The following is a 102,758-nucleotide window of genomic DNA, read 5'->3' as shown; positions in this document are numbered from 1 at the left end:
TCACTAAAATGCTTATAATGAGAAGAATCACCAAAGTATCCAGAAATCCCATATGCTGGCCCTCAGCCTTGACGAAAACTGCCATGTGATGTGGTCAAAACAGGTAATGCAATAAGGGAATCACTCTTTTCTCTGCTCTTTGATAAAAAGCTGAAGTGTGGCTACTTCACAAATTCACTTCTGTCCATATATAAACCTAATTTGTGTCCCTAAGCTTACTGCTGGAAAAGCAGGCTGCTGCCAGAGGGAGCCCATCCTCACTGAAGAAAAACAAACAACACAGCACTGCTGGGGTGTGGAGGTCTACTGCTTCTTGGGACCTTTTCTCTTCAACAGTTTCTCTTGAGGTTCCCCAGGCTAGGGCATTCTACTTTTTCTTCCTCTACGTGTGACCTTTCCTCCTGCAGTGTCTTATCCTGAAGGACATCAACCCCTACCAATGTTTCTGATTCCCCTTGCAGTAGTGGAAGGTGGAACCGTGTTATTCCGTAGTAGAGCACTACTCTAGTACAGAAGGGGAAAAAAAAAAACAGTTTAATTAATTCACTGCATCCTGCCAGCTCTGACAGAGTCATAGGAGAGAAAGGGGGCTGTAAAGAGTGGAAAAGGAACTACCAGCACCAAAGACTGGCAAACTGTGGTCATGCTTCGAGCTGGAATACATTCCTTATGTGAAAAATCAAACTGTTCCTTGGTTTAACCCAACTGAAGAGAATATCTCCCAGCAATTTCTCTTTCAGTCAGAGAACTGCATGTTCGCTTTTATGTTTAAAAACCTTCTAAACTGCACTTGCCCTTCTTGACCAGTTTAAAATGCACTACCCCGTTGTGCTGCCCCAGGAGCAAGTATGAAAACCATTTTGAACCTTGCTTGACCTAGGGTAATAGGGTATGAATATGTGAATAGGTAAAGGGGACTTGCTGTGCTGTCATAGATGTGTGGAGTATTAAAATGCTAAGCCAGTTTCTTGTCCAGCTTCTCTGAAGAGCCAAACCCAGATGTATTTCACATTGTGTTCCCATCATTGCATTGCTTCTCTCCCTGTGCAGGTCCTCATGGCTGAGCAGCAGCGGTGCAGCAAATTCAGAGTGAACTTTGCTTTATGTGTTTTCTTTCCAGCCTGTGCTGCCCATGAGGGTTATAACACCTCTTTTTGGCTCTACTTTTTGCCATCTGTGGCCAGCATTATGGAAGTACAGTAAGAGAGTAAGGCTTCATGGGTTCAAGGATGTGCATTGTTTGTCCTCCATCAGGCTGAGTTTTGGGTTCTCCTGCAAGACCTTTCTTGGCTCTCTACAGCTGCAAAGCTGCAGCTGTGCAAGAGGAAGAGGATCCAGGCACAGGACTCTACACACTTTCACACTTCATTTGTGTCATCTAGTCCAAGGAGGAACACACATCCCCTCTCCAGGGAGATAAACAGTTATGGGTTTACTCAGAGGATGTTCAACTGCAGACATGGGAACCTGGGTTTCCATGTACCCTGTAGGCCCTTGACATCACCTGCTTCCTTCGGCCTTGACCATTTGTCTCTGCTAGAATTTGGCTCCCTGATTCCAGCACCTCCTGCTGAGGAACCCTCAACAGGGCTATTAACTTCCTAACACTGCAGAAGAGTTTCTCCTTTGTCTTTTGTTCCTTTGCCTTGGTATGAGTGGATTCTTGCCTACACAATTGTTTTGACAGTCATGATATTCCCTGCATTATCCTCTGCCACAGCCACTTCAGCAGCCCATGTAATTTTACACAAACACCTAACAGACTCAAGACATTAAAGTTGACAATAGCACAATAATAATAATAACATAAAAATCTCCTAGTAATAATGAACTGGAGCTGCCATCATCTTGTTTTAGCAGAGCACAATCTCTTCCCCGCCCCACCCCCATCCCCCCCCGCCACTTCCCGAACACTTTACAAAGCTATTACATAAAATGCAATGTTAAATGAACAACAAATTACTTTCCCTTTAGCTAGCTTTTAATGCTAATGGCGCTATTTATTCCTGACCTTTTGAAATATTAGATTTTTTTCCTTCCCCCCCCTCCTTCTTTAAATGACAACATAAAAGGAACTCTTGTTTGAAAACGCGAGCGACTTTAAACCGCACGTTATTGCCCGTAAGTACAGCGTGCACATGCATCATTCATTCCAGTGTCCCATTTTAGGGGCTAATTGGTATATATTTCAGTTGACACACATTGTTCTCCTGCAAACGTGTCAAATTCCTTAACGATGCGGGTGACAAAAGCGGAGCGCTGGAGATATATAAATTACGCTCTTTACCGTGTAATCATTCGCATCTATCAGGAACGCTATTTTGTGACAAATCCTGGTCAAAAAAAAAACCCAACACCCCAACATACACACCAGATTGGGTGGGGTTTTTTTTGTTGTTGTTGTTTGGGTTTTTTAACATTAATATCACACCATTCAACAGGGAATCTTTGATTGAATCTTTACAGGCAGCGATGTTTTGAGCCGCGCCCGCGCCGTTCTGCTGCCTCTGAAAAGCTCACTTTATTTATTAAAAGAAGAGCCGGCGCGCCGCGGATCTTGAAAACGTTGAGCCTTTTGTTAGCGGCGCACGAAAACAAATGGCCTGTAATTGTGGCTATGCAATGAGTCATTTGGCTTTGTGCTGTACTTTAGGTTTTATAATTCCTGCCAGAAATTACTATTATTTCGTCGGTGGCCAGCGCTGCCATCAGAATGTTAAACGCGGGAGCGACTCGGGCCACGTATTTTCATTCCCCGTTAGATTGCCATTGTGCAACGCATTTCATTCCTACATTGCAAACCATTTGAGAACAGTCAAAGGCACCAAAAACACACACACACACACACCCCAAAACAACAAACCAAAAACAAACTGAAGATTTCATGTGACTCTAATTATTACTGAGATATAGCAGAGCTCATTGTTGTCTTTAGACAATGCTGTCTGTAGTCATTACTTTGCTCCGTAAATCAATAGGATAATGAGGTTCTATCTTCTAAGAAATATTTGAGCGTATCTTAATTTGGCACTGATGAATTCTCCATCCTGAACCCCTTGAGGTTTTTCTTTTTAATCTAGTTTGTCACCTTTCATCACCTAGCCACAGCTGACAGTGTTCTGTATGCATATTTATTCCTATACCTCCCTGAGATGTGTCCTCGGAGGCCATAAACAAGGGTGTTGTGATCTTATGCCTGAAGGTTATTTTGCTCTTAATTCGAGTGTAAATCACAAGCTGTTTGACCACACTCTCACCCTTGAGAAAATATATACCCTGTGTGGTTGTATTTAACTGGGGAAAAAAAAGCAAGGCTAAACTTGTTAACATATAAAAGCATATAAACATAAAAAAGCAAGGCTAAACTTGTTAACATATAAAAACTAGAAACAACATTTCTTTGGCAAAAGAGAGATTTGTTAAAGAAAATACCATCTTTTTTGACAAATACATTAAATAATAAGATCACAGATGTACCCCCTTTTTTTTTTCCCTTTCCCTCTGCAAACCCTATGAAATCTGAAGACAGTAAAAGGGTAAAACATCTCAGCATTCTTCCTCTGCTAGAACAGAAGGCTTCAGTAGAGGGCAGAGGAAGAAAGGAGAAGGTCGATGTTTCCCTCCCACAGCCTTAAATGAAGAAATACTAGTAGTGGCCTACATGCCACTTACTTCTAAATTGTGCCCAGGAACCAAGACTCAAAGCACTCTCTGAATTAGCCTGAATGTTGTACTTAATTAGACTATAATAATTGAGCAGCTACTATGCTTCCTAGCATATCAGAGACATATGTTATATGAGATCCAAAGAAAAATGTTGCATTCAAGCTCCTCTTTGTACTCTGGCCCATGTAACTATTGCTACATATCCTATCAAACATCTTCCCTTTCATTGCATAAAGGGGATAAGTGCTCAACATCAAACCAGTTAGGGAGGTGAGGGGCAGCAAGTTCTTCCCCATGAGGGTGGTGAGACACTGGAACAGGTTGCCCAGGGAGGTGGTGGAAGCCTCATCCCTGGAGGCTATTAAGGCCAGACTGGATGTGGCTCTGAGCAACCTGATCTAGTGTGAGGTGTCTCTGGCCATGGCAGGAGGCTTGGAGCTAGATGATCCTTGAGGTCCCTTCCAACCCTAACAATTCTATGATTCTAAAGCCATGGATCTAAACCTTCAAAGCAATGGACATTTTAACATGGTAATTCACATTGTTATCATTTTGCATAGAGAATAGAATAGAATAGAATAGAATAGAATAGAATAGAATAGAATAGAATAGAATAGAATTAACCAGGTTGGAAGAGACCTTTGAGATCATCGGGTCCAACCTATCAACCAACACCATCTAATCAACTCAACCATGGCACCAAGCACTCCATCTTCCTAAACACCTCCAGTGGTGGTGACACCACCACCTCCCTGGGCAGCACATTCCAATGGCCAATCTCTCTTTCTGTGAAGAACTTCTTCCTAACATCCAGCCTAAACTTCCCCTGGCACAGCTTGAGACTGTGTCCTCTTGTTCAGGTGCATATAGTTTTCCATAAACACAAATCTCATTCAAAATAACAGCTGTGAACAATAATGGTGGCTTGGGTGCTTCTTTAGCTTGGGGTGTGCAGTTTCAGAGTTTGGATTTCCCTAGAAGTGCTGCCTATCCTCTTTGGAAAGTGAGGTCTGCCATGAGAGCATTACCATTTCTTGCTCAGAAGTGGTTCCTCACAGAGGAGGACTATAGTCATTGTCTGAACTGTATAGGAAGTAAAACACACTGTAAGCATGTGTGTGTCTTGCCTGAGATGATGGAAAAGCAGAAGCCATCCCCTCCTTCTCTGAGCACAGAGCACCGTGTTTGCTCACAGCCAGAGTCAGTGCTATAGAAACTTCCAAAGGAGCTGCTTGAAAATAAACCCAAACTCTTGGCTTATCCTGAAACCCTTTTCCTTTAACATCCTTACTTCCTTACTCAAATAGTAACCAGATCTCATTAGAGGAGGCAATAAAAATCAACAGGAGGTAAGCATGAAAGATGTTCTCTACTACCTTCAGCTCCCATCAAGGCTGCAGCCAGTCACTCAGGAGGGTCTGTGGCCTGACTTTGCATTTCTCTCCAGCCTTTCTCATCTCCCCTTCATTTGCAATTTGGAAACTGGTGCCAAGTGATCATTTTACACCCCTGCAAAGTCACCATCAGTTCATCGTGGAGTCAGAGGAAGATGCGTTTGCTTCTTCTGAACCCGCACTGCAATCAGCAATCTCCAAACCCACATCTCCCACAGAATGCAAGGGTGAAGGGTTTGGGAAAAGAATAGAATAGAAAAGAATAGAATAGAAATAGAAAAAGAATAGACTAGACTAGACTAGACTAGAATAGAATAGACCAGACCAGGTTGGAAGAGACCTTCGAGATCATCGTGTCCAATCTGCCATCCACGATTATCTAATCAACTAAACCATGACACCAAGTGCCTCATCCAGTCTCTTCCTAAACACCTCCAGTGATGGTGACTCCACCACCTCTCCAAGCAGCCCATTCGAATGGTCAATCACTCTCTCTATGAAGAATTTCTTCCTAACATCCAGCCTAAACCTCCCCTTGCACAAAGAGCTCCCCTCCTCAAGCCTTCAATGAAGAGAAGAGAAGAGAAGAGAAGAGAAGAGAAGAGAAGAGAAGAGAAGAGAAGAGAAGAGAAGAGAAGAGAAGAGAAGAGAAGAGAAGAGAAGAGAAGAGAAGAGAAGAGAAGAGAAGAGAAGAGAAGAGAAGAGAAGAGAAGAGAAGAGAAGAGAAGAGAAGAGAAGAGAAGAGAAGAGAAGAGAAGAGACGAGACAAGAAAAGGGGGGGGGGGTTGGAAAGAAGAAAAAGGGGGTTTGGGGGGGAAAGTTAAAAAACAAAAGAGTCAAAATGTCTTCAACAGTTCATGAAAATCAGCCTCTGGCTTCCTCCCACCAACCCTGAATTACAAAACCACTCCCGGTGGCTGGGACAGAAAGGACACTGAAGGGCAGCACCCAGCAGCAATTCCTTGCTGTGTCTGGAGGGATGGTGACAGGGCAGCAGAAAGGGGCACATTTGTGTTGCAGAGGATGCTCTCAGGGGATGAAAAACTTCTTTTTCAACCGAGGAAAATATTAAAAGTGAAAAGTGACTGCACGAAACAATTCTCCTTTTGACCCACAGAGAAAGGGGTGCCTGATGAAAATATATGATCGGGGACAGTGTGAAGATAACTGTCTGATCAGATAATGGAATTGTTTTCAGTGATAAGAATGAATCCATTACTAATGCAAATAACGATAATAATTATAATTTGCAATACAGTAAAAATCACCTAGTCTACCTCCTCCTCTGACAGGAGACTGTATAATAAATTATAGGCTGAGGGGGGAAAAAAAATTTCAAAGGGATAAAGGTTAAAAGAGTAAAAAAAAAAAATAAAAATCTGAAACTTAAATGCTTAGCAGGGAAGTCAAGGCCTGAAAGCAGAAATTGGTGCTATTAAATAAAGCAATTGTAAAGAAGGAGATATTATGGAATTGATTAGCAAAACCAGAAACTAAGCGCTTCCTTGTATCACTACCTCTTGTCATGGACTTCAATAATTGTGAAAGAACAAAAAAATTAAAGAGTTGGCAGGTAGGAAGGAAATTAATTATTTAAATGTAGGTGAATATGCTAATAGCACTCTGGGAAGATGAATATAACTTAACACACACACACACACAAAAGCCTCCAGAAAGGTTTGGTGAATTCAAGGAGTTTTGTCATTTGGTTTTGCTTTGCTTTGGTATCCAAAACAGATCCAGTTGTTCTGTCACTCCCAACCAGGACTGCATTTGCAGACCGTGCATATCGACAGGGCAGACCTTTTGAGGTTCTCTGAGCACAGCAAGATCATAGAATCATAGAATTGTCAGGGTTGGAAGGGACCTCAAGGATCATCCAGCTCCAAGCCACCTGCCATGGGCAGGGACACCCCACACTAGATCAGGCTGCTCAGAGCCACATCCAGCCTGGCCCTAAAAGCCTCCAGGGATGGAGCCTCTACCATCTCCCTGGGCAGCCTGTTACAGATTAAGTAGACAACGTCACATGTTGCCTCTGCTATTCATACCAATTCCATAACTTCTTTTGTTCATGTGGAGACAACGTGAAGAATGCTTCATATATCACCTTTGTGGAGGAGCAGAATAGGGCAGATGAGACAAATCTTGTCTCAGAGACTTTGCACTACAGTGAGCGGATTTATTGTGTACAGCAATTCAGCTTTCTCCATTGGTATAAACAGAGAAGAAATAATGCTACGCAAGGCTTACCATACATTGCTGGCATCATAGCAGTCACAGATTTAGGTGCTGGAACACAGACCACATGATTCTTCCACAGCCATTAATTCTGGGTAGAATAGCAGTTCAGTGACCAAATCTAAAGCACTGTCCTCCAACACCGTTAGCTTAGATCCTTGTTTTCCAAAGCACAGTAAGTCCTGGAACAGTGACATAAGAAGAGCCAGCATTTAAATGATAGGAGGTATGTGAGGGAGACTTAAAGACCAGAGGTGCTGACAACTAGTCAGAAGTACAGGTGATTACCAGACTAAATTAGTTTCTCATCTTAGAGTGCAGACCCATTTTCTGCAGCTGGAGTATTTTACTACATTTTAAACTCATAATTATAAGCTCAGTGGCTCCATCAAGAGAATCATGGCCAGCAGGTCAAGGAAGGTGATTCTCCCCCTCTACGCTGCTCCAGTGAGACCACACCTGGAGTACTGTGTCCAGTACTGGAGCCCCTATTACAAGAAGGATCTGGAGGTGCTGGAACGTGTCCAGAGAAGGGCCACAAGGATGAGCAGAGGGCTGGAGCTCCTCTCCTATGGAGACAGTCTGAGAGAGTTGGGGCTGTGCAGTCTGGAGAAGGCTCTGAGGAGACCTTAACTGTGGCCTTCCAGTATCCAGGGGGCTACAAGAAAGCTGGGGAGGAACTTTTTAGGATGTCAGGTAGTGACAAGACTAGGGGGAATGGAGCAAAACTAGAAGTGAATAGAATCAGATTGGATGTTAGGAAGAAATTCTTCCCCATGAGGGTGGTGAGACACTGGCACAGGTTTCCCAGGGAGGTGGTGGAAGCCTCATCCCTGGACTTTTTTAAGGCCAGGCTGGATGTGGCTGTGAGCAACCTGATGTAGTGTGAGGTGTTCCTGCCCATGGCAGGGGGGTTGGAACTAGATGATCCTTGAGGGGCTCTTCCAGCCCTGACAGTTCTATGATTCTAAGTTAGAGATTTCTCACCCTTTCTGAAGCCTTCCATTGCAGCATTTTTCATGTGTCTGAAAAGCTCAGCACACTTCGGGTCAGTAAAGCACAAGTGGCTTATCAGAACTTTCCTGGTACAGGAGTTGGAGGGAAGTGCTTTCTTTAAGGATGCAAATTCTGAGAACAAATAGAGCACAAAACTTGCAGCATGTTTCATAACCATCACTTGTGGTTACCTCATAAGTGCGCTCTATCAAAACCACACCCAGCTAAAGTAGTACTGTCACAGAGGGAGTGACACATCTCACTCATAAGAGAGAAGCAACAATACCAGAAATTTAATGAAGTCTGGTAATAAATGTGACAGTGGTTTAACAAGGTTTCATTGCAAGGTATTCTTGATTATTTGCTGCAGAGAGGACAGGGTCAGACACACGTATTAGTTGCCTATATCTACTCATTGGGCTGGACACTCTACACACTGGAGGTCTCAACTCTGTGGCTTCTTTTTGGAGGCACCCAGCCTAAATGGTCACACAGACCTAGCCCCAGACTTGGTGAATGGTTTGCATTTAAAGCACTGTACATACACAACCAATCCTTGATACCACTTAGCTAGGATTTCAAAGTTTAGCAAGCTGTTAATCAGATGCCAAGAATCTGTTGCAGCAAGGACTTTCTCAGCCTTGAAAAGTAACCCTGAGAGGCATCCCTACTCAAGGATACATTGTGGTATGCACCTGCTGCCATGCCGGAGAGCTCAAAGGGCCCTGGGCTGTTCAGTATTTATGGAGCAAGATAAGTGACTTAGAGTCATATTTACATACTGAGCACAGATGTTGGTTTCTTCCAGATTGGGCTTGTGTGAGGCACTGACCAGCACCACGGTTAGGTGAGTGCATTGCTCAAACTAGGCCCTGGCTGGCTGCTGGCTGTCTCCCCCACATCCACCACTTTGAGCTGGGTGCAGCCATCACAACCAGATGCAGCCATTGGGCAGGGTTATGAGAAATACAGGTCAGGCTGGGGGACCATGCTGTCACAAATATTAACTACTATTAATTATTAACTGCTAACTAAAACTATTAATCATTACACATGCACCCTTTGGATTGCACAGCAGGTGGCCTTTAATCAGTGTTTACAAAAGCTGAGAACACAACATGCCTCAGCTACTCACCTCACACTTCATTGTTTGTTGTTGCTTCACCAGGGCTTTCTGTTTTGTAGTGGGACGTGCACAACACAAATCCTCCACGTGTGTGCCCAGAGAATGACTTCAGCACTGGCTGCCAAAAGTCCTTCCAGCAGCAGGATGGTTATCTATTGCCTAATCTTCAAAGCTGCCAACAGAGGCATCAAAAAAGATCACAGGTCTGTAAAATGTCCTTGAAAGAGCTGGGGTTTAATTAGAGAATTAGATTTAGGGCAAGCATGAAACTAGTGTTCAAATGTGTCAATAGAATAGAATAGAACAGAACAGAACCGAACCACAGCTTGAGACTGTGTCCTCTTGCTCTGGTGCTGGTTGCCTGGGAGGAGACCAACCCCCACCTGGCTGCAACCTCCCTTCAGGTAGTTGTAGACAGCAATAAGGTCTCCCCTGAGCCTCCTCTTCTCCTGGCTAAGCAACCCCAGCTCCCTCAGCCTCTCCTCATAGGGCTGTGCTCCAAAGCCCTCCCCAGCTTTGTTGCCCTTCTCTGGACATGCTCCAGCAATTCAACATCTTTCTTAACCTGAGGAGCCCAGAACTGCACACAGTACTCAAGGTGTAGCCTAATCACTGCTGAGTACAGGGGCAGAATGACTTCCCTGCTCCTGCTGGCCACACTATTCCTGATGCAGGCCAGAATGCCATTAGCCTTCAAAAGCTGCCAGAGCAGGAAGGCATGAAGTGCTCCTGTATTCTCTAAGGGTAGGACAGCCACAGAAAGTCAGAGTTGATATTATGTAAGCGTTAGAAAGGTGAGGACCGGGAAACACAATAAATTGCCCAGGCAGGAAGCACCATTACAGCATCAGAAGGTTTAAAACCAGGTAAAACAAAATTTGGGAGACGCTTTGGAAGAACTAATACTGTTTTGCAGCAAGAAGTGAGATATGGTTTCTTGTCTGTAGTCCTTTCTTGTTAGGTGCATCTTCTGTGATGCTCTGACAGCTGCAGTGTCAGTCAGCAATAGAACTGGATCGATCCGCACCAAGATAGAGGAGAAAAAAGGGGACAGAAAAATTTTCTAAAGCCAGAAAGAATACTATATAAGCTGACTCTGAAGAAGAAAAATGCTAAATGCTTCTCCAGGATGTGATCAGTGTATTTGGGCAACATCCCCTCGCTTCTGTAGCATCGTTGACAAGTGTGAGGCGGCACTTCCTGACCTTCAAGCTCACTTGTCTCATTTTGGACTGCCACTTTCACATTACTTGATTCTTCAAATGCCTTACACAATGAGCAGACTTGCTGATAATGCTGATAATGATTGTTCTAAGCTGACAAATTTCATGGTATGGGTATTTTCCATGGGCAAGGCAGCTAGCTGTATGCTGCCAACATCCTCGCAGATGCTACTGTCATTTGGGACCCCTGCTCACACAAGGGACACAGGGAGAAAATTATCTGAAGGAGGATGCTGCAATGTTGTTCGTGAGACAACACACTTCAACACAGGAATCCCTATAGATGTCATGCAAGGGCCATCATCTTCTCTGCTGGACTCTGACCACAGTTAACTTCTTTCAAGTTCACTCATTTTGAGGAGTTGTTAGTCACTTAAAGTGTGTGTTGAGGTCAGGGAGGAACGGGGCTGAGAAAATAAACCCATTGTGATTGGCTCTAGATGCAAAGTAAAAGTTCTGTGAACAATACATTATGGCGCTGGGCTTTAACTGCAGCCTTGGTATGTGTTAGTGATGGCCCACATGTGGTATGCAGTGCATGTGTGTGTGGGAAGCATCAGGCCAGTTTTGAGATTGCTCTTTGTACTGCAAAGGAAGAGGATATGTTCAGCCTGCTGTCTGTGCTTATCAGCTGATGGCAGACGGAAGTTTCTAACTGGAGATGCAGAGCTTATTCCTCAGAGGGAAGGAAATACTCCTTGTTGTGCTTAAAGGGAAAGTCACCTTCCTAACTCCTTAGATTACTGTGATTTAGCAAACTGGCCACTCCTTTCAACTTAGAAACCTTCTCTGATCTTCAGTTACTTCTGGAGCGCACCAATGCCTCTGTCCTCTGACATCCAAACCCTAGTTATACCTGCAGCACCTGTGCTACGAGGACAGGATGAGGGAGCTGGGATTGTTCAGCCTGGAAAACAGAAGGCTCCAGGGAGACCTAATAGCAGCCTTCCAGTATCTGAAGGGGGTTAGAGGAAGGATGGAGAGACTGTTTGCAAAAGCCTGCAGTGATAGAATGAAGAAATGGCTTCAAACTAGAGAAGAGCAGATTTAGATTGGATGTTAGGAACAAGTTCCGCACCATGAGGATAGTGGAACACTGAAACGGGTTGCCCAGGGAGGTGGTTGGGGCCCCATCCCTAGAGATATTCAAGGGAAGGCTCAACAAGGCCCTGAGCAGCCTGATCTAGTTAAGGATGTCCCTGCTGACGGCAGAGGGGGTTGGACTAGATGACCTTCAGAGGTCCCTTCCAACCCAGACCATTCTATGATTCTATGATCTCTTCAGCCAATTCCTTTGGTTTCCTTACACTCAGCCCAGCACTTGTTGGATCTTCTGCAGCACACAATATTCCCAGAATAATCCTCTACTGTATTTGCCATTTCTCCATGTTTATGTGTGCTCACCTGTGGACACTGAGAGAAGAATCGCAGCAGCTGCAATCTACCCAGTTGTTAAAACCACTGTTTGCCATCACATGGTAGCAAACACCATATCCTAGCTTTGTGACTTCTGCTCAGGGTACAAAGCCAGTGCACCTGGGATATAGCATCTAGTACACTTTTCCCCTGTTATTATGCTCCCCAAAAAATGAGAAAACAGATACTACTTCAAAAGTATAGCCAGCACCTACACAACTCTATGTTAAACAAAGAAGATACAGAATTGCTAGGGCTGTAGAAAAATGTTGGCAGTTAACTAAGTATACTGCACTGTGACCCTTTATATGAGTGAGCTATATGGCTCAGCTGCTTTTGATATACCCCTCAGTGATCCTGAGATCATCTTAGGTGGTTTCTTCATCTATGAGCACATCCACTAAAGTCACAGGTGTGAAAGCAGAATTGTCACAACCTCATACATTACAAAACCAACACAAACATTTTCACCTGCCCAGAGTCTTCCCAGCACTCCTGACATTTGCTGTGATGCATTTTCAGGATGGTATAAGATAGATTTTGCTGCAAGAGATGGGTCTTTGCATCTGGGGGACTCCACAGACTGTAGTGCAAACTTTATCCTTTGTTAGAATAGACCAGACCAGACCAGGTTGGAATAGACCTTTGAGATCATCGAGTCCAACCTATCACCCAACACTATCTAATTAACTAAACCATGGCACCCACTTTCACATCACTAATTTGAAGAAAAATTCTGCCCACCCAATACTCATCATTCTGCAGTGGTCCCACCAGAAAAATTATTCTCTGTGTTCACAGAATCATGGAACTGCCTGACTGGAAAAGACCTTAAGATGATCAAGTCCAGCCATCTCCCTGTGCACAACCGTTCGACCATGTCCCTTAGCTCCTCATCCGAATGTCTCTTAAACACCTCCAGGGATGGTTAGAGCACAGCAAGAGATGAATGAGAGGTAATAAAACAGATTATTTCCCTCCCCCTTCCCCCCCCCCCCCAAAAAAAAAAGGAAGTTCATTTTCCAGCATCAGTACCTAATGAAAATTGGCAAACACCAGTTCTGAATCCCAGTCACACAAAGCATGTGCAGTTCTTACCAATTAATCCAAGCTGCATCTCCTGAAATTCAGGTAGCTCTTGCAACTGAAGAGGATTCTGAACCCCAGGAAATTGGAGAGAATCTCTTTGGGGAAGACAGACACTGCTGCCATGGAGGTTGTCTTAGAAGTTGCTATATTCCATAGATATTCCCATGAAAACACCATCTGCAAGTGTCAGTAAGGATTTATCTGATCATGGTAGAATCAACATACTATTCAAACCCCTTTCTAGCAAGATGGGGCTGTAATTTAAAATATAAACATATTCATAGGGAAAAAAAAAAGGGGGGGGGAAAGCCCTCAGCATTTAGAAAAGTCCAGTGAAAGGGCCAAATTCTGAATGCACACACACATGAGACTCCCCTGGAAGCCAGTGCAATGTGCTAGAACACTTGAAAGCAAAATTTAGTTCTTAATGTGTCTCTGAAGACTGTAATTATATTTCCCATTGTACTAGTAACATTAATTGAATGTTTAGCTGAAATCAAGTTCATTACAAGTTAAATACAGTACCTAGCCTATTAGGATGGTGTTTATAATTATAGTCATAAAGCACTTGTAAAACATCTTCATTGGAGCAAATAAGTGGAAGTTGGGATGTAGTGGCTGCTATGCATTTCAGTTCATTCTCTGCATCATGTGTCTGAGCAGCACTGCAGATTAAAGTCTGACAAATCACTGAATCATCTCCACAGCCAGTGCCAACTGTCAAATTTCAGAAGGACATGGCCTGCAATGGTTAGCAGAAACATTTAGTATTGTACAAACTATTAGACACTTTTTTCCCAATGCAGCTGGACCTAGATCTAGAAACACACAATAAAGATGCAAACATGCCTGATTATTGGTCAGCTTATTGGCCTGATAATACAATTTTAACAGTAAATCAGCCTTTGACAAGGCTTAAGAGACTGCAGTCCTCTTTGATGTATCACACTTTATGTTTGATTTCATGACTCCTTCTGAGCATTACAGAATACAGAATTTACCAGGTTGGAAAAGACCTCTGAGATCATTGAGTCCAACCTATCACCCAACACCATCTAATCAACTAAACCATGGCACCAAGTGCCCCATCCAGTCTCTTCCTGAACACCTCCAGTGATGGTGACTCCACTACCTCCCTGGGCAGCACATTCCAATGGCCAATCTCTCCTTCTGGGAAGAATTTCTTCCTAACATTCAGTCTAAATCTCCCCTGGTGCATCTTGGAACTGTGTTCTCTTGTTCTGGTGCTGATTCCCTGGGAGAAGAGACCAACCCCCACATGGCTACAACCTCCCTTCAGGTAGCTGTAGACAGCAATAAGGTCTCTCCTGAGCCTCCTCTTCTCCACCCAAAAAGAAGAAAGAAAGGGGGGAAAAAAGAGTTTTATGGTATTTTATTTGACATGATTGAAGACACACAAACACTCAAGACACAATCCAGACAAGTTGTGAACAGCTCCAAACATCAGTGAAATCTGAGTTCATCTTGCACAGAGGTGAACAAGACCACAATGGTTGGGTTTCATAATATAGTTTAAGACTATTTCAAGCAGGTGAGTATTGTGACATTATGCCCAACAACTTTTTAGCCTATTCATCCGCTTAAAGCCACTTCATATCATAAATATGCAGCTTGTCTTGGCGATTAAATCTCTGCAGTACATAATTAGCCTTCTCATAATAATGCATTAAAACTCCTGTATATAAATATTGGCATATTCATACCAATGGAAACTGTCCCAACCATCACTGCACGTCCATCATATCCTAGCAGGGTAAACCATTCCATTACAATTAGCTGCTGACTTTCGTTCTAGAGTTGACTTGGACCCAAACTTGCACGATACTGCTCAGAGCAGAACTTCTCCCTAAGGAGAGCAGGCCTTGTCTTCTCAACATTAAGTTGCACAATGTCATCTGAAACCCCTATCCAAAAAAAGAAAATACTCTGCAGGGCATCTCCAGCAAAAACATCAGCACTGCTATTCTAAAAATGACTCATTTCATATTCATTTCATATCAATTTTACAGCCTAACATCCCTTATCAAAGTGGGCATCCACATGCCACTTAACAATGTAAAGTGGTTGTAACTGGCTTATAGACTACAGACCACAGCATAGCATTCTACTTATAACTCTAATTCCTTAGACAAGCTAATTTTCCATTCTTGGATTTAAAAGAGGGCAACAAGGACAGCTGGGAGTTCGATCAGTAGTTCAGTGCTCTTGCAAAGTTAAGCTTGGTAGTGTTCCCATCAGACTGAACAAGGAAGTGCATAAAACAGGCAAACCACATTTCACAGTTACAGTAATCTCAGCAACAAACCCTTGCTTGGACCCAGATGGGATCTTACAAAAGGTGAATAAGAAAGGGCAGAGAATAGCTACTGTGCCTAGGGAACTATGCTTCAGAAGAGCTGCAGAAACTACCGTTGGCATTCCCTGCAGACAGCATGAAAACAGCACAAAAGTCATGGCCTGCCTGACCTTGCAGTTCACCTTCTCTTGGAAGGGGAGAGGGAGAGGGTCTAGCCACTTATTAGACCAAATTGCGCTAACAGAAGAGCACCAGAAACAAATCTGTGCAGAACCGGACTGATTCAGTTGAACATAGGATGCAAAGACACCAAGGTCTGCTTCCAGAATTTTGTCTTTTGGTAGGTGGCAGTGGTAGACAGGGGCACAAGTCTTACCTGCAAGTTAAGTGTCACCTGGCTTTGGAAGGTAGTTTTGTGGTTCAGTGTTGCTGGTTTTGTCATTTTGGTTGGTTGATTTTTTTTAAACTAGAGAAGATTCTTACTAAACCCCCCCAAACCTAATGAAGAAGCTGTACATATATCCAGCTTCTTCTTCTTTTAACTTGGCTTCTTTAACTACTTCTTTTTAACTTGGCTTTACAGGAGGATTCATCCATTATTATGAAGAACTGCTGGAGATGGAAAGGTCACCATCTGAAACAAAGAAATGAAAATCCCAGCGACATGACACACTAAATGCATCTGTGCAATATGCTTAACTGGTATGACTTGCATTGCAGGAGGAATGTTGGATTGTCTGACACACCAACATTTCTTTCCTATTATTATAAGAGCAGCCTTTTATATTTCATATCCTTACCATCTTCAAAAGCCTGTAATTACAGAAGCTGATTGAGAAACTGTGTTATTTAAAATTAACAGCTGAATGAAACCAACAGAGGCAAAGAGCATTTTTATACAAGAAAATAGCACTGTAGAAAGAAAGAGTCTGTACAATATTTAAATATTGTATATACATAAAATTATATTGTTCATAACTCATCTTAAAGTTTCTCTTGTTTGTAAACCATGGAAAGCAACACACATACACACACACAAAAAATCCCAGTTTTTAGCTTTTAAAGCATTGAGCAGGCAGCAGGAAAGTGAATGTTAGCAAGCACACTTTGTAATTATAGAAAGTACCCAGCCAGATATTAGGACTAGCATTCTCCAAAGTCTTTCCCCCCCCCCCCCCCTCTTTTCTCTTTCAAAGCTGAATGCAGAACAGATTTCACATTCAACTAGGGAATTGTGCAGGAGACACAGCAAACTCAATGGCAAAATGCAGTTGGCATGTGGTAGTCCTGCAGCTCTTTACTGTGGCAAAACTCCAGGTGAAACACAGAAAGCTTCAATACAGGAACTGGAACATGAATAGGTGAAATAATTGATAGGGCTTTCGTTTCCCAGAAGTGTCAATAATGGATTTAACTCATGCTCAACTTATTAGGAAGCAAGATTTAGTTTAACAATTAACATTTCAGCTGTGGGATGAATTCCAGCAGGTAATCAGGCAGCTCTGTATAAATTCTCTGGGAGGGTGATTTTGTGTGCGAGTGCCAGTCTGCCAGTTTGGAGAGGGATTTGGATTTGAATCTGAAGTTGCCAGTTTGTGGCAGACAGGGATTGTAGGTTTCAGAAGTGACCCAGCCTGAGCATTTTGCAAAATAAAAGTTGTGCCAGTTGCAAAAGGAATGGTCCAAGTGAAAGTGCTTCATATTTTCAGAAAGTTATTATTTGGGAAACAAAGTGCCACCATGACCATCACTGTATTTCACCTGCATTACAGCTGTGTGCTCAAAGCCATGGGAGAAATGCTTTAATCGATGCTATTTATAGTTTCCTCCTCTTGGCTTTTGCCTTCCACTTTACTGGACATTTGACTCAACCCAGAAATATATTTTACTCAATTAGAATGTGTGCTACTGAAAATACTGTCTTGATCTGGACATTTTCCCTCTTTTTAAGTTGTCCAAATCTTCTTGGACAGCCATCATCTAACTCTACTTCCAAATCTCTACACAGGGATTAGCAAGAAAAGAAGTGCTTTGGAGAAGTGCTTGACAAAGCACTGAATCAGAGGGTCAGAGGGATCTTGACAGGCTGGAGATATGTGCAAACAGGAACCTAGATGATCCTTGAGGTCCCTTCCAACCCTGACAATTCTATGGTTCTCATAAACTTCAAGGAAGGGAAGTGCAGAGTCCTAAACCTGTGGAGGAATAACTCCATGCACCAGTATATGCTATGGGCCAGCTGGCTGGCAAGCAGCTTGGCAGAAAAGGATCTCAGGGTCTTGGTAGACAAAAAAAAACAAGTTGAGCATGAGTCAGTAATTTACCCTTGCAAAAAAATGCCAGCAGTCTCCTGGGCTGCACTAGAAAGAGCATTGCCAGCAGGTCAAGGGCAGTGATCATTCCCCTTTATTCAACCTTGGTGAGACCCATATCAGGAGTGTTAGATCCAGGTCTATGCTTCCCAGTGTGAGAGTCATCGGCATACTGGTGTGAGACCAGCCAAGGGTCATGAGGAAGATTAAGGGACTGGAGAACATGTTGTGAGGAGAAGCTGAAAGAGCTGAGATTGTTTACACTTGAGAAGGCTCAGGGCATGCTAGGAATGTGAATAAATGCCTTACAGAAGACAGTAAAGAACATGGAACCAGACTTCTTAGAGGTATCTAGTAAAAGAAGAGGAGGCAATGGGCACAAACAGAAACTCAAGAAACTCCTTTTAAACACAGGATTGGGGGGAAAAAAAACTTTTTGCAGTGAGGGTTGTCAAACACTAGAACAGCTTTCCCAGATTTTAAGCATCTCCATTGCTGGAGATACTCAAAACTGAACAAAGCATCCTGCTCTAGCTGACACTGCTTAGAGTGGTGAGGTTGGGACCAGATAGCAAATGCATGTCCCTTCCAACCTCAACTGTTCTTTGATTCTATGATTTCAGATGCAGAGTAATAAAAACAAGTCAGAAGACCCAAAAGGGAAACAGTTTTGCACTTAATCATTTTCCAAAGCATAATGTGGGCAATGCTACCTATTTAATCCAACAGCTTGTTCTGAGAGCTGTGATAATAAAGGTTTTGTTTTCCAAACTGGAGCTATCAATATGTATCTTTAAAATAATTCTAAGGATTTCTGAGGATTCTCTCTTCAGCAGGATCTCAGAACTTAACAAAACTCAGTTCCCATTACTTGAAATCATTGATTTTCAGCACTTAACAATTTTGACAAGCACAAGGCCAAAACCAAAATATTATAGACTATTAGTTTGTTCCCATTGCCAGAGGATGGTGCTGTTTAAACAGATATGCCCCCAACAACCACCAAGTGGGTGAGGTTTTCTTGGGAAGAAGAAGAAGAAGGAGGAGGAGGAGGAGGTGGCAAAGAGATTACAATGTTCTATCTTTTTAGCTAATCTTCAGGACCCAACAATAATCAGCGTTTACTTCATAAAGGTAGCTCTCTAAGCATGCTTGAGTAACTCGGGAACTTTTACTACCTCTGGAACTTTTGCTCCCCAAACTTTTTAAGGGTCTTTCAAAATCCAGCCTTTGGTGATCCAAGGGCACAAACATGACCTACCCCACCTTTAGTAGCTGTTCTCATATAGCCTGCTGAAATTCAAGTTAATTACGTGGTATATGAAAGTCAAAAAAGGGAACAGTGGAAGATCAGTCTCACAAACAGGCTGTGGTGGGGCTAAACGGGCTGTTAGTAGTTTAAGAAATCAATACCAACTTTGACACTTTTAGAGGTGGCAACATCAATGGCCATGGCTTTGATTTCAGTGTCCCCAAACTGCATAAGCGTTTTGATCTCCCGCCGGTTCGGCACCGAGGCATCAGTTCCCGTCAGATCCAAGCGGAGGGTGCCACACTTTTTCACTCCAGGCTCGGTGATGAAGCTAACATTATCCTGTTCTGAGCTATAGATGTGGATCACTATTACTAACTGGGAAGGTTTGGCAGGTGTGTAACTGCGTGTCACAGTTTCTCCCAGGGCTACGGACTGGTCGGCGGAGATGAACTTGTCAAAGACGTCGGTGCACCAGCGCGTGCCGTCCTTGACCAGCAGCTTCTCGGCTGGATGCTTCCCTTCCACGAAGCGGTTCAGCACACCCACGCCGTAGGTGAGTGGGGAGCGCCGCACTTTGATGACAGCAGGGTCCAGGCCGAAGAGAACAGCTCCTTTGAGGATTGTGAGCCCCACATCCTGAGGAATGATGACTCTACACCTCGAACCAAAAGCGCTCTGCACGGCTTGCTGGAGTAAGGGGGATTCAGCAAAGCCACCCACGAGGAACAGGAACTTGACATTGGTCACTTCTGGCTTATCAAAGACATCACCTAAACAGAAACAGAGCCCACTCAATAGGGAAGAATCCACTGTGACAAGGTGATACAGGGGAAACTCCTAATGACCCGGTGCACTTAATGTCCCATGCACATGCCCATGATCTGAAACTGCCACATCTATACCCACGCTGCCACTTCTCAGCATGCACTCATCCCACTTCTGTAGTCTCTTCCATACTCTGTTTCACTGGGAATGGAAACTTACCTCAAAGTACACACTGTTTCTGAAGTGGCATTGAAACCAGAATGTTTATTTAGCTTCCACCAATAAAGTGACACAGATTTCTTGCAAAGAAATCCTCCCAGTCACATTTTGGGTAGCAGAGAACAGACATCATCTTGCCACTTGAAGCGGCAGCAACATATTCCCAAGTGTGATTCACATACCCTTTAATGCATTCCAGAGAAGTCACCCCATTTTAAATTCACTTATTATTTCTGACCCTAACATCTTAAACCCAGCAAGTCCCACCTGCAAAATAATAGCTCCTTACATTCTTACAGATGTTCCTCCTTAACTTAAACCCACACATCCCCTACTTTCAAGGAAACCACGCAGCTCAGTTGTAGGCTCACCCTTAGCTCAAATAACTGAGGCAGCATGACTGAGCTGTCTGTCACAACTATTGGAATTCTAAGTCTGTCCCTCCCTGCTCACATACAAGCTGTTCTGTGCTAGTCTTACTGAACTGTAATATACCTAATAATTCACACACAGCGAGCAAAGTTAGATGCTACATTCCAAACATGATTCAATTAGTGCTTTGTAATGTGTGGAACAGCACTACTTTGCTCAGTACATATATTATAATCTACTTGATGCAAATCCAATCTTCCACTGGGAAGACTTTAAATAATAAATTTCCCAATAACTATGTCACTTTCCATTAGTGGAAAAATAAATTCAGTGCTGCTTTCAAGCTGTGCCCAAAAGTACTTTTACTGTAAGAAATCACTCAAATTTGGGGGTTTTAGAGATGTCAGTGATTCAGATGTCTATGAGGGCTGGAGCAGCTCTCCTGTGAGGATAGACTGAGGGAGTTGGGGCTATTCAGTCTGGAGAAGAGAAGGCTCTGAGGAGACCGAATTGTGGCCTTCCAGTATCTGAAGAGGGCTACAAGAAAGCTGGGGAGGGATGTTTTAGGGTGTCAGGTAGTAATAGGACTAGGGGGAAAGGAGCCAAATTAGAAGTGAGTAGATTCACATTGGATGTTAGGAAGAAGTTCTTCCCCATGAGGGTGGTGAGACACTGGAGCAGGTTGCCCAGGGAGGTGGTAGAAGGCCCATCTCTGGAGGTTTTTAAGGCCAGGCTGGATGTGGCTCTGAGCAACCTGATCTAGTGTGAAGGGTCCATGCCCATGGCAGGGGGATTAGAACTAGATGATCCTTGAGGTCCTTTCCAACCCTAATAATTCTATGATTCTAAATGTGACCTTCCTCTGAGGAGAAATGAACTAGAGGTCTTAATAGCAGGAATAATCAGACACTAGTTACATCCCTGGCGTTATTTAGTTCTTGCCTGAAACAGGAGAAAGCAAAGCAGGATCTGGGCTAGTCAGTGCATTTCAGCCTTCTGAATGCTTGTAGCTCTAAAAGTACTGAAAAAATGAAGCTTAAGCAGTGACAGGACTGATGAACACTCAAAACCTAGCACTAGAATGAGGTAGGAACATGTGTCAAGGTGACACCTCTTGCTTCTATTATTTTCCTAACTACTTTGGAGAGAACTGTAAATTTCAGAACTGAATTCCTTGCCCACATTTTGTAAGTATGAATGGGGAGCTGCTTGACTTCAATTCCAATTACTGGTTTGAAACAGCCAAGCAAAGCTTCAGGTTCAGCTCTGCTGGAAAACAGAGTTGCCTGCAGATACATACTGAGGTGCTGAACGATCTGGTCAATTGTAGGCTTGAAAAGAGCATTCATTGCATCTGGGCTCATCCTCAGCATTCCCTGGGAGGACCACTTCACAAAGTCCACACTGGAAAGGAAGAGTTAGAAAAGACATTAAAGCATTACAGCTGAGCTCTGAGGAACAGCCAAACCCTCACAAGATACACTAAGTAACCAAACCAATGAGTCTACAGAATCTGCATGTGTTTTCCTTGGGCAAAAATGCTTCACCTCACCCTAGCCCCGCACCAACTGCAGCAATGTAACATTTCAAGGCAGAATTGTTATTTTTGCTTGTCTAATTGTTGTTTTCTTTGCCTGATTGCCTTCTGTAGCATTAGCAATGCTCAGCTGCTTCCTGAAACAGCTGGCAGTCAATCCAGTGCTCGCTCATCTGAAACAGCACTGATTCATCCCCAGAAGGGCAACATTTAGATTATAGCAGCAGCAAGCCAAAGCCACTGGAAACACACAAGGAAAACAAGCAAGTAAGGGAAGCCTCAGGAGGCAGAAGAGAGCACAGCATTTTTAATGAGGCATAACATTTGTTAAGTGAATACAGGCATTAAGTTATTCCACCACTGATACACATGCATATATCTCAGCAATCTCCTTTGCACTCATGCAAATTATATGTCACTTTCATACCTTTTCTATCCCATTATGCAAATAATTTCATTTTGTCTGAAGGGAACATTTTGCATTCACCATTAAGACTATTAATAAGAGGATGGTCTAGTGGGGGGGAGAATTTCCAGACATTTTTAATGATTTTGGAACCTCAGTCTCATTTAAGAAGTGACCCTAGACTCCAAGTCATTTAGGCTTGAAATACATTTACCAATAAGTTTAGGAAGAGAGGCGGGAATTTCAGCCTGTATGCCACATTCACTGGGTTAAAAAAATGCAGAAAAAAGCCCAAGTACAGGTACTAAATATCATTTCTTCTGCTCTCAGGTCCCAAGCATCCTGCCCCAGATTCACAAACTCTCTTCTTCCCTCTCCTTTATGCCATTAATCTCCAGGCTCCTGTAGCTTATCATTTCACAAGATGCAAAATGCCCACTTTTACTTTCTCCTCAATTCCTTTTCTCTAGCAGCCCTTAACCTTGTCATTTAGGGTGCTTCTTGATACTGAAAATCCCCTCTAGTGGGGATTATGTCAACCAGTAAAATACTAGAAGAAAAGAAAGCCTGCTATCACTTTCAAAGAAGAATTCTTTCCCCTTGCAGAGCTATGTGTGTCTGTGTGTTTTACATTCTCACCAGTGATCTGGTATTGCTAGCAACTTTCCTGGAGCCATCAATATATTTATACATGCCACTCAAGAGCCTGGATTTGTTTCAGGGCCCAGGCCTCTAAAAAATAAGATTCTAGGTATCTAACTAAATCTGTATTTGATCTGACATGTAAGGAACTCAAAATATATGGTCAGATTCAGGAAAGCAATGCAGTGATGCAGGCAAGTCATAGAAAGCAATACCAGAAGAGTGCAAGCCTGGTATAGAAAAGGTTTTGCAAGAGATTGATCAGAACTCTTCATTCTGGAAACTACACTTCAAGCAAACTCATTTTCCCACCTTTATATTATACTTTACCATTATTACCTTTCAGTCTACGTGTAATTAGGATATTTTAATGTGGTAGTTTAGGCTGGGTGCCTTCTGCTGCTACCACACAAGATAGATACACCTTTGGTGCCTAGGGTGTCAAGCCCAGTGGGTGGACACAGGAAGTTGTGTATTTCATTCCCATAACGTCCTGCTCCCTATAAATCCATCTTGCAAGGTCTCACACTTCCTCTTTCTTCCCTCGCTGCTCCGTGGGAGATGCTCCCTATCTGGTAATGGAAGGGGAGTTATCTCTAGGCCTAATTCCAGGAGGAGAAGGGGGAAGGGCAATCTCAGATCTGGCCAGCTGAAATTAGCCTAACGGGGAGCAGGGCAGAAAGAGCCCTGGGGGTTTTGGGTGTACCCTCGGGTAGGGAGAAGGGGAGTGCTGGGAGGTTTTCTGGGTATGCTATAAGGGACTTTGTATGCTTTGGGATCTCTTTTGTCACTGTTCTTGTGGTTCTCTGTAAAACACTCACTGCTTTTCCATTTTAAACACTCCTGCAACCTGTTTGTCTGAGTCTGGTGCCTCCTGGTGGGAGGCAAGGGAGGACCTGCCTTCAAACTGGGACATTCAATTATTTGCCTTTGCTACCAGGAGTTAATTCTGCACCCATCTGGGTTCAGTTGTCTACTCACTTGCTTTTCCTCAAGGCATGTTCTACACTGTGACCTCGAAACTTCTTGTAATAGTCAATGAAGGAGAAAGGCAGAGTGATGTTTAGTGGATTGGTCCTGTCCGGAGCTGCTGCTCGTTTCCGGGACTCAAATGCTATCATCAGGTCTACCCAGGCAGCAGGACGCTTGATTTTGAATTGCTCAATAAAATCTTCTCCAAATATTTTACACAGGAGCTTTTCAAATTCATAGTCCACACCTAGAGAACCATATGGCCCACCTGTGTGACAAACAAAACACAGCTTTAGTAATCTGAAGTGATTGCTGGATTTCAAGTTGACCAAACACACATCAGACTGACACTGCTAGAACTGTCACAGGAGATGGTCTACAGAATGAGGTATCTTTCCTCAATGTAACAGTTGGTCTAACACAGAACATAACCTTACCTTGACCTCACTTTTATAGCACTACAGCAGTACCACAATAAAACTGAAATGCTTTTAGTAGAAGCATAAGAAACTGCCTCCTTGTCCACACCTGAGAATACAGAACAAACCAGGTTGGAAAAGACCTTTGAGATCATCAAGTCCAACCTATCATCCAACACCACCTAATCAACTAAACCATGGCACTAAGTGCCTCATCCAGTCTCTTCCTAAACACCTCCAGTGATGGTGACTCCACCACCTCCCTGGGCAGCACATCCCAATGGCCAATCTCTCTTTCTGGGAAGAACTTCCTCGTAACATCCAGCCAAAACCTCCCCTGGTGCAGCTTGAGACTGTGTCCTCTTATTCTGGTGCTGGTTGGCTGACAGAAGAGGCCAACCCCCACTTGGCAACAACCTCCTTTTAGGCAGTTGTAGACAGCAATAAGGTTTCCCCTGAGCCTCCTCTTCTCCAGGCTAAGCAACTCCAGCTCTCTCAGCCTCTCCTCACAGGGCTGTGCTCCAAATCCCTCCCCAGCTTTGCTGCCCTTCTCTGGACACGTTCCAGCAACTCAAAATCTTTCTTAAACTGTGGGGCCCAGAACTGGACACAGGCATGGGCTGGACTTGTCTTTAGGAGTAGACAGAACTTGATGTATGCTGTCGAAATTATCTCACTAAGTTGTTTCCTGAGGTATTCCTGCAGCCAACAAGACTGAGAAGACTTCACTGATGAAGCACACAGATGAAGATTAACTATGTATAGAGGCACAGCAACAAATAATAAGCTGACTCATGTGCTTAACAGCTTAGGCACACGACAAAGTGAAAGACGATCTGGAGTTCAGGTAGGGAATGCTGTTCCAGGAACTGCATTTTACACCTTTGCTGGAGACCAACGATTCTGAATTTTTTCCCAGGGTATGGTTGTTACACTGCCTGTGAAATTACTGGAATAACAGTGGCCAACAGCCACTTTCTAAGGATTTTGCTGTGAGATTCAGCTATTCCTGTCTCCACAGTACATCTCTGCGTACCTGGACAGAGCAGCAATATACAGGTGATGAGACAAGAGGGCATGGCCTGAAGCTGTGCCAGGGGAGGTTTAGGTTGGATGTTAGGAAGCACTTCCTCACAGAAAGGAGAATTAAGACACTGGAATGGACTGCCCAGGGAGGTGGTGGAGTTGCTGTCCCTGGAGGTGTTCAAGGAAAGGTTGGATGTGGCACTTAGTGCCATGGTCTGGTTGATGTGGAGGTGTTAGGTCATAGGCTGTGCTTGATGGTCTCAGAGGTCTATTCCAGCCTCAATAATTCTGTGATTCTATACATTTCCTTCACTGACAATTCAAAATAGTACATAAGTCATGCAAAGCAGTGGAAGGGACATTACCTGTCGCCTTGTACAGCTCTTTCAGATGTCCTTCAGGGAGCCTGATCTGATGGACAGTCATATCCACTGTGCCTCCTCCACTGTCAACAACGATGTAACGGTCACCTGGTTTGGCAAAGGAATATGCAAGCAGGATTTACATCAGTGTCCTCACAACAGCATATTGCAATGAAAGCTTCTCAGGGCTGTTATCAACAAGAGAGATAATGACACACAGGGAGTCATGAATGCCTACACTGAAGACCTGATCTTTATCAGTCATTATAATGGAATGAGTGACAACAAATATGAAATTCAGATATCTAAAGCTATTGATTTAGCACAGAGGAAAAGCAGATAGGAGAACTGCTCATGCTGCTGCTGTACATTCTAATGGGCTACTAAATTAATACCATGGCTTATTTACAAAGCCTATTCAGAGGAAAATATTCTGGTTGCACTTTGAAACCTGGCTTCCTTTCCACCATCTCCTTACTAAACCATATTTCGCTGGAGCACAAAGAATTGCAGCCCACCCTTAACAACTAAGAGCAGCACAGCAACTCGTGGACTTGTATTTTTTAGCTTTCCTATTTATAATCACTGAGAGAACAATGCAGTACACAGCACTTTTGCCCAGTGAAAGCAAACTTAATTCAAGAAAGGACACTACCTTCTTCCAGTTCAGACCAGATCTCTCCAATGACATTTTCCACCAGAAAGGTCCGACTCTGTCGGTTACGACGGATGTGTTCCTTAGCTAGTCATTGCCAGAGAAAAAGATAAATACAAAACCCACTGAGTATAAGAGAAGGTGAAGAAGCTGGTATCATAAGCTGCAGGAAACAAGTGCAAGCAGGCTGACAGATCTGTATTTATCACTTCTTAACAAAAAAAATACTGCGTTAAGATCGGGAACATTACCGCAGCGTTCCTAGAAAGAATGAAAGCTGGGTTTCATCCACACTGATCTTCCTTGAGACTAACTGGATTAAAACCAATAGCCTAATATGAAAGGTATAAACAGGTCTGATTAATTTGTTAATGTATTCTGGATTTCAAAGCCCCACCAAGAACTAGTTGGGCTGGCAGCCAGCTGTGCTGGGCATAGGCTGTGCCACCAGGCGGCAGCCCCAGCCTGCTGCCAGCTCTACCTCGGGCTGGGAGATAAGCTCCACCTTGCCTAAAACCGCTGCTCATTTTGGGTGCTCAGACAAAGACATCTCCTCAGCCTTTGAGGATGCCAGTCTGCCTCAAAACAAGCAGCCAGAAGTACTGCTTCCCAGGTTAAAAACTTCTTAGGGCCACAGTGATCAGTAAGGCTGACCTACATAATATAACAATTAAAAATTAAGCATAATCTAGCCACACTACTGTAACAGCCAGGTAACTTATGGGATTTATGGCTACTTAGGCATTTACAAGATGAAGAATAGGCTATGAAGAGAAAGCAGAGTAGTGAAAGCCTTTGCTGTTATGCTTCTAAATCAACCTTTGCAACGGAATGATCAACACATTCCCTGTGTAACCTTCACTCACCTTCAAAGGCACTCCTACAAACACCACAGAAGAGAGGCATCCTGTCATGCATGAAAAAATAACTCTTTCTGAAAATACCAGCATGCAAATCATTGAATGCTTCTTGTTTCTTTTTTCTATAGTGTCTATCACCAGAAAAAGACATGAGGCTCCCTGTGTACTGTCATCCGAGCCATAAAGACCCTATAGGATGCAGACAAGCTGCATAAGCCTCACTGCACTGACAGCAGCACACAGAGAGAGCTTGCATGATCATAAAATCATAGAATCAGTAAGGTTGGAAAAGACCTCAGAGATCATCAAGTCCAACCAATTTCCTATTACCTAGCACCTCCTGACAACTAAACCATGGCTCCAAGTGCCACGTCCAATCCTTTTTTGAACACCTCCAGGGACAGTGATTCCACCACCTCCCTGGGCAGCACATTCCAATGGCCAATTACTCTTTCTGTGAAGAACTTTCTCCTCATCTCGAGCCTAAACTTCCCTGAAGCGTTCAATGAAAGAACAAGCTCTAGGTCCAAGCAAGAAGCCCAACAAAGAGCCTACAGAAATCAGTGGGAGTTCTTTCATTCACTCCTGTGGGCTAGAAGTGAACACAAGAGCCAGTCTTTAGCTACAACTGAAGTAAGGTTATCCTGGCTACTATGAACAGTAAAATTTTTGTTTTGACTTCCCAGCAATAATATGGTCCTTGGAGTGCTTCTCTCTGTTTATATTTAAAGAGGTTTTCTCCTTAAGCTGTTCTCAGCTTGTCTTGGGTCCCTGCCATGCCTTTATGAAATTTTAATTCTAACCCCAAATTAATTCACTGCAAACTTTGTTTTCATTAATTTTGACATGAAACCTTTCTCATCCCCAATAGCTTTCACCATACAAAGTTAAGGAGGAGAATGGTACCTCCCATCCAAGAAAAAGCCCATTAGCAGAAATCTGTGATCTGCCAGATTCTGCCCCAGCTTCAAAACCTTAACCAGAGAAATTCTTTTCTTTTATCATTTTCCCAAAGGAAAAACCCTGAGTAGCCTGAAAGTGAGTTCATGTAAAATCACATGGAACTGGAATGGTTCAGAGCATGAACAAGGGGGACAGAAGGCGAGGGGCCCCTGAAGGGACTATGTCCTCCAAAGGGATTGTGTCTGTGGGGGCTTTATAACACTGAACACATCTGACAAGTGCTGGCTAAGAGAGGCATGGATTTGAGAGAACGATGTAGTGACCCTGCCTAACTGAAAAACATCCCCTCTGGTAAGTACAGAAATAGCTTTACTAGCTTGATCTTCCATTTGCCTGTACTGTTTTGACCTAGTAAATGTTTGCAAAATACAAATTCTTCTGAAACATTGCTTCTGGGATACATTGGCACACTCCACCAAGATCACCACAAACATTAACAGCTCACACTGATGGGAAATCTGTGCATTATGCAGCAATCACATCTTACTGCTGATTTGCTTTCCTCTTTCTTTTTTGTCTTCTATTTTCCTCTAATCTCAGGTAGAACACCCAGCTCAAAAACTTTTAGTGGCAAAGGATCTTTCAGCAAGTGATTTACGCTGCGGTCTCATCCCTGTCCCTCATTGCAAGCCAGCCTTCCAACACTGACATTAGCAACATATCCCAGGTCAATAAATCACAAGCGCTGTATTTAGCAGATAAGCTCATTGCTACATTCCAACATAACATGATCCCCTGAGAGTGGAAAATAATTAATGGTATTTCACAAAGACTACATCAAAAAACATCTGCCAAAATTCTGGAATGCCTCAGACGAAAAGTCTCGCTGCAGATTGCTGTTTAACACTGTTTCAATAACTCAGCCACTCAAACACAAAGTTGTTTCCAAATTGAATTGAATAAATGAGCCAACTCCAAGTACTGATTTTAACTAAGGCAGAAAAACACGGTTGTGAAAATACTAAAAGGCTCCCACTACATCCCAACAAAAGCAAGGCAAAGAAGCTACCTGAGTGCTACAAATCAAGTGCTTGCAAACATGTCTGCTGGATCAATGCCTAAACAAGGCTAATTGCAGCAAACAGCAGAACAGGTTAGAAAAACAAACTGATGTCAGGCTGAAACATTTGCAAGAGAGCAAGGGCAGTAAGAAACTGTAAGAACACAGCTGCCACAGGCAAAGCAAATGTAGGCATAAGAGTTTAAGGAAGTGAGTTAATAGAAGTACCCTGTGTAAATCCAGTTCCAATAGTGTCACTCGGGCTATAACCATTGACAGGTGCCCGACTGCTCAGGTCTATCATCTGGTGCAGACGGAGCTTTCGGCAGTAGATAGAGGCAGCCTCGGGTTCCAGGGCGATGATCAACTGCTCAGGGTTTTCAGGTGATGCCATTCCTGCCTGCAAGAGAGAGTCAATCAGAGAAGTGGGATGGGAAATGCTGCAGCCTAGCAGACCCTTTTCAGCAAGGGAACAAGCCCTTCCCCAGCTCATGGGGTCAGTCAGGCCTGCCCTCTGAGTTCAACACGCAAAGGAGCTGCTGCTGTTTCCTAACGGTCCTGACGCGGGAACCGTCCTGCCCACGATGGATAGCACAACTTCACAGGCTGCAACAGGGACTCTGCATGCACTTACCATGCTAAGGGTCTAACCGAGCAGCTGTGTACATGACAGGTGGGGAAAGGAAGACAAATCATTTTGGAACCTGGAATGAATGGCCTAAAACCTGACCTCCTAATTAACCTGTCAACCAGCCTGCTGAGAGGGGGTCTAGTCTCCTTTGGTCTCTCCTCCTCACAACATTTTATCTTTCTTTATATCCCAGATACACACAGAGCCCTTGACAAAATCAAACCCCCACACTGTGTAGCTTCCTAGGAATATATGATGCACTTTGCCCATCATGCATCTTCCATCTCCCAATGGGTAGTGATAGGACTAGCGGGAATGAAGCAAAACTAGCAGTGGGTAGGTTCAGATTGGATGTTAGGAAGAAGTTCTTCCCCATGAGGGTGATGAGACACTGGAACAGACTGCCCAGGGAGGTGGTGGAGGCTCCACCCCTGGAGGTTTTTATGGCCAGGCTGGATGTGGCTCTGAGCAACCTGATCTAGTGTGAGGTGTCCTTGCCCATGGCAGGGGGCTTGGAACAGGATGATCTTTGAGGTCCCTTCCAACCCTGACAATTCTGTGATTCTGTAACTTTAAGCCAGCATTATCTATTTCAGAATCCATTGCTTTTAAGTACAGTCCCTTTTACAACATCTTCAAAATGCTCACTATATTCAAGGACTGAAAATGCAATAGGGCAGGTTCCCTAAAATAGAGAGAGCAAGCCTAAAAATGATCTTGCATTACAAAATCAACATTTGCCATTCTTTCTCTTTTCTTTCTGGATTTTCAGCTTCCAGACACACAGATTTTCAAGAAGCCACAAGTTCTCATGTGATCACATCACTCTGAGCTCAGAGGAAAAATACCAGTCAACAAAATTGTGTCCTGTGTTTCTCCCTCCTGTATGATTTTCTGTTAAGATAGATACCGATACGTTTCAGCTTTTTCTGCCTGACTTGTGGGTTACTGAAGTGTCTCAGTACTAAATCATTCTAGCAAACAAATAAATGTATGAACATTTTTCTGTTTCATTGGTCATTATTCCAGCAAGCCTTTATTTCTGTTCATACACACACACTCTAGTGCATCCAGAATATCCCCCAAAGAAGGCAGACTCACATGGAAAGACTGAGAACCCAGACTGGAATTTGGCTTCCTTCATACAGCTGTGTTGTGGACTGTGGGAATTGCTGGCTAGTTTATACCTGCAGCTAGGAACTCGAAGCTTCTTCAAAAAAGCAATACTGGGGTAAGACTTGGAGACATAAAATTGTCCATGCTATTTACTGATTCATTTTACCTTCTCCACCATCTTAATAAATTAAATAAACAGATCTTTATAGAAAGCATCTTTCTTGTTGTTGGTAACCAAAAAGGAAAACCAACAACAACTAAATTCCAAACTAAGAAAGTACAGGTTAAACTAATGATAGTTGATCATTACTTTAAAAGCATGATTTAGGATGAGGAGGAAGTTAGGCATAAGTTCTTTACCACGAGGGTGGTGGAACACTGCAACAGGTTGCCCAGGGCTGGGCTGGGGCCCCATGCCTGGAGATATTCATGGTGAGGCTCCACAGGGCTCTGGGCAATCTGATCTAGTTGAGGATGCCCCTACTGATTGCAAAGAGGTTGGATTAGATGACCTCTGGAGGTCCCTTCCAACCCAGACCATTCTATGATTCCATGACTTGGACTATGGTCACTTTATATCCTTTATTGCTGTTGGGCAACACCTTCTGCTTCGATTATGCCCAGTGGGCTCAACAGCATGATCTGAAATCGCTGGAACTGTTTGGGAAGGAGAACACTGTGCAAAGACCACAGTATCAAACCTTGCCAGCTATGTGGTAACACACAGTGAAAAAAATGTTACATTGAAAAGAATGTTTGCAACCAATCTTTCAAAATTTGGAACTACAGCAGCCAGATCAACCCTAAAGGATATGAAATTACTATCAAACAAGCACAGGTCCAAGACAGTCTCGCATGCAAGTGGTATGGTGGCAGGAAAGTATGTTGGCAGGTACAGGCTTAGAAAAAGCTCTGGAGCTGTACTGGGGTGAAGTTCTTGAATAGTGCTGAAGTGGAAACCCAGCCATTCCCCCAACTGGTCTGGATACACTAGGCACAAGCAGGGCTGGTTTCATGCCAGCTCACTTCAACGCCACTTATCCCCAGCTGAGCTCTTCTACACACAAAGCTTTAATCTGTTGCACTGTAAATGACAACATTCAAGACACGAATCAAGGCTTGGTCCCTGACCGATACTTATCTGCTAAAGAATTCCAAAAATCTATGTATGGCCTCTGCACACTAACTCAACCCTTTGCTGTCTTCACCTTTGGGAAGTTGCCAAAAGCCTAATCTGAACCTTTCTTGCTCCAATTTTTGAGGCCAGCACTCTGTGCCCAGTCTAGTAAAGGCATGGAGAACAAGTAACTCCCCACTAGCTGGCTGCAGTTTTCACATCTATTAAATCCATTATCACACCTTGTGAGAGGCCTGAGTCTGAATAAGAAGTGTAAGGTTTATTTAATATCCAGCAATGTGGGTGAATTCAGTGTGCTCAGTCTGCTCCACATACTGGGCATATGTTAGCAGCACAAAATAATTCCTAGCCTCATGTCTAACTTATGTACCAAAAGAGAAATATGTATTTCAGGGAAAATAGACGTTGTTGCTAAAGATATTAAAATCCAAAGGCTACATCACAAAGCATTTGCATGTGTGACAAGAACTGAGTTGCAGATGGGGAAGGCACTGGTATTTCCTAACTTGAGGGGGGAGAAAGAAAGACTGTATTCATTGCAAAGTCATCTACTTTAGGAGGGACATTTTGGTACAAATTTCCAAAGCTGGTTCTGCTAAAAGAAAACAGTAAAGCATTAACATTTCCTTCCTCCCCTCCTCCAGCAGCAGTCCGTACCATGAACTTGTCACATAGCAGCCTCCACATCAGGAGAGGAAGGCAATGACCTGCAGTGGATGGACTCAGATCCATGTTCTCAGACCCTCCAAGTATAGCAGTTGCTATTCTTGCCATTTTTTGCTCTCTAGATATTGTTTTAACATACTCAAAATATCTCCTGAGGAAAACATTCAACAGAAGTTACAGTTTTGAACAGTTCAAAGCACAGCTGATCCTCACAGAATTTCATACAGAAAATTGGAGGGTTTTTGCTAAAAAGCTTTCCTTACAGAGCCTGAAGGGCCAGTTGCAATGCAGAATGTGTTATCCCCTGTCATAAAAAGACCATGCAAAGATTCCTGTACAGTGGAAGGTACTAGAGATCCAACATACAGATATGCATTTTAGATATACATATATGTGTATGGATCAATACTGACTATTTATACCTTGTATATGTAGTATTTCTGCTTAGATCATCACAGGCAGCACTTGACTGTACATATATCTATCTATCTATCTACATTCAGGACAGAACTGGAGAAGGTGAGATGGGAAAGAAACACAAACACATGTGTGCTGCTAGGGAGGAATGGACATTGCTTTAACACAAGCTCTGAGAAGATGATGACTTAGGAGGCAGTGCTTCTTTTCCATTATTACAGCCAAGGAGAATGGGACAGATGGGATAAAAATATTGAGCCTGCAGAGAAAGAAGAGTGAAAGCAGCAGGCAGGCAACAGAAAGAAACAGTGATGCATCCATCAAAAATATTAACTGCAGAAGTTTGGGAATTTGCTGTATTTTACATTTGTTCCTTTCCATCTGCCTCACTCTATGCTCTTGCCCGCTGCTGCCCAAGCACCACTGTAACTAAGAACAGGGATTCACAAGTTAACAGGCTTGAACAGGACAGATCTAAACAATGTCTTGGTATTCAACATCATAGAGATCATCCTGGCAGTGGGACAGACTCATTCCAGTTCTTTTGTCTAGGGCAGGTAATAGGAGACTTTGTAACAGCGCCACGTCTCGACCCTAGTCTGCTAAGGAGATTTTCTTCATCCCATTGCATTCACTAGCAGCATAAACACAGCCACCACTCATGAAACGTGAAAGAAGCAGACAGCAGATTTCCCAAATGTGCAAATGTGGAAAACCCATCATGGAATTACAAAAATCCTTAGAGCACCAGAAAGCTCTTAAAAAATAATATATTTGCAAGAAACTGCTGCATTTATATGCATGGAAGAAGTGAAGAACACTATGGAAAGAGCTACTTCAAAAGACTGTCCCAAGCTTTGCTTTGCTCATACGGCCAGGGACTGAGATTTCATGCTTTGGAAAGAGAACGCCCAGATTTTCACTCACTCCACTAACACAGGTCTGTGAGCTGGTGCCAGCGCAGTGCTGTTCAGTTGCCAAAATACATCAGCAACGGCAAACCTCAAAGTGCTTCAAAGCCTTGTGCACTGGAGCACAAATAACATTACCATCCAGATACAGGTGAATTCTCAACCCAGCACACCACCTCTGCTTTTATAGCAAGAGATCTGGAGCCACAACTGACCATAAGCACATTCCTGATTCCCTCAACAGCATCAGCTGCCAAGGGTTAGACTAATTCATCGTTAGCAAATACTGAGGTCTGGACTGAAGCTTAGTATAACAGTCTGAGTACCTGCAGAGAACTAAGCAATATGCACTCATTCCATACCCAGAATCATCATTACTACAGATTAAAAGATGCTGCTTTTAAATCCAGCTTCACATGCTATGATGCACAGTGGGAAAAAAAAAAAACAACACAGCAAACCCAAAAACCAACAAAATCCCCACAACACACACACAAAAACACACACACACAAAAGGCAAAGCACTTGTTTGATTTTTTAGCATTGCAATGTAGTATGACTTTAAAGGTAGAATATTCCATGAAGTTTGAGCCTTTTTAAAAGGCAATGAAAGCCATGAAGCAGGCCTAGGTGAGAAGGTCTCCTCTCTGAACACCATCATAATTACAAGGGTCAGCATTCAGCTAGAGTATTCCTGCATTTCACAGCACAACCAGGCAGAAGGCTCTTGCCCTCTCAGGCACTATTACATTACGGTGACCTCAGAAGGAACAGCATAGTAACAAATACACCATCAATGACAAAGCACACATTTAAGATTAGAACCCTCTCAAGCTACTGAAATCAAAAGTCAGATGTCCATTTTTGCCTTTTCAGAGAGAGGCATCAGGCATCTTTTACAGGCAAACAAAACCTCCAAAGCCCAAACACTGACTTGACTTACAGCACAAGGAACGTGCCCTACACGGAGTCCACCCACTTCTTTGAGCTATAAAACTGATTAAAAGAACTGATATTGAAGTCTTAAACAGTGCAAAAAAGAACCCCACACACAGGAAATAGTATTCCACCTATTGAATTTAAGACACTGATTTATTATTAGAATTGTACATTTACTGGAGCCATCCTCATGCATTTTGTATTCATGTTTATTTCCTTGAGCTTCACCTTTGTGGAAACTCTCTCTCCTTCTCTCATGTACACACATTTCCTCTTTACTCAAAAAACTTTAAAATCAAGCTTGTTTACTGAATACTAAAACTTCTGGAATGTCATAGCTGACTGCTGCGAGGACTGAGAGGCTCTCAGCTCATGCTGCAGCTTTTCTCATTGTCAGGGAACACATAACCATTCTTATCTGCACACAGCAGCTTATTTTCTATCATTGCTGAAGTTCCTCTCCTTCCATCAACACTGGGTGACAACACAGGCAGGCACACACACTTTCACAAGATCTGGCTTACTTTTGGAACCAGAGCACTGAACTGGGCCGAAGCTGCAGAATGAAATTACGCTGAAAGCAGTGGCTGACACGAGCAAACCAGCCTCATGCAGGCAGACTCTGAGGAAACCTGGTAACAGAGGGCTCTGCCTTAATGTTCTGCAGCATGGGGGGCTCAGGAGATGAAAACATTAAATAAATAGAAGATGAGGTACATTTTACCCCAAACTTCCATAGCATTAGATTCAGACTGTTCTTGCACCTCACTGCTACCTTAACACAGGCAGAAAAGCCTCAACCTTTTAAATCCCACCTATACTTAATACTATAAAAATCAGCACATTCTCCTATGGCAACAATGTGATGAAAATAAAATATTAACCTTAACACAGCCTCTCAAAAAGTAAAATAAATTACTAAGAGTAAGTACATATTGGAAATAATTGAGGTACAAAGGAGCACTACAGACTTAGGATTAATCAGATGTGTGCAGGCAGTCCGGTCTTGACCCCTATTTCACTAGGATCTAGAGTCAGGGCCACAGCAAATTGCAGCTGGGTCTACTTCAGTGCTAATGATCACATTAACTTGCAGAGTGGTGGTCTTCACTGCTGCAGGAGAAGTGCAGAGGCCACTCTGAGCTCTTGATGCCCATTTGGTGCAGGGAATAGTTCAGCTCGGGTCCCTGGAGAAAATAATCTGATCAAGACCTGTTTTTCACCCATTTAGTAATGTTTCCTACATCACTTTCAGGGTCAAATGGAATAAGGAAATTATTCCAATATATACTCATACATATTAAAAAGGGCATTGCCTCTGGATAAGAACTGTGCTCATACAGAGCAGAAACAGAATTCACTTGATGTTGCACTCTGAGCTCAGATTATCTATCTGTAAAATTAATACACTATAGCCTACACTCTTTATGCACTGAAAGCCTCTGAAGAAAAAAGATTTGGTCAGCTAAGTATAGACTAAGATGCTGTATTACCTTCCTGGCAGTTAAAATTCCATCTTTCAGAAAGAGAAAGAAAGAGAGAGGTCTGATTGGATGAATGATAATTTACTGCTTTGATAAATTTTGTAATCATTTAAGATCTGGTCCAGTCAGTGCCATAGGCACTGCACTCACAATTAATAAGGCATTTCCAGATACAAAAATGCAGCATATATAAACCAGCTAAACATGTGCAAGAGGAACAACCACCCTCATCGGACAGTCACAAGCAAGGTACAAAGACTACTAAAACCTTTGGCTTTTGTTATGCAGGAAACCACAATATGGTGGGAATTCATTCCACAGCCTCATTTCTCTGTGCCAGGCAAATGCTACTTTTCACCAAAGAGCAAGCTTCAAATTCTGCAGGTGACATGTAGCATGGTGGATGAGAAGCTCAACACGAGCAACCAGGGTGCACTTGCAACCCAGAAAGCCAATTGCATCCTGGGCTGCATCAAGAGATGCATAGCAAGCAGGTGGAGGGAGGAGATTCTCCCCCTCTACTCCACACTGGTGAGACCACACCTGGAGTCCAGTTCTGGAGCCCCTATTACAAGAAGGATCTGGAGGTGCTGGAGAAGGGCCACGAGGATGAGCATTGGGCTGGAGCTCCTCTGCTATGGAGACAGATTGAGAAGGTTGGGGCTGTTCAGTCTGGAGAAGAGATGGCTCCAAGGAGGCCTTACTGCCCAGGGGACTACAAGAAAGCTGGGTAGGGATGTTTTAGGCTCTCAGATAATGACATGACTAGGGGGAATGGAGCAAAACTAGAAGTGAGCAGATTCAGATTGGATGTTAGGAAGAAGTTCTTCCCCAGGAGGGTGGTGAGACACTGGCACAGGTTGCCCAGAGAGGTGGTGGAAGCCTCATCCCTGGAGGTTTTTAAGGCCAGGCTGGATGTGGCTCAGAGCAACCTGATCTAGTGTGAGGTGTCCCTGCCCATGGCAGGGGGCTTGAAACTAGATGATCCTTGAGGTCCCTTCCAGCCCTGAAAGTCTATGTGCAGAAGCTGCATGGACAGCTCCAACACAGCCTTGGGTCCCCTGTTCTGCTTTCAGATTTTGACACATCCACCAACTTCATTACTTTAATCACTTCTGAAGCAATACTGCAGAACAGAGAAGTGTAATGATCCACCCTTCTGAGTGGTAGCAAGAAACTTTTTGTTTTACTACTAAAGCCACATTTGGAGGCACTAGAGATAGAATTTAGAAGTTAGATCCCATGAAACAGCTCATGAATATAATGTGCTTCATTAAGAAGGACAGCATCAGTTAGCCAAAAAAACCCAGAAGCCGTGAATGAATGTCAACATTTTTCTGTTTTCCAAGATATTTATTATAATTAGCAACAACAGGAAAGCCATGATTGCAAGTTAAGCATGATGCAGCCTGCATGAAGAAAGTATTGTGTGACTGAATCAAGGCAACACAAAACAGCAGTTGGAAATTAAGCGCCTTGTGAAATTCACACTGTTTCAACTAATCAGTTCATTGTGTTAAGGGATTCACGATAACACCATCCACTTAGTGCCTTGCTAAGTGAGCTCTTCTCTAATCCTCCTCCTTTTTCACTAGCTAGCACTTTCTCTGGTTCTATGGCATCAAACTGGGATGTCACAAATAAACAACTGAGATCTAATTACAGAGGCAGAGCATGCCAGGAAAGAAGATGAGCAACATGGGAAAAGACTCTCGCATTATCAGAGGCACATAAGGGGGAGCTGGGTTGGCAGGGTGTGGGGTTAGTGGGTATCACAAAGCTGCATGAAAAGCACAGTCCATGCAGATCTTCGGTTGAAGATTTGAGAAGCCTTCACCAAAAACACCTGAAAAATCACTGCACCATCACACACACCAATGCTTTGCCCTTAGTCTTCAGAGTGATGAAGAGGACCCCAGCACAATAAGCACCATTAATAAATGCAACAGAATGAGGCGAGACAGCAGCCCATTTAGGCCAGTCCACTTACCTGCTCAAAGACAGAGTCTTAAAATTGCTCATCAGCCACAGAATCATAGAATCCATAAACTTAGAAAAGACCTCAGAGATCAAGTCCAACCTATTACCCAGCACCTCACGACTAATTAAACCACGTCTTCAAGTGCCATGTCCAATCCTGATTTAAACACCTCCAGGGACGGGGACTCCACCACCTGCCTGGGCAGCACATTCCAATGGCCAATCTCTCCTTCTGGGAAGAACTTTCTCCTCAACTCCAGCCTAAACTTCCCCTGGTGCAGCTTGAGACTGTGTCCTCTTGTGGTGCTGGTTGCCTGGGAGAAGAGAGCAACCCCCACCTGGCTACAACCTCCCTTCAGGTAGTTGTAGAGAGTAGTAAGGTCTCCCCTCCCACTTCTCCAGGCTAAACAACCCCAGCTTTACAGAATCAAGACCTTTTTGCTTTCTCTTAACCATTTGCAATGCAAACATGTATATAGATATACATAAATGCATACTTTTTCACACTGCTGTTGCCTGCTGTTTCTGCATGAATGTGTAGGTTGAAGGGCTAAGAAGTGTAGATCAGCATTTCTCATTAGCCTTAGTTTTATGGTGGAAGGAATGTAGTAATTGTGTAAACTATTACTGTTAATTCCAAAGAAATCACTAGACTCACTCACAGCCCTCTGCTCCAGCACTGAAATCCTTGTTATTTCTCAGTGTAAGTATTCCTGACTGCTAATTTCTATGAGTAATAGCTGCAGAATGAGCTCATTTGCACCCCTCAGTTCAAGATAGACATAGAGAAAGTGGAGAGTGTTCAAGGAGGGCTGCTAGAGAACATGCCCTGTAAGAAGAGGCTGAGAGAACCGGGTTTGTTTTGTTTAGTCTGGTGAAGTAGCAGCCAAGGAGCAATCAAATAGCTGCCTGCAGCTATCTGAAGGGTAGTCACAAAGACAGCAGAACACAACTTTTCTGCCTTGCCAGGAGATACAACAAGGGGCAACAGCCACATAAGGCAGCTTGCAAAATTCAAACAGGATGTTACAATCTCCCTTTTTTACTTGGAAGGTGATGCAGCACTGGAACAGCTGCAGAGGAAGGCATCTGCATCCTCAGAGGTTTTTAAAACTTGGCTAAACAAATCCACTGCTGACCTGATGTAGGCAACAACCCTGCTTCAAAGGGAAGGTCAGATTAGCCTACAAGAAAGCTGGGGAGGGACTTTTTAGGGTGTCAGGTAGTGATAGGAGTAGGGGAAATGGAAAAAAACTAGAAATGGGTAGATTTAGACTGGATGTTAGGAAGAAGTTCCTCCCCATGAGGGTAGTGAGACACTGGCACAGGTTGCCCAGGGAAGTGGTAGAAGCCTCATCCCTGGAGGTTTTGAAGGCCAGGCTGGATGTGGCTGCGAGCAACCTGATCTGGTGATGGATGACAGGTTGGACTCGAAGGTCTTCTCCAACCTGGTTAATTCGGTATTCTGTGTCCCTGCCAACCCTAACAATTCTATGATTCTGTGATTAGATGATCTCCAACAGATGCTTCCACAATTCTAAAATGGTGGAGGTATTACACACTAAGACCAGACCTGCTGGTAGAAATCTTTCCCAAATGCTGAAGACCTACATGCTTTCTCATTCCTTGTCTTTGTGAATGCTGTGCCAAATCCTTGCCTGTGTCCTTGAGGAGAAGCCCACTGTGCCTGACAGTATAACAGCAGTACCAGACTCACTGTAACAAGCCTGCAGTTATTCAGGGCTTCACAGGTCTCCATAGGGAGTTCAGTTATCTCTGCAATTAGAACTTTTATTTAACTGTCTTGAGATCAGAAGGAAACATTTATCACAGTACATTTTCTTTTGTCTGAAAGCTACCCTTTTAAAATCCAAAAATACAAAGAGTACAACAGTCCTGAGTAGTCTTTTAGGCTTAAATATCAGCCACCAGTCACTCTAAAGTGATTCAATATAGGGAAAGCAATTACCTTAATGCATCAAGCATGCACGAGTTTACAACACTAATACAATCTGCACACACACACACACAAATCTGCCTCAGCCCAGTGTCTTGTTAGAAAGGGAAATCCAATTCCTAATTAAATCATTTTCCTGCATTTGGTTGTAGATAAAAAAACCCCAGAAAATACAAGTAGGAGACCTGGACTCTATGTTCAGCTCTTCAGTGTTCAGCTCTGCTCCTCAAATACCATTTTGCAAGACACTTAGACCAAACTTTGTGAAAGAATCCACTAAAGCAAATGCCTCAGTTTCTGAGTATCTCACTCAATACCAAGGTTTACAGCACAGCTATCACTGAAGTTTGAGGGAGTAGGAGGTGCTTGGACTCTCAATAATCAATCTGGCTACCATGCTTAGCAAGATGTTTTGGATCAAAGCAGAAGCCATTTGATATTTCATTTCCGTTTACCAACCTATCAGTAGAGCTACTCCCATGAAAAAGAAAATGAAGTACAGCCCTGTAACACTGCTCCCTCCTAATAGCTGTTTAGGATCGATGGCATTATCCTGTTCTGAAAAGCAGGGTGATAAATGTGGCATGTGGAAGTGTAATGAAGTGTGACTTTTACTGTCAGCCCACACGGAATAACGAATTTTGTGGAGCTGCATTGGCTGCTGTCAGAAATGCTGCATTTCACAGAATCAATAAGGTTGGAAAAGACCTCAGAGATCATTAAGTCCAGCCTATCACCCAACACCTCATGACTGACTAAACCAAGGCTTCAAGTGCCACATGCAATCCCTTTCTGAACACCTCCAGTGATGGTGACTCCACCACCTCCCTGGGCAGCACATTCCAATGGGCAATCTCTCTTTCTGGGAAGAATTTCTTCCTAACATCCAACCTAAACGTCCCCTGGCACAGCTTAGGACTGTGTCCTCTTGTTCTGGTGCTCCTTGCCTGGGAGAAGAGAGCAACCCCCACCTGGATACAACCTCCCCTCAGGTAGCTGTAGACAGCAATAAGGTCTCCCCTGAGCCTCCTCTTCTCCAGGCTAAGCAACCCCAGCTCCCTCAGCCTCTCCTCACAGGGCTGTGCTCCAGACCTCTCCCCAGCCTCGTTGCCTTTCTCTGGACACATTCAAGTGTCTCAATGTCCTTCTTAAATTGAGGGGCCCAGAACTTGATACAGTACTCAAGGTGTGGCCTAACCAGTGCTGAGTACAGGGACAGAATGACTTCCCTGCTCCTGCTGCCCACACTATTCCTGATGCAGGTCAGGATGCCATTGGCCTTCTTGGCCAGAAGTGACCATTTGTGTGGTCACTGCTTAGATGAACTGATTTGTTATAGGTGGCTAGGCTGTCCTGCTGACATAAATGCCTTTGCTAAGCACAGCTATACAGCCTCAATTTATTTTTCCTGCTGTTGCTGTTAGCCAGTTAAGAGTAGAGGTTCCTTTACCAGTGCATTTCTCTACTTTGTGTGTATGCAGAAATGTGATATTCAGCATTTCTGTCATCTATTCTTTGCATTTTCAATCTGAACTTGGAACTCTTTGGGACTGCAAGCAATGATTGGTTCTATTAATAAAACCCATACTCATCAGACCTTGGATTTATAAATTCCTTTTTTTCCATTTATAAAACAATAAAATGTACTAACTATAGGAGTAAACTTCTAGTCCAAATGGTAAGGTAAATGAAGCTTCTTACACAGCCCTGTGAAGAGAAGCTGAAGGAGCTGGGGTTGCTTAGCCTGGAGAGGAGGAAACTCAGAGGACACCTTATTGCTGTCCACAACTACCTGAAGGGAGGTTGTAGCCAAGCGGGGGGTTGGTCTCTTCTCCCAGACAACCAGCACCAGAAAAAGAGGACACAGTCTCAAGCTGTGCCAGGGGAGGTTTAGGCTGGATGTTAGGAAGAAGTTCTTCTCAGAAAGAGAGATTGGCCATTGGAATGGGCTGCCCAGGGAGGTGGTGGAGTCACCACCACTGGAAGTGTTTAAAAAGAGCCTGGATGAGGCACTTAGTGCCATGGCTTAGTTGATGAGGTTGTGTTGGGTGATAGGTTGGGCTCAATGATCTCGAAGTTCTTTTCCAAACTGGTTAATTCTGTAATTCTTGCAGAAAACAACAGTGGTAACAAAAAGGGCTCTTACCTGTGAAACCTTCCAAAATGTCACCTTCCTCTCACAGTTGGAGAACGTCTTTTAGCTGATCTTAGTTCAAAGAACCTCAGGAAATTTATAGTTTAAAACTGTACTGTGGTAACTCTGACAGAGAACATCACCCTACCCCAAAACTAGCTGCCATGAAGTTCTGAAATCCCCAACAGCAGTCCACACAAAATCTCCAAATTGCTTTTTTTGGCTGTTGTTGTGCCTCTGCCCTTTCATTCTTCAAAAAAAAAAATCAATCACAGGTATGGAGACCATAAATAAGTCTAAATCTGCATTACTAAAGCTGACTCACACAGTGCTGAATGATAGTGTGCTAATGGAGAGGTTATGCTTGTTGACAGGTTGATGGCAAGTGGGATCACAGTGACATTGGGTCCCTCTTTCCAATAGGGTGATATTGCTGCAGCTCACTCCCAAGTGACTGCTGCCACAGATCACATTTGTGCAGTAAATGACAGCTTGGCTCCAAATGGTATTACCAAGAAATTTTTGCTGCATTATACTATATCCCCCAAGGTGCAGGAGGACATTAGTTGCAAGTTTTATGAGCAGCATGCATTAGAAAAAAAAGGAAGCCATTAAATTCTCATAAGCTTTTCAATTTTTCATGTTACATTATTCTAAAAATGCTTTTTGCACCATGGGCATGCACCAGTTACCACAGCAGCCAAGCCTGACTCTCCTCCTGTTTAAGTACCCTCCTCCTGTCTCCAGCTCTCCTCCTCCCTTCAAAATATCCTCATTGCAGGTCCTTGTGGCTCAGGCTGATTTTATTAATGAGACACAAGTAGTTCTGACTCAGAAGGGTTTTGTTAGCTGCATCTCACTTTGTACATTGGGCTTTCTGATTTTGCTTTAATAGGTCTCACTCCAGTTCTATTTCCAGCTTGCATTTCTTTACTCTGCTTTTGCAGCTGAACACTAGCATCTAAGATGTCTTTTAGCTCCATCTATTATCCTCCTTCATTGTCCCTTCTATGAACTCATTATAAACAATCCTACCCACTAGTTGTAGACCTTGTCCAGACTGATTTATATTTGTTTGTGGACTTCTATCACTACCACCCCTCCTCCTGACTAAGTTTAAAGTCTTTCAGATTGTTGTTTTCTTCTTTTGCCTGGAAAACCCCATCTAGTGCAGTCCTCCCACCAGACAGAAGGAAAACTCTAATTTTTATCTACTTCTGTTGGTTCCAGTGCCCTCTCAGGCCATTTCTAAGATCCTGAGAAACATGTTCCACAGCTTTATACAACAGGCACAGATCCCTCTGCCTATTCCCAGTTCTGGGCCACTCAATTTAAGGACATTAAGATACTTGAACGTGTCCAGAGAAGGGCAACAAGGCTGGGGAGAGGCCTTAAGCACAAGCCCTGTGAAGAGAGGCTGAGGGAGCTGAGCCTGCTTAGCCTGGAGAAGAGGAGGTTCAGGGCAAACCTTATTGCCATCTACAACTACCTGAAAGGAGGTTGTAGACAGCTGGAAGTTGGTCTCTACTCCCAGGCAAGAAGCACCAGAACAAGAGGACACAGTCCTAAGCTGTGCCAGGGGAAGTTTAGGCTCGAGGTGAGGAGAAAGTTCTTCACAGAAAGAGTTGTTGACCATTGGAATGTGCTGCCCAGGGAGGTGGTGGAGTCACCGTCCCTGGAGGTGTTCAAAAAGGGATTGGACGTGGCACTTGGTGCCATGGTTTAATAGTCACGAGGTGTCGGGCCACTGGTTGGACTTGATGATCTCTGAGGTCTTTTCCAACCTTATTGATTCTATGATTCTGTTTTACTTCCTTAGCAAAACAAAAAGAAAGCTTCCAGATACTCCAACTCGTGCCACAGAAATGTACAGAACTGGATTAGCAGATGGCTCTGTCAGCTACCTCTGCTTTCATGTGAACCTGGTGGGATAATTAAAATGTGTAAAGTGAGATCAATCAGTACACATTTCCCACTGTGCTGAGTTTCTACTCTGTAATCTTCCCTCCTCAATTAGTTATCTTCTCCTATGGCTATGAGATTCAGACTCCTTCCTAACATATCACTTAATAAACATTTTAATCCTTGTGATTAAAAGGATATCCTCACAAAAGTGACAGAATGACTCAAGAGAACTCCAGAGGATACATATAATCAGGATGGTTGATGCACAAACACACCTCTGCCTCATCTGTCTCCACTAACAAATACTGTTTCCAAGAAATCCCCAGCCTCCCAGTACTGCCTATGCCTGAGCATCATTGCCTTTTTATACCAGAAGTCTGTTACACTCTGCCTAGACAAATAAATTTCAGCTGAGTGTGTTTTATGTATCAAAGAAAATACTTACAAAGCAGTAAGTGTAGCTCAGCTGCACAGATACCAATCTGGTTAAGTCTCTCTGGTCATCTTCTTAAAAGTTAACCAGATTTCACATCATGTTTTTATTCTCAAGGAATTTTATGTGCTGTCACATTATTCCTTCACCTTATCTCCAAAGGTTTCCACAGAGCAGGCTTGTTCTGATAAATGTAATGCAATTTAACTCTGGAACACAATGTGTTAAATAATTCTCATCACATGCATTCCATGACAAAACTCCTGTGAAAGCATTAATAAATGTTCAGTACAAGAACTGGTTAAAGAAAGCCTCTGGAATTCCAGGCTCTCTGGACCTAGACTGCCCCTCTGTTTATTTAGACAACTTGTCATGGAAATGATTTTGCTATTTGTAATTGAAAGCTAAATCTGCTCAAGAGCTCTACAACTCCATTTCAAAACGAAAAGAACCTTCAACATTTCCAAGCAGACCAGTTGATCATGGCTGAAAGCCTGGAGAAGCTCAGGCAAGCCTATGAAAATCCCCTATCCTACCCTTTCCTTTGCTCTGCACTGAGTGTACTTGGTATGCTATGTTCTACTTTCTTATTTCATAGCTCTGCATTCACATACTCCTATCACACTCCAAACTCTTCCTTAAAATCTTATTCCTATGGCATGTCCAAGGAATTCCAGCCTGCAGATTGTTCTCTGCACTTAGTGAGCCCAAAAAATGTGCACTGACAGATGAGCTGGAAGAATGCCTTACTAAAAAGAAATACTCTGCCAAGAGTATTGGATCCTATGTTCCTCTAATAAACAATCCACAGTGCCTGAATTTCATTTGGATAAGGGATTAAAAGCACTGCTCATGGTAAGATATTAAGGCAGTAAAGTGCTGTTAAGACTGAACCAACTGTTCATGCCTACCTAGATCAAATGGATTTCTATACAAAGAGTCTTCAATACTTTCAGAGTTTCACCTTTCCATTAGCAGACTTCTTTTCTTTTTCTTTTCTGTCACCAATAATACAAAACTAACAAAACAGTGAATTTTCTTGTGTCACTAAGACCTCAGACAAAACAGAGGTGAGATGTCAGGCTTGTGTCCATGTCCACATGCCATTCTGATGAGGTTGTAAGTGCCCAGGCCATGATCACAAGCAGGAAGTGGCTTCCCTCCACATACAAGCCATCTTTTCATGTTGGGGTGTAAACTTCAGGTCTAGTGCAGGCAGCTGCATTTGGCTGCTTTCTGCAAGGCAGGTTCCCACCTGCATGAGCAGGATGGAGTCCTCCCACATCCTGTCCCACCAGACCATGCTACCAAGGTCTTCAAAACAAGAAAATATAGCAGCAATTTGGATTCATTACTCACAATGGGATTTCTCCATGAGAATAACATACCTTAAAATACTGGTAAATACAGCACTTCTGACATAACTACACCAAAGCAAAGGATTTGAAACAGAACAGCTAGGACACAGAAACAAGAAAAGCCAACACTATTTATGAGGTTTTATATTTTACTGGTGGGGACAATAGCAAATCTGACTAATGCATCCTAGAAGTCATTATTCAGGATGCAATGAAGACAGAGTAACACATACTAATCCCAGCAGACATGCTTAGGGAAAGGGAACTTAAGCCAAAGTGGGTTCCTGCAGAGATGACACTCAGCTCTCACCACTGAGCGCTTCCCAGGCTTGATAAGGCCTCATCAAGCATCACACATCTTCAGGAGTATCTCTACACACACACGAATTAGGCATGAGTGACAGGAAGAAGCATCTGTGAACTGTGTTTCAGGAATAAAGCAATTTTGATGCAGTAAAGGGAAGCTGTAAAGACATGCAGCTCTCTACAGCATACCAGACTGGATCACTCAGGAGGCCCCAGAGAGCAACGAGAAATGGGAATTAAACAAATACCTGCTTCAAAGGGGTAAAAACTCAAGCATCAAAAGAGTTAAGGATATGAAAAGCATAACAAATGAATACAGATGGGGTGCATAGGGTAGCAGCAGTAAGAAGCAATGAGGAGCAATTTTTACATATCAGTAGGTTAATCACAGTCAAGTTCTGTAGACATGAATAAAAGAGCATTTTAGAGAGGGTTTCAGAGGAGGAAAATGAGTTAGTATTACAGATGTATCATGTCCAGGACACACTGCTTATGTCTGAGAAGACAGAGATGAAGGAGTCAAATACAGGCTGATTCCCTGTCAAATGCAAGGCTACAATACCCCTCAGCAGCAATATACTGAAGAGATACAGAACAGGCCAGGTTACAGTTGCCAAAACCAAGGAAATGAAGTTGCAGCAACCTAGATGCAAAATTCATGACTGCTTTGATGAAAGCTTAGCAGTTTGTACAGACAGCATGGTCATGCAGACAGCATTAGCAAGATTTTGATAGGCTGGATGGAGAGAGAGAGGAAGAACTGTGAGCTGAAGGGAACTCCCAGATTACTCACTCAAATGAGAAAGCAGCACAGCAGCTGGAAGGGAGACTCGTGGGAGCCTTTGTTTAGATTAAGAGTTCCAGGGTAGCAATGTTTTGGTTAGGGCAAGAAAGAGATGAGGGAATGTCAGAGAGACTGTAGGCTGTACAAAGCTGATGGATGTTGAGTGCAGAAGCAGATAGATCAACAGCAGTTCTTTCTTGACTTAATTAAGTCCATGCAATATTGACCTTTGCCTGGCAACTACTTAACCACTCCCACATTGTAAACCAGTGTTGGTATTTTTGGTCTTAGAGCTACATCCTTGCCACAGATTACTCAAGTAGATTTCCACAGCTCATTAACATTTCCCACCAGCTAACTCTCAGCTTACACTAGTGTTCGCACTTCAGTGCGCTTCCAGTAGCAAAGTTTCTAGCACTGCTTTTCACACTTTACTCAGTGCCTTGATTAACCTTAGGACAACAAGATCCCGTTATCAAGATGCTTGCGTGTTCCAGTAGCTAGCAACAAGCGCTGCAACTTCTGCTCCATCTGTACATAACTGGTTTGAGGAACTGTGTTGGATTCAGGAATCTGAAAGGCTGAATGGCAATGCAGAATTCTCAGTTTTCTGCACTTCTTTCTTCATCCCCATTACTTTAAAGGGAACAAAAATCAATTGTGTGAAGTATCAATTACTACCCCAAACCCTTGTTTTCCCTAATTGCTCACACCCCAAGTTGAAAACCCTGCCAGTCCTTGCTGTTTAATCAAGCTTGCCAATAGAAGTACACACAATCACAGACACAACCACAGACACAGACACTAATTAACAACATTCCATTGTGCCACAAATGAGAAATGCCAAGAGGTCTACCTTACCCTGCCCTGCTCCCTACACAGCTCCCAGTTCACGAGCACACATGCACACAGACAGCAAGCAGACAACAATATACAAAGATAATGAATGGGTCTCTAGTGTTTCAGATTTACCTACAACCGTGTCCTTCCATCAGAACTTTAAGAGTGTTTTGCTTCTGGCACTAGCATTAGCAATCCCACAATAAAGACTGTTAAGAAAAATGTTGCTCAACATTAGAGATAGTTAGAAACAGGAGTTAGAAAAAAAATCTGTGTGCTTCCCAGGAGCACTCTGCAAATTACTCACGAACTACCAAACTATGTTCAAGCTTGAACATAGAAGATTTCACCTCAACATGAGGAGAAACTCCTTTACAGTGAGGGTGACAGGGCACTGGAACAGGCTGCCCAGAGAAATTATGGAGTCTCAAGCTCTGGAGACTTTCACAGCCCACCTGGATGCATCCCTGGGTGGACTACCCTAAGTGATCCTGCTTTGGCAGGGGTGTGGGATTCGACGGTCTCGTGAGGTCCCTTCCAACCTCTAAAGTACTGTGATACCAGATGTTTTACCAGATATTTTACAAACTGTGCACCACAGAGCTTTTGCCAGTGGGGTTACAAAAGTAATCAATAGATTTTAAAACCAAACAAAACCTGAAAACAAACATCCCGGTGAAAAGAAGGCTCTCGTGTATGTATTAAAGGCGCAAACTGAACTGGACACAAAGGCCGTGCCTGTGGAACGTGCAGATATTGGGAGGGAGTCAGGGGCCAAGAGTTAAATGCAGATAAACCTCTTAGTGGTGAAAATAGCATTTGAATTTAATTTTATACCCAGTCTATCCGGTTCACAGTCCTTTCGTTTCTACTGTGGGAAAATGGAAACTGGAGAGGGGAAAAAAAAAGTCCCACTATCCCACTGAGGAGACTTTGCTTTCCCTCCTCTTTTTACTGTTTTTTTTAACTTTGCTTTAAAAGTCTGATGGCCTAAAGAAAATAATAAAACAAAACTGCATCCAGTATTTTAAAATCAGCTTTCCCTTGGGTCTCAAAACTGCATCTGTTCCGGGTGCACTGAATTCAGCGGGAATGCGCTGTACAAGATGACTAAAACAGCAGACTCTGCAGTGAGGGACACTACAATACAGAAGGCATTTAAGAAGTGAATTCATGTGACTCAAAGCCACTGCTTGGTAGAGCTAACTTCTCCTTCAGTGTTTCTCCTTTGACTGTTTTCTATCCATGTTTACACAGTTTATGCTAGAGCTAAGCGTTACAAATACAGCTTATCACTTAGCCTATCAACTAGAGCTTTAAGGGGGCATTTCCACAATCAGCCTGTAATCTTACCTTGTAGGCAGCTTGTCTCATAAACTGCTTTGCAGGCTGCTTCCAAATAGCTGGCACAGTGATGACCCATCTCACTTCGTTGTTTTCAAAGTCCGAGCCCCCTTGGTCACTGAGCTCCTGAAAAAGGGGAAAATGCAAAATGACAGCTCTCAGCTTTGGAAGAAAACAGGATTCTTCTGCTGGCTTTAGTAACCATAACTTTCTCTTTTCAGTGTTTTTCCTGCTACACCTATGCTACAAATCAGAATTATTGCCAACCTGCCATGAATGCTTTACTGTGCCAAAGGTGGGGGATTAGGGTTGATGCCTTTTCAAGGAGGCCTATAAAGAAGTTTACTGCTTAACATGAAGTAGAAAAGCGAGGTTTTGCAAAAGCAGCTCATGCACTCCTGAATTTTACAGAACATTTATGTGCCTTCTTAGTGGTAGAGTGGGATTTGCTGACAACTCAAAGAACTCACACTTGCATCTTGATTAATAAACAGAAAAATATTTGAGGTATCACTGATGAACATTACATTTTACAATCTGGATTTTTCAATGGCTTCTTTATGCACCACGTACCTGTAAATCAAATTTTTCCACCTCAGTTAACAAGGGGAAGTTACAGTTAAATCTTTTTAAAAGAGACTGATTGCTCCTTGAAAATTTTCCTTCAAGCAAACATTCAAGACTAGCTTCATTTTTTTTAATTGTCCTTATTTCCCACCCCCCCCTTAAAGCCTGAAGTGCATTTGCAAATTAGGTGATACACTGACATGTTTTGGGAAAGGTTCCAAGTAAAATGTCATTACCATATGTCCTATCTAAATTTCCATGCAAACAGGGAAAGGTTCAGAAAGGTGAACAACAGGCCTTTAGAAAGTATAAAAAAGGTTTCTGCGTGTGTTGTGCCAAGGTGTTGTGTTTGTTTAGCTATGCAGCAGTTCACAAACCCATGCTAGCAAAGTAGCACCTTTATACTGCACAGCGCACCAGGAATGGACAGATTACAGTCCAAAGCAACAGCAAATTGATATTGCTTGTCTAATTAGCTTCAGCATGCCCTCATAAATCACAGGGATTTATTTATTAACCCCAAGAAAGTATGCAGCCCTGAACAAACAGAACAGCAAATGCAAAGGATTCTACCCAACTACATTTGCAGCCAGGCAGAAAGGAACCTGAGGGTACTGGTTGACAGTAGGCTCAACATGAGACAGCAGTGTGCCCAGGTGGCCAAGAAGGCCAATGGCATCCTGGCCTGTATCAGGAATAGTGTGGCCAGCAGGACTAGGGAAGTGATTGTCCCTCTGTACTTGGCACTGGTGAAGCCACACCTTGAATATTGCATTTGGTTCTGAGCCCTCACTTCAAGAAGGACATTCAGGTGCTGAAGTGGGTCCAGAGAAGGGCAACCACACTGATGAAGGGTGTAGAGCACAAGTCATATGAGGAGCAGCTGGTTATTTAGTTTGGAGAAAAGGAGGCTCAGGAGAGACCACCCTCTACAATTACCTCAAAGGAAGTTGTAACAGGGTGGGTGTTCATCTGTTCTCCCAAATAGCAAGAAATAGGACAAGAGGAAATGGCCTCAGCTAGGGCCAGGGAAGGTACAGGCTGGGTATTAGGATATAGGTTTTGTTTCCCAAAAGGGTTGTCAAGCACTGGAACAGGCTGTCTGAGGAACTGGAGGAGCCCCCATCCCAGGAGGTATTTACAAGACATGTAGATGTGGCGCTGAGTGACACGTTTTAGTGGGGGATTTGGCAATGTCAGGTTTATAACTGGACCTGATGGCCTTAAAGGCTTTTTCCAACAGAAATGATTCTATGATTCTATCTCATAGCACAAGAACATGAAATTCACTGCTGCAAAGGGTCAGCACAAAGCCAAACTACCATAGCCTAATTGCAGCTGGTTGGCACACATACAACAGTTAAACTGTGTAAAAAAGAATAAAGGACTTTTGTGCAAAGGTACCTGTGTGGGTCTGGCCAATGGAAGCTGTAAATCTGTACCTTGTACAGAAATCCACGTAGAGGCTGATATACTGAACCTCGGTGCAGGCAAGTGGCCTGTACAGATCATTGCACTGGCATAATTACACTACTTCCATCAGGGTAGCCAGCTTGTACACCTCAGCAGGTGATCTTTGTGCAGGCTGACAGCAAGACTCAAGTCACCAAAGCATAAATAAGTTTTTAATAATCTCTCTATTGCAAAATACATCCAGCTCTTCCAACGTCTCTTTGCTTCTATCAGTGAAGACAAAGTCAGGTTAGGGCAGGAGATATAGGTAGGTGCTCATCCTAGTGATAGGACTAGGGGGAACGGGCCAAAAATAGAAATGGGTAGATTTAGACTGGATGTTAGGAAGTTCTTCCCCATGAGGGTGGTGAGACACTAGAACAGGTTGCCCAGGGAAGGTGGTGGAAGCCTCATTCCTGGAGGTTTTTAAGGCCAGGCTGGATGTGGCTATGAGCAACCTGACCTAGTGTGAGGTGTTTCTGCCCGTGGCAGGGGGGTTGGAACTAGATGATCCTTGAGGTCCTTTCCAACCCTAACAAGTCTATGATTCTATTGTGTTTCATAGTGCCAGCTCTTGAACATGAGAAAGAACCTTTCATGAACACAGAACAGTCCATCATCCCAGGAGCAGAAGTGCATGGAACAAGGACAGGACTGTCTCAAGTTTAATTGCTGAGCTTCAGCTCCTGCACTTGTAAATTTTCTTTTGAAATCACTGTTTTTGCATGAAGGGGGAAAAAAAAAAGGCAATAGGAAATATTTAAGCTGAAAAGGAGATATTCAGAATTCACAGGGATACAGTTACCATCAGTGAATCAAGCTTCCTCTGTGTGAAGGGAAATCACTTCAGGCTACTGTGTGCTCTCCAGTCCACAGCCTGCCTAGAGTTTCTATACTGCCTTGCTCTGTTTACATCAAATACTACTGAGGTCAAAGCTGGGCAAGGTTAGAAGTGCTAAGCTCATATTTATACCAGTAATAAATACAGGAAAGCTAGATAGGGAAGCATTATCCTACCTTTAATGCCTGTTCCTTAAAGAATTGCAGAGCATAAGCAAATATCTCAAGTGCTTTGACTTTTTTGCCATTTGCAGCTGTCAGATCTGTCTCCATAGTAAGATTCTGTATGAAAGAAAAAACAAAACAAAACAAAACACAAACCAAAAACCAACCTGGAAGTTATTAAAAGGAAAAGACAAACATGAAATTAATTCCCACTGCTCAAGGGAAGGGAATTCTTTGTTATCCACCTGGTTAGGAAAAAGTGACAGAATTGTTCTGAAGAGGATCTAACTCATCACTTCAGTTTCCTGGAGCATGACATTTGCTGCTTATTTTAGACTCTGTTTTTAAAAGCCCACCATGTCTACAGATAACTGCATGCAAAGACAGGACTATGGACTAAATATTAAATAATGACAGTAAGTGTATCTGCAATTAATTGCAACAAAGCTGCACATTGCAAGATACTTCATCAAAGATGAGTTAAAAGCATAGAGTTTTGGCTTCCCACCAACACATGAAAGCAGAAAACATCTCCACACAGAAAGTACTGGCCAAGCCCCAAAAATCTAGAGTGGATTGAAGACAAAAATATCATCAGTAGGAATAACATCAAATTAACAACACGAGTTGCACTTGCAGTTTTGACAATGAACTCTGGGTAAATCTGCTCCTCTGCACTAGATTTCAGTATGGCTCTCATATTCCATTTCTGCTTTCTGAGTGGATTTATAGAACAAACCAACCTCATGCAGACTCCCTAGACAGCTGGGAAACTCAGCAAGGAAAATTAGGACACAGAGATCTAAGGAAAGCAGATATTGAACTTCTAAGATCTAGAGAGAAGGCTGGCAAAATATACTTGCCAAATGCAGTGAGAAGGAAAATTAACCATAATGTTAAGAGCTTAATTTTCTTTATTTACTCTCCAAACTTAGACACAGAGCTGCCTCTCATCTCCCTGACACTCTTTAGGCAAATGTCTATTACTGGAGGCCAAATTGTAGCCTTCTAGTATCAGAAGGGGGCTACAAGAAAGCTGGGGAGGGACTTTTTAGGGTGTCAGGGAGTGATAGGACTAGGGAGAATGGAACAAAACTAGAAACGGGGAGATTCAGACTGGGTGTTAGGAAGAAGTTCTTCCCCAGGAGGGTGGTGAGACACTGGCACAGGTTGCCCAGGGAGGTGGTGGAAGCCTCATCCCTGGAGGTTTTGAAGGCCAGGCTGGATGTGGCTGTGAGCAACCTGATCTAGTGTGAGGGGTCCCTGCCCATGGCAGAGGGGCTGGAACTAGATGATCCTTGAGGTAACGTCCAACCCTAACAATTCTATGATTTTACTGTGCACAGGAAGACAATTTGAACAGCAAATGCACAATTAGCCAGGAGAACTGGTTAATACTTACACCAGTGGTATGTAGTTTCATCTTAAACTTTTCAAAATACAACCAGTGTTTTGATTCAGTGGGATCCAAGTCATGGTAGAAATCTCTTGCTGCATACCCAAAGCTATGAAACTTTCTCTCTGGCGTTAGGAGGATTGTGGTTGGTGTCTTCTGATTGGATACACCTGGATCTCCACCTTCCCATCGTCTGTTCCAACAAGCAAAACAGCTTCAGTAAGTGATACTAGTAATTACAGCAACAGAAGAAAAAAGGAAAAAAACCAAAACAATACTGTATGGTGAGAAAAACAATGTGGTGGCAGTTTGTGCAGGCTGCTTTTCCCCTCCAAAGACACTAACTTCAATCCTTGGGATACCAAAATGAAGAGAAGGCTCCGAGGTGACCTAATTGTGGCCTTCCAGTATCTGAAGGGGGCTACAAGAAGGCTGGGGAGGGACTTCTCAGGATATCAGGTAGTGATAGGACTAGGGGGAATGGAATGAAGCTGGAGGTGGGGAGATTCAGGCTGGATGTGAGGAGGAAGCTCTTCACCATGAGAGTGGTGAAACCCTGGAATGGGTTGTCCAGGGAAGTGGTTGGGGCGCCTTCCCTGGTGGTGTTTAAGCCCAGGCTGGATGAGGCTCTGGCCAGCCTGATCTAGTGTGGGGTGTCCCTGTCTATGGCAGGGAGGGTGGAACTAGATGATCCTTGTGGTCCCTTCCAACCCTGACTGATACTATAATTCAGTACATTTTGCAGTTAGCTGCATCATTTTAAAGGAAATAATCATACTCTGCCTTTCATAAGAATACTCTGTCCCCTGAATTAAGCCTTACACAATTAACAAGGAAATCAACCATATGTATGTAATAAGTATTGTACAAGGCAGCGGGGAGGAAGGCAGGGAAAGAAGAAAAAAGTAATCACGTGAGCATTACTAATGAAAACTCAAACCTTGAAAAGGAGTGGTCTATCTAATTGCCAATCAGACTCCATGAATGCTGATTTGTATAGGTTATTTTCCCCATTCTGGATTAGGGACCTGTTAAAGTCATCTGAATGCCACCGAGAAGTTGACTAAATTCCTGTTTCTGTCACAGAAGGCTCTCTCAAGCAAGCCAAGCCAGTTCAACCAACATCTATCTGATCATGTGTCTAATTTCCTGGACACCTGAAACTCTGAAGACATGTCTGCAGACGTGGAGCACTCTGCCTTGCACTCTGTACTCACCTGAAGTTGATGGATTTTGTGTTTTAAATGCCTAAAAAACGTAAAATGTTTTTGTCTGTAAAACAATGAACCTGAATCCCCCAGTCTCCAAACATCTTACAGGCACCAAGACGTTTCCCTCAATACCATCTACTACAATGGTGAATAAAACTATCCTATCATATGCTGGACAGATGGGCAGAGTCCAAGGGCATGAGATGTAACACATCTAAGTGCCAGGTTCTACACATTGGCAACAACAACCCCATGCAGTGCTACAGGCTGGAGTCAGAGTGGCTGGAGAGCAGCCAGGCAGAAAGGGACCTGGGGGTACTGGTTGATAGCAGACTGAACATGAACCAGCAGTGTACCCAGGTGACCAAGAAGGCCAATGGCATCCTGGCCTGGATCAGGAACAGTGTGGCCAGCAGGAGCAGGAAAGTAATTCTGCCCTTGTACTCAGCACTGGTTAGGCCACACCTTGAGTCCTGTGTCCAGTTCTGGGTCCCTCAGTTTAGGAAAGATGTTGACTTGCTGGAACATGTCCAGAAAAGGGCAATGAGGCTGGGGAGGGGTTTGGAGCACAGCCCTGTGAGGAGAGGCTGAGGGAGCTGGGGTTGCTTAGCCTGGAGAAGAGGAGGCTCAGGGGAGACCTTATTGCTCTCTACAACTACCTGAAGGGAGGTTGTAGCCAGGTGGGGGTTGGTCTCTTCTCCCAGGCAACCAGCACCAGGACAAGAGGACAGAGTCTCAAGCTCTGCCAGGGGAGGTTTGGGCTGGATGTTAGGAAGAAAGAGAGATTGGCCATTGGAATGGGCTGCCCAGGGAGGTGGTGGAGTCACCATCCCTGGAGGTGTTTAGGAAGAGACTGGATGGGGCACTTGGTGCCATGGTTTAGTTGATTAGATGGTGTTGGATGATAGGTTGGACACGATGATCTCAAAGGTCTCTTCCAACCTGGTTAATTCTATTCTATATCAAGATTGGGAAGGTATCTTCAGGAAGACCTGAGAAGCACAGAAGTACTAGGATGAAGGCAAGCCAAAGCTTGTTTCACAGAATGGATAAGGAACCAAACATGGAACACCCAGCAGCAGGAATCTGGAGGGGGAGAGCAGGGCATGGTGGGACAGCAAGGTCAAATGGTAGAAAGTCATACCACAGAGACAGCTGTAAGCACTCTTGCCTTCTCAGTTCCTTATCACACACAGAATGGAAGAGCAAGAACCTCACCTCACTGTTCCTCCTCACCCCACACACAAGTACTTTCAGCATGGGAAACAACCATTAACCAGAAAACACTTTCTTAAAAAGGCATCAGTGGGAAATCTGCTTTCTGCTGTCAGACATAATCATAACACAGCTCAAACAGGAGCCAAGTTAAGGTCCCACAGGCAGCTGCATTCATTATTAAACCACATGTTGATTGCTTTTTTCCTAAAGATAGCAAAACACACTTTTGTAATAAACTACTGCCAAGTCCTTGTTCTGAAGCACAAAAAGGTTGCCTTGTTCTGTGGTACTTGTTTGTGTGACATAGGAAGATTGGGGGGGGAAGGGGGGGAGGGGAAGGAAAAAAAATCTTCTTTTCCATTTCACTCTCAGAAACAGTTGAATCAATTGTAAATCAATTGCCCTCCAGACCACGGCAGACAACTGACATGGAAAACTGCAGTCTAAGGGGTTAATACTTGGCAAAATAACCAGGAACAGCATCTTCTAAAGTGCTGGAAACCCTTCAAACCATTCAACTAGATCAAACAGAGAAAAATCTGCCCTTTTTTGCACCAGCAATGGCAGGGAATCACATCTATGAATTTACTTCAGCATAGAGGGCAATTCCACTGCTCTGAAGGCAGAAACAGTATGATGAGAAGTGGAATGATTTCCACCTTCATCCACTCAAAGAAAGAAACTTGCCTAAACTTCCCTAGCCCTGCTGCTCAGCCCCAGAGCTATTAGCAGTTGGCAAAGGCTCTTCCCCAGGTCATTTCTTCTAACCTGCAGCTGAAGATGCATGTGGTCAAGTCCAAAACCTTTGAGTAGGTGTTACAGCAAACAGATGGTTCCAATGTGAAGAAGTTGGGATCCCACAGTCCATGAACAAAAAGCACTGCCTGTTTCACCATGCTGCTCAATCCCACACACCCTCTGCAAGCAGAGAGGAGACAGTCTGCTATCATTTTTGCCTGGAATCATTAATGATTCATTCTGAGTCACTGGTGGGAAATTCCATAAATAGGACGTGGCCTATAACAATGCTGCTTTATTTTTCATTATGGCTAGGCACATTTTCTCCTCCTGGAATAAGTGCACTTAAAGTGCAGTTTAAATGATGACAAATTGATGCTGTGTGGTATGGGCTGAAATTTTCAAAGTCACCTAGAGAATTGGATGCTCACTTCCTGATGAGTTACTGATGGAAACTAGAGACAATAATTGCTCAGCACGTTCTGAAGTTCTCAGCCTGTATTAGTGTTCAATTACAGAAAGAGCAATAAGGAAAGAGAAGGGGAATTCCAACTTTACCACTGGCAATCAAGAGACTTAAAAATATTCCTGTGTGCCATCTTTTCTAGGGAGAAGCAGCTACAAAGGCACATGCATGGTAACTTCTGAGTGCCCTAGCCACACTGCAGTTAGTGGAGGCTTCTAGTCAGTAGGACTAAGATTTCAACACTTTTATTTGCAGTTTTCTTTCATGGTCCCAATACAGACAAAATAATGGTAATAATGCTTTTTTAGAGGGAAAAAAAAAAGCCCATTAAGAGCATGGACTAATAAATGCCCAGCAGTACTCTAAATGCATGTGGGAAACATTTTCCTCAAAGCAAGGTCAGAGTTCAAAATCTGTTCAAGCAGAACCCAAGGCAGATTTCTGCCTCAAACAGATGAGACCAGTTCCTAGGCTGACATAAAGTGGAGCAGCTCGAGAGTGCAGCATACACCAAGCTGATAGCCACAGAGGATCTGACTGTATATGAAAAGCAAAAATAGAGACAAGAGGAAAGTTTGTGTAGAAAGGATCACAAGGTTATACTAAGGTTAGAGAAACGCCCTCCCTCACACATGAATCTGGCTATCAGAGCAAAGAAAAGGATCCATGCAGAGTGAAGAGAATTTGATGCAGAGCTGCAGCACAACAATCAAGAAAACAAAGCAGTGGGGTCATGAAAACGCAGCCAAACACTGCTAGGAGTGTGTGTGCAGAAGGCAAGTATGTGCTTGCCAAGAATTACAGTCAAACAGGGAAAAGAAGGGAAAAGGTAAAACCTGAAGGCTGAAATAAAGTTGCACAGAGAAAAAAAAGACGACATTCTCCCTCCTTCCAAGGACAGGCTGCAATTGGTTTTGTTATCACAGGCATTCTTCCATTGACTTTCTCCATTGGGAAATTCTCACATTCAGTTTGCTGCTATTTAACCAGGAGGCAAAATAAGTAAGACTTCCTATAAGTGTACATAAATCAATAGGAGTTTTCATCTCTTAACTTCAAAGGACATGTTATTAACGTGTTTTACAGCACCAAACTGTCTCTTATTAAGGTCTCTGGCACTGCCCTGCTCACTGAAGGGCTTGCTGATCTCATGGCCAGGCTTTTCTCAACCATATATTCACAGACTCGCAGTATGCAGAAAATACCACTCATTGTCACATAGATTTCTACTTTGCAACAAGAGCCAGAAGGTAACCACAACTATCTTTACAGAAGCTGTGGGGAACTAGCATGAGCCAGCAGGCATGAAGTATTACCTAAAATTCATGAAACTCTGCCCTGGTGAGACATCACCTTTTCCCAGGCAACCTGTGACAGAAGGAGAGGACACAGTCTCAAGCTGTGCCAGAGGAGGTTTAGGCTGGATGTTAGGAAGAAGCTCTTCACAGAAAGAGAGACTGGCCATTGGAATGTGCTGCCCAGGGGGGTGGTGGAGTCACCGTCACTGGAAGTGTTTAAGAAGAGAATGGATGAGGCACTTGGTGCCATGGTTTAGTTGATTAGATGATATTGGGTGATAGGTTGGACTCGATGATCTCAAAGGTCTTTTCCAACCTGGTTAATTCTACTCTATTCTATTCACCTGGAGTACTGTGTCTAGCTCTGGGTCTCCCAACAAAAGAGAGAAGTGGACCTACCAGAGCAGGTCCACAGGAGCGCCACAAAGATGAGCAAAGGGCTGGAGCACCTTTCCTATGAAGACAGGCTGAAAGAATTAGGGCTGTTCAGCTTGCAGAAGAGAAGGTTTTGAGGAGACCTTATAGTTGCATTTCAGTATCTGAAGGGGACCTACAGGAAGCCTGGGAAGGGACTGTTTAGAAGGGCTTGGAGTGACAGGACAAGAGGCAATGGCTTTAGACTGGAGTAGGGTAGCTTCAGCTTAGACAATCTTCTTTACAATAATGGAACAGGTTGCACAGAGATGTGGTTAAAGCCCTGTTTCTTGAGACATGCAAAATCAGACCTGATGTGGCCCCAGCCAGCCTGATTTAATTGGAGGTGTCCCTGCTCACTGCAAGAGGGTTGGACAAGATGATGTTTGAGGTCCCTTCCCACTTTATGCAATTGGATCTGTGAACCTGGAACTTCTTCATCAATCATCTAGAAACAGGACCCAACTTCAAACACATGCTTCAGTCTACTGACATGAGCAAGACTACTCATACATATAGAATAGAATAGAGTTGGAAAAGACCTTTGAGATCAAGTCCATCATCCAACACCATCTAATCAACTAAACATGGCACCAAGAGCCCCATCCAGTCTCTTCCTAAACACCTCCAGTGATGGTGACTCCACCACCTCCCTGGGCAGCCCATTCCAATGGCCAATCTCTCTCTCTCTCTCTCTCTATGAAGAACCTCTTCCTAACATCCAGCCTAAACCTCCCCTGGTGCAGCTTGAGACTGTGCCCTCTTGTTCTGTTGCTGGTTTCCTAGGAGAAGAGACCAACCCCCACCTGGCGACAACCTCCTTTCTTGTAGTTGTAGATGGCAATAAGTTCTCCTTTGAGCCTCCTCTTCTCCAAGCTAAGCAACCCCAGCTCCTTCAGCCCTCATAGGGCTTGTGCTCAAGATCTCTCTCCAGCCTCATTGCCCTTCTCTGGACACATTCAAGTGTCTCAATAACCTTCTTAAATAGAGGGCCCCAGAACTGGATTACACAGCTAGAGCCATGACTCTGCTGACACTACACTCAAACATGCCAATAGTGTGAGGTGTCCCTGCCCATGGCAGGAGGGTTGGAACTAGATGATCTTTGAGGTCCCTTCCAACCCTGACAATTCTGTGAATAAACCCCTGTGTGTTCATCCTTTTCGGAAGCAGGATCTTCTAAACACAACCATCTTACCCTTCACTGGGACATCCAAAGAAAAGCAGCTTTATTAAAAGGCAGTCAGAAGCCTAAATGTCTGGCAAAGATCAAGACTAAGTGGGGGGAGGTGGAAAAAATGTTAGGAAGCAAAGAGGACCCTGCATCATTGGTATGGCTGCTGTGAATGTAAACATTCTCGAGTGCAGGGCGGGAAGTTACATTTGCTTTGCTGAAGTATTTGTAAATTATCCTACATGTAAGCCTTGGCATATGCAGAGTTGGAACCTTTTAATACCTTCTGAAGTCCTGAGGCCTTGTTCTGATATGTTTGCCCTTCTTCCCATCAAATGCCATGGTGAGTATTTATGGGGTGCTTGGTGCCATGGGTTAGTTGTTTAGGTGGTGTTGGATTGGTTGATGGGTTGGACGTGATGATCTTGAAGGTCTCTTCCAACCTGGTTTATTCTATGTATATGTTCATATCATTTCAGAGCTTGAAAATGTTTACTTTCTCGGATTAAAATGTATATAAAAGTATCATACACATTATTTAGTAAGTTAGTTTTAGCTATATTGTCCCCAAAACACAGAAGGGGCCAGGTAGGAAGGGACCCCCAAGGATCATTTGGTCCAATGTGATAGTTTAAATGAGAAGGTGCAGCACTCTTGTCAAGCAGAGTCTTAAAACTGACCAACGTAGGGGAATTCACTACTTCTCTGGGGATACTACTCCAATGTCTAACTGTTCTCCTTGTGAAAAACTTTCTTCTGGATTACAATGAAAATCACCCCAGGAGTAAATTGTACCCATTGCTCCTTGTCTTTTTCATGTAACTCCCTGTAAAAAGGGAGTCTCCATCACCCTGGTAGCCACTTTTTATGTATTGGTATGTGCTAAGAAGGTCTCCTCTAAGCCTTCTCTTCACAAGGCTGAACAAACCCAGTTCTCTCAGCCTTCCTTGACATCAACATACCTTGAGTACTGTGTCCAGTTCTGGGTCCCTCAGTTTAGGAAAGATGTTGAGGTGCTGGAACGTGTTCAGAGAAGGCAACAAAGCTGGGGAGGGGTTTGGAGCACAGCCCTGTGAAGAGAAGCTGAGGGAGCTGGGGTTGCTTAGCCTGGAGAGGAGGAAACTCAGGAGACCTTATTGCTGTCCACAACTACCTGAAGGGAGGTTGTAGCCAGGTGGGGGTTGGTCTCTTCTCCCAGGAAACCAGCATCAGAACAAGAGCACACAGTCTCAAACTGCACCAGGGGAGGTTTGTTTGGATGTTAGGAAGAAATTCTTCATAGAAAGAGAGATTGGCCGTTGGAATGGGCTGCCCAGGGAGCCCATTCCTGGTGGAGTCACCATCACTGGAGGTGTTTAGGAAGAGACTGGATGGGGCACTTGGTGCCATGGTTTAGTTGATTAGATGGTGTTGGGTGATAGGTTGGACTCGATGATCTCAAAGGTCTTTTTCAACCTGGTTAATTCTATTCTATTCTATTCATTCTTGGTATAAAAATACTTACCATTGTTTGAAATACCTGTAGGAAATGTGAATACATTTCCCCCAAAAATTAGTTCCTCCCTTCCAGCTGGAAAAATATCAACTGATTTATTTCACTTATTTTACATCAGTATCTCCTCTAATATCTACCCAGGCCTGAAATCACAACCATGATAAGGAATCACAACTATGCATAAGGAGTAAAATATGGTGCTTTGAACCATAAGTAGTAAACTGTCAATTAAGATTTGGAATACACCCTCAGCTGGCCACACAGAACCTAGATTCCAGTGTCCCAGTTACCTACAGCAGGACGCCTGGCACCCTGGAAGGAGAATCCATTCTGTCATTTCCTGAAGTATGGTGTGAACCCAATGGCAAAATCAGGTCCTAAGGTGAAATTTTGAGTCCAAAGAGCTTAAAGGACATCCCTAGAAAGAGCAGTGATTTCACATAGTAAGGTTCCCACAAAAATTGTAAGAACAATACAGCATAGCATAGCCAGCAGGTTGAGGGAGGTGATTCTCCCCCTCTACTCCACTCTGGTGAGACCCCACCTGGAGTACTGTGTCCAGTTCTGGAGCCTCTATCACAACAAGGATCTGGAGGTGCTGGAATGTGTCCAGAGAAGGGTCACAAGGATGATTTGAGGGCTGGAGCTGCTCTCCTGTGAGTACAGACTGAGGGAGTTGGGGCTGTTCAGTCTGGAGAAGAGAAGGCTCCAAGGAGACCTGATTGTGGCCTTCCAGTATCTGAAGGGGGCCTACAAGGAAGCTGGGGAGGGACTTTTTAGGATGTCAGGTAGTGATAGGATTCGGGGGAATGGAGAAAAACTAGAAATGGGTAGATTTAGACTGGACGTTAGGAAGAAGTTCCTCCCCATGAGGGTGGTGAGACACTGGAACAGGTTGCCCAGGGAGGTGGTAGAAGCTTCATCCCTGGAGATTTTGAAGGCCAGGCTGGATGTGGCTCTGAGCAACATGATCTAGTGTGAGGGGTGCCTGCCCATGGCAGGGGGTTGGAACTGGATGATCCTTGAGGTCCCTTCCAACCCTAAGGATTCTAATACACCACATAGGATTTACACTTGCTCAGGTACAGCTTCAGAGATATCTTGCCTCATTTCATCCAGTCTCTTTAAGAAATTTGATTAATTATTTTCTGTCCAAAGAGAACAGAAACTGATAAACATAGGTTCTGACTTGACAGTCCTATAACCCTGAAACAGCAACACACGGCCTGTCCTTTGACTTCTAGCTTGACGCAGCTTCCTGCGCTGCTCAGAGAACAACAGATGGGTAAGATGCATAAACAGCCTTGAATCATTTCCTGTCCACACTGCTAAAGACAGGTATCTCGGCAAGTGGATAGCATACCATCATCCCAGAACTTCCCTCCCTTTAGATGGGATTTCTCATCCTTCAGCTGCATTAGGTCCCTGAAATACTTTGCGACCAACATACAAACCAACTGCGCAGGCAGACTGCACAATCAATATTGCCTGCAGAGATTTAGAGCTGCATTCAGCTAGCATCTTTGCTTAGAAAAATGACAATATATCACACTGGACTACAGCAGATTAGTCTTTCTGCCCCTTTGTTCTCAGTATTACAGTGCAGCAAACAGTACTTTACCTACTGCTACAGCAGCAGCTTTGGTCAGAGTATCTTCCATGGCCAAACTTTTCATACAGTATCTTGTTTATGTCTTGATCTATGTCTATACCTTGGTCTTGTTACAATATATTCATTTTAAACATACTTCAATAAGAACTGCATAGAGTTTTAGTTGCAAAACTAGCAGTGGCATTGAGTGCACCTTCAGCAAGTCTGCTGACAAAATCAAGCTGTGTGGTGCAGCAGACACGCTGGAGGGAAGGGATTTCATCCCGAGGGACATTGACAGGCTGAAGAGATGGGTCCATGACAACCTCATGAGGTTCAACAAGACCAAGTGCAAGGTCCTGCAGCTGGGTCAGGGTGATCCCAAGCACCGATATAGGCTGGGCAGGGACTGGCTTGAGAGCAGCCCTGAAGAAAAGGACCTGGGGGTGCTGGTGGATGAGAAGCTCAACAGGAGCCAGCAGTGAGCACTTGCAGCCCAGAAAGCCAATCACATCCTGGGTTGCAGCAAGAGAAGCATAGCCAGCAGGTTGAGGGAGGTGATTCTCCCCCTCTACTCTGCTCTGGTGAGACCCCACCTGGAGCACTGTGTCCAATTCTGGAGCCCCCAGTAGAGCAAGGATCTGAGGTGCTGGAGTGTGTCCAGAGAAGGGCCACAAGGATGATTAGAGGGCTAGAGCTCCTCTGCTATGAGGACAGTCTGAAAGAGTTGGGGCTGTTGAGTCTGGAGAAGAGAAGGCTTCAAGGAGACCTAATTGTGGACTTCCAGTATCTGAAAGGGGCTACAAGAAAGCTGGGGAGGAACTTTTTAGGGTGTCAGGGAGTGATAGGACTAGGGAGAATGGAAAAAAAATAGAAATGGGGAGATTCAGATTGGATGTCAGGAAGAAGTTGTTCCCCATGAGGGTGGTGAGACACTGGAACAGGTTGCCCAGGGAGGTGGTGGAAGCCTCATCCCTGGAGGTTTTGAAGGCCAGGCTGGATGTGGCTGCGAGCAACCTGCTGTAGTGTGAGGTGTCCCTGCCCACAGCAGGGGGGGTTGGAACTGGATGATCCTTGAGGTCCCTTCCAACCCTAACAATTCTATCATTCTAAAAATCTTTTTTAAAAGACTACAAAACATTATACAAATGGTTTGTAAGGCCAGTCCTTTAAGGTACTTGACATAATATTTGTTTGCATTGGTGATTTTGATTATATTTAACCAAGAAAAAAACAAACCACACCTACATAACAGCAGCTAAAGTCTGTCCCTTACATAGATATGATACAGAACACTTTTCTCATGCATGTAAAGACATTTCCCAGTATCACTGGCTCATTCTCAGCGATTTGATTCAATTTTCATGCTGAAAAGCTAAAATCAGCCCTATTAAGTACCAGTTTCTAAAATGCCTGTAACTAAGTGTTGACACACAACTCTGTGCAAACATGATTCCAAGAGATCCTGGGAAGAGTTGTGTGGCGTTTCTCTCAGTCTCCAAGTCAAGGGCATCCTGACTTAAAAATTATCACTGCTCCCTGAACAGTTCTAAATAGTCACTGATCCCTCCTTTTGCTCCTCATCTTGTAAACTCAGCAAAATAACAGAAAGAAAATAATATTCACCTTGATTATTAAAGCAAATTAGAATACAAGTGAGATGCAACAAAAATCTGTAACTGTGAGAAGGGTCTACGCTGTAGCAACACTAGACAAATCTAGGCACTTCAGGCTCCTGTAGAAAATACCTACAGCTACTGCAGACAAAACCATGTTATCACAACCAAATATTAAATGCTGCATTGCAGCCCTTACCTCATTACATGAATACATTCTGGCTCCTTGGTGAAGCTGTAGGCGTAGCCACTGGATGTTGTGCCAAAATCAATAGCCACAACAACAAGATATAACTGTTCTACAGCATCATCCGCATCAGAGTCCTTCTGTTAGATAGCAGAAGCAAAACAGACACTGAGTCATTGATGAGAATAACTTGAGGCTTTCTTACCCTTCAGTATTTCATGCAGATCTCTTCAGTAAGGACTTCCCTAAAGCTGCACTTGTGACCAAAGCTGACACCAGAAAGCTGCACATTTCAATGGAGATGAAAATTCACCATACAGCTCAACATATTTGCTGAAGCCTTTTATATACAACCTTCTGAATCAAGAGTTTCCTTCATACTCATTCTTAAGAATAGCTACTATCCTTTATCATTAAAACTTATGGCTAAGCACCAGGCTATTGGTTTGGGGACTGTTGGGGTTTGTTTTGTTTTCCCTTAAACTGATGACCTGAAGAACATGTTTATATCCATCAGTGTGGTATATTTGGGACTTACCAGGTGGGTTTAGGACTTAATTATATCACAATATTACTACCTTTCAAAGCTAATGAAGACAGATCAACCCAAAATACAGCAACAGCTTTATATTCCATGATAACTATTTATTTATGAATCATTTACATAACACTTGTTTTGTAAGTGCTACATGCATTACTCCCTCCTGCTTGTGCTAGAATGTAGAAAGCTGTTCAGCTACTTACAGGCAAATTTTAAACCTCCTCCCTGCCTTTTACCTGTAATCCCACAATCCCTGGAAAGTACAATCAAGAGCAACACTGGAAGGCAATGAGGGGAAATGATTTGCAATTAGAGAACAGGAGATTTAAATTGGATGTCAGGGACAAGTTCTGTACCACGAGGGTGGCAGAACACTGGAACAGGTTGTCTAGAGAGGTGGTTGAGGCCCCATCCCTGGAGATATTCAGTGAAGCTCAACAAGGCTCTGGGCAACCTGATCTAGCTGAGGATGTCTCTGCTGAGTGCAGAGGGAGTTGAACTGGATGACTTCTGGAGGTCCCTTCCAACCCAAAGCATTCTATGATTCTACACAGTGTATGTTGAAAGAACATTGCTTACCGCAATATGCGATGGAGACAGTGGAGTTATTCCAGGGTCTCCCAAACTCTTGGCTGGTGATGAGTAAGCAGATGTGGAAACTGCATCTGAAAGGAAACAAGAATTCTTCAGTGCTAGTAAGCAGAATGAGTAGGACAGGACAGTTGCTTTGCATACTGCTACACTGGTTTCCCGGTCTAACAAATGTGCTAAAAAAGTAAATTCCACAGCCAACATGTAAAATGTAATTTTTGCCCTTACAACATGCTAAGACAAGACACAACAACTGCAGTTTTGGTGTGAAAATGTTTGTCTGACCTTCATGACTAACTTCCATGCTTTTGACTATAACATTATAAAGTATAACTTCGAGAGTCCAAACTATGCGGCGAAGTCATAGTTGATACAATGGGCTTGAACACCATACACATTAGTGGCCTTAGGTTTAAATGTATGACTGCAAAACTACAAATAATTTGTGAGATGCTAAAAGATAGACCCATTTCAAGAGAAAAAGAGGAGTTGATACAAATCTGACAACACAGTTAGAATAAAGTTGCCATTAGACCATCATGAACCTTTATTCTGAAACTCTCCCAGTACTGTCTCTGGTTTTATGCTTCAATAACACTCTGCTCTGAAACATCTTGCAGCTGTTAACAAAACTGCAGGACAGAATCCAGCTGGGGAAAAAGGAAAGTATTATTAACAAATCATCAAAGAAATATTTCTACCCTGCATACAATACTGAAACTGCATTTAAAGGAACACACCAAACCAGTGACAAAGACTGCGATGAACTGTTTGTATTTTCCCTTCTTGTATTTAGCCCGTTGATGATAGAAAAGTAAATTGCTTGTTAAAATAATTAGGCACTGATGACTCAGATTTACATAGAATATGTTACAGAATACAGAATTAACAAGGCTGGAAAAGATCTTCAAGATCATCGTGTCTAACCCATCATCCAACACCATCTAATCAACTAAACCATGGCACCACGTGCCTCATCCAGTCTCTTTTTAAACACTTCCAGTGATGTTGACTCCACCACTTCCCTGGGCAGCACATTGCAATGGCCAATAACTCTGGGAAGAATTTCTTCCTAACATCCAGCCTAAACTTCCCCTGGTGCAGCTTGAGACTGTGTCCTCTTGTTCTGGTGCTGGGTGCCTGGGAGAAGAGACCAACCCCCCACCTGGCTATGACCTCCCTTCAGGTAGTTGTAGAGAGCAATAAGGTCTCCCCTGAGCCTCCTCTTCTCCAGGCTAAGCAACCCCAGCTCCCTCAGCCCCTCCTCACAGGGCTGTGCTCCAAACCCCTCATCAACTTTGTTGACCTTCTGTGGACACGTTTCAGCAAGTCAACATCCTTCCTAAACTGAGGGGCCCAGAACTGGACACAGGACTCAAGGTGTGGCCAAACCAGTGCTGAGTACAGGGCACAATGACTTCCCTGCTCCTGCTGGCCACACTGTTCCTGATCCAGGCCAGGATGCCATTGGCCTTCCTAGCCACCTGGGCACACTGCTGGCTCATGTTCAGCCTACTGTCAACCACTACCTCCAGGTCCCTATGTTCTCTTATGTAGCACTGCAATAGTTTATCAAAAACTAGAACAGCTACCATGCCCCCTGCCCATGCTCATGGTATCCTCCACCTTCAGATTGAAGCCCTGAGTTTACTGAATTCCCTTATGCAGAATACAAGCTAATTAGATGCAAAGCAGAAATATTTATTAAATCTCCAAGTATTAATAGCCATAATAAATACTAAATACATTTAAACATATTTGTGTCACCAACTGAGATGTATCATACAATGAAATGCAAAGTCATGCATAACAAGTAACTCCTAGACGTGGCTGACAAGTCAGAGCATTATCCCAAGATGACACAGGAGTTTCTGTGTGAGAAAAGACCTTACAACTACTTAATGAAGAATTCTGCTGTTCCTGGTAATTAAATATGTGGATTTTTCCCAAGAAAAAATGCAAAAACTCTGCAGCAGGCAACTACAGGGGAAAAAAACACACCAAAATCTCTCTCTAAATGTTAATGTTGCTCTTCCAATGTTTATTTGTGTTCAAGTTATAATATGTGTGCTCAGCCTGAGCTTCAGAAGCATCTGCAGAAGGAAAATGTTCACATTTCCTATACAAGTTCTTCAAGACTATTTTGTGTTGCTCCTCTTGTAATGAAAAACAAAAAGCCACAGGCCACATGTGAAGAGCACAGAATCTGCTCAGTTCGTTAAGACATATTTGGATCAGATGCTGTTACCAGCCTCAGAGGCTGTTAGCAGCCTCCTTTGTGCAATTTCTTCCTCTTTTCAAAACAGATTAGTCTGTGTGCCATTAACATGGCATTCTCCATAGAGTATTTCAGCACAGGAGAAAAACGGGATACTAGTTACAAAACACGTTCCTTGCATCCTGCTGTCATTCCCAACTGGACCTGAACCAATAGCCCATGAGCAGATTAGGGTTGGAGAACCTCTGCTATAAGGACAGGCTGAGTGAGCTGGGGTTGTTGAGCCTGCAAAAGAGGAGGTTCCAGGAAGTCCTAATAGCAGCCTGCCAGTACCTGAAAGGGGCTACAAGAAGGATGGAGAGAGACTGTTTGCAAAGGCCTGCAGTGATGGGAGAAGGGGCAGTGGCTTCAAACTAGAGAACAGCAGATTTAGATTGGATGTTGGGAACAGGTTCTTTACTATGAGGGTGGTGGAACACTGAAACAAGTTGCCCAGGGAGGTGATTGAGGCCCCATCCCTGGATATATTCGAAGTGAGGCTTGAAAGGGCTCTGGACAACCTGATCTAGTTGGGGATGTCCCTGCTGACTGCACAGGGAGTTGGACTGGATGACCTTCAGAGGTCCCTTCCAACCCAGACCATTCTATGACTCTCTGATCGCACTACTTACTCAACTTCTTTGGAAACCAGTCCATTTCCCCCACTTCAGAGGCTGCCTTTGAAGCACAAAAACATAGGCATCAAATCCCCATCTATGTGTTTTCAGTTTCTTTGTTACCAATTCTTTTTGTTACCTGTTTCAGCACTCATGTTTCAGTGATCTGTTCTCCAGTCTGTCTTCAGTTTATCAGCCTGGGTGTACCTTCAGACGCTGTTTTTAGCTCTCTCAACTCAGAAAATCCTGTGTGACACTATACACATGTTTTTGTCTCTCAGCAGCCGTTAAACAACTTGTGCAATAGTCATTTTCATCAAATGAAGCTGTGCTAACTTGGGTGGTTTCTATGAAGAACTTACTCAACCCAGTTAACTTGTGATAATCCAGAAGGGTAAAATGCATACAGGGACACTCTCTGTATCCACAAGCATAACATTTTGTTATTTCTTAGGAAATAATTTAAGCAGAGATCAGATGTCTCAGCTGTTATTAGCTTCCTACTTAGCCATTAGCAGAAAAGACTGCTGAAAACACAAATCAGACTCAGATATATATATATAGAGAAAGAGATAGATATAAATAGCTTTAAAATACTCTTGGAAACCCATGCATAAAGGCTGGATTTGTGCAAGGGCTAAGTTCTAATCAACTGCTCAACTTTGCTGGAAGGTTAAGCTCTTGGTGATTTACAAGTATTTCCTGACCAGAGGAAAGAAGTCCTTCCAAACCCATTCTGCACTGTATTCACTGTTGCTCCTAGAAATACCCAGGTAAAATAAGTCATTCTGTAGTCCTGTATGCCAGCAGCCTAGAGTTTTGTTGGATCAGGAGAGGAAAACCATGCAAAGCTGTACTACAGCTTCTAAAGTAGCAGACCAAAATTTAAACCAAACATATTGTTACAGTGATTCTGCAGAGCTTTGTCATGGTGGCACAAGCAGCAGTTGCATTACAAACTCACAGAATTATTGAGGCTGGAAAAGACCTTCGAGATCATCAAGTCCAGCCTATGACCTAACACCACCACATCAGCTAAACAATCTACCAAGTGCTGCACCCAATCTTTTCCTCCAGTGATGGTGACTCCACCACTTCCCTGGGCAGTCCATCCCAGTGCCTAATCAACCTTTCAGTGAGGAACTGCCTCCTAACATCCAACCTAAACATCCCCTGGTGCAGCTTCATACCATGCCCTCTCGTCCTGTCACAAGCCCTTCTCTGGACCCACTCCATCAGGTCCATATCCTTCCTATATTGAGGGCTCCTAGATCTGCACACAGTACTCAGGTGAGGTCTCACCAGAACAGAGCAGAGTGGCAGAATCCCCTCTCTGGATCTGCTGGCAATGCATCTTTTGATGCAGCCCAGGATGTGATTTGCCTTCTGGGCTGCAAGCTCACACTGCCTGCTCACACCCAGACTTCTTCTAACAGGCAGTGAAATAGTTGTAAAAAGCAAATGAAATTTGCTTTTTACAAATGAAACACATGACATTATATTATCTACCTTATCTAAACTGAAAGGTGTTCAAACATACATGTCCATGGTTTAATATTTTGTTGAGTTAGGGGTAAATAATGTGCATGTTTACAGAAGCAGTAAAGGCACAGATATTCCAGCACACCTTGAAATCTCTTCTTTCTGAAGGGTGGTGATTGATTTGATTTGAAAGCAAAGAACATATTCTGTTCCAAGCCAGAGAATGGGAAAGGGACTGCAAAGAACTTGACTTGCAATCATGCAGCACCAACAGCAAAAAAAGAAAGCATGCCTAGCCTTTATGAATAAATCACACTTCTTAACAATTTAAAGAGTCCTGCATAGTATCAGGGTATTTGGAATAGTTCTTACAAGCAGGATGACTTAGTAAGTCTTCTGCAATGGAACAACATAATTGTGTCCCTCAGAGCTCAAGTTGCAGCTTTATCTCCCATGTTTACTGAGGATCTCTTCTGTGTCAAACTATGCACCATGAAAAAAACCATAGAGCTAAACAGCACATGCCAAACAGACATTTAATTCCTGACAAACTGCACACTAAAATAAATGGAGGAAGCTGATCTGGAATCCAAATTAAAGTAAGTCTTCAAACATCCACACCAGTATTTCAAATAATCTTTTTCTAGAGCTGATGCAAAATCCCTGAATATAAATTCTTCAATTTCCTGATGAAATAATAATATGAACATCAACCTGAAACATAACTGTCCACATCAGGCACTTGGATCATTCATGTGTGTAGAATGAACGTGACCACACTGCTACAATTTCTGACTTTAGTCCTAACCTAAGCACTTGCCAAAGAACACCCTCTGCATTTTCAAGGTGACCAGATGAGGAAGGGAATAGAGAAGATTCACACTTCAGCATTTATTTTTCCCCCCTAAACATTCAAAAGGTCCTATCCCATTTGCAAATCCCCAGACAATTATAGGATTGGTGAAATTGTCAGATCAGCAGATGCTGAACTAATAATGAATCCTGCCCATTATCATATTAGCTGCAATTGCTGGTGTAGCAGATTCTGTTTCAATTATTTCTTCTCTTCAGCCAAACACACACAAGAGTTTATTTTCTGTGGTTTCCTGCAACAGCTAATGAGTTTAGTTTGTCCTTTTTGTCAGCAAATGATCAGCCACATTCCAGATTTCAACCAAATGCAACAAAGGATTAACCTTTAAGTGTCACAGAATACAGAGTAAAAGCAAAGTCCAGAGCACTCATCAAAAACAGAGCTGTGAACGTTTCACTGGTAGCATGGTCAGGTGAATCTGATTTTTTAATAGACCTAGAGAGCAGGACCAACCTTGCTATCTGGTTAGAAAGATCAGTTAACGGCAGCTGATACCCTCTGGAAGCCAATCAGTCTGTTCTGACTATTTGGGAGTCCCTGCCATGCATTCCTCTTCAGGACTGGATTACCAGACATGAACCAGGATGACTGAGGGACTGGAGCACTGCCTTATGAGGAGAGGCTGAGAGACCTGGGGATTTTTATTCTGGAGAGGACAAAACTGAGAGGGGATTTAATAAATGTTTATAAATATCTGAGAACTGGGGGTGAAGAGGGCAACCAGCACCAGAACAAGAGGACACAGTCTCAAGCTGCACCAGGGGAAGTTTAGGCTCAAGGTGAGGAGAAAGTTCTTCACAGAAAGAGTTGTTAGCCATTGGAATGTGCTGCCCAGGGAGGTGGTAGAATCACCATCCCTGGAGGTGTTCAAGAGGGGATTGGACGTGGCACTTGGTGCCATGGTTTAGTCATGAGGTCTGTGGTGACAGGTTGGACTTGATCTTTGAGGTCTCTTCCAACTTTGGTGATTCTGTGATAGGCTCTGCTCAACTGCCCCCTGTGATAGGCCAAAGGGCAATGGATATAAACTACAGCACAGGAGGTTCCTCCTCATGCTGAGGTGGAACTTTTTCACTGTGAAGGGTCACAGAGCACTGGAACAGGCTGCCCAGAGAGTCTGTGGACTTTCTGGATGTGTTCCTGTGTGACCTGTGCTAGATCCTCTGGTCCTGCTCTGGCAGTGGGGTTGGACTCGATGATCTTCAGAGGCTCTTTCCAACCCCTAACATCCTGTGACCACTACAGTCCCAGATAATCAGTTTTAAGACAACAGGCTCAAACTACATTTAAGAGAGATGACTGCTAAACCTCACCATGACAAGTCACTAAGGACAGTTCTAAAAAAATTTCAACACATCCACAAAATCTTCTCTTTGCTATTGAATCCAGCTTCTAGAAATATTTAACTTTTGTATAATTCAGCTACACCAGGTACCAGCACAATTTTCTGCTTCACATATCAAGGAAATTGTTCATTTCAAGAGCAAAGCAGCATGCCAGAGCAGTGGCTTCTCTGCTAACAGAATATTCAGCAGCAGCAGGGAGGTCATTCTGCCCCTGTACTCAGCACTGGTTAGGCCACACCTTGAGTCCTGTGCCCAGTTCTGTGCCCCTCGGTATAGGAAAGATGTTGACTTGCTGGAAGGTGTCCAGAGAAGGGCAACAAAGCTGGGGAGGGGTCTGGAGCACAGCCCTGTGAGGAGAGGCTGAGGGAGCTGGGGTTGCTTAGCCTGGAGAAGAGGAGGCTCAGGGGAGACCTTGTTGCCATCTACAACTGAAGAGTGGTTGTAGCCAGGTGGGGGTTGGTCTCTTCTCCCAGGCACCCAGCACCAGAACAAGAGGACACAGTCTCAAGCTGCACCAGGGGAGGTTTAGGCTGCATGTTAGGAAGAAGTTCTTCATAGAGGGAGAGATTGGACATTGGAATGGGCTGGCCAGGGAGATGGTGGAGTCACCATCACTGGAGGTTTTAAAAAACGACTGGATGAGGCACTTGGTGCCATGGTTTAGTTGATTAGATGGTGTTGGGTGATAGGTTGGACCCAATGATCTTGAAGGTCTTTGCTAACCTGGTTAATTCTGTATTCTGTACTCTGATTCTACTGGGTGCATGCTGATCATTTCACAGATCAAACACTTGCACATATCTGATGAACATTTTTCTTTAAGTTTGATTTTTAATTTCCAGCCTTCCAGCAGCTAGAGAGAGTGACTGCTGTATATAGCTATGATCTCAGTCAAGCTGCTGGTCATACCAAAATCTTGGCCAAATTCTTCATTTTCCATTCAAGCAACATCTCTGGATTTAAAATTAAAACAACAACAACAACAAGGATATACCCAAGGCAAATGTGGGTACAGGTTGACAATAAAAGTTCAAAAAGGGACTGGACATGGCACTTGGTGCCATGGTTTAGTAGTCATGAGGTCTTGGCTGACAGGTTGGACTTGATGATCTTTGAGGTCTTTTCCAACCTTATTGATTCTATGGAACTAGAACCATGTTTTTTCACTCAAAATGTTGTATAGCATTTTGAGGCACAACAATAATTTTGCTGCAAGCAAAGCTTGCTAATGATGTTTGCATGATGGGAAAAGTATTTACCATATAGCTCTTAGCTGGCAACTGCTGCATTGATGAAGGAAACCTTGCTCAGCTTTTCCTATTGCTGAGAGCTTGCTTTGCATTAGGCACAAAATGTCACAGCTTCCAAATGTAACAGGACAACCTAGAGCATTTTACTGTAAATACAAAGATGGCCTTTGACAATAATTATGGAACACCACACAGAGAAAAAAAAGGAGAAAAAGAGGGGCAAATACAAAACCCACTTAAAATATTCTTATGCATAATGAAAAGATCCTGTATTTCATAACAGGAATAAGAACCTTCTGTTTCTATTGAAACCAGTGACACCACTGCCATTACCATCCATGGGATCAGAGTTCTTTGTTTTAAAATGCCAGCAGGCATCCAGCCGCTTTGTTGAAGACTGCAATGCACTTCCCTTCTTAAGTACATGGCCATAGCTAGTCTCTGATACAAATCCAAGTTTCCTGATACCCTTTCATAATAATTGGTATTCATCCCACCAATACCAATCAGAGCACACTGATTTCCTAAGTAGAAAAGAAATATCTCCCAATTCTTTGGATCAAATTCTAAAAATAAGACATGCTCCTCATCACAACTTCGACCTTTTCCATTTATGCTTTCCCACTGCCTCACATCACAATTACAGTTTGACTGCAGAAATTACTTTTCCATTAGGCCATCAAGCTTTCTAAGATAATTTAAATTTTTAACATTATTGTTAAGAGCAGCAGAAAAACAACCCCAGGTTCACCCCCATCGCTCAGTTTGGGGATAACATTCATTTCCCTGCACCTCACTAGGAAAGAAAAACCAAAAGACACTACCTATTTGCTGTGAACCTAATTTAAGCTCAAAGTAATGTACAAGAGGCCACACCTTGAGTCCTGTGTCCAGTTCTGGGCTCCTCAATTTAAGAAGGACATTAAGATACTTGAACGTGTCCAGAGAAGGGCAGCGAGGCTGGGGAGAGGTCTTGAGCACAGCCCTATGAGGAGAGGCTGAGGGAGCTGGGGTTGCTTAGCCGGGAGAAGAGGAGGCTCAAGGGAGACCTTATTGCTCTCTACAACTACCTGAAGGGAGATTGTAGCCAGGTGGGGCTTGGTCTCTTCTCCCAGGCAACCAGCACCAGAACAAGAGGACACAGTCTCAAGGTGCACCAGGAGACATTAAGGCTGGAAATGAGGAGAAAGTTCTTCACAGAAAGAGTAACTGGTCTTTGGAATGTGCTGCCCAGGGAGGTGGTGGAGTCACTCTCCCTGGAGGTGTTCAAAAAAGGATTGGATGTGGCACTTGGAGCCATGGTTGAGTTGTCATGAGGTGTTAGGTATTAGGTAATAGGTTGGACTTGATCTCTGAGGTCTTTTCCAACCTTGTTGATTCTATGATTCTATGAACTTGCAAAATAACCTTCTGAAAAGCCCGCATGGGTTATGCTCACTTCTGGTTTTTGGTGGGTTTTTTACAGGATGTAGCCTAAACTATTTTACCTAGATTTGAGCTGACCTTGTTAATGCTTGGTAAGAAGAACTAAACCATGCACACTTCACACCTGGGTCCGTAAAACATTAGCCAGGTCCTTACCAATAGCTAAGTCTGCTCTGAAGCATCTATTCCCCACCTACATTGTGAGGTCTTGAATTCAGCTCCACTTTGCATGACCAGAGAGCTTTCCAGCTTTTGTGATCAGTCAGCTCCTTCTTCCCTCCCATTCCTGACATGGTTCCAACTTGCTCAGTACCTCCTCACACCCCACAGCCTGGTGTTTGGGGAACTTAGCAGAGGTGTCTTGTAGTAATCACTCTCTTCCTACATTCCAGCTCTTCCACACCCCTGTACTACTGCCAGGAGAAACAAAATTGATTCTGGTTCACATGTTAGAGAGAGCAGGCTGCATGTTGTGATAAAGGTGGGTTAACAACAGATTTTGCAGCTCAAAGTAGAAGATAACTCTCCAGGATCTAAATATGGCATAGGTATAGTATAGTTCAGTAATAGACACCTTTAATATGTACTCACTAACCTTCTCTTCCTTCAACAAGCTTTCCTACAAACTTGCCTCCTTTAGGCTTCCTTACACTATCTGCCTCTGTAAACAGTTCTCCTGTCTGTCTCATCTCCTCCCTCCTTCCTTCCAAACAGGAAGACAGGAGCAGAAAACGCAACACAGATGTACAGAAGCTAGGTTCTATGAAACAGTATCTTCCTTAGCAAAGGTTTCCTGCTGCTTCTCCTTCATCATCATGTCTGTCATCATCTACCTCATCTACTTGGTTCACTGCAAGGTTGTCAGGAATGGCACTAATAAGATTATGCTCTAATTCCCAGGGCCACACTCACAAACCAGAGCATTTGTGACACTAATCACTTTCTTTGGGAAAAACACCACTTACCAGCTGGGGGTGGGATAGTTGGTTGCTTTTTTTTGTTTCTAGAAATCATGATCAAAATATCAGAGAGTTATCAATTCTCTGGTTTACTGCAGGCTCCTATTTACAAACCATCTCAAGACATAATGGCATCCTGAAAACAACTCAGTGCTAGGTTTACCTTTCCAAATCAAAGTATTCCAAGAAACAGTATTCAAAAACTGAACAAGAAATAGGGCTCAGCTTTTCCAGACCACGTGCCCAGCACACAGGAATGTGAACACTTTTTGGGGGTGGTACTTACTGCAAAGGCAGAAAGGTTATTTAGTTATCAAGCATGAAGTATCTTGCAATGCATCAAGCTGGGTGAATGCAGTGACTCCTTTTTCTTAGAATTTGGGGAAAAAAATACTTGAAAATGTTTTGTCTCCTTCATTTTGGTAATCTTCAGGAGTGCCAAATGTGATTCAGGCATTTGTAGTCCTGACAAGAGAAAACCTCTCTCCCCAGCCTCACCCTGACTCACCCCCAACCAAACAAACCCCAAACAAATGAAATAAAAACACCACAACAAACAAAAGTAAAACCAAGAAAAAGTAAATAAACCCAAAAGCCAAACCACACAAAGAAAGAGGGAGATGGGGTAAAAAGAATAGCCAGACTAGAATAACCATTACCTCCCACAGTAGTCAGCATGAGCAACGCTCTATATAAGTCCTCTGATATTCCCCAAGGCTATTAAACCTGATTTTGTTCAAAGGTGGGAAAACAAGAGAAAGTTAGCTGTGGCAAAACTGCAAAAAATTGGTATTGCATTTGACAATTCATTAGCAAGGTCATCTGTGGATCCATAGTCCACAGCTATTGATTTAGCTTGAGTGACACTTTACAGCTAAACCAAAGTAAGTTTGTATTACTCTAGTATCTTTATTCTACAATCTTGAAAACAGATGAGCTGATAATCAGGCTTAAAGGAAAATACCTTAAGAGAGAGGCCACAGACTGAAGAAAGTATATGGTTAGGATTTGTAGAGCAGCCACCAACCAAAAATCCATTTCCAGAGGTTTTTAAACTAGGGCTCCTCAGGCTTACATTCAACTGCCATGACTGTGCATAGATACCACACAGAGACCAACCAAAAATCCATTTCCAGAGGTTTTTAAACTAGGGCTCCTCAGGCTTACATTCAACTGCCATGACTGTGCATAGATACCACACAGAGACCAACCAAAAATCCATTTCCAGAGGTTTTTAAACTAGGGCTCCTCAGGCTTACATTCAAGTGCCATGACTGTGCATGCACACCACACAAAGACCAAAACTGACCAACCAGATAACCAACAACAAAGTTATCCTACTGCAGCAACAAGCCAACAGCACAGCTTGCAAAGGAGTTCCTATGGCTAAAATGATAACAGAGGCATAGCTGAGTAAGCAAGATTGCTACTACAAAAGGTTGGTTTTTTGAATGCAACAGTTCCATAATGAAAATACTGAAAGCTTTTGTAAATGGCATGTCCTGCCGTTCTGATTACAGCATGTGCTCTACTAAGGTATCCATGGAAACTTGAGGGAGAGATGTTAAATTTGTTGGATCTGGTTGGCACCAGGGAACAGGGCTAGTTGCCAGTCAGCCTAGCATAACCACAGGTATTCTTCATATTTAAGTGTGGAGAAAACATCAGTGGTCCTCAAACGATGATGAAATCCACAAGACCAGATTGTCACAGGAACTGGAGATGGCACGGGTGTACTGAAGAAACTGTGATTTTAATGTTATCATTATCTCTTAATAGAGAAATAACAGCCCAATTGTTGTAACAAGGATAGACATCCCCAAATACTCACTCTTCAGACCACACAGGGAACAGGAAAAAAGAAAGTGTGTGTGGATACAAATGCACAGACCCTCATGACGAAAGGCTGTGTGGGACAGGTGGGCAAGAATTGCTTAGGACTGTAAAATCTTTTGAAAACAATGGCTTCAATGCTAGACAGTAGTCCTGAACTGCTCTAAGGATGCAAGATGTATCAAAAAGCTGGCAAAGTGAAGCAGTATTCCCAGATTATTCCCTGTAGGAGAAGGAAGTGACATGCAACAGAGTAATTTATCTCTGCCTCTTTCTCCAAGGAAACTAATGCAGGCTGGGTAGACTCCTGCAATAGAGACAGTTTTTCTTCAGGGAGATTAAGTGAAGAAACTCCTTCAGATGACATGGGATTGCTATTACAAATACCACTCACATACACACTTCTTTCTGCACTCCAACTGATAACAATTACTAGAAATCTCTCTCAGTACTCCTTGGAAGCTGCCGCTGCAGAGCACAGTATGAGAGTGTTGACACAGGCGCTGAAGAACTACTAACAGAAAAAACAGCTCTAAGAAAAAGCCCCTCGAGGTCTCCTGTTGTTGTAAATTAAGATGCCTTTCGAACTGATCCATGTGCCCAGAGCCCTGCAAATCAATCACAACAGAGCTACTGATTTGGGCCAACAAGCACCAAATGACTCCTGCACACGAGCAGATCACAGCAGCGCACCGATGACTGGGCAGACCAATGCAGTTCATAAAGCTGCTCTCTGATGTCCTTGACACACCCTGATGCAGTCCTGAGTAAGGATATTTAGCCAAGTCCTCAGGAAAGAACAAAGGCTTTCTAGTCTGAATGCTGGCCTCTCTATTCTGAGTATTTCAGTTTATTTACTTGCTTACTTGATTAGAACTGACTGCATTTTTCCTTTCCATTTACATGAAAACCTTTCTCAGATCCCTTTGAGGCAGACTTTGAAGGAATTTCCTGTTTTAATACCAACAACTTACACAGCTCACCACTGCCATCCCGATTTTAAAACTCTGTCAAATCAGGGCTTTAAGAGCAGTTGTGGCAAAATTCAAAACTTGCATCTGTTTATTGCAAATGCATGTCACTGAGTTTCTTAACAGCACAGCACATGAGCCAGAGGTGATGTATTTTGAGTAATGACAAGTGTGGAATGTTCTTAAGATCAAAAATATGCCTGGTCACTGAGGAGAGCCACTGTCAGTTTAGTCACCTAGGAGTAAAGACACTTGTCACAGTGAAGACAATAAAGTCTGCAGGTATGCCACAGGCATTTCAGATCACTGAGGTTCATCCTCAGCAGCAGCATTCCCTCAGCGCAACACCCAACATCTGTGGCCTTACATCACCAAACAGCTGCACACTCTTCAGTAAAACATCTGTGAAGCAAGCTACCATTTATAATCATGAACGATGGACTTCAGAGCTCATTGCTGGAACAGATTCCAAGCCCTCCTGCTACCTCTCTCTTTCACCACTGGAGAAATACAGCTCAACGAGCTGCACCATTGTGCTCTAACCTGGACTTCAATCCGTTTCTCTTTTCAGCTAGCAACGCTGTTCAACAGGAAAGTGACGAGGGCCATACAGAAGCTGTATCAGTAAGCAACTGAAGTAATTTATGGATACTCTAAAACTTTCATTAAGCTGCATATGGAAAATGTCAACATTTACTTTACATTTAAAAAAAAGGAAGAAAAAGGCATAAATCCAAGCTCCCACAAAAGGTCATCTTGCTTCATACCTAATTAAGGTCATGACTGGTTTTGTTCTCCTATTCAGAAGCAGCATCATTTGAGTACATTATTAACTCTTTCACATTTTCCCTTATTCCTGTTTCCTGAGAGCCAGCACAGCTTTTTTGAATACCCAAGAAAGCAAATCTGTTCTTTCACAATACCAACAGACTACCACAGCCATGGAGAGAAGCTTCTAAAACAATAAATGTTGCGCTCTTTGAAGCCAAAACACTTGTGAAATCCCATCTGACACATCATCAAAAGGCAGAACCAACTCAGGTCCAGAAAATGGAGGTGATGGGATCCTTTGGTTGCTGTTGTTTTACAACTGAAAAAAAAAAAAAATGTATTTTTAAGAAGTGGAAATTTTTGGGGTGCCATTATAGATAGAGTAAGTGAAATCATAGCATAGGACAGCTAAAAGGGAATTTAGAAGAATAAAGAACTGGAAATTTGAAACTATTTGCCCAGACTTCTAACTTTAGAAAAAGAAAAAAATAGTAACAATTTAACAACAACAACAACAAAAAAATATCCAGACTTAATTCTTCCAGCAGATATGAAGTCCATAAAGGGCCTCAAAAATCTCAACTTCTCCCATTTGAGTGGGAGAAGTTGGCCATGACAGGTCATGTCAACTCAACAGAAAAAAACCCACCAAACTAAAAAATCATTTGGCAGAAAAGAGCACAAGCTGAGACACCAGTCAACTCTCATATAACCCCAGCTGTCAGTGACATGGTCAGAAAGTGAAATGCATCCAAAATCTTGACATTTACATGCAGGGCTCAGGTCTTTTGTAGCTGAGGCAGCATTAATAATAATAAACCAGGTTGGAAGAGACCTTCGAGATCATCGTGTCCAACCCCTCAACCAATCCAACCCACCTAAACAACTAACCCATGGCACCAAGCACCCCATCAAGTCTCCTCCTGAACACCTCCTATGATGGTGACTCCACCACTTCCCCAGGCAGCCCATTCCAATGGGCAATCACTCTCTCTGTATAGAACTTCTTCCTGTATAGAACTGATCCTCCTGCACAGAACTGGCCTCCTGAAGGCAGCTCTAACTTCAGCCAGCATCCAAGGCTGCAGAAGTCCCTTCAAGCTCCCAGAAACTGTTGTGTTAGAGAGACATCCCCATCACCCCCTCTAGACTATCTTAAAGCTGCCATACAAGCATTGGCTAAATCAGCCTCTGGACAGAATAGACCTCCTGGGACCTCACTACAGCAGACTGCAGCTTTGAGGAAACTTTGCAGTTACTGAGCAGAGCAGCTCTGTTGAACACCAACTGCTGTCCCAGTGGGAATGAACTGAATATCCAGACTGAAAGCTTACAGGGTGACACTACTTGTCGGCTGAATCGGCATCACCCGGTTATGAGCCAAAGGCCTTAAAAATGCCAGAAGTCAGTATAATTAGAAGCTTTACAAGCAGCAGCTCCTGGGTATAAACCGTTGCATCCAGGCTCATGCTAAGCAAGCTGCAGATGCCGCAGTGCTGTGTTAACTGAAGCTATAAAACTGACTGGCAGGCACTGCACTACACTTGGCTATTTTACATATAGACCTTTCTTCTACGCATTGTACTACGCTGCAATAAGTGACTGCAGCTTCACTGTCAATACAACAGCGCTCACTACATCACATTTTATCCTCAAAGCCTTTTTTTTTGTCCCCATGACATCTTCAGCATTCCAGTGCATGTAAAGAACAGAAAGATTTCTGGCATAATAAATCACTCTACTACACAGTCCTCTGTCTTTTAGCAAAATCCCTCCTGCACAGATTCTCCCCATGTCACCAGTTATTTAATTTCAGTATTGCATTGCACTAACCTTGCAACTTTGCAGAAAACAAACCCTGTCACCTAGAAGACAAATGAATCTGTCACTCTGCTCTTCCCTTTGTCAGTTGCATGCTAGAAAACTGTTAAAGGTTACTTGAAACCAAACAGGCTTTAGAGATTTATTTAGAAAGCACTAAGAGAACATTTAGATTGGGAGGGGAGAGGGAACCCAGTAGAGCAAGTCGTGTTGAAGATTCAATTAGTTTCTAAGTATTGTTTTCTGGGATTTTTTAAATGGATACTTTATGACTCTCTTATTCCACTTGCACCACAACTAACCTATGTTATTCAAAATATTTCCCAAATCTCATTGTGACCTGTCCAAAATCAACCTTTTAAGTTTCCCCATACAATACTGCCAGAACCTTAGGTTCAGCATTACCATTTCCTCAAATCTTAGCAGCATACAGTGAAGATGAAGGGATGGATAGATCGAATTAAATCAGGCTGACTCTGCATTTCCCTTAGGGTTATTCACCCATATCATTTGTATCCTAGGAACCCTCCTCCCTCCCCCAGTTACTTCCCACACAAGGAGAGACCACCCCTGTCCTGCAAAGGCTGTGTTATTTTTATTAGGCACTGTGCAATCACAAACGGACCAAAAGACAGGATCCTTGGTTTAGACGAAACAAGACTCAGATCTTCTCGGCTCGCGTCAAGTTTGCAAAGTCGGAGACCCGCGGACCCATTAACGTGGTAAAACAGAACCACCACTCGGGTTTTATCCGACCCTTGCACCAAGTCGGGAACTCTTTGGTCCCCGAGACTGCGCCAGGATGCTCAGGCTCTCATATCAGCCAAAGCTCTCTCTCCCACCGAATGGCCAGGTCTTTCTCTTTCAGTGTATCAGGCTATCCGCTAAAAGGGGTGCCTTCCTTTATTCCAGCCCCTGATTGTTAGTCTAAGCCCTCCCCTTTTCTCCCGGGCCGTTGCTGGGACCGCGGGACCCGGACCCGCGGGGAGGATGGAACCACAAAGCACCCCAGCGGGGAGGGATGCTGCGCTGGGGCCGCACCCGCCCCGACCGCTCCGCCGCATTGTTTTTTCACCTGGAACCCCCCCTCCCCCGCCCGCCGCTCTGCTGCATCGGCTTCCCCCAGGGACGCGATGCGCCGCGGCAGCTCCGCAGCGGGCGTGGGGCTCCGCGGAGCTCAGCTCCACGCCAGGCTCCCCCCCCCCCCCCCCGCCCAGATCGCCGCTGCCGCAGCCGTCCGTGCCCGCGGGGACACCCCGCACCCCGCCGGTGAAGCGACGGGGGCCGGTGGCCCTGCCTGCACGGACACAGTCGGGGCGGCGGGGCCGGCCCCGCCGCGGGGACATTGTCTGCCGCCTTCCCCACCTCCGGACGGGGCTCCGGCTCCAGATCATTTCCCCCGATAAGCCGGGGCCGCGCCGGAGCAGCGTCCGGGCTCTGCCGCGCCCGCCGCAGGCAGCGCTCCTGCATTGCGGCGGGGGCCCGGCGGCCGCGGGGCTGCTCCCCCCTTACCTGCGGCACCGCTTTCCGGCTCCGACATGGCCCCGGCCGCCCGCCGACGCTGCTCCGCGGCTGCCGCTCACTGCACACGCCGAGGCATGGGCCGGCGCCCAAGCTGCGCTGCCCACCCCGGGGGGGCTCCTCCGCTCCTTCCTCTCGTCCCCACCCCGCTGCGCCTTCCTGGAGACGGTGCGGAGCGGCAAAGGGAAGCCTTGGCTGACCCGGCGCTCACAGGCTTCCCGCGCCGGCTGCGGGGCTGCGCGGCCCCTCCCCGCAGCCGCACAAGGGACGCGGGGCTGCGGCTGCCGCTCGGAGGCGATGGGCGAGGAGGGGGGCGAGGGGGGAAGTTCCGAGGGGCAGCCCAGCCCAGCTCCAGATGCGGATTTCACGGCTACTGGAGCAGAAAAACCCTCCCGGTGACAGCTATGAAAAGAGCACCCCGTCCGCCAAAGAAAGTGACACTCTGCCTCCTCCCTGGGAGCTGGGAAAAGGGTGCTGAGTTTCTGTTGGGACAGAGCCATCATCTTTGCAGAGGTGGCCCTGTGCCTTTTAACCTGAACGGGCACAAATCATTAAGACATCCCCCTAAATCACGCATATCAGGGTAACTTTTACAGCATGGGATTAATTTCAATTTGGGATGAACTCTCCCATGTAGTTCTGCAGTGCCATCAGGGCCAGAATCACTCGATTCCAGTGGTTTTTAGCCAATTAGCTGGTCTCCAGGACCTGGGAGAGAGACACCCCTATTGTCACTTGATCCATAAGTAAGTTTTAAGACTTTTTCCAAACTAAGTAAGAAGCCATTGCAAGACTGAGAATAAAAATGAGGCTAGTATCCTCCCATGAAAAATCCTGGAGTGAGAAAATTGTTTTCCTCCCATGCTTCATGGTCTAGTTCTCCTTTATACCTTCCAGCCTCAGCAGCCATTCCCATTTTTAAAGTACTGCCAACAGTTCACCTGGAATAAATAAGGGCATTAACTCCAAGCCTAGCCTTAGCTGCTTGCTAACTCAGCTCAGGAGGTCACTGACATTCACCACGAGCTAAAATCCACCCAAAGTTTCCTCTGAGTCCTCCTACCAAAGCTGGCACTCACAGAAGGCAGGATCCCTATGAAATCCCTGAGGAGTAGGGAATTTTGAAGCAAAATCCTCCAGACTGCAGGTGCTAACTCAACACCTCCCTCTATTCCCTGATTTCCTCCTCTCGTGGCATTAGCTCTGTTCCTTGCAGGTTTTATTGCCTCTGAGGACAGAGGGTGTGGCGCAAAAGTTAAAATTTAAGCAGCAAGCTGCCTCACATCTACACACCTGACTCATCTCAAAAGCCTTCAGCAACACTGTACAGACTAAAAAGATGCAGGGATGGTGGAACACCATCTCACTCCACCACTCACATCAGCTGTAAGCTTATCTTCTTGTGGACACGACGTGACGTGGGGATCACTGACACAACCTGCCAAACCTGAGAACAGCGTGCCTTGGGACACTGAGCACTGGGACTACTGCTCCCTGCTCTTCCCTCCGCTCCAGGGAACAAAGGGGAACATCTGGCCAATAGTCAGCTTTAATTACCTATTGAGAGCCAGGCTGAATATTTATGCTGCCATTAAACAGCCTCGGAAATAAGAAACCAAACAACCCTAACGCTTGGTTTCCTGACAAGAGACTTAAATTGCAGAAACTTTTGCTTCAGATTAAATGCACTTCAACAGCAATTAATGGCAGGCTTTAGAAATATATTGAGATAATTAACAGAAGCAGAGGGAAAAAGAAAAGAAACAATAGAGGAACACACAAACACTTCTCCAAATTGTACAATTTCAGAGAGGAAAAAAAAATCAAATAAAATACTGTATGCAGGCTAATTTTCCTTGATCCCTCAAGCAACAAGACAACGTGCATAAAAATAGCATTTTGCTGGGTACAGACATCTTTCCGAATGTCAAGGCAGTGACTACATTATTCAATATCAAGCCAGGTTGCCTAAGCTACACACTCAGCTGTAGGTGTTTTGAATAATGCAGAAGGAGAAGATTTGAAGGCATGTGACTGCTAGTTTCAGAAATAAGACCCTTTCCCAGGGAGCTCAGTATCTCCCTTTAAAAATACAATGAGAAGAGCCAAATAGCAATTTGTTACGTGTATGTACTTGAAGTACAATTAGATTCCCAGTCTGAAACATAAAATTAAGAACTAAGGCCCCTTACATTTTATCTAGATCAAAATTAAGTATAGAGATGAAAATAAATGACAGGACAACAAAGCATTCTTTTCTCCTTGCCATCTCCCTCCTTTGGAAATTTCATCCAAAAGAAAAGAGGCATTTTGAGAAGGTCACCCTGTCAAATGTGCTGCTCTGGGGCCAGAGAGACTTCGGGTTTGCTGCTTATTTCTTAGGAAGTCTGTCATTTTTGTGGTCATTGCAACAGGTTGTTTGGAATCTCTGGGTTTAATGGTTTGTTATTTGGTAAGCATAAGAGGAAATCAGTTGAAAGGTAATGATTCAAATGTAAAAACCCTGTGGGTGAAGAGATTTTGAAAAGGATGGTACAAGCCAAGTCCTCTACATGCTCTGAACACCCAGGGCAGCTAATTAGCTCGGCCCTTATGCGAGACTCAGTTGTAGTGGGTCTGGAAGTAATGTTTTTTCTTCTCACTGGCTTTACATCAGCTGGCTTAGTACATTGCAGGGGAGTAGTGGCAGGAAGGAAGAAACGTCACACAGCTTGTCTGGGAAACATGGAAGTGTTGTTCTGTCAGACAAACAAGGCACCCACCACTGTAAATTCAGCACCAAATCCAGTACGTGTTACGGGTATTACTCTGACTTCGTGGAGAAGCATGGTTTCTGCACTAGTTCAGGGCAGATGACTACTTTAAGTTTCCTTTCAAGCACCTGCTTGGAACTGTCCACCTCTCAAGCACAGTCAAGAGTGATTTAATATATGGCATTTTGCATCTGCAGGGCACTTCTTACCCTAGCTGATCCCCAGAAAGCTGCAGCCTCAAACCATTCAATTCATCACACAAGGGACTCAGCTACACTGGCATTAGCTGAGAGTATGAAATAATAGCTGTCCAGCCTAGCTCTGATTTTAGCAGAGCTACCACATACATGTTACCCATTAGCATCAATCAAAATGTCACGAGGAAGCTGAAGATCACGGTGCCCTTTCAGGGCCATAGACGCACATTGTGAGAAGTACACAAAACCGTGCCTAGGCAGTGAAAAGTGGGATGCACATCTCACATGATTTTGGAGGTCTAAGTGAGGTGTTGGTGGGGTAGCACTGACAATCAGAGATCTGGAAGGAATAAAGGCATGTGAATATTGCTCTCAATGCACTTGATAGCAAGATGTACAGACATTATTGCAGATGCAGAGATCAGGTCCCACTGAAGCCTAACCCAGCCCAATACTGGTGCCAGGGAGAGCCATATCTTTAAAAACCATGCCACATTTAAGACAAAATAAGAGAAAGCAGGTAAGAGTGGCAACTCAGGAATCCCTCATGAAGCATTGTATCCATTTGCTCAATTACACCTCCTCAGGTAATGGTTTCATGCTTCAGAGTTTCCTCGTATGTACTTTCTAAACCACCATTAAACACAATAGCTAAGTTTTGTTTGTCACCCTCATGAAGTTCAACAAGAGCAGGGTTCTGCACCTGGGCCTGAACAATCCTCACTATCAATACAGATTGGGGAATGAGGTGATAGAAAGCAGCCCTGTAGAAAGGAACTTGGGGGTGCTGATGGGCAAGAAGCTGGACATGAGCAGGCAGTGTGAGCTTGCAGCACAGAAGGCAAATTACATCCTGCATCAAAAGAAGCATGGCCAGCAGAGAGAGGTGATTCTGCCATCTTACTCTGCTCTGGTGAGACTTCACCTGGAGTACTGTGTCCAGGTCTGGAACCCTCAATGTAGGAGGCATATGAACTTGAGGGAGTGGATACAGAGGAGAGCCACGAGAACGATCAGAGGGCTTGAACATTTCTGCTACAAAGACAGGCTGAGGGAGCTGGGGGTGCTCAGCCTAGAGAAGAGTAGGCTCCAGAGAGACCCAATAGCCACCTTCCATACCTGAAAGGGGCCTACAAGAAGGGTGGAGAGACACTGATTACAACAGCCTGCAGTGACAGGGCGAGGAGCAATGGCTTCAAACTAGAGAAGAGCAAATTTAGATTAAAGAACAAGTTCTGCACCATGAGGGTGGTGGAACACTGGAACAGGTTGCCCAGGGAGGTGGTTGGGGCCCCATCCCTGGAGATATTCAAAGTGAGAATCAACAGGGCTCTGGATAACCTGATCTAGTTGAGGCTGTCCCTACTGACTACAGAGGGGGTTGGACTAGATGACCTTTGGAGGTCCCTTCCAACCCAGACCATTTTATGATCATTGTCACTGCAGTCTCCTCCTTCATTGCAGCTGTATAGTCTTCCAGCTTACAGCACTTTAACCTCTCCAGTTATGCTTATTGGTTCATGTACTAAAGACTTGGAAATTATTTTTATTACAGATTCAGCTGGCAATAAGTTTCCCTAGCTGCAGTTGCTATCTTTGCCTTTCCTAAAAAGAGCCTTTTATATTCATATTTCAGAAATCTCTGCAAAGACAAGAAGAATAAAAAACTATTCACTGCTGTCACAGCCTTTCAATGAAGCAGGTTACCAAGCACAGAAGAATATAATGAGTTTCTTCAAAAGGAACAGATTATACAGCTTTTGCCTGTCTTCTGTACATTTCTCATTCCCAGCATCCCAGCAGCTGATGGAAGTACATCTCTTTGGGAAAAAAGCTGCACAGAGTCCTCCAGCATTTCACAGCAGGATTTTTTTTTCCTCTTTTTTTCAGCAAAACTATGATTCTGTGGACACTGAAAGTGTGGTTGTGGTGCTCACAGATCTCTGGCAACACAATCATAGAATCATGGAATGGTTGGGGTTGGAAGGGAACTGCTTGTGTCCAGTTCTGGGCCCCTCAGTTTAGGAAAGATGTTGACTTGCTGGAACATGTCCAGAGAAGGGCAACAAAGCTGGGGAGGGGTTTGGAACACAAGCCCTGTGAGGAGAGGCTGAGGGAGCTGGGGTTGCTTAGCCTGGAGAAGAAGAGGCTCAGGGAAGACCTTACTGCTGTCAACAACTACCTGAAGAGAAGTTGTAGCCAGGTAGGGGTTGGTCTCTTCTCCCAGGCACCCAGCACCAGAACAAGAGGACACAGTCTCAAGCTATACCTGGGGAGGTTTAGGCTGGATGTTAGGAAGAAATTCTTCACAGAGAGAGAGATTGGCCATTGGAATGTGCTGCCCAGGGAGGTGGTGGAGTCACCATCACTGGAGGTGTTTAGGAGGAGACTGGATGGGGTGCTTGGTGCCATGGTTTAGTTGATTAGATGGACACAATGAACACAATGATCTCGAAGGTCTCTTCCAACCTGGTCTATTCTAAAAGATCATCTAGTTCCACCCTGCCCCACCATGGGCAGGGACACCTTCCACTAGACCAAGGTCCTGTCCAACCTGGCTTGCTTCTAAGAACAGCTTCCAAACAAAAATGGCTAAATTGTTGTGAAAGTTGTTTTACAAAGTTGTTCTTGAAACAACCTGCAAATACAAGTGATGTTGGATTTGTTGTATCTATCAAAGGATATTTGATATTAAATCAATTTTTGAGCATCAAATGGTATAATTTATTGAGTGCTGAATAGATAAAACAAGGTTAGTCACACAGATAAAAAAGAAACATACTCCTAGACATAGCAGAAGTGGGGATTTTAGCATCAATCCATTCTTACAAAGCATTAAAAAAATTCTAATAACTACTATATTAGTAAAAAATAAAAGGCTAAACCATCAGTCAATCACTGTGAGACATTTATATATGTCTGAAATAAATCATAGAATCAATAAGGTTGGAAAACACCTCAGAGATCATCAAGTCCAACCTGTCACCCAACACCTCATGACTACTAAACCGTGGCTTCAAGTGTCACGTACAATCCCCTCTTGAGCACCTTCTTCAGGGACAGTGACTCCACCACCTCCCTGGACAGGACATTCCCATGGCCAATAATTCTTTCTGTGAAGAACTTTCTCCTCACCTCGAGCCTAAACTTCTCCTGGTGCAGTTTGAGACTGTGTCCTCTTGTTCTGGTGCAACTGTGTCCTCTTGTTTGTGCTGGCCGCCTGGGAGAAGAGACCAACCCCCACTTGTCTGCAACCTCTCTTCAGTGCCGAGCATCTCAAAACCTTGATGTTCCACTCCTCTCTGTTCCATCTTTATGAACTACCACATGCTTCTATTTTTGGCATCTCTAATGAGGGCACACACATCTAAATGAAAGTACAGAACATCCCAGATGATCAGAGTGAGGTTTTTCTGCTCGACATCTAATTTATCTCACCACAGGTTACATGAGACCTCTGATTGGGATTTTTCTCCCTAATCACTAGAGGGATGCTAATTCCTTGAGATGCTACCACTTGCTGCAAAACCTTGCTGAAGACAGAAATGAATACCAGGTTTGGATGATTTCTAAACGTGGAGCCTAGTTTGCTGCAATAAAAACAACAAATCAGTAAGACTTATTATTCCTGCAAATGTGAGGAATTACCCCAAGTAGCAAGTCTTTAAAAAGTCAAATTACATAATAAATAGCAAGCCAGTAGTTACCTGCCAAAGACATGGCTATTTTTAAGAAAAGCAGTTCATCCTATAGAAGATGCTGGGCCCCATCCTCTTCAGTATTTTTATTGATAATCTGGAAGAGGGGATTGAGTCCATCATTAGTAAATTTGCAGACAACACCAAGCTGGGGGCAGGAGTTGATCTGTTAGAAGGTAGGAGAGCTGTGCAGAGGGACCATGACAGGCTGGACAGATGGGCAGAGTCACAACAACCCCATGCAGAGCTACAGGCTGGGGTCAGAGTGGCTGGAGAGCAGCCAGGCAGCAAGGGACCTGGGGGTACTGGTTGATAGCAGGCTGAACATGAGCCAGCAGTGTGCCAAGGTGACCAAAAAGGCCAACAGCATGCTGGCCTGGATCAGGAACAGTGTGGCCAGCAGGAGCAGGGAAATCATTGTGCCCTGGTTAGGCCACACCTTTAGTCCTGTGTCCAGTTCTGGGCCCCTCAGTTTAGGAAAGATGTTGACTTGCTGGAACATGTCCAGAGAAGGGCAACAAAGCTGCTGAGGGGTTTGCAGCACAGCCCTGTGAGGAGAGGCTGAGGGAGCTGGGCTTGCTTAGCCTGGCAAAGAGAAAGCTCAGAGGAGACCTTGTTGCTACCAGAAGGGAGGTTATAGCCAGGTGGGGGTTGGTCTCCCAGGCAGCCAGCACCAGAACAAGAGGACACAGTCTCAAGAAGCACCAGGGGAAGTTTAGGCTGGATGTTAGGAAGAAATTCTTCACAGTAAGAGTCATTGCCCATTGGAATGTGCTGGCCAGGGAGGTGGTGGAGTCACCATCACTGGAGGTGTTCAGGAAGAGCCTGGTTGGGGCGCTTGGTGCCATGGTTTAGTTGATTAGATGATCTCAAAGGTCTCTTCCAACCTGGTTAATTCTATTCTATTCTATCACTGAACTGAATATTAGATTTAATTTGCATAAGTGAAGAGTGAATTAATTCAGAGTTGCTTATAAAATAGAAGCAAAACCAAGCTGTCCCCTGTATTTACAGAAATGTAAATGAAAATACAGTTTGGTCCTGACTTCAGAATCCAGTACTAGACAAAGGGGGAAGAGGGGGGAATAAAAAGAAGAGGGCAGAGCTCTACCAACTGGAAATGTAACTGGAATTAGAAACCATAATTCAAATCTTGGGGAAATTTGTTATGTGTCCATTGCCATTTAACTACAACAAACTGCAGCAGAGCCTTTAAAGTGGCACACACACAACACAAGAAACATCCTCGCTCTGAATAAATCTGTTGGGTTTGCCTGTGGCATTTTCAATACTGATTTATTGTTTTAGTCTTCTCTGCCAGCAGAAAGGAATGTTGTTGACATTCCTTTAGGTGTTTAGCCTTAATAATTACTGAACTGCTGAAGCCTGGTAATTCAATAAAGCAAGAGTTTGTTCAGGGGAAAAACTAGTACTCCTGAACACAGAATTAGAATCATAGAACCAATAAGGTTGGAAAAGACCTTAAAGATCATCAAGTTCTACCTGTTACCCCACACCTCATGACTACTAAACCATGGCTTCAAGTGCCACATCCAATCCCTTTTTGAATACCTCCTGTGATGGTGACTCCACCACTTCCCTGGGCAGCTCATTCCAATGGCTAACAACTCTCTCTGTGAAGAGCTTCCTCCTTACCTCAAGCTGAGATGCTCAAATGTGTCCAGAGAAGGGCAACAAAGCTAGGGAGGGGTCTGGAGCAGAAGCCCTGTGAGAAGTGGCTGAGGGAGCTGGGGGCGTTCAGCCTAGAGAAGAGGAGGCTCAGGGGAGACCTTATTGCTTTCTACAACTACCTGAAAGGAGGTTATAACCAGGAGGGGGTTGGTCTCTTCTCCCAAGCAACCAGCACCAGAACAAGAAGACACAGTCTCAAGATGCGCCAGGGGAGGTTTAGGCTGGATGTTAGGAAGAAATTTTTCATAGTAAGAGTGATTGGCCATTGGAATGTGCTGCCCAGGGAGGTGGTGGAGTCACCATCACTGGAATTACAGAATACAGAATGAACCAGGTTGGAAAAGACTTTCGAGATCATCAGGTCCAACCTATCACCCAACACCATCTAATCAACTAAACCATGGCACTGAGTGCCTCATTCAGTCTCTTCTTAAACACTTCCAGTGACAGTGACTCTACCACCTCCCTGGGCAGCCCATTCCAATGGCAAAAGCCCCACTGGATGGGGTGCTTGGTGCCACAGTTTAATTGATTAGATGGTGTTGGGTGATAGGTTGGACCTGATGATCTTGAAGGTCTTTTCCAACCTGGTTAACCCTGTGATGCTGTAATGTATGGCAGTGTTTATAATATAGATGTTCTTTAGCTAGCACTTCATTAATCTATGCTGTTCACAGAGACTGTGGTTATCTCCACCACCAGAATGGCTGTCACTCAATTTGGACACAGATGTTTGAAGACTACTACAGCATAGGAGTTTGGGAGGTTACTTTTTTGTTTTCCTTGTTTTTTTGTTTTTTTTTTAAAGGAGGACAGAACATGCTGAAAAGGAGTTTAGTTTGCTTCAGGATCTTGCACCACCAGCAGATCTCAGCAAGGACATTTGGAAACCCAAACAGAGCAACGGCACTGAGATGAGTGTGGCCACACCTCCGATGATCTTTGTCCATCCAAGGTCTCCTGGCTAGGAAACACCAGGCAGTGAAAGGAAACGTTGGTGCTTCTTTAAAAACAGCCCTGCATAAAATGTGTGTCATACAGGCAGGGTGCAAGCACAGTGAAAAGAAGCTGTCACCACAGGAAATAGTATTTGGTTTGTTTAGAAGGGCAATATACCATTTCATATGAAAAGAGGTGCTTGACACTGTTTATAAATAGTGAGATGTGTGTGGAAAATACTGGTCAAATCCATTTGACATCTCTCTTCCAAAGGGCTATATTTTTGGCTGAGTCTATACTTTCAGTCCTTTGCCCTAAGCTTGCCTGTGACTGCTCTGTTATTTAGGAAGTAGTAGCTTTCTTTTACTAATATAAGGAATGGGCAATTTTAAATTTGAATGTACAAACCCACTGCCATTAGAGTACAATTTAATTCAGCGCTCAGTGCAGCAGCAGTCCTTCTCCTTGAAAAAAACCCAAACCTTCTTCTAAAGAAATGGAAAAGAAACAGTCAGAGGTGACAACCCTGGAGCGAATCAAATGGTGCACAAACATAATTCTGGTGCTAGCACAAAGCAGTTCTTCAGATTGCATGACTTAGATAAAAATCAGGTAGCAAACAAAGCCTAACTATGAAAGTACTGCTCAAGAAACTGGGTAAACACATGGGGAGGAGCACAGAGCAAGGAGTGACTGCTGAGAGAAGAATAAGCACAAGAAAATAACAAGAGTGTTTTCTAAAACAAGGTCATTGCAAAAAAGGTTTCAGATTCCAGTCTGTGTTTATAGCCTTTGGTGTCAAGCTGTCCAAGAACAGATCCAGAAAGACTGACTTTGTAAAAGCAAATTTTCTCTGTCATCCTTTTTCTCACCCGAGGTGCTATCTGTCAAGGGCTATAAACTTCACTGTGGATAGATTATGTTAATAAGACATGAAATACTGTACATAGCTACAGGGAAAATAGGGTGCTTGTACCAAATCCAGCTCCCTGTTCACCGATGCAAGATCTGAGGGGCAATTTCTGCAGACAAATGGGCTTGGAATATTGACAACCAGCTGAACAAGAGCCAGCAGTGTGGCCAGGTGGCCAAGAAGGCCAATGGCATCCTGGCCTGGATCAGGAACAGTATGGCCAGCAGGAGCAGGGAAGTCATTCTGCCCCTGTACTTAGCACTGGTTAGGTCACACCTTGAGTACTCGTGTCCAGTTCTGGGCCCCTCAGTTTAAGAAGGACATTGAGACTCTTGGACGTGTCCAGAGAAGGGCAACGAAGTTGGTGAGGGGTTTGGAGCACAGCCCTGTGAGGAGAGGCTGAGGGAGCTGGGGTTGCTTAGCCTGGAGAAGAGGAGGCTCAGGGGAGACCTTATTGCTGAACTACCTGAACTATTTACTGCTACAACTACTTGAAGGGAGATTGTAGCCAGGAGGAGGCTGGTCTCTTCTCCCAGGCAATCAGCACCAGAACAAGAGGACACAGTCTCAAGCTGTGCCAGGGGAAGTTTAAGCTTGAGGTGAGGAGAAAGTTCTTCCCAGCGAGAGTTGTTAGCCATTGGAATGTGCTGCCCAGGGAGGTGGTGGAGTCACCATCCCTGGAGGTGTTCAAGAGGGGATTGGATGTAGCACTTGGTGCCACGGTCTAGTAGTCATGAGGTCTTGGGTGACAGGTTGGACTTGATGATCTTTGAGGTCTTTTCCAACCTTACTGATTCTATGATTCTATGCCCAGTCATAAAAGCACCATGCAGACACTGGACATGTAAGCAATACAAGCCCTGCCATGAATAACTATTTATAGTCAGCCTTCCTTCTTCAGACTTCTCAGTACTGGATATTTAATCACTACAAAAGCAGCACATTCAACTTCCATCATCTTGATTTTGCACTTGTGGTAACTCAGACAAGAGGTTTTAGTCTCAGTTTTTCACAAGCATTCATAACTCATTTTCCATAGCACTGCACAGGTATTGGGAGGGCTCAGTACCTCTCAAGACTTCAGGCAGGGAAAACAACAGTTCCGAAGTGGTCACTACTTCTGAATGGTTCATTTTAGATTTATTTTTTTGAGTGTAATTTATTGCTGCTTTCTGTGAAATGCAGCTGCTCAACATTAGGAAGAGCAGATGTTCAGCATTTAGAGCACTCAGAGACAGCTAGATGCCTATTTGGATTTCCAAATTCAGAGGGACACCTAATCCTCAGTGAAAAAAAAATAATCACAGGAGATGATTGTAAAATGGCTTCTCCAAGCCAACCAGGCAAGCACCAGAACAAGGGACACAGTCTCAAGCTGCACCAGGGGAGGTTTAGACTCAAAGTGAGGAGAAAGTTCTTCACCGAGCGAGTCGCTCATCATTGGAATGTGCTGCCCAGGGAGGTGGTGGAGTCACCATCCCTGGAGGTGTTCAAGAGGAGATTGGATACGGCACTTGGTGCCATGGTCTAGTCATGAGGTCTGTGGTGACAGGTTGGACTTGATGATCCTTGAGGTCTCTTCCAACCTTGGTGATTCTGTGAGCACTGCCCCACCACAGTAAGCCAGGTGAAAAGCTAGCTCCATTTGAAGGTCCTTAAACAACCTCACTGGCACAAGAATTTTCCCCTGTAAGAGATGTTTCTCTGCATCCATGTGCTTGCAAGATTTTATACTCTGTTTGCAACCACAAAGGTTTTTGCTGGAAAGAAAATGAAGGGTTTTGCCTTGAGGTAGTTCTCCTACAAATGTGTCTTCCTAGAGGTGTTGGAAGTTTCAAGGGCTGTGAATAACGGGATACACACAGTTATCAGAGACAAAGAAGGAGAGCAGTTGCATTTAGATGTGAAACCTTGTGTGTTACACATGGACAAGTTTTACATGGATACATACCAGAATTTCCCCTCAGTGGGGTAGAGTTTATAGGCTAACCCACCATTTTAGATGAGTAATTAAAGTCATAATTCCATTCAATTCACTGCTAAATCTCCTCATCATAGGCTCTTCTGTTTGTAATGCTTCTGAGGCTGAGGGAGCTGGGGTTGTTTAGCCTGGAGAAGTGGCTCAGGGGAGACCACATTACCATCTACAACTACCTGAAGGGAGATTGTAGCCATGTGGGGGTTGGTCTCCCAGACAACCAGCACCACAACAAGAGGACAGTCTCAAGCTGCACCAGGGGAAGTTTAGGCTGGATGTTAGGAAGAAATTCTTCAGAGTGATTGGCCATTGGAATGTGCTACCCAGGGAGGTGCTGGAGTCACCATCACTGGAAGTATTTAAAAAGAGACTGAATGAGGCACTTGGTGCCATGTTTTAGTTGATCAGATGGTGTTGGATGATATGTTGGACTCGATGATCTCAAAGGTCTTTTCCAACCTGGTTAATTCTGATCCTGATTCTGTATTTGGTTGTCCTTTCTCCACTGGTACAGCTGAGCAGGGGCACTAGAGAAGAGTTATGACCTGGCCTCTCTCCAGGCCCTTGTTCACCAGTCAGGAACTGCTGCTTTCTCAGAGTCCTAGGGTAGCATATTTCTAAGCCTGCAGGTACCTGAATTACTGCCAGCTGGCAGATGCAGATACTCTTTCACAGCTAATGAGCTGCCTGCAGCTTCAGCTCCAGATGATGCCTTGGGATCTGAATCAGGATTTTTAAAGTATGACCTTCTCTTTTTCCACTGCTAGTGCTTTCTGATCCTCTCAGATGCCTTGAGCATACCTAAGCCAAGAGGTGACCAGCTGTCCAGATCTATGTGGTAGATGAGAGAGGTGATTGTCTCTTCCTGCTTTCAAACAAGCAGGGGTTCTACCAAGGAGACTTGAACTTTCTCTTGCAGTCAAGAGAGGGAGGTTCAGGATCTTTCCAAATCATAGTCAGGAGATATCAGCATTCTGCAGGTGTATCTACCACTTTCTTCATGTCCTTTGCTCATACATTCAAGGTGATGATTTAGACATGCCTGTAACTCCAGAAGAGATTTCATGTTTAGGAATCCCAGCAGGAAGTGCCTGCTTGCTCAAAAACCATTGTAGTCCCATCACAGTTCTTGATGTTCCTGTCTTGGCTAGTGAGACTTTTCTCTGGCAATTCTGGGTTATCCAGCTCTATTCTATAAATTGCTCGAGGGAATTCTGGAGCTGAGGACTCCATTTAGCTACACAGCTCCTAGAAGACAAAGCAGTGCCAGGCACTGAAGTGTTCAAATGCCTCCAAAGGTCTAGACCTGAGCCAGCTGGATTTCTTTTTGTCACAGCAAAGGGTCTTTTAAATGCCCTAGTATGAGTAATATAATGTATCATAAAGCAGAAAAACAACAAGCCTGGAAAGCATTTAAATTCTTAAATCTCTAAGGGAAAGATCTCCTAAAGGAAGAGACTGGATGGGGTGCTTGGTGCCATGGTTTAGTTGATTAGATAGTGTTGGATGATAGGTTGGACTTGATGACCTCAAAGGTCTTTTCCAACCTGGTTAATTCTATTCTATTACTTACAAAAATCTATTGAGAATTCAGAAGAGCTCAGCAGCAGCCATGTGAGACATCCACCTTGAAAGTGGAAAGAGAGAGGTATAATTCCACTGAGGGATATATATCTGCCTAGTATCTTTGCTTTCAGGTAAACTGCTGGCCAAGCTGTCTCCACTGCTTAGTTCTGCAGTGTAACATAAGCTGAAGTATACACCACAGTGCTGCAGAGGTGCCAGATTGAATTTAGATGCCTAAATTAAACAGGCTTGTGATGTAAAACTGGAGATAAACGTAGATTCATGTTTAAAAGAAACCAAGGTGGACTTAAGGTGTGAACTTTTGCAGTACAAGACATAAAAAGCTTAGAATCTTAGAATTGTTAGGGTTGGAAGGGACCTCAAGGATCATCTAGTTCCAATCCCCCCTGCCATGGGCAGGGACCCCTCACACTACCACACCTTGAGTACTGTGTCCAGTTCTGGGCCCCTCAGTTTAGGAAAGATGTGGAGTTGCTGGAACGAGTCCAGAGAAGGGCAACAAAGCTGGGGAGGGGTTTGGAGCACAGCCCTATGAGGAGAGGCTGAGGGAGCTGGGGTTACTTAGCCTGGAGAAGAGGAGGCTGGGGGAGACCTTATTGCTGGCTACAACTACCTGAAGGGAGGTTGTAGCCAGCTGGGCGTTGGACACTCCTAAAGGAAGAGACTGGATGGGACACTTGGTGCCATAGTTTAGTTGATTAGATAGTGTTGGATGATAGGTTGGACTCGATGATCTCAAAGGTTTCTTCCAATCTGGTTAATTTAATTCTATTCTATTCTACATCAGGTTGCTCAGAGTCATATCCAGCCTGTCCTTAAAAACCTCCAGGGATGGGGCTTCTACCAGCTCCCTGGGCAACTTCACACTTGTTTGCCTGACACCCTCACAAACCTACAAAACCCTGCTAAAAAATGCCCCAAATTAAATTCTTTGCTGAATTTCCCCAGTAGAGATTCCTCACTCCTTCCTACTTAAATCAATCCTATCTGCAGGAAAATCTATCAAGACAGAAAAACACTGCAGTTTAATAGCAAGCTCAGAAGGTACAAAAGATGCAAGTTAAACACATGTCCATTGGCTCAAGGTTCTCTAGCTCCTTGTATCCCCCTCAGGGTTTAAAGCAGGAAAGGGAGGAACATGAGGCTGTGAGGTTGTACACTTGCTGTTACAGCAGCTTCTGCAGTTAGAAGTCATCCAGACAGATTTCAAAATCTTGATGGAGCCAAACTGGACAGGACTTTGAACACTCCAATCATTCTGTTTAAATAAGGCAGCAACTTCTTTCCACGGCAGCCAAAGTTTCCCATCATTACAGTGCATTACTCAACATACCACATTCTACACACTAATCTGCACAAGAGGTGACAGAGGCACAGAAAACTGTGTAAGGCCAGCATCTGAAAGGAAAGGTTGCAGGCTCTTGGGCAAGCACAGATGATAAAAGCATTCCTGGCAGTTGTTGCTATCTAAGCATTCTGGAACAGCCAAGGACGTCTTTAGAAGGGCACTATATCATCTTCAGAAACTCCATTCTCATTATATATTTGTTTGTGCAGTGCCTGCTTGGTCCTTCAGAAACCCTGCATGACCCTTTTTAAAGCCAATGGAAGTTAAACACAAGAAAGGAAAAAAAAAATGGGGGGGGGGGAAGTCAACTCCTTACAAAACAACTATACACAGGCTTTTAGTTGACAGACAAACCTGAACCCAGTTACATTCTGTTAACTAAATACTTTGATTTTCCCCTTCAGGCCTAAACACACAACAGAATCAATTAGGAACCAAACCCATGTCTTTAAAACAGAAACAACCCCCCCCCCCCCCACAAATAAAAAACCCCACCACAACCAAATGCAAGATCAACAATAATCTGACATAAAAGCTAAAGCAATCTGAGAGAACGGAAGCCTGTGATCCTGCCTCTCCACTTCAGAGCTGCAACAAAAGATGCCACTAGGCTCAGAGCAAACTGTTTGTCCCCAGACATGAATTTTACAATAAATCTGTATCCTTAGCTTACCTTTTCTTCTTAGGCATGAATGAAGCAGCCTGGAGGCTCCATTTAGTGCTCTCTGCAAAAAAAATCTATGAGCACTCAATTAGTGACAAATTGTCCTTTGTGTGTTATTCTCACTGCAGCAGCTTTTTGAGCATCCTCAGGCACGGCATACAAGGTACAAAAAAGAAAATTACATGTTATGGAATGGAATAGAATAAAATAGAATAGGTTGGAAAAGACCTTTGAGATCATTGAGTCCAACCTATCACCCAACACCATCTATCAACTAAACCATGGCACCAAGTGCCTCAGCCAGTCTCCTCTTAAACACTTCCACTGATGGTGACTCCGCCACCTCCCTGGGCAGCACATTCCCATGGTCAATCTCTCTTTCTGGGAAGAATTTCTTCCTAATATCCAGCCTAAACCTCCCCTGGCACATCCTGAAACTGTGTCCTCTTTCTCTGGTGCTGGTTGCCTGGGAGAAGAAACCAACCCCCACTTGGCTCCACAGCCAGTGCTTACTGTATAGCTACTGACAGTGTCCCAGCTGATTAATTTATGACCTTTGAGGTGACCTTTTTTTATTCAGCCAAGTTAAAATGCAAGCTTATCTTTGCAGAGGAAATGAATCAAGTTCTTCTCCTGATTCCAATAGTGTAAATCTGAGGCAAGCTCACTGTTGTGTTCCCAATGTTACAGAAACAAAGGCAGTATTTTAGTCCAACAGCCCTGCGAAATGTGATGCATGTCTAAAATCAGACACTAGCAATGCAGAAAGATTATATTTTGAATTGGCAACAACATCCCAGCATTGCACAAGGCAAATAAATGCAAGGCAGCTTCAGCAAGAATAAACTGAATATCCTGCAAACACTGCTCAATTCTGAATTAATCTCAGTAAAAAGAACCTACTGTCTAGAATAGAATAGAATAGACCAGAACAGGTTGGAAAAGACCTTTGAGATCATCAAGTCCAACCTAATCAGTGTATTGGGGAATGCACCATTCCGCAACTATCAAGAAATGAGCAAAAAAAAAGTACAGAGAAATAGAATGTTAAAATTCTATCTCAGATACAAAGCTGTTAGACAAAACCCAGAATACTGCATTCATACTCCTACTGTCATGCAAGGTGTGCAAGAGGCAAGCAGGGTTCAAAGAGGCATCAGTGTGCACTTGCAGCCCAGAAAGCCAACTACATCCTGGGCTGCAGCAAGAGAAGCATAGCCAGCAGGGCGAGGGAGGTGATTCTCCCCCTCTACTCCACTCTGGTGAGACCCCACCTGGAGCACTGTGTCCAGTTCTGGAGCCTCTGTTACAGGAAGGATCTGGAGGTGTTGGAACATGTCCAGAGAAGGACCACAAAGATGATTAGAGGGCTGGAGCTCCTCTCCTATGAGGACAGACTGAGGGAGCTGGGGCTGTTCAGTCTGGAGAAGAGAAGGCTTCAAGGAGACCTAATTGTGGCCTTCCAGTATCTGAAAGGGGCTACAAGAAAGCTGGGAAGGGACTTTTTAGGGTGTCAGGTAATGATAGGACTAAGGGGCAGGGAATAAAACTAGAAATGGGTAGATTGAGATTGGATGTTAGGAAGAAGTTCTTCCCCATGAGGGTGGTGAGACACCGGCACAGGTTGCCTAGGGAGGTGGTGGAAGCCTCTTCCCTGGAGGTTTTTAAGGCCAGACTGGATGTGGCTGTGAGCAACCTGATCTAGTTCCAACCCCCCACGGTAGGGGGGTTGGAACTAGATGATCCTTGAGGTCCCTTCCAACCCTAGCAATTCTATGCTTGATATCAGAGTGACTCAGAGACGTTTTTCCATGTAACAAGAAGTTGTTAGATTGACATTGGGCACACAGGACAGACAACTGTAGGACAAAGCTCTGCTGACACATGACTCTGCCTGACCAGACTCACTGGGTAGTGTTCAAAGGCAGAAGAGAGACCCTTAATTCCAACATCTACCAAACATCTTTAGTCAGAAAGAATCCAGAATAGTTAAGAACACACTGTGTAAACTGTGGTAGTTTCAGGCTGTGTTAGAAAAGTGGAATTAGGATTAGCAGTATAAGTGTCAGGCAAAACAACCAAGGTGTGTCCAGCAAAACAAACAAGGTGTGTCAGGGAAGGCATGATAAGGTTGGAACTCAAGTTGAAGTGCTACCACATCATAAATTTTACCCATCTTTGAAAATCTCAGACCAAATTGCCAGTTTGGTTTTCCTCTCACCTTGCTGTGTAACAGCTAAGACTCAGCAAGCCTTAAGCTAACAGCTCTCAACTAAGAAGAGGGAAGGTAAAGACTCCTAATTCTGGAGTTTGCTTGGCTCCTAATCTACCAAAACTCAACCATCACACCAGAGAAGATTAAATTTCAACAAATGTGAGCTAAGAAGGACAAACTGTCTCCCATTTCTCCTGTTTAAAACCCTGTGAATCTTCATATAGCCCCACCCCTTTCTTCTGCTTTATAGAAACACCAGAGGGTGCATGACTTGGCAGTTAATGACCAAAGCAAAAGGTCATGTACAAAAACTTAGCTTCCAAGAAACACCCAGTTAAGCAGTTATCATGAACTGACATTGAGGAAAGATCAGACTCCAAGCACTCAGACACTGCACTTCTCTTTATCTGTCCGGAAGTTAACTGCTGCCTCTGTCTCCACCTCAGGAGAGGCTCTGGCCACTGATGAAACCATTGTGCCCAACTTTTGAAAGAGTAACACTGACACAGACTCTTCTAAGTGATTATTTATTTATTTTTAAGTCATTCTGTGGTGCTTCTTACAAAACACATCAGAATTCTGATCTTTCTTTGCTGTCCCTCATTATCATAGAATCATAGGATTGTTAGGGTTGGAAGGGACCTCAGGGATCATCTAGTTCCAACCCCCCTGCCATGGGCAGGGACACCAAGTTCTAGTTTCTTTTCCATTCTCCCCAGTCCTATCACTCCATGACACCCTCAAAAGTCTCACCAGCTCTCTTGTAGCCCCCTTCAGGTATTGGAAGGCCACAATTAGGTCTCCTTGGAGCCTTTTCTTCTCCAGACTGAACAGCCCCAGCTCCCTCAGTCTGTCCTCATAGGAGAGGTGCTCCAGCCCTCTAATCATCCTCGTGGTCCTACTCTGGACGTGTCAATGTCATGTGGATGAAATGCCTTTCTTCTTTGCTGTCCCTCATTATAAAGGCTAATCAAATGCTCACTAAATACTGCAATATACTTAATATTGCCTTCAGCAGGGTTGGAAACAGGGAGTTATATTTGGCATCCACAGATGGTCTACTGTTCACAAGGTCATGGATTCTGGAATCAAGAGGAAGCTGGAACTTGGA

General features: G+C 43.9%; 1 protein-coding gene across 1 annotated transcript; it reads right to left on the bottom strand.

The window, feature by feature from the left end:
- Nucleotides 1–18,205: 18,205 nt before the first annotated feature.
- HSPA12A (heat shock protein family A (Hsp70) member 12A) lies at nucleotides 18,206–83,900 on the bottom strand. The gene is made up of 12 exons (XM_054163633.1): nucleotides 83,655–83,900; nucleotides 66,525–66,610; nucleotides 65,417–65,544; nucleotides 54,003–54,189; nucleotides 52,613–52,717; nucleotides 49,586–49,702; nucleotides 29,462–29,633; nucleotides 26,411–26,497; nucleotides 25,759–25,863; nucleotides 23,958–24,216; nucleotides 21,692–21,795; nucleotides 18,206–19,805 (listed from the first exon to the last, which is right to left on the bottom strand). The coding sequence occupies exons 1-12, from the start codon at nucleotides 83,680–83,682 to the stop codon at nucleotides 19,171–19,173; spliced, it is 2,013 nt and encodes a 670-aa protein (XP_054019608.1). The 5' UTR covers nucleotides 83,683–83,900; the 3' UTR covers nucleotides 18,206–19,170.
- Nucleotides 83,901–102,758: the final 18,858 nt, after the last annotated feature.

Source organism: Dryobates pubescens, chromosome 8 (genome assembly GCF_014839835.1).
Source record: "Dryobates pubescens isolate bDryPub1 chromosome 8, bDryPub1.pri, whole genome shotgun sequence".
NCBI lineage: Eukaryota > Metazoa > Chordata > Aves > Piciformes > Picidae > Dryobates > Dryobates pubescens.
This window is presented reverse-complemented; position numbering and strand designations above follow the sequence as displayed.

Coding starts and splice junctions, on each gene's coding strand:
- HSPA12A (XM_054163633.1), bottom strand. CDS start 83,682: ATGTCGGAGCCGGAAAGCGGTGCCGCAG. Junction 29,634..49,585: donor TGAGACAAGCTGCCTACAAG/GTAAGATTACAG, acceptor TCTCTCTTGCAG/GCAGGAATGGCATCACCTGA. Junction 25,864..26,410: donor CTGGTCTGAACTGGAAGAAG/GTAGTGTCCTTT, acceptor TTGCCAAACCAG/GTGACCGTTACATCGTTGTT.